The sequence below is a fragment of the Talpa europaea genome (assembly GCF_964194135.1).
Source record: "Talpa europaea genome assembly, chromosome: 7".
In the NCBI taxonomy this organism is placed as follows: Eukaryota; Metazoa; Chordata; class Mammalia; order Eulipotyphla; family Talpidae; genus Talpa; species Talpa europaea.
In genome coordinates, this window is record NC_140074.1 from 122,036,186 (window position 1) to 122,180,364 (window position 144,179).

At 43.9% G+C, this 144,179-nt stretch overlaps 2 protein-coding genes across 3 annotated transcripts; one reads left to right on the forward strand and one right to left on the reverse strand.

Moving 5' to 3' along the window:
* Positions 1–379: 379 nt before the first annotated feature.
* GPATCH8 (G-patch domain containing 8) lies at positions 380–79,886 on the reverse strand (the record flags this gene model as incomplete). Of its 2 annotated transcripts, XM_084238885.1 has the most annotated exons (8): positions 380–4,271; positions 9,437–9,567; positions 23,175–23,318; positions 31,103–31,189; positions 32,104–32,171; positions 55,968–56,040; positions 64,382–64,456; positions 79,842–79,886. In XM_084238885.1, 8 exons carry the CDS (start codon positions 79,884–79,886, stop codon positions 380–382), a joined length of 4,515 nt encoding a protein of 1,504 aa, XP_084095011.1. The 2 variants fall into 2 exon arrangements, with proteins under 2 accessions (XP_084095011.1, XP_084095012.1); XM_084238886.1 differs by lacking the exon at positions 64,382–64,456.
* A 32,701-nt stretch (positions 79,887–112,587) lies between these two features.
* FZD2 (frizzled class receptor 2) lies at positions 112,588–114,285 on the forward strand (the record flags this gene model as incomplete). Its single annotated transcript, XM_084236717.1, has 1 exon — positions 112,588–114,285. One exon carries the CDS (start codon positions 112,588–112,590, stop codon positions 114,283–114,285), a length of 1,698 nt encoding a protein of 565 aa, XP_084092843.1.
* Positions 114,286–144,179: the final 29,894 nt, after the last annotated feature.

Here is a 144,179-nt window from a genome sequence, read left to right on the forward strand (position 1 = left end):
GCCAAAGTGGAAAATATTTCAAAATTTAGACGGAAAGAGCAGAGGATAAAAGGTAGGTGAAGGGGAGTATCTAAACTCGACAGTTTAGGGATGTTGCCACAGAGTAGGTGGGCAGCACTTATTGGTGTCCCCTAGTTTAGAAACACGGGGGGGGGGGGGGGGGGAGGAGACAAACAGACAGGGGGAGGGAAAAAAAATCCCTGATAGTAAACCCAAAGCAAACCTCAAATCTAAAACCACCCCCACAAGCCAAAATTCAATTCTTTGGCTGTCAGACACCGCCCATCCCAGCTTCTACTTGCTGGTATCAATGGCTCAACACCCCCAAGGGAACGTCTATGGGTTACCTTCCCTGGCCATCCTTAGGCTCCCACCCTACTCATGTGCCATGGCTGGGAGGGTGCTGCAGGTCCTGACCTGAGAAGATGGGGTGAAGTAGTGGGTGAAGGTGGAGGGCAGTGGCAGCTGCTGCAGCAGGCCGTGGGGCAAGTAGGGTAGGGTAGAGGGCAGCATGGGGGACAGGGTGGAAGGTGAAGGGTCCAGGATGGATGGCTGAGGCAGGAATGATGTGGATGGGATGGCTAGCAAGAAAGGTGGCAGGGTGGCCAGGGATGATCGAATGAGTGAGGTGAGATAAAGAAATGGGAGTCAGGTGTGGTTGGGGAATATGATGGACTTGGGCAAGTGGCTGGGGATGGGGATGGGGGTGAATGCCGATGGCGGCGGCGGCAGCCGCTGCATGATGCTGCAGGATGGCATGCTGAACAGTTGTGATGGAGGTGGCAGAGGCAGTGGCTGGCTGCTGAATGTGGATGGGCTGCAGGGCTGGAGTGGCTGGGGCCAGAGCAGCGGAGGCTGGAAAGGCCTTCACTTGCTTGGCCAAAAGCTGCTGCTGGATGTGTTGCTGTGCGGCCTGCTGGAGCTTGCTGTACTTCTCCATCTCCTCAGGGGTGAAGGTGATGGGCTGGCTCTCTAGGGGGGCCAGTGAAGCATCCTCGGCCCCATCAGCTGACTCAATACTAGGCTCCCCACTATGAGGTGCATAACTGGGGAAATGCTCAAGGTCTGGGGCAATAGGCAGCAAGCTAGATTCCACAGGGCCGGGTTGACTGCCACTATCCAAGGATTCTAGGGTGTCCCCATCACTGGGGTCAGGGAGGTAGTTATGGGAGATGGTTGGGTCCCCAGAATAGCAGTCAGAGTGCACTGGGGTGCTTAGTGGAGCCACAGGATGATCAGCAGTAGCTTCTTCAGACTTTGGCTCTTCTGGGGGTGAGTCTGATAAGGGGCCAGTGGTTTCCTCTGAGGGAAATTGATGTCCAAATGGGGCATCACTATTCCCTGAAGGTCCTTCCTCTGTCTCTGACTGCTCTTGCTCTTCTCCCCTTTCTAAGCCAGACTCTTCACATTTCTTGGTATTGGGTTTTCGGGTAGCTGGGAGCTTTCCTATCAACGGAAGGACAGGCTTATTACCCAGAGAAGGGGGTAGCTTGGGTCCAAAGTAGCCTTGTGGGGGGTCTTTGAGTTTGAGCCCAGCTTTATTAGGGGTGGCCAAAACTTCTTCACTCACACTGGTTTTCTTCTCTACCTTCCTTGACTGGATCTTCTCCAATAGCAGTTTGGCAGTGACAAAGTTCTTGTCTTCAGGGCTACAGTCACCTTCTGACCCCCTTCCTGTGCCAATGTTGCTATTCTGGGAGGGTGGGCCTGCCCCTTTACAGTCATCTCCTCTGCCATCTTCTTTCTTTCCAGAACCTTCCCCCCGGCCTGATCGGAAATAGTGTGGAGATTGGGAACGGTAGATTTTAGAGCGAATGAAGTCTCGACGCCCAGAACGCCTCTCCTCAGGGCTCTCATGACCCCAGGACCCCTTCCTGGAGCCCGATCTCTGGGAAGGGCTCCTGGTGCTGCGGCTGCGGTCCCGGCTATAGCTCCGGCTCCGCTGCCAGCTGTGGGCTGTAGTGCTGCGGCTTCTTCGTTTGCTCCGGCTGCGGCTACAACTGCTGCTGCGGCTACGGCCCCGGGATCTAGAGCGCTCCCTGGTATGACTCCGGGACCGACTCCTGGACTGACTGCAACTGAGGCTATAGTCATCATCAGATGATGAGTATTTGTGCCGCTTGGACCGGTGCTTGGAGCTGGCGTAGTCTGAGTCATCAGAGTCGTGGGAGCGCTTGGAGTGCCTTCGTGATCGGTCACTGTAGTCACTATAGCTGTCATCGGAGTAACTGCGCTGCCTGCTGTAGCAGCTCTGGTCCGAAGAAGCATCTGAGCTACTCGAGTAAGAGCGCCGGGAAGAGCGGCGTGAGGAATGGCGCCGGCCCGAGCGGGAGCGGCTACGAGAGTGCTCGCTGGCGGAGTCCTCCTCCTCCTCCTCCTCCTCCTCGCTGTACTGGGATGGAGACTTCGTGTGCGGCCGGCGTGAGGACGCCTCGTCACTCTCCTCGTCTCCACTGCTGGGCCGACTCCGACGGCTGGACCGGCTACTCCGTTTGGCGCTAGCTCTTCGCTGGCAAGACGCAGCGGGAGGCTCGCCTTTGTGCTTCCTTCCGCCGTGGTCCTGAGAGCTGCTACCGCCCCCACCTTCATCCTTTTTGCCACTGCTCCCCTCTTCCGCGGGGAGGGATCTCTGCTGGGAGTCATCTTGAGCTCGCCGTCGTCGTCTTGGGGGTGCCGGGCTACCACTTCCCGGGGGTTCCGTTTTGGGTCCCCGTTCAGAATCTGCCGGTGCGGATGACTTATTCTTCTTTCGTTTTCGTTTCTTGCGTTTCTTAGACTTCTCCCCGGACTCCGCCTTCGAGCTCTTCTCTTCTGAGTCAATCTTGTGTTTCCGTTTGTGTTTGCTGGATTTTTTGTGCTTCTTTTTCTTTTTGTGTCGGTGGGACTTCCCAGATCGTTCCTTCTTGCCAGGAAGGCTTCTCCCTGTATCTTCTGTCTCTGACCCGTGGCTGCCCCCAGGTTCCTGCTTATTCAGGCTGCTGCAGGCTGACCCTGAAGCAGCTGCATCCATTCTGCCTCCTGCATCATGTTCGACATTCTCTGTCCCCTCCTTGCTTTTATTTGGCTCACCAGGATCAAGGCTTTGGAGGTGGTCCTTTGAGGAACTGCCCATGTCCTTTGGTTTTTCTGTCCCTCTAGTTCTGGTATCCTTGTTCCTTGAAAGTTTAAAGTCAAAGTATAAAGGGTTACAACTGTATGAAATGGAGGGTTCCGCCTTGGTGAAAATTAATAGTTCCGATGGCCACTGGAGGGCGGTGCTTTCATCTTTGCTCAAAACTGGGAAGAATGGACCAGTAGGATGTTTGGGTCCCTCTTGGCTTTCTTTCCCTGCTGAGGTGGCCTGAGAAGTTTCTTTAGAAGGGTTAGACTCATATACTTGGATCTCTGAAGCCTTCTGACCCTGACTGTCTAAACTCTGCTCACTCAAATCCCCTCCTGAGGCCTTCTTTGTCTCAGTTTTGCTTGCAGGCTCTGAGGGTTCAGCCACACTGATTTCCAGCTGCTGTTCAGAGACTTCACTAACTGTCTTTTCTGCCCCTTGGCTTGCTGTCACCTTGATGCAGCCTTTAGGCTTGGGTGAACTGCTTTTTTTGCTCTCTAGGGTGTTCTTTGGATGTGTACTATTGTCACCTTCCATTTGTTCACTAGCTCTCATAAAGAGTAAGAAGGGAAAATTAGGCTTTACCTTGCAGTGTGCTGGGGGGATGTAGTGATAATACTCTGGCTCTGTAGCCCCAGCTCCTTCTTCTCGCTTCATTCTTTTTAACTTAGATAATGTTGAGGCAAGGGACCCTCCATCCTGAGGATCTTCATCCTCTTTTTTACCATCAACATTACTGCTACCATCAGTGTCTCCCACCTTCTGTAGCCCTTGATCAGAACCCTTCTCATCAGTTTTTGTTCCATCTTCAGAGGTCCCTTCCTCTGCATGGTCCTTAAAAACTGATGCTATTGATTCAAGTTTAACAGGAGCCTTCTTGGCAAAAGAAAATGACACTCCTAACTTTTGTAATGGGGTCCCCAGATTATTCTTAATGCCAAAACTGATGCCTTGGGAGGCTAACCCAGGAGCTTGTGTCAGTCCAGTGGTATTAGGGATTTGTACTGCAGTGAAAGGGCCTCCTTTATCTGTGGAGAATTCAGATCCCAGGCCGCAAGCAGCAGTGGCACTTGTGGCACTGTTTGTCGCTGATTCATCTTTATCATCATCTCCACCTTCTTCATCTACAGCCACTGTGGTTGGTCTGAACATAGGACCACTTCCAGGTGCACTGTATATGGTTTAGAAAATGAAGCAACAACAACAAACAAACAAGTTTAGGGGAACATTTCATAGATCTTACAAAATACTTCTATGTTCTACTATTCATCACAGACAGGTCTCAAAGAGAGTTGTAGTCACTCCCTATCCCCGTGCTAATGATGGATGTCAGGCAATAAGTCTCTTATTGTCAATCTACCATGCCTAATACTTAGGGCTAGCCAGTTAAATTGCTTTTTATCCTACTCTGTCTAAAATATACAAAAAGTGAGGCTCATCACACAATTCAAACAATCTATCATTAACATTGATTCAGTCTATGAGTTTTGTATACATTCTCATTTCTTATTGTATCATTCTACCCAATAATATACTATCAACACAGGAGTGAACCTCTACTTAAAGGCTGTACTTAATTCAGTTTAAAAAAAAAAATCTTAATTTTCTTTTGTGTTTTCTAATTTCATTTTTTTAAAAAGTGCATATAGCTTCTGAGATAAACATAGAACCCTCAATACATCTGTTTTATAACTAACAGTCTGTGACCATCTCCTGGGCACCATACCCAAGCATTTGCTTTGAGTTTGTGATACATTCTTGACGTTCAATACAATAATTGTGATGCTATCAACCATTTTCTGAGCTTTGACAACAAGAATGATGAGGAGCAAAGTCAGTGTTTTAAGCTCTTGCCACATCTGAAATTTTTTAGTGTGTGGTCTATAAAAATATCTCTCAATCCAAACTAAAAATTGAATGGAATAAGATATCTATTTGGATGAAGTTCTTGTTATCTGATCCCCAGATACCAGTTGTCCAAAACTGAGGGAACAAATGTATTTGGATAAGTGGTATTGTTTGCTGTCTGATCTGCTATTGGAAGACAAGAACGCAGTAAGATTTGGATAGATGAGGTAACACTCACTGTGTCATGGAAGTTATCCCTCTGCAAAGAAACCCTCAAACTCAATTAAAAGGGTACTTATTTTGATTGCTTGCTTAGTCTTTGCCATGTTACTTCGATAATACTACGATAGTGCATTACTCCTAGGTTAATGAACTACATGATGATGGATCAAAACCTTTTATTCTGGGTCTCCCTGATGATGCAAGGGTTAAGCCCCAGCACTATCAAGCTATTGCCAGCCACTGCAGCATGAATTCAATCCCCAACCTGGGAGCTGACCCACATGGCACAGCAGACCTCTCCTGTCTCTCCTGCCGCTTCTCTCAGCAGTGTATTTCAGTAGATCTGACTGTTTTGCTCCCCACTCTGTCTCTGGTGAATCCGCTCACCCCCCACACCTCTGGCCTACATCCTAATTCTTGTATGCATAAATAAATAAATAAAAGAAATCTTAAAAAAAAAAAAAAAGAATTAACAAACAACAACCACCACAAAACACCTTTTATTCTTCCAAGAGGTTACTTGGTCATCTTTTAACTGCTTATTTGAACTGAAAGTCATCTCTGAAGAGAAACATTATGTCCTAAACTAGATAACGGCCTGTTATATACTTTTTAAGGTTGTACCCTGTAATACACGCAAAGGTGTGTTTACTATATGAAGAGCTGCCAAAGGAATTAAAATCAGTTTACTGACAGTTGAATTAAACATTGGCTCTTATAGCTTAATTATGTTTCAAAACTTACACTATATGTTTTTTCTCCCTTCCTTCTTCCTCCACAACACAAGAGAAATAAGTAATAAAAGGATCCAAAGACAAAAAATAAATTGAGGGGGCCTCCCTGGTGACGCAAGGGGTTAAGACGTAACCTATGAAGCTATTTGCAGCACTGTAGCACGAGTTCAATCCCCAAACAGGGAGCTACCCACATGGCGCAGCAGACCTCTCCTGACTTGCCCACTGCTCCCCTCAGCAGTGTACTTCAGTCAATCTGCCTGTTCTGCTCCCCACTCTGTCTGTGGTGAATCCTCTCAACCCCCACATCCCTGGCCTGTACCCCAGTTTTTGTATGTATAAATAAATAAATCATTTAAAAAAATTTAGTAAGTTCAAGAAATTCGATTCTGGCTCCACCTTAGCTATAAACATTTTTTTTTTTTAAACTCACATTTCTTTCTTTTTTGTTTTTAAAAGGTTTATTTATTTATACAAGCACTGGGTATAGTCAGAGACATGGGAGGGTGAGAGAATTCACCAGAGCCAAAGCGGCGAGTAGAACAGGCAGAGTGACGAAGTACACTGCTGAGGGGAGCAATGGGCGGCAGGAGAGGTCTGCGCGCCATGTGGGACACTCACCCAGTGGCTGGGGATCGAACTGGTGCTGCAGAGGCTGTGGGCAGCTTTGCAACCCAACGCTCAACCGCTGCGCCACCGGGGAGGCCCTTAGCTATAAACTTTTAATAGCTAAAAGTTTCAATAACAGTTTCTCTTTCTGAGCTGGAAAGGATCATGCTCAGCGAAATAAGCCAGAAAGAAAAAGAAAAATACCGGATGGTCTCACTCATAGTAGGAATCTAGAAAACCTAAATAAGGAACCAGGACAAAGAATAACTATAAGAAAGATAAAATCAAAATCAACAAACAACTATAAACCAGAGATACATTATTGGGGGAGGGGAGTGGGGAAAGGAGGGATTGGGGCCAAAATAAGGGGGGTGCAATTGTATGGGGAATATAAAAATTAAAAAAAAATTAAAAATTAAAAAATAGTTTCTTTTTTTTTAAATTTTTTTTAAAGATTTATTTATTCATACAAGCACTCAGAAGCGCGGTACAGTCAGAAGCGCGGGAGGGTGAGAGAATTCACTAGAGCCAGAACGGAGAGTAGAACAGGCAGAGTGAGGAAGTAAACTGCTGAGGGGAGCAGCAGGTGGCAAGAGAGGTATGCACGCCATGTGGGACCCTCAACCGGTGACCAGAGATCGAACCTGCGCTGCAGAGGCTGCGGGCAGCTTTGCAACCCAGTGCTCAACCGCTGCGCCACTGGGGAGGCCCAATAGTTTCTTTCGATTGTAATCAGTTCCTTCCTTTGGTCCTGGACAGTTATTAAAAATAAACATAATGGCCTAAGTCTTTCCTATTGAGTAACATACATCATGAATGTTCAGATGATCAAAATTGGGTCCCTAAATTCTAGTTGCGTGAATATTTAGTCGTAGGTGGAGTAAACTTCATGTAAGGTTAAAAACCAGCCCCAAACTGATAATCAACAAGAACCATGAATGAACATTAAAAAGAATACTCAAGGAGGGGCCTCCCTGGTGGCTCAAGGGGTTAAGTACCACACTATGAAGCAACCCACAGGCCTCTGCAGTATGAGTTAGATTCCCGGCCGGCCAGAGAGATACCCACATGGTGCAGCAGACCTCTCCTGTCTTGCCTGCTGCTCCCCTCAGTAGATTTCAGTAGATTTGTCTGTTCTGCTCCCCACTCTGTCTCTGGTGAATCCTCTCACCCACCGCATCTCTGGCCTGTACCCCAGCTCTCATATGCATGAATAAATCTTTAAAAAAAAAAAAAGAATACTCAAGGAGACAAGAACCTGAGAGGAATAAGTGGACAGAATTCTCCAGGTTTCATTTAGTACTACTAAAACGTGTAACACTTGAATCTGTGACTCAGTAGTTTGTTTTTTTCTAAAGATTTTCTTTTTTTATTTATGCATACAAGAATTGGGGTGTGTGCCTCCCCTGGTGGCGCAGGCGGTTGAGCACCGTGCTGTGAAGCTGTCCGCAGCCTCTGCAGCACTGGTTTGATCCCGGCCGGTCGGCAAGGGTCCCACATGGTGCAGCAGACCTCTCCTGTCTCTCCCGCTGCTCCCCTCAACAGTGTATTTCATCAGTCTGCCTGTTCTGGTCCCCACTCTGACTCTGCTGAATCCTCTCACCCTCCCATGCATCTGGCCTGTACCCTGGTTCTGGTGTAAAATAAATAAATAAATCTTTAAAAAAAAAAAAAAACTGGGGTGTAGGCCAGAGGTATGGGGGTGGTGGTGAGAGGATTCACCAGAGATAGTGGGGGGCAGAACAGGCAGATCTACTGAAATACACTGCTGAGCAGCAGGCAAGACAGGACTGATCTGCTGCACCATGTATGTTAGCTCCCAGGCTGGGGATCGAACTCATGCCGCAGTGGCTTGATAGCGCTAAGACTTTAACCCTTGCACCACCAGGGAGGATCCCATGACTCAGTAGTTTTTAACTAAATTTTAAGTAAGCTTTAAATAACTAAAGTTGGTTTTTTTTTTTTTAAAGATTTATTTATACAAGCACTGGGGTACAGGCCAGAGGCTCGTGAGGATGAGAGAATTCACCAGAGACAGAGTGGGGAGCAGATCAGGCAGAAGAACCGTGGTACACTGCTGAGGGGAGCAGCGGGTGAGACAGGAGAGGTCTGCCTTGCCATGTGGGAATCTCCCTGGCCAGTTGGGAATCGAATGGTGCCACAGAGGCTGTGGACAGCTCCACAGAGCTGCACTCAACCCACTGCACCACTAGGGAGGCCCTAAATAACTAAATTTTAAATAACTTTTTAAACTAAGATTTAAATAAAACAATATTGTAATATATGTGCATTTTCTACTAAGAAGAATGTTAAAGAATGGAAACAGTTGCATAACTTATTCAGTGTGTTATAGTCATTCTTTTATAATCATTTTTGCTTTAATAATTTAATTGCGGGCCTCCCTGGAGGCGCAGCGGTTGAGCACTGGGTTGCGAAGCTGCCTGCAGCCTCTGCGGTGCCGGTTCGATCCCCGGCTGCTCCCAGGCCACCAGAGGAGGGTCCCACATGGCGCGCAGACCTCTCCTGCTGCCCGCTGCTCCCCTCAGCAGTGTACTTTGGTCCTTCTGCCTGCTCTGCTCCCCACTCTGGCTCTGGTGAATTCTCCCGCGCTTCTGACTGTACCCAGTGCTTATATAAATAAATAAATAAATCTTTTTAAAAAATTAAAAAAAAAATCATTTAATTGCCCCTCACAACAATTATTAGTAAACTGTTTTATCATCTTCATCTAATAGATAAGGAAAATGAGACCTAACATTCAGGTAATTAAGACCATACAGATAGGATATAGCCTCAAAGTGCAATTTCTTAAACAGCATATTAAACTCCAAGCATAGCTATGTTTTTAGTTTGAATGAAGGATCCGTTAAAAATTTAAGGATTATAATTATTTGTACAACCCTCTAAGAGAAAATATCCTCACCATTCAGCTTGTTTTCTTTGCTCTGCCAACTCATGGAGTCGTCTGAGGGCCTTTTCCTGCTTCTTCTCATCCTTGCGGGATCTTGAAGAGACATTTCGAGCAAACTCTCTCTGCTTGAGATCTTTCAATCTCTGGGGTAACAGAAAAAAAGGAACAGAGGGTGGGTGATTTAGAATAACTTGGGGGTCCTAACAGCAAGGCCTTTTAAGGTATTTACCCTCAATTGAGTGGCTACTGTAGAACACATTGTTATACTCTCTTATGGTAAGAAAACATAATGCTTCATTACTTTGGATAAAACACTTGAAAAAAGTATCTGAATTTCTAAATAGGACAGTATACCATTTGCTTCATTGGGCAAAATAAAATGATTTCAGAAGCAATAAGCAAATTTCAGAACACTTGGAGGAAAGAAAAGGAACTATTTAATCACCTGCTCTTCCCAGATGCAAAACTAGACAAACAGAACATGAGATAAATTTTAATAACATAAGCCAAAAGAGAACAGAAAGGGGTTAAGCTAAGTACAGAAAATTACCCAGGTGCAAGATCTTAAAAAGCAATGTACAGCTTACATGGGGAGGTTATTTGAATCAGAACAAATAGAAAACATACTTTTATTTCACCATAAAAAGGTGCTCTTATTTCTTTTCCGCATCAACAGTTTTCCTGTAACTATCAAACAAACCATCTTCCAATGCTAGCATGTCCAGAATTCACCAGTCTGACCACTCTGATCTGGTCAGTCTGTTGAAATTTGAGAGTAATATGTGTGAACTTTTCATTCCATCATGGCCCTGAGAGGAACATCCAGGGAATGAGGAGGGAAAATAGAGGTAAGTCAAAGAATTTACTGCTTAAAATCCTGATAAAAGAATGAGTCTATAATTTTCCTTAAAACAAAATGACAGTAACCAAAAAAAGAACAGTGCCATGACACACTGATGAGAGTCCAGACATCTCTATCTGCACTAAAGTCAGAACTAAAATTATTTTCAACACACTAGAGAATATAAAAAACAAGCAAAACAAAACAAAACATATACATTTAGCCTATGTTTTTACAACAGCATTGGGAAAAGGAATTTGACCCGATATAAAGTGGACATTGCTTTGTGGGAAGGCATGATGTTCAACAGACACAGAAATTTTCTTATCTAAAATTTATGAAATGTGTTTTGAATATTTTTGAATTGGGAGGGAAATAGGGTGAAAAGACACACACAAAAAAAGATATACAGCTAAGACACTAGTAGAAAAACTCACTCTTGTGATCTGGGCTCCCAAATTAGAAGGAATTGCTTTCAATACATCAGCTGAAAATGTCACATCACAAAGAAAAAAAAGTAAAAAATAAAACAAGAGTGGAAGAGAAAAAAAAATAAAGCAAGCATTACTACACAAGCTCTCTTAGTGAATCTGCAAACTATTATAGTGAACAATCAGGGACAAAGCCATCAACTCTAAAAGGGCTGGGGAGAAGTGAAGCAGCTGTACAACACATATGTGTACGTACACACAGACTGACACAGCAATAATCCCTCTAGAGAAATGGAACTATCTGTATTTCTTCAGGAAAAATGGTTACAGAAGTTTAAAACTAAAGACCACTGCTGTCTAAAAGCAGATTCTTATTTTCATTTATCTTTATTTTTATTTTGGGGAAGTTCAAATAACCAACAGCTGGCATTTTTTTTCATTTCTAAAGCTGGCTGTCCAGAATTAAGATTTTTTTTAAAATAAAAACTATCTCAAGAGAAAGGATTAACTATTTTAATTAATTAAACATTTAATTCCAACTTCCTCCTTCTGAGAATGGGGTCTATCATATTTTTGGCCATGAACTCAAACATTTACAGGTTTTCTAGCCAAGCTTTAAATGGAATGTAAGTATTTCTCCTAGCTGCGATCTTCTCCCTAGCCATCCTGTAAGCCAGGAAAACTTCCCCATGCTTAGTCATTTCTTTCCACTTAACAATATTTCATCATTTTTAGGAGTTAATTCACAAATTATAGATCACTGTCCATTTTATAAGTCTCCAGGCCAAGTCAGAGAGAGATTAGGATTTCCAATCATTTAGTAGTCACTTGATGCATCCTTGAAGTTGAAGGGACAGGATTATGTCTACATCATCCTAAAGACACCTTAACTCAAATTCCTCCCACACTTTATCTGGAGGTGGGAAGGGAAGAATATCAATGGAATATCAATAAAACAAATCCAAATTGCAGTCCCTGCTAGACAAAATTATCCTGGTACTTTATTTGGAATAGAAAACACTCCCACAATCTCCTTTACAATGTATGGTCAAGTCCAGAGTCTCAAAAGTAGAATAGGGAATCCCAGAATTCTAGCCCAAACCTTAGAGACAGGGTTTAGCAACTCACCCAAATCCAAAATGTACATAAAGTCTCTCAGAGGAGGGTGTTCTCAGGATAAAAATGGATTCCTAAACTTCAATGTCTCTCCGAAGTACTCAAGGTCAAATTAAAATTCCCTTCACAGGAAGGTAGGATTATTCTTTATAAAAGACAGGATTTTTTTTTCCTGAACTGTATAGTACTCTGTCATAGCACTCATCTAGTCAACCATATTTCGCTTTTACTAGTACTTATTCCTGTCTTTCAGAATGGTAGTATGTGTAAAGCTTCAGAGTCAGAAAAACTTGGGTTCAAATCCATTACTTGTTAGTTAAGTGGTTTTACCTCGCTAAGCTCCAGTTCTTTCATTAGAAAAACAGGGCTATCTAGCAAGATTTATGAAATTGTCAAAATAAATGTAGAATAGTATGTCAAATTTGTTCAATGCTGACCTTCCCCCTTATTTTTGTAATCAACACTTAAGTAACTGGAGCACTACTTGAATCTACAGAGATGTCTGGTAAAGGCCTGGTGAATGAGTTGATTAAAAATGATCCTTGAATTTTCCCCACATACATTTTTTACCACCTATAGGGGAGGGTGATATAATATTTTCATGTTTCTACAAGAGATATACTCAAATTTTATTTAATATGGGTTCCTTAGCTATTACTCTCATAGTAACAAAAGTTTATTCTTTAGAGAATCAAAAAGGCAGGTAAGCTCCCTTAGTTCTGGGAAAAATCAGGCCTTTCTCACTGATTTTCATGTACATGGTAGCTGGAATTTCCATTAAATTCCCTAAAAGACTAGAGGAAAGATCTTTAAAAATAACCCATCCACTTGCTGGATCACCTGCTTGAAACACACATCCACTTGCAACTAAGGTTCTTTAGGATAAAGGCCACTTCAAATAGAAATGTCATGCCAATTCTTAAAACACAAACACCTTGTTTGGCAGAAAAATGTCTACCGCAGACATGAACAAACTTCTGCTCCACTATCCAATTCTGAACACATTAGAGAAGGGAAATGAGAATCTCCTAAATATCACCAAGTTTTCAACAGGCATAATTACTTTGCCCACATTACCAATAATGTGGAGTGTCAAAAGCAAGGAGCAGCACTGTTCAATCTAAATTATAGTCAGCTGGGATGTGCATAGTTCTGCATAGTTTTCCCTAGCAATAAAAGATAATAAAGGTCTGAGTCAAAATGTTTTTTAATCTTTTGATAACTCTTCTATCAAAACAAAACTTGATGCTGTAAGTTTCTGACTCTGTATACTTTACTAGAATAAATATGGCTATCTTTGCCAAGTATTTCAACTGATTATCTCAATTTAAATACTAAATCCATTGTTTCCATTTGAAGGGAATTTCAGACATTAAAAGCAGGCAATTCAAAGCAGAGAGCATTTCCTGCTTGCCACTGAAAGTCCTATGTTCTAATATGATTTCTCTTCAACTTTGAAGAGAAAACCTGACTTCTCTCTCTTTAGGGTCACAGATTATTCATGATTTCTTTCTTTTACCAGAGAGTAACCCCATTCTTCTAGAACAGGGACTCAAGTTTAGTCTTTGTAGCTAATCCTACAAAACACACACCCTTATCTATGGCACAAAAGAGATGCTCAACAGACATTTATCAAACTGGTTACTATTTTTTAAAAAGATTTATTTATTTATGCACACAAGAGCTGGGGTGTAGGCCAGAGGTATGGGAGGGGTGTGTGTGTGAGAGGATTCACCAGAGACAGAGTGGGGAGCAGAACAGGCAGAATGACTGAAATACACTGCTAAGAGGAGCAACAGGTAAGAGAGATCTGTTGAGTCATGCGGATCAGCTCCCTGGCCAGGGATCGAACTCATGCTGAAGTGGCTGCCAATAAATAGCTTCCTGGTGCTGAGACTTAACCCCTTGCACCACCAGGGAGGCCCCCAAACTGGTTACTATTTTAAAATGAGTTTTAAAATAAGGAATACATACATATACTTTTATCTATTATTTATTGGTTATAAACAGAGATGGGAAAGAGTAAAAGGGGTGGCTATTTGCACCTCAATCTCATTCTGGCTAAACATAATCTGGCCTATTTTGATCCTCAATTTCTCCTTTTCCTCTATGTCAACAATCCTGCATACCCAAAATATATGACCCTTTTATCCAGGTTCTTCCCTTTCATATAATAACATTAATATGATTTTTCTCTCCCTTCCCACACTGGAATAAGCATGTACTATAGTTCTTTCTTGGCCAGGATACCCTGATTCAAGTCTCAGTGGCTGATGCTTCTGGATGAGGTCATCCAAGACATCACCATGTGGTGAGGAAGCAAAATGACCAGGAGAGAACATAGGAAGCTTCAGCTTCCTTCCTCAGGGAAGGAAGGTTATAGTTGAGTGGTGTAGGAAATTCAACTTACTGGATAGTAGATGTAAATTTTTTCTTTTGGCACATGCATATCGGTAAATGATGAAAATGTATTTTATTAATAAAGTATATGAAACATTTGGTAACAGAAAACCAAACCCTAATGTTGATTAGAGACACTGAAAAAATCTGAGAAAAACAAAAGTAGACATTCTTTTCACTGGGCAAGAGTAGTATCATTAGTCATTTATGATAATACTTACCAATTATACCCAATTACTTTGCAAAAACAGTGGCTATTAATATTAGATGAGTATCAAACTAATTTGTTATAAAATTAGTGAGAAATACTTGCTTTATTTTGTTCAGAAATTCAGCAAAAGCCTTAAAAGTATGGTATATTCTTAAATATAATGTGTGCCTGGTTTAGTATTTATTCTCATACACACACACACACACAAATGTGTATGTACAGTCACCATCACCAAAATTTAAGCTGGATGAGGTTTTAAAAATAAATTTGACATGGAATTACATACCACAAAATGTACTCAAATTGTAAAACTTAGTGGGTTTTATTGCATTCTAATAGCTGAGCAACCATCACTACTATCATGTTTTTGAACATATCCATTACCCTTAAAAGAAATACACATTAGCACTCACTCCTCATTGCCCCCTTCTACCCACTTCCTGGCAACCTGATCTTCTTTTCTTTATCAATTTGTTTAAAATGAAATCATATAATATGGACTCTTTATGATTCTTTCACTTAGCATATTATATCCAAGGTTTGTGCATAATCTACTGATCAGTAAGCTATTCCTTTTTGTTGCTGAATAATATTCCATGGTGTACATATATCACAATTTATCCATTCATCAGTTGATGGATATTTGGGTTTTTTCTGCTTTGGGGCCATTTATAAATAATGCTGCTATGAAATAAAACTACAATGCATTCAAGTTCTGAGATGAATTCTTCTCTTCATACTTGCTTTGCTTCTCAAAGTATACTCTCTTCAGACATGAACTGTAGTAGTCTGTAAGTCAACATTTATGACATTTTGAGTTTCATAAGTACTTACTTTATGATTTTTCTTAACCTATTTCAAGTCTTTACAATAATTAATTTATGGTTTCCTAGGATAAATACTCTAAACACCTAAAATGTAGAGTACTTATGGAATATCTTCATTCTGATCCAAGTGGTTTAACTTCTTAGAAGGGTTATTTCCTATTTAATTTAGCCCTAGAATTATCTACTTAGCCCTAGAATTACCTTTTTATTTATTTACTTTTGACCTTCCTCTAAGAAATATCATAGAAGCAGTGAAAAATGAGCCCAGATGGCATTTCTTGAGTGGCTTGCTTGAGAGATATATCCAATTGGTTATGATGTGTTTACTGTCCTGATGCCATATGTAACAAGCATACAGAGGATCAAATACAGTAAAGCGATCTTGAGGCAAAAATTCAATCAGTAAACAGTGAAACATCAAAAGGAACGTGACCATTCCAAACTTGAAAAAAGTTCATGTGAAGTCCAAAATGATTATTCCTTCTATCACCAAGGAACTTCTTCGACAACACTCTTCAACTCAGAATGGTTTTTTTTTTTTTACGATTTATTTATTTTTATACAAGAGTTGGGGTAAAGGCCAGAGGAGCGGGAGGGTGAGAGGATTCACCAGAGACAGAGCAGGGAGCAGAACAGGCAGACAACCGAAATACACTGCTGATGGGAGCAGCGGGCGCGACAGGAGAGGTCTGCCACGCCACGTGGGAATCTCCCTGGCTGGCCAGAAATGGAACCCGCGCTGCAGAGGTTGTGGACAGCTTCACAGTGCTGCGCTCAACCCACTGAGCCAGCGGGGAGGCCTTTGTTTCACTTTTTCTGTAACAAGAAAAACTCTAAAACGTGTTCCTTAGTGCATGCAATAGTCAACTAAGAGTAAATACTGCTGTCAAAAAGTAATTATAATAGTTTAGACAGTGTTAACTACATCATGCAGTGAGGCTCTATTATGTATAATTTAGAATAGAGATGGCTGCTATAATAGACTTAGTTCAACCATTTAAAGCTCAAGAAACCACTTGAACTTTTTATAGCTTAAACAGACCTTGGTACTAAATGACTATAAAAGAATTAAAAGTCTTTTTAAAAATATTAAAAAGTACAGGGGTTTCATATTAAAGTGATTTTAGTAGAAAACAGAGGTAGACAGAAAATACAGAGGCAGGTTGAAAGGATTTTTTCCTTTGACAAATATTTTGATTCTTTCTACAAGTTAAAGGGATTTCTTAAAGCTCCTTTACAGTATGGGATTCTGATAACTGGATCTGACTACCCTAGACATCTTTTCATTGCAAGGAATTTGGACCTGACATTAAGGAGGAATAGGGAGGTAGCTTGTCACTGTGCTATTTCCTTAGTGTCAATCAACCAGAAGCTGTGGGAATGGATGTGGTGAGAAGGGAAAGTTACAGGCCTGGGTTACATACTCAAATATTTGGAGAGGTTTGGCAGGTAACATCAAGATTTGTACAGGTTGTTAAGAGAAAAGATGAAGTGGAGATCACAGCTAATTGGAAAAGGAACAAATGCCTTTTTAAAGAGACAGCAACTATCCAGCTTTAACCAACTATTATGTTGAAATGTAAGCCCAATGTTTTCACAGATATTTTCAAGATAAACAGAAATTGAATTATATAGTATCTCACTTTAAAAAATTGGGAAGGGTCTCCCCTGGTGGCGCAGCGGTTGAGCGCTGGGTTGCGAGGCTGCCCACAACTTCTGCAGCGCCGGTTCATTCCCCAGCCGCTAGTGAGGGTCCCACAAAAAAAAAAAAAAAATAAAAAGGGGAAGCAATGAGATTGAAGGGGAAAAACAAAACTAAGACCATAAAAGCCAGAGGAAAAAACCTGTGTTAACAATTTGTAATCTCTATGTACTAGAGGCTAATGAGGACATACCCTATTGGCACAAATAAAAGAGCAAAGTTGGAAGAATCACAAATAGGTAAGACTCCACCAAGAAAGAAAAGCAGTGCTAAAAGGCTCTATTCCTGTGCTGCTAAAAGGAGAATGTTCTCTGGAGTTTGAATTTCAGGGCATCTGAAAAGCTAAAGAAAATGGTTTCCATTGTCATGTCCATTAGGAGACTTTTATTTTTTTAAAGAAATGCAAAATAATTAAAGAGGCAAGGAGGTAGGAAGGGAAATATGCTTATATTTAAAATTTAATTTTAACTTATAACTAAGTCAACAAAGATTAAGAGAAGATGAACGATAATGTTTACTGAGTACTATGGAATATCAGCTATAAAAGACTAACTTAGGTAAAAGAAAATTACAGATTGGGTTAATTCTTGAGGAATAGAAATGAGTATCCTTGGAGAACTCAAAATGTATTTCAACTGTCACAAATGAGTGTTAACTGCTGAGTCAGTCACAATGCCTAACTAGCTTTTTCATTTAAAGATCAAGTTGGGCCTTAGTATTTATATATTAGTGACTTTCTTCACAAAATATCTTGGAAAACTAGTAAATAGTGAGGCACATAATAACACCAAATCAAAAAATAGAAAATCATCACTAATGACGGTGACCATGTAGCCCCTTCTTAAAAGATTGTGTTTAATTAAGATAAGGGTATGTTGGGCCTCCCCGTTGGCACAGCGGTTGAGCGCTGGGTTGCGAAGCTGCCTGCGGCCTCTGCGGCGCCTGTTAGATCCCTGGCTGCTCCCCGGCCACTGGAGGAGGGTCCCGCAAGGCGCGCAGACCTCTCCTGCTGCCTGCTGCTCCCCTCAGCAGTGTACTTCGGTCCTTCTGCCTGCTCTGTCCCGCATGGCGCGCAGACCTCTCCTGCCGCCTGCTGTTCCCCTCAGCAGTGTACTTCGGTCCTTCTGCCTGCTCTGCTCCCCGCTCTGGCTCTGGTGAATTCTCTCACCCTCCCGCGCTTCTGACTGTACCCAGTGCATGTATAAACAAAACAAGCAAACAAACAAACAAACAAACAAATAAATAAAACATGCCTCTAAAAAAAAAAAAATCAGGGTATGTTTAGGATCCTGCCAAAACTAGTGATTATCACTAACATTATAGATTATTTCTCTGGGAATTTTTTTTTTTAAACAATTTTCTTTTTCTTTTTCTTTTTATTATTTATTTATTTATTTATTTATTTATTTATTTATTTATTTATTTATTTATACAAGCATTGGGTACAGTCAGAAGCGCGGGAGGGTGAGAGAATTCACCAGAGCCAGAGCAGGGAGCAGAACAGGCAGAACGATGAAATACACTGCTGAGGGGAGCAGCAGGCGGCAGGAGAGGTCTGCTGCACCATGTGGGACCCTCGCCAGTGGCCGGGGATCGAATCAGCGCTGCAGAGGTTGCAGGCAGCTTCGCAGCCCAGCGCTCAACCACTGCGCCACCAGGGGAAGCCCTGGGAATTTTTTTTAAAAGATTTATTTATTTATGCATACAAGAGCTGGGGTACAGGCCAGAGATGGCAGGGTGAGAGGATTCACCAGAGATAGAGTGGGGAACAGAACAGGCAGACTGACAGAAATACACTGCTGAGGGGAGCAGCGGGCAAGACAGGAGAGGTCTGCCTCGCCATGTGGGTTGCTCCCTGGCCAGCCAGGGATCGAACTCGTGCTACAGAGGCTACGGATTGCTTCACAGTGTGGTGCTTAACCCCTTGCACCACCAGGGAGGACCCTCTCCGGGAAATTTAAATGATGAAAATTTGATGGAAGATGCAAACTAGGGATTACTAAAATAGGCTTGAACGTACTTACCTATTATCTCAGATTCATAATAATCCTGTGTGCCTTCCTGGAAGACAAGACAGGGTGTCTTTATGATTTTAGAACATGAATTTGGAAAATGGTAGGTCCATTTGTATGGTAAGTCCATATCCATCAAAGAGGAATGAAAAATAGGACCTAAATAACCTCTTTCTAAGGGGTTGTTTAGTATTGTACCAAGGTCAATTAATGTTCCTTAGAAATTCTAATTGCAGGGAAGGTTGAATTATAAAGATTTAGACTGTGTATTTTTTTTAAGTATATATATTTTTTTCATAAGATTTTATTTATTTATTTATTCATTCATTCGTTCATTTATTTATTTATTTATACAAGCACTGGGTACAGTCAGAAGTGCGGGAGGGTGAGAAAACTCACAAGAGCCAGAGCGGGGAGCAGAGCAGGCAGAAGGAACAAAGCACACTGCTGAGGGGAGCAGCGGGTGGCAGGAGAGGTCTGCGCGCCATGTGGGACCCTCCCCCGGTGGCCAGGGAGCAGCCTGGGATCGAACCAGTGCTGCAGAGGCTGTGGGCAGCTTCGCAACCCAGCGCTCAACCGCTGCGCCACCAGGGAGGCCCATATATATATATATATATATTTTTTAAAGATTTATTTATGCATACAAGAACTGGGGTACAGGCCAGAGGTGGCGGGAGAGGGTGAGAGGACTCACCAGAGATAGAATGGGGAACATAACAGGTGGATTACTGAAATACACTGTTGAGGGGAGCAGCAGGAAAGACAGGAGAGGTCTGCTGTGCCATGTGGATTCCCCTAGCTGGGGATCGAACTCATAATGCACTGGCTGCAGACTTAACCTCTTGCGCTACCAGGGAAGCCCCCTTAAAAGTATATTTTTAGTATTCTCTTTCAAGATTCTACCATTTGCATTAAGACAGCAGTATAAAGAAAGATGAAAAAGCCTATACTTCAACCAAATAAAAGACATGTCACCAAAAAATAACAAACTCATACATTAGTTGTTTTTTTTTAAATAACTACCATGGGGGGCCTCCCCGGTGGCGCAGCGGTTGAGCTCTGGGTTGCGAAGCTGCCCGCGGCCTCTGTGGTGCCGGTTCGATCCCCGGCTGCTCCCCGGCCACCGGAGGAGGGTCCCACATGGCACGCAGACCTCTCCTGTCGCCCGCTGCTCCCCTCAGCAGTGTACTTCGGTTCTTCTGCCTGCTCTGCTCCCCGCTGTTGCTCTGGTGAATTCTCTCACCCTCCCGCGCTTCTGACTGTACCCAGTGCTTGTACAAACAAACAAACAAACAAATAAATAAAACATGCCTCTATTAAAAAAAATAATAATAAAAAAAAAAACTACGATGCGCTTTTGACCAAAGTGAAGAAATTAGCTCACATGCATTCATTAATCTTAACAGCTAACGGCTTTTTCCCAAACCAAGGATCACAGATATGTTCTACATTAACAGTTATCAAACTTGAGTTCTCTATAAATGTCCTTAATTTTGTATTTCCATTTTGATGGAATATAAAAAGAGAAATAAATATTTGGGATCATCTAAATGAGCAGTTGGTAATGTTTACAACATAGCTGTAGACTTAAAATGGTAGTGATTTGTATCAACCAAAAGTCAAATGACATCACAACACCATTCATATTTGAAAATTTTGCAATAATCCCAATATAACCAGGTTTCTTTTTTTTTTTTTTTTTTTTAAATAGAGGCATGTTTTATTTATTTATTTGTTTGTTTGTTTATACATGCACTGGGTACAGTCAGAAGTGCGGGAGGGTGAGAGAATTCACCAGAGCCAGAGCGGGGAGCAGAGCAGGCAGAAGGACCGAAGTACACTGCTGAGGGGAGCAGCGGGCGGCAGGAGGGGTCTGCGCGCCTGCGGGACCCTCCCCCAGTGGCCGGGGAGCAGCCAGGGATCGAACCGGCGCCGCAGAGGCCGCGGGCAGCTTCGCAACCCAGCGCTCAACCGCTGCGCCACCGGGAAGGCCCATAACCAGGTTTCTTAATCTCAGAATTAGAATTACCTGAACCAGGTAATCCTTTGTTACAAGGAGCTTTCTTATGCATTGCAGGATGATTAGCATAACTCTTGGCCTCCAATCACTAGACAGACACCAGTAGCCCCATTCTCCTAGACGAGATAACCAAAAAATGTCTCCAGACATTGCCAAGTGTCACCTGGAGTACAAAATCTACCCAGGCAGAAAACCACTCACAGCAATAGAGAAAAGCAGTGAAAGAACTCAGTTAACACAGGGACAGAGGGAAGTAAACATATCAAGTTCAAATGAACCAGAGGTGTAACAAAATGTTCTTTTACTCTCAAATTAAGAGCAACATGACTAAAACATTATCACTCATCACATTAATGTCAATATGAATTTTATCAGGCCTATACTTTTTTTTTTTTTTAAAGATTTATTTATTTATTTATGCAAGCACTGGGTACAGTCAGAAGCGCGGGAGGGTGAGAGAATTCACCAGAGTGAGAGCTGGGAGCAGAACAGGCAGAAGGACCGAAGTACACTGCTGAGGGGAGCAGCGGGCGGCAGGAGAGGTCTGCGCGCCATGTGGGACCCTCCTTCAGTGGCCGGGGAGCTGCCGGGGATCGAACCGGCGCTGTAGAGGCTTCGGGCAGCTTCGCAACCCAGCGCTCAACCGCTGCGCCACCGTGGAGGTATCAGGCCTATACTTTTGATCAGATTTTTTAATCTATTTTGCTTGACAGGTTTCCCTCCCCCTTAAAAGGCAAATCAATAAATTATTCAAGCTTGAATTATACTTTTCCTGTACTTTATTCAAAAGTCATTCCATCACCTAAAAATGTAACCTTTCTAAATGTTCTTTTGGTGCCTAAAGTTTCCTCATGATTTTAAAAATTTATCAGAGACAGTAGTTGAAGCAGTTTTTAAGAGCTCATAAAGGTCGCTATGCATTTAGATGCTAAATGTTTTTGTTAATTTTTAACATGAAAATCTGAATTATATACACACTGAAAAACTGGAAAAGTTACTGGTTAAGCAGTATTCACTGTAGTAGTCTTCTTTCTTGACAGATGATTCTTTGCAGGAAATTGGCAATCTATCTTGTCCATATGTTTTCTAAATTTCTCTTCTTCAAACCAAGCAGAGCTGACAATATATTAAAACAATGTCCAAAAGTATAAAAAAATTTAAAGTGTTGTCTTGAAAACTATCAGTGGAATAATCTTAAACTGGATAGGTGTGGGTAAATATGGAAAAGGTTGTTGCAAACTCAATAGCTTACAAGCTGCTGGTTAGTAAAAGTAAAACAGTCAAAGTTTTACTGAAAGATTTCACTGAAATCTCACGGCTGGTTAGAAGATGAATGGTTAAAAATATTATTGGTTCAACAGGTCCAGCTCAAAAGAATATTCCAGCAATGCTCCTAAGTCTCAAAAGTTTAACAAATCCAACTACTGTACCCCCAAAGGCCTAAAAAATTCTGCTAAGTTACTCAAGATCAAATGGTTCAAAATTCTTTAATAAGCGAGAACTGTTCTACAGATTTAAAGACTAATTTCCTCCTTCTAAAATTCCCAAGGGAATTATTACCACTTTCTTAATGCTAGTAACTAGTCAGGAGCAAGTTTCTACTATAAATCAATGGTAGGAAAAAAAGAATACAAGCAAAGCATAATTAAATTTTCAACAAACTCTTCAACATGCGCCATCAGTTTTTGTTAAAGTTGAGGTGAGATCTAATTTTATTTTCCTTCTTAAGATTTAGCTACCTTCCAAGAAATACTGAATAACAAAATGATTTCTAATAGGAAATACTAGCCAGTAAAGCATGAACTCTTAATGCAGAAGATGAAGACTACACAGTGCAACATAACTGTTCTGCAATTAACATGAATTCAGAAAGAGGGAGTGAGTAAAACAAAGTCCCCAGTAATCCTCAGCTGAATTACCAACTTAAATATAAATTTAAAATCACTCAAGGCCAAAAACTTTAAGTTTTATGAAGCTCACAATTCTTCACTCTACATATAATCTTGGAAGGGGAAGGTCTATGTCCAGCCTTCTGTTACTGAAAAAAATCAAGTCAGTCAGATGTTATCTGCAAAAAAAAACAACTGATAGGTATAAGAAACTATAGTCAATACTTTTTTGGCATACACATAAAAGTCAATAGTTATAATGACAACGTAAGTGTCTTTTTCCTTGTTAGCAATTTCTCACCTGCTTGTGTGCATGATCATAAGAGTTGATATGGTTGTCAAATTCCTGATGTTTCTGATACTGCTTATCACAGAGTTCACAGTAAAAGTTGGCTCTGAGGTCTTCCAATGCTTTGGCAATTGCCTTCTCTTTGTCAACATAATCCTGTGAGAAACATAAAATACAAATAAAAAATGGACTTGACAGAACTTTAAGTTTAATGTTGTGAAGAAGCTGTCTAACCTGAAGAAAGAAAAAAGGGCTTTTTATAGCAGTTCAACCAGTAAAGGCTGGATGAAACACAAGTGGAAATTTGGTGAGGTAGTTTGTGTGTGGTTGTACTAATAGTTATCCTCAAATTAAATAATATTCAAAAAGAGTTTAATTTTAGTTATGATGGATTAGATAACTGTGGCATCTCCTACTCCTACCACCAAGTAGGCTAAGGAAAACAACCAACTAGATACATAAAACACAATTTTTATTGCATTGTAGAAGCCATAGAAATAAAGCAAATCCCCAAAAGGCACAAAGAAAAAAACAAAATAAACATTTTGAACAAAAATCAACTATAATCTGATTCTGAAACCAGAGCTATGAAGGGCTTTCTTTAGGATATGTGGATGCCAACAGAGCTTAAAAATGATGGGAGAGCTAAATCTGAGAAGTCTCATTCAACAAGAACCTGAAAGTGGACTGGAGAGATCCTAAGTCATGGGTCTTGGCAGAAGGAGTAAAAAAGTACTCTCAAAAAACACATTCACTTTTGGGCCTAAAAACTTTCCTAGGTTAAGATCAACAGAATGAGTCACAAAGGTAACTACATACACAAAAGGAAATAAATTTATCCTAAGACAAGTCACAGGAAATAAGCAATAAATTTAGGTCCCAAAGATCTCAGATACTGGAATAATTGCTACAGAATAAGGTAACAAAATGTTTAAAATAAAATGAAACTACAAAAATGAGCAATTACAATTATGATCTTTTAATTGGGGGACTTCATCTAGGAGTTTTTTGCAGTCTAAGTTCTCTAGAAACCAAATTCACTTCTTCCTACGATATTATTTGCCTAAAACCACTTTAAACTCTACATTTTACATAAAATGTCATTATTTTAAGACTCAATGAAGAAAAAAAGAGAAATAATCCCAACAACTACATTTTAATTAATTTTGGAAAGTTCTCAGCCATCATTTCTTAGAATCCATCCATTTCTGTCTCCTATTGGGACTTTAGCAATACATGTGTATTAGACTCTGATTATTGTGTGGAATTCAAAACATTCTGTTTTTTCACTTTCCTTTCAATTTCAGTTAGAAAGTTTACACCAACTCATCTTCAAATTATTACAAAGTTTTTTTGTTTTGTTAAATTTTATTTATTTATATTTTACATCATTATTCCTTTTTGTACAATGTATGATTTCTCCTCTCAGGTGTAGTCCCTATAAAATTCCCAACACCAAGTCATCTGTGAACCATCACCATAGTCTCTTGTGCTCTTCCCTCCCATTAAATCTCTTTCCCTCTTCCTCCTGCTTAGTGATTTAGTTTGCCTGCTAGTTTTGTCTTTTTTCCCCTTCAAATTATTGATTCTATCTTTAATTCAGTCAGTCCAGTCTGCAGATTAAACTACTGAAAGAATTATTCATCTCTGATATTGCATTTTTTCCTTTTTCCCTGGGTGACTTAATCCATTCCTATAACTTTAAAATCATCAATAGGCTGACACCTTCCCACCTTTTATCCCTTGCTGGCACCAATCCTCAAACCCCCGCCTCCAATATATTCCAGATTTGAATATTCTGGTGTACTGAATGTACACTAAGCACTGCAACTTTAGATGCTCTAAACTGAAATCATTCCATTTAGATCATCTATTCTTTTTTTGTTTATTTATACTGTATCTTCCCCATAAAATCAACAAGTTTTTAATTTTACCCCACTATTACGTACGCAAGACAGAAGAGTTAATAAAAGGGAATCAAAACATTCCAAAATGTTATACTGCTCATGAGGGAGATAAAGTAAAATGTGGTCATTTGTACCTTAGAAAAAATTTCTAGGTAACTATAAAATAACAGAAACCATACATTATTCCCAGTTTAATGAAGAGGGGAAAGAAATGTAAGAATTACCAATACAAAAGAACGCAGGAATAAAGAGGAAAAGACTGGGGGTGAAAACAAAAAGAGGACAAAGTAAGATGGCAGTGTTTTCTTTGTTGCACTTAAAAAAAAAAATTGTAGTAGTATTTAAAACACCAGGGACCATGATTAACTCAGTTCCATGCATCTGAGAGTAATCAATATATTTTTTTTTAAGTGCAACAAAGAAAACACTAACACGAATCGAGGAAATTTTAAAGGTCTTCAATAAAAAATAATTCCATTTTATTTTTGTCAATTTAAGTTGGTGTAAATTTTCTCTCATTATTGTTTTAATAGGCTTTGGTGCCTTTATTAGTAAGTTTAGACATTATTAAATAGACGTGAAAAGAAAAAATAATTTCAATGTGTTCAAAGTACTGTAGAGCTGAAATGAGAAATAATTCCCAGCTCATTTTATAAGGCTACTACAATCTTGATATCAAAATCTGCCAAGAACATAACAAGGGATATGTGGCAGGCTACTCTCACTCATAAACAGCTTCAGGTCCTAAACAAAATATAAGCAATTTAAATCTAGCAATGAATAAAACAGATAATCAATATCCAAAGTGATCCTAAGCTCATAAAAGCAAGGTTGATGTTAGATGAAAATATCAATTAGTATAATTTACCACTTAAAGTTTATCAACATCTTGACAGTTTGCTAAAATTTAATCAAACATAAATAACTCAAACCCACAGGCCTCCCTGGCGGCATAGGAGTTAAGCTATCAAGCTATCACCAGCCACTGCAGCATGAGTTCGATCCCTGGCCTGGTAGCTAACCCACATGGTACAGCAGACCATGCTGCTCCCCTCAGCAGTGTATTTCAGTCAATCCGCCTGTTCTGCTCCCCACTCTCTCTCTGTTAAACCCTCTCACACCCCCACCTCACACCTCTGGTCCACACCCCAGTTCTTATATGCATAAATAAAAATAATTCTTAAAAAAAAAAAAAACCCTCAAAAAACCTTCCTTAACCTGATAAAGGACCTATTAAAAAAACTCACACAGCATACATTCTAAGTATTCTGAGAATAAGATTAAGTGTGTCCACTATCACTGCTGAAACTCAGTACTGGACTAAAGGATCTAACCATCAGAGTGAGGGAGAAGAGAAAAGCAAAAGAGAGCAAGAGGGAAAGATGTTATTCAACTGGAAAGAATAACAATGAAATACCATTATTCACATGGATACTATGTAGAAAACCAGCACTCTTCAGATAACCTATTAATGCCAATAATGGAAAGATGATGAATATATATTTATTTTTAAAAAAGATTTTATTTATTTATGCATATAAGAACTGGGTCCAGGCCAGAGGTGTGGGGGTGAGAGGATTCACCAGAGACAGACTGGAGAGCAGAACAGGCAGACCTACTGAAATACACAGCTGAGGGGAGCAGCAGGCGAGACAGAATTGGTTTGCTATGCCAAGGGGGTCAGCTCTCAGGCTGAGAGATTAAACTCTTGCCACAGTGGCTGGTGAAAGCTTGACAGAGCTGAGACTTTAACCTCTGCGTCACTAGGGAGGCCCGAATACATGTATTTTTAAAATCGTGTTTCTGTACATAGCAACTAACAAAGAAATTTAACAATACAAAGATTTTTGTTATGGTAGTGTAGCATAGGAAAACAACTTCCTTTTTTCTCTTGATATCACATAAAAACAAAATGATGATAAGATCTGGAGAATGAAAAGGAAAACAAAAAAAGTGAGTGAGGGAAGTTAAGATCCTTACAGAACATATACTTGGGAAAAATGTAGCAGAAGTCATACAAAGCCAAGTAAGCAACATAAAAAAGATGGAGGTAGATTTCAGAAAATGATAGCAGGAACTTACTTCCTGTAAATAAAGGTTCATCTGAAGTGATATTCCTACATTTCTAGCACTCATCAAGAACTTTTGAGATCTAGAAAGAACTTGGATTGGAGTAATGGGGGAAAGCATGCATAGTACAAACAATATACACAAAGAAAGCAGAAAACTTCCGTCCAATTATGGCAGATCTAAGAAAAGGTCATCAAGAAATACCCAACAGGGCTGCTCTGGTGGCACAAGGGGTTAAGTCTCAGCACTATGAATCTATCTCACAGCCACTGTAGCACGAGTTCTAGCCCCAACCAGGGAGCTAACCCACATGGTGCAGCAGACCTCTCCTGTCTCGCCCGCTGCTCCCTGTAGCAGTGTATTTCAGTCAGTCTGCCTGTTCAGCTCCCCACTCTGTCTCTGGTGAATCTTCTCACCTGCCCCGCACACCTCTGACCTATACCCCAGCTCTTGTTACCTAAATAAATAAATCTTTAAAAAACAAAAAACAAGGGCCTCCCCAGTGGCGCAGCGGTTGAGTGCTGGGTTGCGAAGCTGCCCGCTGCCTCTGCGGCACCGGTTGGATCCCTGGCTGCTCCCTGGCCACCGGAGGAAGGTCCCACATGGCGCGCAGACCTCTCCTGCCACCCGCTGCTCCCCTCAGCAGTGTACTTTGGTCCTTCTGCCTGCTCTGCTCCCTGCTCTGGTGAATTCTCTCATCCTCCCGCGCTTCTGATTGTACCCAGTGCATGTATAAACAAACAAACAAATAAATAAAAACATGCCTCTAAAAAAAAAAGAAAAAACAAATACCCAGCAAAGGAAGAATCCTTCAAATATACAGGCTAAGAAAGTGCATCTACATGTTGAAAGAACATATTGTAATAAAAATGAAATAAAATGGTCAATGAAAATGACCTAAAAGGCCAATGAAAATGGCCCTAAAAAAGTAGTGGTAATCACTAACTTGGTAAAATTACTGAATCTTAAAAGTAAAGAAAGATTCTTTTGAGCAACTAAATCAAACAATCAAGGGGGGGAATTAGTTCAGCCTTTGATTTTTTTTTTTTTAAGCATAATACTCATCAATTCCAGAAGTGTCACAATACAACAGGGGAAAGAAAGCATTAACCCAGGTTTTTATATGTATTTTTCAAATAAAAATGACACAAACACACATATACATGAAGATTTGTGTGTGTGTGTATATATATATATATACATTACATATTTACACATGCAATTGTTTAAAATACTTTATAGGTTTGAAATTATAGAATGAGATTATATACTTTAACACAATTATTTATAGATTTTAAATACTTATATAATTTCATGTTTCATATTTTTTTCAACCTATGAAAATAATTTGGGAAATATTTGCCCAACTCTCCCACCTAATGGTCTAAATTCTCTTTGCAGCTTTCCTACTAGGAGTAAGGAAAGGTGAAGGAAGAGCAAGGTGACTGAGGGACAACGAGGGCTGGGAACTAATGTTTGACAGTGACAGTTGAGGAGACTAAGAGGGAGATATCTCAATAAAAGGAACACTTGGCAGTTCTCAGAGTCCACTGAGCCTGCCCCAGTCCCACACTACACAACAGAAAAGATGTTGAAATGGGAATAGGTTTTTGGTGAATTGTTATGACAAAGGGATTAGGAAGAAAAGAATAATAAAAGAGTGATCGCAGGAAAGGAAAAGGGTTTCACAAACAGCAACATTCAGAGTTGGCCCCAAATTTGAGTAAGTATTCTCATCAGTACAATGGATGTAAATAATTCTTGCTCTACTTACTCAAAGAGCTCTAGTAAGAAATACTGGGTTGCCAGAAAAGTCATGATGTATTTTTTCTGTTTTTCAAAGGTCGTTTATTAATATAAAGAACAAAGATTAATCAATGATATATTATCTGTTTTGTTTGATAACCTTTTGCCAGTGAGCTTCACAAATCCTTATTCATAGAAGAAATGACCTGTCTTTATCAGAGAAAAACTGAGTAAGGTGCTGATTTACAACCTCATCTGAATTGAACATTATACCATGTTTACAGAGAAGAAACAAGTGGAAGACTGACGGCGCCAAGGTCAGCAGAGTATGGTGGATGTGGCAAAGGTCCCATCAAAGCTCCAATAATTTTTGACAGGTGATCAAATGTGCATGTTGTCTCCTGTTGTCATGATAGAACACAATGCCTTTACGATTAATGAGCTCTGGACATTTCTGGATGATAGATTTGTTCAAACTGTCCAAATGCTGACAGTACACATTCAAATTGACTGTTCGGTAGGAGCTCAAAAAATATATCACCTCAGGACCAGGACTGTTTTCGTACTACATTGTTGTAAACAATTCACTTCTCATTACCAGTTATTAGTCGCTTCAAAAAAAGATCGTTTTCCTCATGTTTAATGAGCACATGGCAGATGTTTACACACACATTAAATGAACTTTGAGTTCACAAGGAACCCAAATATCGAGCTTGCTTATGTATCCCAGCTTTTTCAGGTGGTCATGAACACCTGAAAGATGGATGTTTAATGTTTTTGCAATCTCGTGTCAGTAATGTGGTTTTGACTCGATCAATGCTTTCATTTTGTCATCATCTACCTTGGTGGGCATCCCTGACCCAGGAGCATCACTGAGATCAAAATCACCAGCACAGAATTTTGTGAACCATCATTGGCACTGACGTTCTTGTAGAGCACTGTAACCGAAAACTTTATGCAACTTTTCACAAGCTTCCCTTTAGGGAATTAAAACAGTAAAATACGGCAAAAATGTAGTTTAGTCTTCCATCTTCAACTTGGTGTAAAATTTCCAAAATGCAACCAAATAGCTCAATTTCTTTTAGAATGAAGCTAGAACTGTCAACTGTCAAATGACTAGCAATAGCATAGATGCAAATGAATCTAGTACTTCCAAAAATGAACTAGTACCATCTGTTGCAAAAATGCGTCATGATATTCCTGACAACCCAATAATTTATTGGGGAAGGGAAAGGGGTCTTAAAATATATTGCATAATCTTATGAGGCTACTAAGCTTTTCATTATTTACTATTCATTTGATACTGTAATTCTACTTGAACAATCAAAATGTATTCTTTAAAATGTTTATATTTCGAATAGTATACCAAGTAAATCTGTCTTTTCCCATTACTTTAAGAATTTATTCAACTCATATGTATCGAGTACTTATGTGCCAGTCACTATGCTGGATGCAATATACAAATAGGTAGTCTCTTTTTTCCCAGTATAAACTATAAATAAATGAAAAAACAAAAATTCATAATCATAAATTATAGAAGAGTACCACAAGAGAATAAGACATAGTGAAGGACTTATTTAAATTGGGTGGTATGGGGAGGTTTCTGATAATGTAATGTTTTAAGCTAATACCTAATGGGTGAGACACAGAGACAGGACCATTCTCAAAGGACTCCTGAATAACAACTTTTTACTGTTACTACTGCCTACTATGTCCCAAACACTGTACTTTCAAACAATAATGTAATCTTCCCAAAGACTTACAATCTCTATAGATTTTTTTTTAAAGATTTATTTATTTTTATACAAGAACTGGGGTACAGGTCAGAGGCACGGGAGGGTGAGAGAATTCACCAGAGAGAGCGGGGAGCAGAACAGGCAGATTGACTGAAATATACTGTTGAGGGGAGCAGCGGGCAAGGCAAGAGGTCTGCCGTGCCATGTGGGTTTCTCCCTGGCCAGCCGGGAATTGAACCCACGCTGCATAGGCTGCGGACAGCTTCACTGCGCAGAGCTTAACCTGTGGTGCCACCGGAGAGGCCCCTCTATAGATTTTAGAGACAATAAATAGTAAAAGTAATAGAAACCTGGTATCTACTATACTAATTACTACCCAAATGTCAAACACATCCTGTCACCAGAGATCCTTTTCACCAAAAATGAACATCTCTTTCAGTGTGAGCACCACACACATGCAAGAATGGCTTTATTGAAGTACCTTGTATTTCTGTCTCAATTCTTCTGTGTCTTCTTTTTCCACTTCTAAGACACGGCGCCGTTCGGTAGCATCTTCGGCATAATCAAGCTTAATAAAAATAGACATTATTAGTCTTAATTCCTAAAGAACCCCAATTAGCTATTTAAGTCATACTACAGTATTGTATGAAAATAAAAACCATTGTACTTTGCCCAGCTACCTGTTGCTTTCTTGTCACCCCACAAAGAAAACAGTTTCAAAATAGTTCATTAATCCTTGGTGCCCAACTGACACATTTGTTGATGATAATGAACTCTACACAATGTTCAATGCCAAAGACTTAAAAATTAATTCTTTGGAGAACAAAGAATTAAAAATTAACTCTTTGGAGAATTAATGGAGAAAATGTTTTATTTATTTATTTATTTATTTATTTATCTATCTATCTATTTATTTATTTATTTGTTTATGCAATAGCTGGGGTACAGGCCAGAGGCACGGGAGGGTGGGAGAATTCACCAGAGACAAGAGCGGGGAGGAGAACAGGCAGACAGACCGAAAGCACTGCTGAAGGGAGCAGCGGGCACTATAGGAGAGGTCTGCTGTGCCATGAGGGAATGGAACCCGCGCTGCAGAGGCTGCGGACAGCTTCACAGCGCTGTGCTCAACCCGCTGCGCCACTGGGGAGGCCCTGAGAAAATGTTTTAGGCAATGAGAAGCAGGTTTCACAAATGACAGTTATATGTAACTTTACAGGGGCAAAGTGTCTACCATAGAAAATATTTTTAGCGCTCAGCAACACTGCCAACTGGAAAAATACAGGGTTTGGGTTTTTATCTGGCATTATTTATCACCAACCTGGCAGCACTACATGGGGATGTAAAAAATATTTTTATATTTCCAAAGAAAGATATTAAAACTATTTTATCTAATAAATATATTCTTGTATTAGCATCTGAATTTGGGGTGAATATCAATTTTAAATATACCATAAAACAAGTGAACTAATGAGATCAATTTACCTCCATTTCCATGCGGCCCATGCCCATGACATCATACTTGACAACAATGGGAATAGGATCTGTTCTCCCTGTAACAGGAACACATAATCAAGGTAAGATGCAAAGCAAAGCCAACAGCTCACTTTACACATTGGGTTTGGGTGGTTAGAGATCTTGCCTTGGAGTGCAGAGACCAGAAAGCTACAGTGAACCAAACACAAGCCATTCTCACAGCTTACGACCAAACCTACTTCTCCCAGTTTAAACCCAACTAACCACCATGGTGACCTTCCAGTCGGGAATTAATTCCAGATTACTGTGGCAAAGTCAAATTAATAAGTAATGCAAAGCACTTTTAAGCTATGGTACCAGGAGGTTGAAAATCAAAAACTTTAGAAATTCATTTTTTAAAAACCCCCAAGTAACTTTCCTTCAAGAACTACTTCACTTTTACTGTCCACTGATATCCTCCCACACACACTTTTTTTTAAAACTGGTAATAAATATCTCAACTGGACATGCTTAAATTTAAAAATCAGCTTCAACATGATGCCGGACAACTCTCTAACTGCAAAGTCAGTATGTTTAATATTTTTTTCATTTTCAAAATATGCTTTAAAATTAAGTTGGACTGTGAAGAATTTAAATAAAACCTACAGTTGGTTTAGTTGCCCTTAGGAACAGAGTGGATTTAACACTGGCTGTAGCAATCGGTAAGCTGTGAAAAGGACTAGTTGCGAAGAAAATTGACTTTAAACTAATCAATCTATGCTGGAGAATTTTTAAAATGTATATTTAATCCACTCATAACCAGCCAAACAAAGCAAAATGGGGCAGACAAGCACTTTACTACCACAGCTGTTTTACATCACAACTTGCGCTGTTTATTGTGATGTAAGCCCACTGAAAGAGGACTTACCTTATCCGTTGTACACCTTTAGTGAAAAAACACAATGTTTACTTCCCTCATCATTTCACTCAGGCTGGTGTAAACAATTGTTTTTTTTTGTTGTTGTTGTTGTTGCTGCTGTTGTTGTTATACACACATATATATTATACCTTTGGGCTAAAAAGCTGAGCTTTTTGTCAGGCTAGCGCTGAGATTTTATTAAAAACAAATTAAAAAATAGATAAACAAAAGTCATGATCATGACTAGGTTTTGTCCTGGAGAAAAGAGAACTGTTTTCAAAGTGACTGGCTTGTATCCAGTTGCTCTATATTTGTGGGATTTGGTTTTGTCTTTAAAAGTAACGAAAAACAAATTCGTAAATTTAACTACTTATCACCAACATCCCATTATTTTTAGCAATAAGGAGATAATCTGAAAAAACAGTGAAAAATTTAAGTAAATAAAGAATATTTCATGCTAGAAAAAAGAAAATGTTCTAAAATACAGTCTTTCGTTTAGATACTATCAAAGACAGCCAGTCAAACAAAATGAAAATGCATTACTATCTTATGCCCAATGGTATAATAAATAAGCAGTGACTGCAATCTTTAGCAAAAGGACCAAATTAAAGACAGGTTATAAAAATGACTTCCTAGGTGCAATATCACTTTCATAACGTCTCAATCAGGGATTTACTGGTAAAAACAAATGGTCCAATAAAAGAATTGAAAGGAAATGTCAAAGGAATTTACTTTTTTTTGTTTTGGCATCTTTTTTGGTCTATCAGAATTTGTTTTGCAAGAAGCAAGAAAGTTTTAGTATAAATTCATTACCTCTGTAAACCCCTGTTTATAAACTCTGCATTAGTACTTTTGCCTTCTAAGGCAGTCAAAGTTTGTTTAAATTTATTTATAAATTGCAGTAGCAAGTGCTAGTGCCCATTACATTGTAGGGAAATCAAGTTTTTGACAGTATTAGAATTTAATGTTTTAACTGATTTTTTTTTTTGGCAGTTCTAACATAGATACATCCCTTCTTAATATTACCCTTTAATGAACAAGGATCAGACAAGTTGCATAAGGAAAGGAAAGGAAAATGAAAAAGACCAAGCAGAAGGATGAAGGCTACAACAGAGAAAGTAAGCCTAACATATTGGTGCACTGATGACAAAAGGAGTAATTCAGTCTGAAAATAAAAAATTACCACTGCTAAGTTTACCATCACCACAACAAGTCCAGGATCATAATGCTGTAAAAAAGAAACACCATTTGTTAGGCAGAAACCATTAGGGTAGGAAATAGGCCTTCTAGCAGGCAGATGGGATGGGGTAAAGTAACAATTGGGCTTTGTCCCTCCCCCAATTTCAGCTGGGGACAGAGGAAGGACAGTTTGTGCTAGCAGTTGTTTTCATACTGGTCAGATCAGGGTGTGAGATTTTTGTGCTGCCACTTGAGAACATGAACAACCTTCTCTTTAATAATGTAGTGGGTGCAGGAATTTTTAAATGAGAGAACTACCTCAAACTTCATTTAACTACTCACTTTTTTAAACTGGTATTCGGGGCCCAAGGTGGAACATTTCCTTAAAGAAATGACATCAAAGACAGATCAACTAAGACAGTGATCAAGTCATACGCTTCATTAAATGAACTCTAGGAGGATTTGGGCCGGGGTGGGGGGTAAGGGGTTGGGGGAACACCTCAAAAGACCATACTAAAAAATATAAGAAGCACAGTCTCAAGCATAACCTTAGATTTTTCAGTGCTTAGAAAATTATGTGCATTTGAATTCTATTATGAATGAATAAAATTTGAAGTAGCTTTCCTTTGTTTTCTTTCAATGAAATCGTCCCAGACCCACCAATATCTTTTTGCACAACAAAGTTAAGCTTTGAAGGTCAGAAACTCCAAAGAAAGTGGCATCAAAAGGTCGGTCATATTTGTAAATAGTCCACTCAGCGGTGACTCTGGTTTTCAAAACAATATGAGGGCTATATTACTGCCTGGGTCAAGAAATAATTTCTTTCATTATCAAAGAGGATTCAGAACAAGGACAAATTCCAATGGAAAAATACTGAAGAATACAAACAGAAAGAGGTTGCAGCTTTAAAAAACCCTCTTAATGTACTCATTTGTAATAAAGCCTATCATGAAGAACACCACTGTAGAACACCTGAATAACAATTTATAGTGACAACTCTTCAAAAGGCAGGTAGCAGTAGAATATGTGCTAACATGATAGTCTCTGGAAACTCAACTTCTCTTTAAAATAACAACTATAAATCCAGGTTCTCTATTTCTTGGTTTCTTATAAAGAAAGGGGACAAATGTTTCTTAAAATCCATTAAGAACATTTCTGTTTATTCCATCCCAAAGGAGGTTATCACTCCATCCAGAACACAACACTTTCCTTAAAAGAATCAACACTTTCCTTAAAAGAATCTGTCCTCGGGCCTCCCTGGTAGTAGAAGGGGTTAAGCACAGCACTGTGAAGCTATCAGCAGCCTCTGCAGCACGAGTACGATCCCTGGCCAGGAAGCTACCCACATGGTGCGGCAGACCTCTCCTGTCTCGCCTGTTGCTCCCCTCAGCAGTGTACTTCAGTCAGTCTGCCTGTTCTCTACTCTGTTGCTGGTGAATCCTCTCACCCCCTGCACGTCTGGCCTGTACCCCAATTCTTGTATGCATAATCTTAAAAAAAGAAAAAAAAATGAGGCAGGATGAGGCTACCAGGATTTAAAACAAAAAAAAAAAAAGAGACTGTCCTTTTCTCCAAAGATTTACAGTTACTGTGCCTATAATTCCACTACGGGAAAGAAAAAGAAAAAACACACCAAATCTACAAATTGTCAATGTCAATGCATTCATGTGATGGAAAAAACAACTGATGTTTGTATTTTCTAAATCAAATTATACTTTCTATCTTTTAAAAGGTAGTTTTACTTCTACAATTATAAAATGTTCATTAAGCATCTCTAGCTAAAACGTGAAGATACTATGTGAAGGTATATTCTCTATCATAACTGAAGAGAAAGCAGGTCAAATACGAAAGTCCACTGATTGCCTATAGACACCCTGTTATTGAGACAAATGCAGGAATAGAAAAATTGGATAGAAAATACTAAAGGACACCCATAATCTGGTAACCAGCCACACTTCAGAAAACAGAAGATATAACTTCCCTACAGAAATTAAAAATGAAGATGCATCCAAAGTGAGTAAAAAACATTGATTGGGCAGTCAACAGATGTAAAAACACAATTTACCTCTGCTGCCTTTTCCCTTACTGAGATTCATTTAACAAATATTTATTGAGTTGCTACTACATTTGTACTACATCTGGCACTGTTGGAAGGTATATGGCAGCAAGCACAAAAAAGCCTATACTCTAATTACCCATAATCAGACCCAAGAATCTTACCAATTTAAACTTCTAGCATGAGGAGGGTAAGAACATAGAACACTTGTGGGCCTCCCCTGGTGGCGCAGCAGTTGAGCGCTGGGCTGCGAGGCTGCCTGCAGCCTCTGCAGCACTGGTTCGTTCCCTGGCCGCCGGCAAGGGTCCCACAAAAACAAAACAAAACAAAAAGAAAAACCAGAACATTTGTGAAGTCAATGCTTATGTGATTCAAAAAGTTTTAAACGTGTGAAGCTGTTTTTAAAGATTGACCCTAACAACTCTGAAAAATGTGGAGGCTATGGGGGCAGAAGCGGGGTAGAGGAACTAATGTGGTAAGTGTATTGGCACTGGAGCTTTGGTGGAGCCAGGGTTAAGCATGTGCACATGATGAAGTATATGAAGCTATACTCCCCAAGTAATACAGTTTTGTAAATGAATGGTCAATCCTTAAAATTTGATTAAAAAAAAAAGACTGGCCCTAACAAAGCATAAATAACTATAAAGCCACCAAAAAGTCACAAAAAATATTTCCAAAAGGCCATGAAACTGAACAAGGCCAAGAACCTGACCTGATATCTTTAAATCTATTTCTTGCTTTAAGCACTCAAATACATATGTGAAAATCACAAATAATACAAAACTAGGATGATGTATTCCCTGATTTGCAAAACTATTCAGAATAGGACTCTGTAAGTTATGTTAGTATAATTAAATGCAATTTCATTTAAGACAATAATCATGGGCCTCCCTGGTGGTGGTGCAAGGGGTTATGCACCGTACTATGAAGCAAAACGCAGCCTCTGCAGCACGAGTTCAATCCCCGGGCAGCCAGGGAGCAACCCACATGGCAAAGCAGACCTCTCCTGTCTCGCCTGCTGCTCCCCTCAGCAGTATGTTTCAGTCAGTCTGCCTGTTCTGTTCCCCACTGTCTCTGGTGAATCCTCTCATCCCCCGCGTCTCTGGCCTGTACCCCAGCTCTTGCATGCATAAATAAATAAATCTTAAAAAAAAAAACCACATTAAAAAAAGACAATAATCATATATAACTTTCTGAAACACATCCTGAGTAAGAAATGGTACATCTATTTGCAAGTTTCTCCTGAAACTGACAGTCTTCAGTAGAATAAAAGCAATGATTACTTTCAAAATCACCTAGACATTTTTTTCTATAACGTGATATATACTACCTCTCAATTCACCACCACCACAAAAGTTAAATTCCTGCCATAGCCTCTTTAATGATCTACACAATAACCAGATTTGATTTTCAAATAGGATGTGTTCTAGGGGCACAGAATCTTTCCAAAATATCAGAGTTGGCTTTCTAGGATAAAATAGTTCCATTTTAATTATACAACCTAATAAGTAAATAAACAAACAGGGACAGAGAAGAGGCAAAAAAAAGCTTTAGAGAAAGTATTAAGCAATCAGAACGATAAGCCTGAAAAGGATATCTTATTCAAGGGGTGACTTGAAATACTCAAGTTTTAGGGGAGGTAAGAAAAGGGATTCATGAGTTACTTTCAGATTTTAAAAAAACCACCTAAATTATATATACCTTTACCCAAGGTAAGAATATTTTGTCATTATATAATGCCGACATAACATTTAAGTCAACCATTATGTTAAGGTCAATTTATTTTTTAAATGGAAAACTAGTTCAATAAGTACAATTTCAGTGTAAAATACCAAAACATGAGGATTACAGGGAGATGGGAAAACAATACTAGGTTCCCAGTTTTTATTTTATTTTATTTTTTTTAAAGATTTATTTTTATTTTTTATTTTATTTATACAAGCACTGGGTACAGTCAGAAGCGTGGGAGGGCGAGAGAATTCACCAGAGCCAGAGCGGGGAGCAGAGCAGGCAGAAGGACCGAAGTACACTGCTGAGGGGAGCAGCGGGCGGCAGGGAGAGGTCTGCGCGCCATGTGGGACCCTCCTCCGGTGGCCGGGGAGCAGCCGGGGATAGAACCGGCGCTGCAGAGGCCACGGGCAGCTTCGCAACCCCGCGCTCAACCGCTGCGCCACCGGGGAGGCCCTAGGTTCCCAGTTTTTAAAAAACAGTTGGGGAATACTTTTTGGCCCTGAGTTTTATTTATGTTTATATCCTAAATAAATAACAGTATCTGGGATAGAGAGGCATTTAACCACAAAGCTTTTGTTGACTCAAGAATGAACATGTGCAGGGGGCCTCCCTGGTGGCCTAGGGATTATATCTTAGTGCTATCACCTCAGAGTTCTGAGTTCAGATCTGAGTTAGATACCCCGCTAGGGAGCTGGCCCATATAGGCACAGCAGACCTCTCCTGTCTCCCCTCACTGCCGCCCTTAGCAGAGTGTTTCAGTAAATCTGCCTGTTCTGCTCCCCATTCTGCCTCTGGTGAATATTCTCACCATCCCCACACCTCTGGCCTACACCCCAGTTCTTCTACACAAAAATAAATAAAATTTAAAAAAAGAATGAATATGTTCACAGGGGTCTCAAACTTGTGCAGGTGTAAATATTTGATAGTTATCATGGCACTTTCTAATTAACACTAAGATACTGGTGATTTAAGTTATCAAATAAAACTTATGACTGGCTATATCATACAGGTCTTCATACTGCAAAGAAAACATGTAAGTTATTATAATATTTGAGCCTCGTATTAATTACAGGCTTGTTCAACTTGTTTACTCATTAGCAGTCAAGGTGAAGCAGACATCAAATGTTTAAAGGCGTTAGATTTAATGGTCTCTAAGGTTCACTTCAACTCTGAAGTTTGAAGAGTAGAAACATATTTGAGTAGAAATACTTGAGGTAAGTTAAGTAGATAGATAGTAGCCAGTCCTATGTTATTGCAATAACCCAACTAACCAGTGCCTTCTTGCATTTTCTAAGTTTTCCATAACTATACTGAAATCCAGGATCACTCTATAATCCCACAAGCCTTTCCAGTTTCATTTAAACTGTCCTTTGTTCTCTACCCCACCCCAATTCATTTTTTACTATTTTCTTGCTGTATTTTTCTAGGTAGTACCTTAAAAAGTTGGGCTATAAAGTCTCAGTTTTGTAATAAAATCATTTCTAACTACATGGGTAACTACTAACAGTAGTTACCTGAGACTCAGTAGAGCCTGAGTCTACCCGCCTCCTCTGCAAAACGGAGATAAATTCACTTTCAGAACCAGCATACAAAAGAGATTAATATATGGGAAATGCTCTGTAAGTCACAAATCACTATACAAAATGTTAAACTTTAACCTAGTCATCTCCTTACAGCTTCAGAAAATTATAAAATCAATTTGTTTTCCTTTCATTTCCAAATTTTGCATTTTTGAAAAGAAATGCCTTAAAATAAGACACTCTAAAACAGAAGCTGTGATGAATTCTAATGTTTTACATACAACTTGGTGATAATGAAACCACCCTACTTACAGATGGAGAAAAACCATTATCCAGGCTCAAAAACTAAATATTACCCTAAAACCCTCCCCAAATAACATTCCATTAGCAAAATGAGAGAAGAGGGAATTTGGAAGCAATGTAATACAAATATTAAATGCAAGCCAAAAGAATGAACTTAAAGAAGCATAATTTTAGCAATACCTCCAAATTAAACATATAGTACAAATCATCTGAGAAAGTAAGTTTAGCCTAAACAACATGGTCAAAATGTTTGCTATTTTACTGTTACCATTGTGAAGAGTAAGATACTATTCTACATACTTCAAATTTGTGATGATGACATCCATATGGAGTGAAGAGTAAATTAAAAAAGTCAAATAGGCTGAAATTACCAAAAATCTCCCTTTATTTCCTTTGAAGCCTCTACTAAAAGTCCAGAAATCTCAGGTCATCCCTAGACATTTTCTTTTCCAGTTCTAAAGTCTATAATTCCATATAGCTTTGAAAGTATTTGGCTAACTAGTAGAATTTCTATATATTCAAGTAGTTCTGAATGAGTGGGCTATTTTACTTACCAAGAAATCACTATCACTATCACTATATTGTCCATTTAGAGTTTCTTGGACACTCCACATTCTTGCCTAAGAAATCACATGGTACATAAACGTTTCATTTTAATTATGCAAATTAACCTAGAGCAAGAAGTCCATACGTAATAAGATAGGAAGCAATGTATATTAAGCTAAGGATAAGACTGTAAGAAAAACAAACAGCATTGTACTAATTAAGAACAAAAATATATTTTGGATGAGTAAAAGAACCACTCACTACCCTACTTCCTGTAATTAAGGCAATTTTCTTAGAAACCTATTTTATCCATATATTTCAAAGCAAATAATCTGGGGAGTTTGTTTAAAATGTAACTTCCTGAACTCCACCCAGACATGCTGGGAGTTTACATTTTTAAGTACCCAAGGATCTGTTGTTCACTGAAGTTTGAGAATCATAAATCCAAAAGGAAAAGCATTGGGTAGAGAGGTTAGGCTCATGATACAGGAAACATAGCTCCTATTCTTACAAGTCTGACCATGGAAAACACCTAAGCTGCTCCATCTACTAATGTTTAATCCTCAAAACAACCCCCAAATCATTTCAAAATTTGGGCATACTAAGAGCCATAACAAGGTCATACTACTTAACTAGTTGTAAAACTTTCATTTTGGGGTTGTCCCTGGTGGTGTAGGGTTAAAGTCTTAGCACTCTCAAGCTATCACCAGCCCCTGCAGCCTGAGTTTAACCCCTGGCCAGGGAGCTAATCCACATGGCCAGAAAGCTAATCCACTTGCTGCAGCAGACCTCTCCTGTCTCCCCTGCTGTTCTCCTTAGCAGAGTATTTCAGCAGATCTGCCTGTTCTGCTCCCCACTGTCTCTGGTGAATCCTCTCATCCCCACTCTGGCCTATAACCCAGTTCTTTTTTTTTTTAAGATTTACTTTTTTAAAAAAATTTATACAAGAGCTGAGGTACAGGCCAGATGCGCGGGAGGGTGAGAGGATTCACCAGAGACAGTGGGGAACAGAACAGGCAGACTGACGAAATACACTGCTGAGGGGAGCAGCAGGCGAGACAGGAGAGATCTGCTTCACCATGTGGGATTCTCCCTAGCTGGCTGGGATTGAACCGGTGCTGCAGAGGCTGCGGATAGCTTCACAGTGCTGTGCTCAACCGCCTGCGCTCCTAGGGAGGCCCTAAAACCCAGTTCTTGTATACATAAATAAATAAAAATAAATCTTCAAATAAATAAATCCAGGTCATTTTTCCAAATGAAATTGTCACAAAATGGTAACCTGTAGGTCAGATATAGACAGTGCATATTTTTTTCAAGTTTTTTTTTTTTTAAAAAAAGGTTTATTTATTTATACAAGACCTGAGACACAGGTCAGAGGCCTGGGAGGGTGAGAGAATTCACCAGACAGAGAGGAGAGCAGAACAGGCAGATGGACCAAAGACACTGCTGAGGGGAGCAGTGGAAGGGGCAGAAGAGGTCTGCTGCCCATATGGGTTTCCCGCAAGCTGACCGGGAATTGAACTCGCAGGCACCTCAGAGGCTGCGGACAGCTTCACAGCGCAGTACTCAACCCGCTGTGCCACTGTGGAGGCCCTAGATTTGTGCATATTTTATTTTAAACATTGAGCCAACATTTAACAATTGAAAAATTTCACCAAACATCTGGACTTCTGGTTTCCTATTAAGAAGTTCAGAAGCTTTGGCAACATCCGAGACTATATTTCTACATGGCAACAATAAGCAAGGGCCGAGTGGCAGTATTCCTCTTTAGACACAGTTCACACTACGTCCTACCATTGCACAGTCCGTGGGCTTCAATTGCCTATGTTACTTCCTAGGCCAAAAAGCATTTGAGTTTGCAATTTCTACTCCAAAGTCTATGTTCTTTGCTTTGTTCCTTCCTTCTGCGATCCCACTGGATTTTCTCTGTAATTCTCACTTGGTAGTTAGCAACTTCATAGTTTCAGGAAGACTCAGAGAAAAAAGACAATTTAAAATGAGTAAGCCACATTTATAGATGAAAGATGTTTGTTCTCTTTTCTAAATGCATAATCCCACTATTTCAAATTCTAATGGTTATTTTTAAATGAATATCTTCTTTTTCCTTAAAGATTTATTTAATTATGCATACAAGAGCTGGGGTACAGACCAGAGATGCGGGTGGTGAGAGGATTCACCAGAATGGGGAACAGAACTGGCAGATTAACTGAAATACACTGCTGAGGGGAGCAGCGGGCGAGACAGGAGAGGTCTGCTTCGCCATGTGGGTTTCTCTCTGGCTGGCTGGGGATCAAACTCGTGTGTAGAGGCTGCGGACTGCTTCATAGTGCGGTGCTTAACCCCTTGTGCCACCAGGGAGGCCTGAATATCTTCTTTTTAAAATGTCTTTCTCTAACAAAATAATTAAAAAAAAAGATTTATTTATTTATACAAGCACTGGGTACAGTCAGAGGTACAGGAGGGTGAGAGAATTCACCAAAGCCAGAGCGAAGAGTAGAACAGGCAGAGTGACGAAGTACACTCTGAGAGGAGCAGCGGGCGGCAGGAGAGGTCTGCGCACCATGTGGGACCCTCGTATGGCGGCCGGGGGTCGAACCGGTGCTGCAGAGGCTGCAGGCAGCTTCGCAACCTAGCATTCAACCACTGCGCCACCGGGGAGGTCCACAAAATAATTTCTTATAAAACACTTTTGGGCCTCCCCGGTGGCGCAGCAGGATGAGCACAGCTGTGAAGCTATCCACAGCCTCCATGGCGACAGTTCGATTCCCGGCCAGCCAGGGAGAGTCCCACATGGCACGGCAGACCTCTCCTGTCTCGCCCACTGCTCCCCTCAACAGTGTATTTCTGTCAACAGTGTACTTCTGCCTATTCTGCTCCCCAGAGCTTGTATAAATAAATAAAATCTTAAAAATAAACCAACAACAAAAAAAACCCCACTTTTACTTTGTTTTATTATGCTTGCAATTTGGCCCACTTTAAAATACAAGTGTGTTCTTTATGAGAGAATGAGGAGATTCCATGTATCTACTAACAAATATAGCTGGGCAGGTGTGAGAGAGTTGCTTGCTTCCTTATTCTCACAATCTTCTATTTCTCACTTGTTAAAATATTCAAGAAATAAGTTGAAATTCTAAGTTGCTTATTCTCTATAAAGCCCCTACTGTACTTTTTTTTAAAATAAATTTTATTTTTATATTCCCCATACAATTGCAACCCCCTTATTTTGACCCCAATCCCTCCCTTCCCCGCCCCCCATCCCCCATAGAGTGTCTCTGGTTCATAGTTTTTTGTTGATTTTGATTTTCACTTTCTTATAGTTATTCATTTTCCTGGTCCCTTATTTAAAGTTTTCTAGATTCCTGCTATGAGTGAGACCATCCCCTACTGTACTTTTAACCTCACAATTATGTTATCATTATACTGTATTCCTTTTGTTTGTTATATTTGTCTCCCTCTTAGACAGCAGCCCTGGAAGACAGATAGGTTATTTTTTCATCCTTGAACTCTTAAGGCTTAGTATAAATCTGGCAAATTCTAAGTATTCAATAAATGTATGCAGAATAAAAGACATAGGAAAGCAGCAACAGAAAACAAGTACATGCATAGTAATCATTTTTACTTAGGCGTTTAGCGTCTAATGAGGCGAAAAGACACATAAATTGTACAAGACAGAATATTTAAAATGCCATAGGAGAGAAATACAAAGTATAAGAAAAAATAATGGAGGGAATTATAATGAGACAGAAGTTACAGTATTTTCTTTTTCCTTGGAAACTACCATCCTTTAAAATGTGGCCAAGCTTCTCATCACTTAATCCAGTCTTGTTTGTTTGTTTGTTTTAAAGATTTATTTAGGTATGTATACAAGAACTGGGGTACAGGCCACAGGTGTGGGGAGTGAGAGGATTCACCAGAGACAGAGTAGGGAATAGAACAGGTAGATTCACCAGACAGAGTAGGGAATAGAACAGGTAGATTGACTGAAATACACTGCTGAGGGGAGCAGCAGGAGAGCCAGCAGAGGTCTGCTGCACCATGTGGGTAGCTCCCTGGCTGGGGATTGAACTCATGATGCAGTGGCTGCGGACAGCTTCATAGTGCTGCGTCTTAACCCCTTGCGCCATCAGGGAGACCCCCATTCCACTCGAGTTCAGTGAATTTATACAAATTTATATTATTCATAAGTAATATACATGACAACTTCAAGTGCCCTAAGAAAAAATATCACAGTCAAAGCTCTCTCCAGTTTTTTGGTCAGAATAACTACTGTATATTTCAACCCTGCATATTTTTTTTTTTAAGATTTATTTATTTATACAAGCACTGGGTACAGTCAGAAGCGCGGGAGGGTGAGAGAATTCACCAGAGTCAGAGCAGGGAACAGAACAGGCAGACGGACAAAATACACTGCTGAGGGGAGCAGCGGGCACAACAGGAGAGGTCTGTGCGCCATGTGGGACCCTCCTCCGGTGGCCGGGGAGCAGCCGGGGATCGAACTGGCGCTGCAGAGGCCGCAGGCAGCTTCGCAACCCAGCGCTCAACCGCTGCGCCACCGGGGAGGCCCCAAATCTTATCTATCTTAAAGAGTATATAAATTAGATAATCCATGTGCAAGCATTCAGTAAATGTTTAATAAATGGTAGGTATTACAATGGAGTAACACTAAACCCAGTGAATAAGGGCTTGCTAATCAGACAGTTGATTTAATTTATCATCCTGTACATGAATACCTTATTTTCCACTTCCATTGCTATCACTCTATTCTAAGTCCTTATCAATTCATACCCAGGCAAATGGTTTTCTATCGTGTTCTGACATACCTTTTGATCAGAATAGTATTTTACTTCTATTGCAAATGTCCTGGTTGGCATAACTGTAAGGAAAACTAGATCATAAGTCAGAGAATTTGGGGTTGACTTTCAGCACTAAGACATTTTGGATCCCTAAACCTAAATTTCTTAATCTGTGAAACATATTTTATATTAAATTATCCTTAATATCTCCTTACTATATAAAAGTCTATACACCCTCTCTGATCAAACTGTCTTTGCCTCTAGAATAAAGTTCCAAATTGGAACAGCACTGAAGTATTTCACACTCATTGTGGTAATTAAAAGTACAAGTTTTTGAATTAGAAAAACCAAGGTTTAAATTTTATACTTTTATACAGTATATTTTATATTGTTCTTAGGCAACTTACTAAACTTCTCTAAGCCTGTTTTCCCTGCAAAACGGAAATCACAGTACTTATTTTATAGTTATAAGTATTAAATGAGGGCCTCCCTGGTGGCACAGGGATTAAAGACACAGCTCTATCAAGCTATCAGCAGCCACTGAGGCAAGAGTTCGATCCCTGGCCTAGCCAGGGAGCTACCTACATGGCACAACAGACCTCTCCTGTCTCTCCCGCTGCTCTCCTCAGCAGTGTATGTATTTCAGTAGATCTGCCCGTTCTGCTCCCCACTCTGTCTCTGGTGACTCCTCTCACCCCACACCTATATCCCAGTTCTTGTATGCATAAATAAATAAGTCTTTAGAAAAGAAGAATTAAATGAGATACTAAGTGCTTAGCACTCAGCAAACACTCAATATTAATACTAAAATTGTACATATTCTTATCAAATTTCTATTATACCTTTTAATTAAGTCTACTGCTGGAGACCTAAAACACTACTTCAACCAAAACAACTGAGTTCTACATCCCCCCACCCTTTAATATATGACGGTTCAACATTTTAAAAAATTTGGGGAAATAATCTTCCCCTAAAAACATGTATGAAATCCAGTGCTATGTGGGCATTCTCTGGTCCAGTCATGCTTACTCTCTGACAATTGTTATCCCCCTATATATGCATTGGTATCTCCTGTTTTTGACAATACCTACACTTTCCTCCTTAATAATACCTAGACCTCTTACTGTAGACTGTCAATTCTGATTTTGTTTACTAACTGGGTTTCATCCTTTTCGTTTATATTAACTAAATTTCACTAAGATTTTCTAGAATCCATATCTTACTTAATTTGATACATGTATTACTCAAATTATGCTTGCCTTTGGCAACTGTATAGACTGCAAGGTGATTTAATTAGCAGGGAACAGAGGCCATTATGGCTACAAATTCCATTCCAGTTCTATGCATAATTAAACCTTTCCAACAATCCATACCTTTATGATGTGGAGGTATTACTTGTCTGTTATCCTCCTCCAGCTACTCTTAGTTAACAGTTAAAAGCTCAGCTGACAGCTTTTTCTGAGAAGGGAAAAGATATAAATGTAGAAACACTGACTTCCAAAGTCAGGCTTATATTTAAGTGGCAGAGACTCAGTAAGTAGTTGTATGATCTTCCAAAATTGTTTCATTTACTGGGTCGCTACATGCAAAAGAATGAAGCTTGACCACTACCTCACACCATACACAAAAATCAACTCAAAATGGATTAAAGAACTAGACATAAGACCTGAAACCATAAAATACATAGAAGGAAATATAGGTGAAACACTACGTGATATGCACATCAAAGACATCTTTACAGACACATCACCCAAAGCAGTGATAGTGAAGGCAAAGATAAACAGCTGGGACTACATCAAATTAAAGAGCTTCTGCACAGCAAAAGAGACAATAACAAAAACAGAGAAACCCCACCGACTGGGAGAACATTTTTGCACACAACACTTATGATAAAGGACTGATCACAAAAATCTGCAAAGAGCTGATGAGACTCAACAACAACAAAGAAAATAATCCTGTCCAAAAATGGGCAGAAGAGCTAAAAAGAAACTTCTCTGAAGAGGAAATGCAAATGGCCAACAGGCATATGAAAAAATGTTCAACATCACTTGTAATCAAGGAAATGCAAATCAAAACTACCATGAGATACCATCTTACACCAGTGAGAATGGCACATATTAAAAAAACTAGCAACAACAAATGTTGGCGAGGGTGTGGAGAAAAAGGAACTCTTCTGCACTGTTGGTGGGAGTGCAAACTGGTCCAACCACTATGGAGAGCTGTGTGGAGATTTCTGGACCTACTAAACATAGAGCTTCCATATGATCCAGCAATTCCACTCCTAGGTATTTACCCAAAGGACACAGAAACATCAATTCCAAAGAGCACCTGCACCCCTATGTTTATAGCAGCACTGTTTACAATAGCTAAGCTTTGGAAACAACCCAAATGCCCAAAAATAGATGACTGGATCAAGAAGATGTGGTACATATACACCATGGAATATTACTCAGCATTCAAAAAAGATAAACACATGCAATTTGCAGCAACATGGATGGCGCTGGAAGGGATCATGCTCAGTGAAATAAGCCAGAAAGAAAAAGAAAAATACCGGATGGTCTCACTCATAGCAGGAATCTAGAAAACTTAAATAAGGGACCAGGAAAATGAATAACTATAAGAAAGTAAAAATCAAAATCAACAAAAAACTATAACCAGAGACACTCTATGGGGGGTGGGGAGCGGGGAGGGATTGGGGTCAAAATAAGGGGGTTGCAATTGTATGGGGAATGTAAAAATAAAATTTATTAAAAAAACACATTTATGATAAAAAAAGAAAAAAGATGTAAGAATTATATAAAATAAAATATTTAAATAAAAAACCTACCCCCCCAAAAAACAAAATTGTTTCATTTATAAAATGAGTGTAATACCTATTTAATTAAATGAAACTGCAAAAAGATATATTCTAGATAAATATTTGACACACAATATATAATGAATGTGTTGTTTCCTCTTCCCAAAGAAAAACAAATTTCAAAGAGAAAGCAAGGTAAAAGGACAATAACTTAGCTTTTGCAAAAACCTATCTAGAAAATGCATGTAAGTCACTATATTAAAGGAAGGTTTTTCTCTCGACCAAAGAATAATTTTTCTTAGGAAGTTGGTAAAGTTTTAAAAGATCAATATTCTAGGGCCTCCCCAGTGGCGCAGTGGTTGAGCGCTGGGTTGTGAGGCTGCCTACAGCCTCTCCAACACCGGTTCGATCCCCAGCCGTGGTGAGGGTCCCACATGGCGCGCAGACCTCTCCTGCCGCCCACTGCTCCTCTCAGCAGTGTACTTCGTCAGTCTGCCTGCTCTGCTCTCCCCTCTGGCTCTGGTGAATTCTCTCACCCTCCCACGCTTCTGACTGTACCCAGTACTTGTATAAATAAATAAATAAATCTTTTGGGAAAAAAATCAATATTCTAATTTGACAGTAAAGTCTAAATTGTAACATTACATATTTCTATTCTACAGCAATTCAAGTCTAGCTTTTCTTCAGTCATAAAATGTAGTGTCAGGATTGCTGTGGGGTTAGCTACAATAGGCCTTCCCCGACTACATGTACTACTTATTTGCTAACTGAAACTAGAGAGGCACGGAGGGACGGGGGCAAAATAAAACCAAAAAATATACCCAACTCTACTGCTCTGGTTCAGCACACACTGAATCTTTAAAAAAATATTTTCTGTATTTTAACAGTAATACAAATATATCATATCAAATTTAAAAAACAAAGTAAAAATGTAACTCAGTTTCCTTTTAGTGTCTGCCTTTACAAAGATTTTTCTCTGCATAGTCAAACAAATTCAAACATAAATGCACAGGCAAAAACCACAAAATAATCACTTTTTTTTTTAATCTTTTTTTTTTTTTTAAATAGAGGCATGTTTATTTATTTATTTATTTATTTGTTTGTTTTGTTTATACATGCACTGGGTACAGTCAGAAGCGCGGGAGGGTGAAAGAATTCACCAGAGCCAGAGTAGGGAGCAGAGCAGGCAGAAGGACTGAAGTACACTGCTGAGGGGAGCAGCGGGCGGCAGGAGAAGTCTGCGCGCCATGTGGGACCCTCCTCTGGTGGCCGGGGAGCAGCCGGGGATCGAACCGGCGCCGCAGAGGCCGCGGGCAGCTTCACAACCCAGCGCTCAACCGCTGCGCCACCGGGGAGGCCCCAAAATAATCACTTTTAATATTTAAATGTTTCAGTGAAATGCATAGGTTCACCTCTCAACACATTTTTCAGTTAATGATTTTAAATAGAATGTAGGGATCTCCCTGGTGGCACAAGGGGTTGAGTCTCAGCACTATGAAGCTATCCATATCACAAGTTCGATCCCTGGCCAGGGAGATGACCCATATGGTGCAGCAGACCTCTCCTGTCTCGCCTGTTGCTCCCCTCAGCAGTGTATTTCAGTAGATTCTCCTGTTCTGCTCCCTACTCTGTCTCGGTGAATCCTCTCATCCTCCACACCTCTGGCCTGCACTCCAGCTCTTGTATGCTTAAATAAATAAATCTTTTAAAAAATAATAAAAAAAATAGAATGTTTGTTTCAATCTCAAAAATCTAATTCAACATTTTAAGGAAGATATGTGAGAAATCTAGAGCTATCATTGGCGCAACCAGAAGAACTTTGGGAAAGATGCTTACATATTAACAACATTTCAAAACTAAGTTAAAGATAATTAGAAGTAATTGCTGGATCCAAGAATACACACACTTTAATCAAATTATTACTCATATGGTTTTACAAATTTATATTGGTACTGGCGATAAGTACCTGTTTTCCCAAAATCTGAACTAATTTCTTTTTACCTTTTCCAATTCAACAAGTAGAAAATGATTTCTCATGGTCATTTACCATACATATCTCTAATACAAGAAAGTTTGAAAGTATTTTCATGCTTAAAGGCATTTTGCATTACTTTTTTTGTAAACTGTTCACATCATTTCCCTTTTTCTATTTAGTTGCTGTAAGTCTTTCATTTACTGATAAATGCATAAAGGAAATTTGTCCTTTGTGATGAGCTATTACAGATATTTCCCCAGTTTGTTATTTTTAAAAATTTGTTTATGATGCAATATAGCCAAATTCATCTATTTTTAATGGTCTCTCAGTTTGGGGTTAAACTTAGTTTTGCTCATTCCAAGATTATTTTTACAAATGTAATTATCTAATTGTTCATACCAATGATTTTACCACTTCATTCTTTTACATTTAAATATTTTATTCATTTGGGATATACTTTGGTTAAGATATGACAATAGAGTTCCAACTTCTTTTTCTGGGTTGCTATCCACTTATTCCAACACTACTGGTAAGTAATTGAGGCTCTTTTTAGATATTCTAAGTTAGGTTCAGAAGGTGAAATAACTAATATACTCAAAATTAGTAAAACAGTTACCATAATTAGGGGGCTATGAGACCTAAAACACAGACAGCATTAAAAGCACAGATCTTGGGCCTCCCCGGTGGCACAGCGGTTGAGCGCTGGGTTGTGAAGCTGCCCACGGCCTCTGCGGCGCTGGTTCGATCCCCGGCTGCTCCCCAGCCACCAGAGGAGGGTCCCACATGGCGCGCAGACCTCTCCTGCCACCCGCTGCTCCCCTCAGCAGTGTACTTCGGTCCTTCTGCCTGCTCTGCTCCCCGCTCTGGCTCTGGTGAATTCTCTCACCCTCCCGCGCTTCTGACTGTACCCAGTGCATGTATAACCAAAACAAACAAACAAACAAATAAATAAATAAAAAACATGCCTCTAAAAAAAAAAAAAAAAAAAGATTATATAAAAGCACAGATCTTGAAGTCAGTATCTAGCAGTATTAAGCATATTAGCTACTACTAGTTACAAATGCTGGGAAATAGGTAAGACCAGGGGGCTCCTCTGCTTTATTTTTATGACACTTAGATTTCTAACTAAGACCTAAAGACGGATTATCTTCAATTCTATGCAATATATACTGTACAACAGAGAAATTAATAACAATAAGCATTTATATAACATTTTACAGATTTTATAACGTGACTTCAGGTACTAAATTTTTTTGTGACCAAAAAAATAATAAATTGGGCCTCCCCGGTGGCGCAGCAGTTGAGCGCTGGGTTGCGAAGCTGCCTGCAGCCTCTGCAGCGCCAGTTCGATCCCCGGCCACCGAGGAGGGTCCCACATGGCGCGCAGACCTCTCCTGCCACCCGCTGCTCCCTTCAGCAGTGTACTTCAGTCCTTCTGCCTGCTCTGCTCCCCGCTCTGGCGAATTCTCTCACCCTCCCGCGCTTCTGACTGTACCCAGTGCTTGTATGTATGTATGTATAAATCAATAAAAAATCAATCAATAAATAAATAAATCTTTAAAAAAATAATAAATCATCAAATAGTTCCTGTACAATATAAACAAAGGAAGCTCAGGCATCACTTCTGTGATATACCTACTGATTAAACATATTCCAGAGTGAAATAAAGATCTTGAGCTACATTTCATTCCATTTCAAAGCAAAATTATAAAATAATTTCAAGAACCAAATCCTGTCCAACTGTCATAAAATATCATCATTTATGGTGGCTTTATTCCAAATTAAACACATTCACTGCTCTATAATAAGCAACTGTCAATAATATTTCTCATCAGCAGGCCTTTCTTTCCTTCAGAAACTTTGTCAACCTATCTTTTCTATAGGTCTTTTGTTTTAATATGAACAATCACTTATCTGCCACATGCAATAAAAGTTCTTATATTTTTAGCTTTTGAAATATTTTAATAAACACTAAGGAAGAACAAAAGGGGACTAATGAGTTTGAGAACAAAAATAAACCCATCTTACAATTTTCTATTCAAAGATAGAAATTTTGTTCCAGATTCAGTGTGCCCATTTTCCCAGTCTCTCCAGTGTCAAGAAATATGAACTGTAGCACCAGAGCTGGGTTTATAAGACTCTTGCTTGGGTTGAAATAATTTTTAAACTTTAACAAAAAATTCTAAAGAGATCGGGTTTAAATTTTAGCACAGAACTGCATATTGAGGTGTTAGTCCTAAAGTCAAATGAAAAGTAGAAATGAAAATTGACAATAAACTAGTAAATATAAAACTTACAAAGTCCTGAACCTAGAAATTACATGCAGAGATTAGTCTATGTAATACTAAGGAGGCATTATTTTTTTACCAGAGCAACTGAGCTTCAGTGTTTATTTATAGTAAAGTTTTGCTACAATGAAAAAAATCTGTCATGAATATAGCCAGTAAGCGTAGCTATATTCTAGGTCAAATCATGTGGCTATTACAGAAAGAGCTATGTAAGAGAAACGAGAATTAAAGTGTTTAATCTGAAACTGAAAAATAAAGACAGTAAAATTTGACCCTTACTATTGACAATAAGGTTCCACTCTTTTTAAAGCATAAAGACATAAGGGGGCCTCCCTGGTGACCTAGGGGTTAAGTCTTAGCACTACCACCACAGCCCTCTTGCTGCAAAGCTATCTGGCCAGGGAGCTGACCCACATGGCTGGCATAGCAGAACTCTGCCGTTTGGCCCATATTCCCCTCAGCAGTGTATTTCAGTGGATCTGCCTGTTCTGCTCCCCACTCTGTCTCTGGTGAATCCTCCTCTCACCCCCCGCATCTCTGGCCTACACCACAGTTCTTCTATGCAAAAACAAATAAAATAAAAATCTTACAATAAAGGAATAATTTTAAAAAAAAGGATAAAGACACGATACTAGCCATTTAAAAGACAGCCTTTGCACAACAAATTAAAAGGGCTAAGATGGTAGTTTAATGTTACTCATTTTTTACCAAAATTACAATGGGGGTAGGAGAGTAGGAAATTCATTTCCTTGTAATGAATTTAATAAGTGATTGATGACGTTAATGAGTGATTTATTATATGCACATTACTGTGAAGACTGAGGTAAAATATAGTCTAATTCTTCTTTTCTAGGAACACAAAGTTTAAAGAGAACCAAAATTATATATTCTTAGAATAAGATAATAATTTAAATTTTCCATCATTCACCCCCCACCATGAGTATCCATTCACCTCTCCTTTCTCTCTCTAGGTAGGTTCTAATTGTGCTTGAATGGCTCTGATGTTTACAATGAAAAATCTGGAAGTCAAACAGATTTGCTAGCCACTGTGAAGTGTCCCTAATTCTACTCCCTTGTAACAAAGAGTAACAATCAACAATGTTCCCCAGTATCTCTGAATAGCAAAGTCAGTTTTAAATAGTAGGAAAAGATCAAATACAGACTTCAGACCTTCTGAGCCATTACTCCCCATAACTCCCCATACAATTGACCTGAGCCATTACTCCCCAACACTTAGAACTATGAAAATCACTGGGGCAAATTCTACCAAAAAGTCATTTCTATTTCAGTCTTGGTTACCCTCTTGACTCTTACAAATACCTATCACCTATGCCAAATAAATTGTTCTTAATTGTATTCTTTATATTGTTTGCAATGAGCTCTTGTACCACTGGGAAAACAAGTTTAACTGTAATCAAATTTAACTTCCCCAAAGAGTAGGTAATATTAATTTAAAATATATTTATTGACCATCTTCTCTGTTACCAATGAATATAATTTATATAAGTATAATTTAAAAAGCTAAGATTTTAGGGGCCTCCCTGATGATACAAGGAGTTAAGTCTCAGCACTATGAAGCAATCAGCAGCCACTGCAGCATGAGTTCAATCCCCAGCCAGGGAGCTAACCTACATGGTGCAGCAGACCTCTCCTGTCTCATCCACTGCTCCCCTCAACAGGGTATTTCAGTCAATCTGCCAGTTCTGCTCCCCACTCTGTCTCTGGTGAATCCTCTCACCTCCCCCGCAACCCCACACCTCTGGTCCAGCTCTTGTATGCATAAGTAAATAAATCTTTAAAAATAAATAAAATAAAAAACTAAGATTTTAAAGATTGAAACATCCTGCTTAACATCCTGATTGTGCCTATTAACACATACACACTTTACTTCCCATTTAAATTGTAGAAATCCATGCGACCGGAAGGGCTCCTAATATACACCATCCCTCCTGCAAAGGGTCTCTGCACACCACTCACCCCCAGTCATGGGGTGCAATTACAGTGAGAATGATGACTCAGAACAGGACCCAGAGCTACAGCTGCCTAGTAGCCCCCCAGAACTGAGCCTGACCACCTTGCCTTCTGCTTGCACAAATAGCAGGCCCTGCTCTCCTCCACCCTTGCCAACACAGCCAGCAAGATCATTGATATATCTGCTGCAGACTCCCAGAGCATGGAAGGAGCATGAGTACAGGGACCAGGCAAGATAGCCTGTGTGGCCATGCTGAGCAGAAGCCTGAGCCACCAGAAGAAGCTGCCACCTTAGCCATCTGTCACCAGCTGGCCCCACCAAATGCTGGTCAGTGAATCCTCCAACTTGCAGCAGGTCTCCAGAATAGTGGTTATGCCTACTTTCTCAGATCTGTGTGGCCGTTAAAGGATCTGAATGTACAATTTGGGATCCCATGAAAAGAGGAGGGGCCTTGGACAGCTCGTCTGTCCTTCCCTTCACCCCATCTTGAACCCTGCACCTACCCTGGCCCCCAAGCTCACTACATCTTCTACAGATCCTAACCTGCTACTAGTCACACAGAAGAATGTGAAGAAAGAGAAGAGTAAGGCTAGAAGCCTGAGCAAGTAAGGATGCAGTAAAGGGAAGGTAAAACCATTTGGCACTGGCTTTCAAAGTCTGGCCAGGGTTGGGGTGAGGGTCAAAGAGACAGCACCTGGTATGTCCTTATGTCACTGGGAAGGTGGAGGTACCATAGTGAGGTACCACTCTTTTTTATGACCTCACTCCTACTTCCCTCTCCCTAACTTGGTGGTCACTACACCTCAGTAGGATTTGTGACCAGGGTCTGGACAAGCTTGAACTTTAATAAACTGAGTTTATACTTCTGGCACCCTGGGTTTTCACATTTTTTTTTTTTTTTTGTTTTTTGTTTTTTGTTTTTGGTTACCCTCAATAAAGGCGGTATATTAAAAAAATATATAGAAATTTACAAAATTCAAACAATTAGTCAACCAAGTATACCTCTCCCTAAAAAATCCCTTTAAATAGTAAGACCCTCCATGGCCAGATATAGAAAGTGCAATGAGTCTCATCATTTACGAGGTAGCATTACTCTGCAAAGAGTAAATAAATGGTAGTTCTTGAATGTAAGAGAGATTAAAAAGGTGAATGGAATTGTTTTCCAAACCAGCAAGAACTTGGAAGCAAAAATGCTGGTATTTAATTTTTATCCAAATGATTATTATAGTTAAAAGAAAAAATAAAATGCAATGGAACACTAAAGTCATACAATTTCCAGAGCCTGATCTGAAACTGAGAAATGGCCTCTCTGCTCAAAGTGCCCTAGGAAGAAACCTTTGCTTCCACTGTTGGTTAATTTTTCTACTACTGAGTGGATTCTGACTGCAGAGAAAAGGAGAGCAAGCAACAGCTTCAAGGAGAATTTCCTATGGCAAAAATCAAACTGCTGTTGTATGGTTTTCTTTATGATACTGAAGCCACAATATAATATCATCAAATGTCACAAACAAAACACACTCTGATACTAGGTATTCTGTTACCTCCCACGCATCACCTCCACCAAAAACATTTAAAACAGGTTGAGCTGCACACAAACATTTGATCAGAAAGTTTTCATGACACAGCAGCTTACTCTTGCAAATTATTGGCTTAATAGTGATTTGAAACGCACTTATAGGAAAAATAAACTATTCTAGGGGGAGAAAGGCAAGGGAAAAAACCCAAACATTAACAAAAGACAAATATATTCAGTTACAAGATCTGCATTAGAAGTATTATTTTTCTTTCTTTCTTTTGTACATTTAAAAAACTTACCCTGAAGAGATTTTCCCAATCCCTGGCCCAGCTTCCACCCATGTTTCTGGAGTAAGCGATGTCCAATATTATCCTGACAGACAGAACAGAGAGACAAACCAAAAATATTCCAATAATATATTCTTCCCTTCCTAGTGACATTTAAACAAGTGATGAACAAGAGATAATTCTACATATATGCATGCAAAAAGGTGCTAATAACAGGGTAAATGTGCCCAATAAAAGGGACATTAATGTAAAAAGAAATGCTAGCTACTATTATATATGGGATAAGGGTCCTTTTTGATGGTGTGCTGGGCAACTTTTTGTATATAACACTTTAAAAAGGAGGGAAAAGGGAAGGGGAAAAGGGGGAAGAATACATTCATGAAGTTTAAAACTAACATTAAAAAGCATAAAATCAAGGTTTTTATACAATCATATCCACCACCTAGACAGCACCACTTTAAGTTTTTTTTTTTGTTTTTTTTTTTTTGAAAAGAAAATCTACATGTTTAGTTATTTTATTTATGTGTCAGGCTTTCATGATACAAAGTAAGTTGTAAGTGTAAGTCTACCCCCCCCATAGAAATGAAAACACAATCAGAGCAAAATCCAGGCTAGACTTGATTGGTTTTTTAATATATATATATAAAATATAAATATTTAATTAGCATGCAGCCAATATTAAACTGAAAAAACAGTGAGGTTAGTAAAACAAATTAAATTGATTAAACAGAAAAATAAAATGAGCTCAAGCACAGACTGAGTGATGCATTTCAACATGTAATCTAACAAAAATGCTAAAATGTTAGAATGAAACAGGCCTAGCAATAAGTTAACAGTAAAGAACCATTAGTGCATGTAGGGGGAAAAAACCAATATACATAATGTCTCATCTTCCTAGGAGCACACTGGAAAAAGGTATTACAATGTAAATTGTATGAAAAGACACCAGAAACAACAATTAAATGTCAGCTTTTGTCTAAAGGGTTCAAGATCTTAGAAGCCCCTGCAAACCTTTGACCAATTCTTTAGTTTTTACAACTACTGTGGAGACAAAGCCAAAAGAAAACATTTAAAATTGTAACCACAAAGCATTCTATACACATTAAAATCAATTTATAGTATTAATCTGGTATCACCAAAATCTGACAAAATCAATTTATAAAGCTAACAAAACCATAAATCTCCAAATTAAAATCAAACATTTTATAGTAAACTGCTTTTTAATCTTCCAGCTCCATATTCAATGTTAAATATTTTTTGGAGTTACAGAGAGAAGAAAAAAATTATTTTACTATTATCGCCTCTGACAGGAAGTTACAAGAACTGTCCAATGCCCTGTTTTATAGTTTTTTAATGGACAACTCCCTTCTATAAGTTTATGAAAGCATGCAAATTAGAAAACTGGGGGAAGATCAGGATATTTTTTTAAAACACAAATGAGGCAAACAATAATGAACTTGTCTAAAACATTTTAAGTACAAATATATTAAAAGTCATTAATGCACAAAAGAAATCCCCTCCCTTTTGCTAGGAACTAAAAGAATTAGAAAGTACAAATTTTTATGTAATCCCAAATGATGACTTCCATGTTAGTATACATTACAAGACTTAGTTCACATTGAAGTCTCTTCTGCCCTTCTCTCCTCCCAAATGAATGATCAGGAAAAGCATCCCCTTAATTTGTACTTAATGATTATTTATAAATTATTGTAAAAAAATTAAGTCTTAATAACAATGTTAGCAGAAAAGGTAAAGGGCCTTTATTATGCTACCAAGAACATTAACTTACCTGTACACAAAGTTCTTATTGATTATCATAACTCCTACAACTGAACAACTATGGAAAAGACAAGGATAGCAGAATGACTCTAAGAACATGTGGTTGATTAAATTACTGTTTAGTCTTTTAACAGACTAGTAGTATAAATACACTTAGTACAAAGATTTAGAGTACTAAATCATGCTGACAAAAATTGTTGCCCCCCCTTTTTTAAGTAAGAAAACTCAATCTTAGGCTAAGTGGAGATGAGACATTATGCTGACTGTGTTATATTATGAATGCACTAAAATAAACAGACAGATGAAGCAGTATGCTATTTCCAAAAGCAGTGCAAGTGGAGTGAAAGCATTTCCATACGAACCTGGCTTTAAAAACTGGGCTGTCAAAAGAACAGTTAAATGTAACACAAAGTAAGAAACTGTCCAATCACTAATGGTCGATTTTTTTGTCTTGTTTTCAATTCACTGCTTGCAATTAATGTATTTATTAAAGAAGAGTGAAAGCATAAGTAAATTCACGAGTCAAGACCAGCTGAGAGTTTCAAGAGCAGCGTGTTGTGACTGACAACAGTGAAAGGAAAAGCAAATGTTAAAGGGGGAGGGAGAAAAAAGAAAATTTTAGGATTATACACATTAGCACCACTTTTACAAAACCACTCAAGATGGCCGTCACCTTCTTTAAAAAGCTATTGATACAAAATGGCAGTGGCATTTCTCTTTAGAATTTTAGGTAAAAATTGCTCTTTCATTACACCTGCTTTTCTAAGTATGTAATAGGAAATGAAATGTCAGGGACTGTATTAAAATCATTAACATGCTACACATCATAGTAAAAGTAACAAAAGTAACAAAAACAACAGACATATCTCCCAGAACCTCTTCCCCTCTCCAAGCTCCTGGGCTAAGTGAAAGACTCGCACAGAAAATCTGGACCTTTCCTATAATTTAAAACAACCTGCTTTTGGGGAGAAAGGCAGCTCTGGAGAAAGGGCTAGTATTCAGAAGAATCTCTTTTTCTACCAAAAAAAGGGGGGGGGGAATGTATAAACATTGGTCAAAACTCCAATAGGCTTAAGGATAATGGGTAATACAAGGAAGGCACACCAAAATACGTTATAATAAAGTTGAACAAATCAGACTTGTCTACTTCTGAACTGATTAAAATGGTCACTGAATTTTCACTTTTATAAGAACAAGGAACTCAATAGACAGATTGTGAAAACAAGTCTCTGCTGTTTAGAATTATGATTCTGCCAATTATTCCAATGGATGTTACCTATAAATTACTATTAAGTAATTTATAGCTCAAACAGCTAATTTAGACATAAAAGGGCACTAACTTACTTATAAAATAGCAACTATTTACTACTTCAGCCACTATAATAGTGACTAAAAAAACTTTCAGTTTTTGAGGGCCTCCCTGGTGGTGCAAGGGGTTAAGACACAATCTATGAAGCTATCCGCAGCCACTGCAGCACAAGTTCTATCCCCAGCCAGGGAGCTACCCACATGGCACAAGAGACCTCTCCTGACTCACCCGCTGCTCCCCTCAGCAGTGTATTTCAGTTAATCTGCCTGCTCTGTTCCCCACTCTGTCTCTGGTGAATCCTCTCACCCTCTCCCACCCCTACCCCCCACACACACACCCCTCTGGCCTGTATCCCAGTTCTTGTATGCATAAATAAATAAATCTTAAAAAAAATCTTTCAGTTTTTGAAACAAAATATAAAACTTGGGGTTACTTATAACTTCATTTAACCAAAAACAGATGATTGGATTTTCCCTCTTTTTAACTGTGATTTATGACTAACAAAAAGACATCATGATAGTATTAGTTGTTTATAATTTTTTTAATGATTTATTTATTTATACAAGAACAGGGGTACGGGCCAGATATGCGGGAGGATAAGAGGATCCACCATAGACAGAGTGGGGAACAGAACAGGCAGATTGACTGAAATCCAATGCTGAGGGGAGCAGCGGGCAAGACAGGAGCAGTCTGCTCGCCATGTATCTCCACAGCCGGCGGGGATCGAACTGGCACTGCAGAGGCAGTGGACAGTTTCACAGGACTGTGCTCAACCGCCTGTGCCACCAGGGAGGCCCCAAGTTGTTTACAATTTAAATGCACATAGAAGAATTGCAGGGAAATACATAAACTATTAAAGCAACTGAACTCTGCCCAAGGGAAGTAGGCAAAAAACTAGTTTTCTACATGATTCATAAATAGTTTTCCACAATCTATTGTTAATTCTGTGCTCAAGATGCCAAAATGGTGGCAGTGTGGTAATTTCTTTGGTCGGGCATGAATTTCTCCTTAATTTTGGTTAAATCATGAAGTGGAACTGAAAATACAAGTTTTTTTCACCTAGACTATCTCAGATGATTTTTTTTTTCTAAAGAGAATTTCTATTTCTGAAATTAAATGCCACATTTTATCCTGTCCCTATTACATATGTGAGAATGGAAAGATCTTTGAAAGCAAGATGGATTAAAAACTACCAACATGCTGAAAACACAGTACCAGCAAAAAAACCAAAAAACTCATTATTAATTGCTTCATCCATTCTTCAACAATTTTTATCTATTAATTAAATTTCAAGTACGAAATTTTTCTTTGCTCCATGGAGCTATATACCACCACAGTTACAACAATCATTTTGGCAATAGCACCATCAATCTGTATAATGGGAGCCTGCCAAAACACAGATAAAATTTTACTTTATTGTATGGGGCTGATTCCAAGTTTTTATAAGGAAATAGAATATAATGTCTCAAGAGAAAACTATACTTATGTTAGTGACTGGATTAATATCAATTCCATACTGAATTTCCTTTAGTTGACAGCCACACTCAATTTTACACCACTTAGCCCATTTTCAACAGTGACAAAAATGGTAAGTCTCTTGAGTGGATTGTAAGCTTTGCTGATTGTGTATTAAAGACTCTATAAGCAAAAATCAAATGCTACCAGGTGAACCCATGCAAACAAGTTGTAAAAATTCCCAAAACAAAAATCTAGAGCTCACTACAGATGATACAATGAAAACTAGAGAGAAAAGCCATATAGTAATGCTACACCATTCAGCTCCAAGAAGCACATTATTTATAGTGCAGTCCACATATGGTCACTGCTAAATGTCAAATCAGCAGACTTACAGAGTTACAGTTTGGAACTAGTGGAGTCCACAGATCTAAACAGATATGCAACATGACAAAATCCAGTACACAGATATTTCTAAATTCCTACATGAGCAAACTAAACATCGGTAACTGGAGTCTGAAAACTATGTTAATTTTTTAAAACTTCTTAGTTGATCTGACAACTATTTAAAACAGGATTTCAATAAGTCAGGGAGAACAAAACCAAATAATGGCTAATAAGTAGTCATACTTCCAACTGCAACAATGACAACATATTTTAAGTCTATGATGCAGACATTCTGTCTTCTCTAGCTTATAATCATTCTCCCATCTGATTTCTCATCTTCTATGGTGAAGGTCATAATGTATCACATATCCTTTATCACAACAACTAAATCTTGGAACTATATAGGAATCCTAGATTGGGCTATAAATTTAGAGCAGGTTTTATTTGCTTTCTAAATATTTTATCTTTATATATGTAGAGGTAATATATAAAATCTGGGACCTAAAAAGCTCATAAACAGAGATCCAAATTCAAGTCCCAGAGTTTTTTGTAATAAGGGTAAAATGTTAATACTTTCCATCTCCTCTTCAATTAAGTTAATCAACTTATCTGGCAATTCTCTCATTATTTTCTTAGAATGGTGATTTATTCTTGACCAGAATTTTCATTGAAGTTATTTGATTGGCTGAAATAAAGCAGGGAGGACTCAAACTTTATAAGATTATGAAATGCTTTTTAAATGCTGGATTTTGATGTGTTTTCAACATTTGCTGACTGAAACGGAAACTGTATCATCTCACTAACATATCAAGGTCTTAGACATTCACTAAAAACATAATGTGCTACTGTATCTGTGTATCTCATTTCCATCTTGACAGTTTGCAAAAATTTACCCTATTACAAAACAAGATGACCTTAATCCTATGCTCACAATAATCTTTCACACAGGCATATTCTTGGCACAAACCTGTGCAGAGACTTCCAGGGTTACCAGCTGCTGATTACCTTTGTTTAAAAAAAAAAAAAAAAAACTAAGCCTTTAGCTCCTGCAATGATCTGTAGACTCCCAAAGCTGCATATTTCCAGCCACTTTTGAGTTGCATGCTGTAGCAAAACAGTCAGCACCTCTCAATAGATATTGCTGCAGAGAAAGATTTTAATTCATATAGTCTCTTTCTGTGGATTAGAAGCAACACCATTTCCCCCTCAGAACAAGATGGCTCAATATAGCCAGCCATATAATTACTACATACTTATTTGGTGGGCATTCCTTACATGCTAGGGGACGTCTTTTTCAGGTGGTAGGATTGCATACTACCTACACTGACGCCAATCATTTTAGGAGTTTCTTTTAAATTTTTCTTTTAAAAGTTTAAATAAAATCTCTCCCATTTTGTGTGTCCTGCTTCTTTCTCACACTATGTAGGCAATAAAGCTCCTCCTATCTAAATGACCACATCACAATAATGTATATATTTATGTGTTAAAGGAGTAAATTTCACTAGAATTATAATTAATATATCTCTATATATGCATGTGTTTATAAAAAGAATAAATATCCATTTTATATACTGTATCATTTGCTATTTTGTGGAGAAGATACCATTTAATAAAGAAGGCATGTATCAATTCCACTCTTACTGAGATTACTCAACAATGATTACTCAGAGTGTCTTCTGATGGTATTCTACCTATGATATTTACTGGAAAAAATCCTGGACAGTGTGAGAGGAGAAAGAGCATTAGTCTCACAAGCCAAAGAAATGGATTTTTTTAAAAAAACTTTAAAATAAAGCCCCCCAAAAAAGGCTTAAAAATGTTAACTATCATTTCATTTAGTGCTCTAAAAATTCCTTATTGAGTATAGTAATACTGAAAACTAGGCTGCAAATCTGGTCTAACTATAAATTTCCTGCTACTGGAAAGGTAGAGTACCTACAGAGGTATAGCTTGCATAAGAATACTAACCAACCATGTAACTTATTGGACCCCCATGGTTCTGGAGTCTTGCTTCTGACAGTTCTCTAGTCTTAAAAACTTTGACCCTCAGAAACATTTATATTGGAATAGAAAAATTATTTTTTCAAGTAAAAAATACTGATCTAGCTACCTTAATGATTTCACTGTAAAATTCCGCCTTGTGATAATTTCCAAGAAGGCAAAAACTTCAGTAATTTTTAACTAACTGGGCTTGGCATTTTATCCATATGTCAAAACACAAGACTGGGCTTTCAGCACAACATCAGCTGTGAATTCTCCCTCTGCAGCATTATCACATGCGTCATCAATTACTGCCATGCCTAAGTCTAGCATCATGCCAGCACATTAAGACAGAAGATACTATATGCAGTGTTCACTGGACCAGAAGAACAGAAATAAGAAGGGGAGGTGGGGGAGAAAGAAACCCTAGAGAAGAAAATAAAAAAAGGCAGACCGTGCAATACAAACCAGATCATGGCTGCTTAGCTAATATGGGCCAACTGCTGTGGAAGAAAAATGTCGAACACCCCAAGTTGTGTAAATTTCTGTAAACATCTAAACACACACACAAACACACACAACACCAACCTAATTAGGAACATAAATATATGTTGATCCTTTACTATGTTACAGCTTTGAAAATAAATGCTAAATTAAAATATCTGTGCTCTCTAAATTACCCTACTTTTCCTAAGGGAGAAGCAGCTAGTGTTTCTTAAAAGGGGAGAGGGGATCTTGACTGCTATAAAATTCCCTCTTTGATAATTTTTCACTCATGCTTTACCAATAACTCACTGAAACCCTTAGTGAAAATGTACACTCAAGCACAAATATTAAATATTGACAATACTGACAAGTTTAGACATTTTAACAACAGACTGTGTAATCTGAAAATAATGGACTTTTAAAAATGAAAGTAGTGTTAAAAATAAAGTTGTTTTTTTTTTTTTAAATTAAGAGTCAGGAAAATAAACCTCATTGTTCTATTGTTTTGTATCAATATCCTAAACTAAAGCTGTGAAGAGATAGAATCAATTTTGACAAAAACCAGACATCTTTTAAGCTACAGAAAACAAAATTTACCATGTTTCACAAGAGTCTGGCAAATAAAATGTATTAGTCCTTAACTGTTCCTAGAGGAACAGTTGTGTTGCCCAGGAAAGGTGAAATATTTTAAAGGATCAAAATACATTTTACTCCTTTATTAAATTTACCAAAAAAAAAAAAAAAATCTAAACTTTAACTTGCTATCTTTAACAGAGCACCAGTATGGGCCAAAATGATATTTTTCCAGTAAAACTCTAAACTGTTTCTAGATATTTCAGATTGATTTCCCAAGATATTAAATACTAGGTTACATCCTAAACTCTATTTGATTACTGTAGGGCATGCAAGAAAATAGCTCTAATCTGTACTCTAAGTTATTAATAAGTTTAACTTCATTCACATCAAGTGTCACACGAACACTACCTAACTAACTAGGCTATGACCCAAAATTAAGTACTGATGATCTTACCGATTCTATAGGCTTGTCAAGTGACGCTTGTTCAATTTCCAGATGTCCTTCTTCATATTGATCAAAATGATTACCCTGAAAAAACAAGACTACAGTTATTTTTCAAAAGCATTAACTGCTGAAATTATTGACAACCTAATCAAACTGCTGCTCCCCTTAGCAGTATATTTCAGTTAATCCACCTATTCTGTTCCCCAGCTCTTGTGTCCATAAATAAATAAAATAAATCTTGGGCCTCCCCTGGTGGCGCAGCAATTGAGTGCTGGGCTGCAAAGCTGCCCAAAGCCTCCGCAGTGCCAGTTCGATCCCCGGCTGCCGGCGTGGGTCCCACATGGCGCGCAGACCTCTCCTGCCCGCCCGCTGCTCCCCTCAGCAGTATAACTTCATCGGTCTGCCTGTTCTGCTCCCCGCTCTGACTCTGGTGAATTCTCTCACCCTCCCGCGCTTCTGACTGAACCCAGTGCTTGTATAAATAAATAAATAAAATCTTTCAAAAAAAAAAAAAAAAAACCTGTTACACTAACTGAGCAAATGATAGTCACTAATTTTCTGCCATTTACTAGGAACTTTTCTAGCATAGGACATATGGATGAAATAAAGAGAGCCTGGACTTAAAGCACTAAAGCCTTCAGAGAAAAAGGTGATCAGTAAATTACAATATAAATTCCATAACAACGCTGTAAACAGAAAGTTGGGACTGCACAAGCCAGGAGTAGCGTCAGACAATTCTTCAAAGTAGAATTGAGCTGGATCTTAGTTAAGCTCAGGGGTGGGTGCAGGGGAGGATTATGGGGTCTCTCCCACTGAGGGAGTAGAGGGTACAAAGCTGGCTTTGTAAGGCACTGGAACTATTCTCTGATCTATTATTTACTCTCTGTGGTTCTAACAGAGGTTATTAAGAAAGAGAGTGGTAAAATAAGATTTGCCTTTTAAAACTCCTTTTAGGATTTTTTCTAAAGGTGGGGGGGGTAAACTTTTGGATAAGATCAAAAACAATAGCACTTTGGAGAAAATTGCCTTAAAGATCAGATAGCTCCTTCCTCAAAGAAAAAGTTAAGGGCTACGTTTGTTGGTCATTAAAATGGCCAAAGAAGATATATGAAATTCTGCTTTAGCAACCTTTCTCTAAATCTAAAACCATCCTAAAGTAAAAGGTTTAATTGGTTTTTTTAGGTTTTAGGAAGGTTATCAATCCATATACATATACATGTACAGTTTCATTTAGCTTTTACAAAATATCTTCAGAACCTTATCTTAAAACAAGTTCTCAAGATAATCAATATAGGATATGGTAATCAGTAGAATTTAGAGAATTTTTTATCATCCTTATTTTACAAATAAGAAAACTGATAGACTATCACAAACTCACAAAGGCTTCAGATTCTAAGTTCCATTTCTGCTACTATTTTATACTATACAAAATCCAAAGATAAAAAAATAACTGCCTCCATAATTCTGAAACAATATTCTCTATAGAAAGCAGAACTGGCAAAAAAACTTCTAGTTATCACAAAAGACAAGGAAACAAGGAAGAAATAACAATGCAATCAATGTATAATCCTGGATGAAATCCTTGAACAGAAAAAGGAAATCAGTGGGAAAACTAGTGTAATTCAAAATAAGATATATGGGGCCTCCCTCGTGGCAGAAGGGGTTGGGCACCGCACTATGAAGCAATCCGCAGCCTCTGCAGCATAAGTTCAATCCCCAGCCAGCCAGGGAGAAACCCACACGGCAAGGCAGACCTCTCCTGTCTCGCCCGCTGCTCTCCTCAGCAATGTGTTTCAGTCAGTCTGCCTGTTCTGTTTCCCACTCTGTCTCTGATAAGTCTCTCACCCCCCACATCTCTGGCCTGTACCCCAGCTCTTGTATGCATAAATAAATAAATCTTTAACAAAAAAAAAAAAATAAGGTATATGGCTGAGTAAACATTAGTGTCAATGTTAATTTCCTAATGTTGACAATTATATCATGGTTATTATATGGCCATTGTAGTAGGAAAAGTTGGGTGAGCGGCTACCAAAGCTGCACTATTTTTTCTAAGACATATATTTATGCATACAAGAACTAGGGTACAGGCCAGAGGTGTGGGAGGTGAGAGGATTCACCAGAGAGAGTGGGGAGCAGAACAAGCAAACAGGAGAGGTCTGCCGTGCCATGTGGGTTTCACCCTGGCTGGCGGGGAATCTAACCAGCACTGCAGAGGCTGCGGACAGCTTCACAGTGCTGCGCTCAACCTGCTGCGCCACCGGGGAGGCCCTCCTCCCTTTGTCTTTTTGATTTTCTAGTACAACATTCAAAAAGGGCAGATGGACCCAAAAGTGTGAAAAGTAAGCCACATATTTAACCTCCTCAAAGACAACCGCCATTTCCAATTCCTCTGGGTTCCTTCAAAGATACACAATACACACAAGCATTCTCCACTCTGCCTTTCAGATAGCAGGCAAGCATGTTTTTCAGCACTTTGCTTTTTTTTCGCTTAGTAATATACTTTGAGATTATACCATAACTAAAAGATTTGTTTTTATTTTAAACTAATTAAAGATTTTTAGAATGGTTAAAAAATGGTACAGTTTTGGGCATCCTGGTGGTGTAAGGGGTTAAGACGCAACCTATGAAGCTATCTGCAGCCACTGCAGCACAAGTTCAATCCCCGGCCAGGGAGATACTGACGTGGTGCAGCAGACCTCTCCTGATTTGCCCACTGCTCCCCTCAGCAGTGTATTTCAGTGGATCTGCCTGTTCTGTTCACCACTATCTCTGGTGAATCCTTTTACCCACCCTCCTCCCCCAGCATCTTTGGCCTGCACTCTAGCTCTTGTATGCATAAATAAATCTTTAAAACATAAAATAAAATGTGGTTTCAAACCCCCTAGGGCACAAACTGTAGTAGTAGAAGCAGCAGTAGGAGCAGTAGCAGTAGTGATGATGACAAATATTTTATTTCTCGCCTATCTTTCCATCATAAGATTTTTCAAGTCATTTTGATGACCTCAGGCTTATTAAAGATCATTCCTTCCAAAAATAGTCTGTATAGCATCTGATTATCTGAAGGACTCAGCAGGGATTTGAAGAGATTTTTTTCTGCTTTACCCTGATTTCAAAACCTCATTTAGAACTCTCAAATCCCGTTAGAGCTAGGATGATAATACAGGGTTATCATAAACACCAGGGCATTTTGAAAGAAAAGGGGAATGCTAATAGTAATTATACCAGGGCAAATTTCATAAATGAAATCTGGTCATCCCCTAATGAAAATTCACAGATCCTATGTTAGAGCATTCCTAAAATTTAGTTTTAATGATAACTGCTTGGAACACTTATTTACAATGTCTAAATCAAATACTCCTTTCCAAACATATCTGTTTTCAGAATTGAAATACTTGTTTATGCTGCTCAAAAAATTTAAGAATCAGTTTAAAAGGATCAGACCCCAGAAGCTATTTTACTTTTCTTAAACAAAAAGAGTTAAGAATTTTTATTTTTTTAAACTTTTTTTTAAAGATTTATTTATTTAATTATACAAGCACAGAGTACAGTGCGGGAGGGTGAGAGTTAAGAATTTTTAAATGTACACAACATATATACACAACCAGGATGACTTTCTCTCAACTGCTGAGGCGGGGAGGAGGGTGAAGGGGTAAAGAGGAGGGTGTTTTTCATTCCCTGAGGAATGCAAAATTACAAAATGAATAGAACCTGGCTGACCTGCATGTCACTCTACTTCCAAGCACAGGCAAATGTGGAAACTTTATTATAAATTTAGCTGTGCTGATCATTTAAATATAAATAGACAGGGCCTCCAGCCTCTGTAGTGCGGGTTCGATCCCGGATGCCCACATGGCGTGGCAGACCTCTCCTGTCTCACCGGCTGTTCCCCTCAGCAGTGCTTCCGTTTTGTCTGCCTGTTCTGTTCCCCCGCTCTTTCTCTGGTGAATTCTCTCACCCTCCCGCGACTCTGGCCTGTACCCCAGTTCTTGTATAAATAAATAAATCTTTTTTAAAAATAAAAAATAAATATAAACAGACAGGGAATGCCCTAAATTTATCCATGAGTGGAATCTTATTTGCTAACCTGTGCTGATTATGGCATCCACATAGTCCCACTGTTTTTCCCATGATAACTAGAGAGTAATTAGTAGGGTGAAATGACAACCAAACGAGGAAACTATCAGGACAGTGCTTTGAAGATCATAAGCAACAGCTCATATTCTCAAATAGTAAAACACAGTATTTAAGATTCGTATTCTTTCATTCCTCCTAGAACTATCAAAAGTATAATTACAAAAAAAATTAATGAAAAATATTAATCATAGTCAACAAAGTTGGCAGATCCAAAGATTCTGAGACATAGTTAAATTATTAGCATATGGATTATACAGACTATACAAAGTTTTAAATCCTGTCTAACTTTTCCCATCTAGTCTTCTTGGTATGAACCATTTTTAAAGTAGTTTTATCTTTGGCAGTATACTGTACCACTCATGTTAGCCCTATCTTTTAGCCCCTCACTCTATTAAGATGAATATTGTTAAGCTATTAAGAGTTACCCCTGCCTTTCTCTGCTCCAAATTTCTTCAATCAAAATTTATCATTTGCAAGGCACTGACCATTATTCTCTTAGAGACTGTCAACTGTCACTAAGCAGATATTTTAATTGTATCCCTACCTCACAATACAAGCAACATAATTTGAACTTTATAAATTCAAAACTTGGGCCTCCCCTGGTGGTGCAGCAGTTGAGCGCTGGGCTGCAAAGCTGCCTGCAGCCTCTGCAGCGCTGGTTCCATCCCCAGCCACCGGCGAGGGTCCCACCTGGCGCGCAGACCTTTCCTGCTGTGCCCACTGCTCCCCTCAGCAATGTATTTCGCCGGTCTGCCTGTTCTGTTCCCTGCTCTGGTGAATTCTCTCACCCTCCCGCACTTCTGACTGTGCCCAGTGCTTGCATAGATATAGATAGATAGATAGATAGATAATCAGGCAATGAAGAAATAAAAAAATAATAATAAATTCAAAACTTATGATGTCTTGCCATGCACAAAAAAGGTTTGGTACACAGAGCCAAACAGGATAGCTTCACATTCCGTCAATGAGCAAACCTAATCCTCCTCTCTCACCAAATTTGAAGGGGAGAACATTTTTGTCTCCCTTGCCCCTACACATTCAAGCTAAGCTAATTCTAGAACTATCCTAAACAATTCAGAAAGAACATGCCTCAGAAGGAAAAGCCTATACAAAAAGAAATGGACATTCTGGAAGGTTACATGTGTCCCTTTGTTGCTACACTTAAAATTTATTTTAATTTTTTAAATGGAGAGAACCACCACTGTGATCAACACCTCAAATCTCCCAATCCTTCACTATTGTTTTCATAATTGCATAGTCTGATTTGCAATGACTTCTAGTACATGAGTATGAAAACTAAATATCCCTTCAGATATACAAGAATCAATCATTACCATTTGTTAGCTGTATAACCTTGGGTAAATTACCAAACCTCTCTCTAGGCCTATCCTTGTTTCCCCAGTTGTAAAATCCAAATTATTACACTATAGTATTGTTGCATAGATTGTGAGGTTTAAAAAGGTACAAAGTAATCAATTACTATTTTAAAGCACTGCTGAGACCAGAATAAATTCACTTACTAAATTTAATTCTATGCAAATTGGTAGGAAAGATAATTGGTTAGCAATCTCAGCAAATAACTAAGAACTTGAAAACACATTACACTGGATCAAGGATTTGTGCATATCACACACTCATCTAAAAATACACAAACATGGGCCTCCCTGGTGGCGCAAGGGGTTAAGCACAGCACTATGAAGCAATCCGCAGCCTCTGCAGTGCGAGTTCAATCCCCAGTCAGCCAGGGAGCAACCCACATGGTGAAGCAGACCTCTTCTGACTCACCCGCTGCTCCCCTCAGCAGTGTGTTTCAGTCTGCCTGTTCTGTTTCCCACTCTGTCTCTGGTGATCCTCTCACCCCCCGCATCTCTGGCCTGTACCCCAGCTCTCGTATGCATAAATAAATCAATCTTAAAAATAAATAAAAATACACAAACATCTGTTAGACATACCAAATTTTCTGGGTAATTTGTCTAGAATGAGAAAGGACTCCAAAAAAAGTACTACATTAAAAACTAGTAACAAATCCCACAGGAGAAATCAACTTTTTCCCAAAATGCATACAAAAATACAGCAAACATTGCTTAGGCATTCAAAAAGGTAGGAAGACAGTAGTTAGGAATTCCTATGGGACTCATAGTAATGTATATATTTCTTTAACAACTGACCGATATGATAGATCTCTAGTCAAATATTTTGACAAAAATTCTGCACTGATTCACAGAAAACCAAGTATTTACAATGTATCACACAAAAGGAAAGAAATTCAACTAAAAGCCAATCACCACAGGTAAATTTGTTAACAGAGAAGTTTTCACATTTGTCCTGCACTTGGAAGCAGAATTATATTATACTGCACATATAAATAACAATCAGCAACCCCAGGAAAAGTTACATCTTAGGAGAGATCAAGTTTCAAAGTTGAGTTTACAATATGCCCTCAATTTCTCGAAGACTCAGTTTCCACATCTATAAAATGTAAGATACCACCACCTGTTTTGGATGGTTACTTAAATAAGTATCTCCAAAATGCCTTGGCACAGGGTCTGGCATGTAATACATGGTCAACTAGTACTTAATGCAGTAGTGGTTAAGGTTAGGTTTATAGTACCCTATTTTCTCAGTGTCCAGTAGAAATACCATTCTCCTCTCCCATGGAACGGATGAATAAAATGGATTGGTTTTTGTCTTTTTAATGATGCCTTATGCTTGGAAGTGGAATAGAATTATCTGTTAGACCTCTACATTACTGAAAAGACCAGCAAGAAGTCATAACCAATTAAACTTATACCACCAAAATATTTAATGATCAACCTACTATTATTTCATACCAGTCACTTGACTAGCAGAAAATGCAGTCATGTTAAAAAGAAAGAATTTTTTCTTTCTGTAGACAATAAAACCCTCATCTCCAAAAGAGGCTAATCTATATACCACAGCAAAAGAACACTATAAGAGGAATCAGAAGATAAAAGTTCAAACTCAGCTCTGTACTGGGCAAAATAATTTATCTGGACCCAATTTCTTTATCTGCAGTTACCACCTACCTATTCTATTTACCTAAGTTACTGGAAGAATCAGACAAGAATGTATATAAGGATACTTATTAAACCATGATAGTATACAACTAATCAATATTACTATCTTAATGTCCAGATTAGATGATGATGTAACATCCTGGTGCTCAGTTATTTAACTTTCTTTCCTATAATGATCTTGTCCTCATTCTACGTTGGCCATTTTCACCCTCATAACCTCTATTTTGGACACTGTACTCCTCAACCACCATCTTCTATCTTTTTCAGTTCATTTACTCCAGTACTCCCACTCCAACAATTCTCGAACCCCACCAGAACCTAAAATTCATTGATTCAATTTTTCAATAGATCCCTCGGCTCTCCACCCCAAACAAAAGTCTTCACTTATCTCTCCACCAAGCTTTAAATCACAAGGTCCATTATGATAATCACCCCCTTGTATACACCTTCTACTTGCCTCCATCACATTAACACTGGTTTAATGGAAACTAGTTATCACAGTTTTAATCGCAAATACAGGACCTCCCTGGTGGCACAGTGGGTTGGAACACAACCTATGAAGCTGACCGCAGCCACTGCAGCATGAGTTTGATCCCCGTCCAGGGAGCTACCCACATTGCTCCCCTCAGCAGTGTATTTCAGTCATTCCGCCTGTTCTGTTCCCCACTCTGTCTCTAATGAATCCTCTCGCCACCCCCCATGCTTCTGGCCTGTACCCCAGTTCTTGTATGCATAAATAAATCTTTAAAAAAATTAATCGCAAATACAGCCGGTTCGATCCCCGGCTGCTCCCCGGCCACCGGAGGAGGGTCCCACTCCTGCCGCCCGCTGCTCCCCTCAGCAGTGTACTTTGTCAGTCTGCCTGTTCTGTTCCCTGCTCTGGCTCTGGTGAATTCTCTCACCCTCCCGCACTTCTGACTGTACCCAGTGCTTGTATAAACAAAAAACAAATAAATAAATAAAAAAAAAAAATACTGATTTTTTTCAATAATCATTTAAAGTATCACTCACAAAAATGGTCAATAACTTTTTTTCTATTACAACTTTAAAACTGGAGGAGCCTTCCTGGTGGCTCAGGGGGTTAAGTGCAGAGCTCTGAGGCTGTCTGCAGCCTCTGCAGCACAAGTTCAATCCCTGGCCAGGGAGCAACCCACATGGAGCAGCAGGCCTCTCCTGGCTCGCCCACTGCTCCCCTCAGCAGTGTATTTCAGTCTGCCTGTTCTGTTTCTCACTCTGTCTCCAGTGGATCCTCTCACCTCCCATGCCTCTGGCCTGTACCCCAGTTCTTGTATGCATGGATAAATAAATTAAAAAAAAAAAACAAAAAACTTTAAACCTGGAAAGCTGTTTTGTATTCCAATTCTGTAAAACAGATAAGATGAATTTCCTCTTTGAATCAATGTAATTGCCAAAGATGACAACAAATAATTGGAACCTCATGAGATGAGACCAAATGTAGTATTACAAAGATATTTTCCAGTTGCTGACTAACACATGATTTATCACACCTGAACATTCTTGTCAGTAAAAAAGGAATTAAGGGGGCCTCCCTGGTGGCACAAGGGGTTAATATGCAGCACTATGAAACTATACGCAGCCTCTGCAGCAAGAAAGAGTTCAATCCCAGGCTGGCCAGGGAGCTACCCACATGGCGCAGCAGACCGCTCCTGTTTCGCCTGCTGCTCCCCTCAGCTGTGTATTTCAGTCGATCCACCTGTACTACTCCCCACTCTGTCTCTGGTGAATCCTCTCACCCCCCGCACCTCTGGTCTGTACCCCAGTTATTGTATGCATAAATAATTTTTAATTAAAAAAAAAAGGAATTAAGGCAAGGAACAGGAAACTCCTGTTTAAGATCCTAACTTTTATTCCTTACTTTCCATAGCACTTACTAAAACTTTACATGCTATTAACCTATGTGCAATACCAAAGCAACTTTAGTACTTTTCTTCCATACATTAAATTTGATAATACTAACTGTATTTGTTAACGCTCAAAGAAATCATTCTATCTAAGTGAGATAATACAGTATATTCTTACAGTCTCGTCCTATTTAAATTTTTCATTGTCTAATATAACATGCATTAAGCACATTTGGTTAGACTTCTATAGTTAAATGGACAATTCACTTTTTATAATTGGAAAATCATTACATCTTCTGGTATTCACTGCAATATCAAATCAATGACTTCTTTCAGTATTTGTGGTGGTCATTTGTAATTCACTTGGTAATTACCATGAGTCAGCTTTCACTTAATACTAAATGGCAATGCTAATAAGAAAATTAATGCCAGACATACAAGCAAGTTGTTTCAGAGACATACCAAGTTGTTTCAGAGAAGGATTTTTAAACAGAATTTAATAATTGGATGTCTACCTGAAGCTGGAATCCATTTTCACTAATAAAGTATTAAAAAATTACTAAGTCACAATAACAAAGATAAAATCTCTATGCAGATTTCAATCAGTAATTCAAAAATCACAGGAACTTTTACTACTCCTTTTCAGAAAATGGCCACCCTTACCACAAGTTACCACTTTACCACCACAAGAAAACATTTTTCTTCATTTTATCATTTACCCAGATAAAAGGTCTATGAAAACATATCTCAGCCATGAAGCAGCACAAGCAGGATACTAATTATATATATTTGAAAATACTTAACACACAGATTTTCATTCTGGTTATATAACATAAAGACCTGAGAAAAATGTCAGAAAAGAACACCTCTGCAGTACCTTAATGAGAATTACATGAAAGCTAAGAATACAACAGGGAAACTTTTTTCCCCTGTAATTTTGATGGCACTGAAACTGTCCTGTAATATTCAGCCTTATATTTGTTTCTTCTAGGTCTCTCATGCCTACTTTCAAAACAAATAAGTACGGGGGGCCTCCCTGAGGGCCTACAGGTTAAGCCTCAGTGCTACTGCCACGAAGGCCCACCACAGCCACCTGGGTTCAATCCCCAGCCAGGAAGCTGACCCACATGGCGCAGCAGACCTCTCCTGTCTTGCTTGCTGCTCCCCTCAGCAGTGTATTTTCAGTAGATCTGCCTGTTCTATTCCCCACTGTCTCTGGTGAACTCTCTCACCTCCCCCACCTCTGGCCTGTACCCCAGTTCTTCTACACAAAAATAAATAAAAATCTTGGGCCTCCCCGGTGGCGCAGCGGTTGAGCGCTGGGTTGCGAAGCTGCCAGCAGCCTCTGCAGCGCCGGTTCGATCCCCGGCTGCTCCCCAGTCACCGGAGGAGGGTCCCACATGGCACGCAGACCTCTCCTGCTGCCCGCTGCTCCCCTCAGCAGTGTACTTTGGTCCTTCTGCCTGCTCTGCTCCCCACTCTGGCTCTGGTGAATTCTCTCACCCTCCCGTGCTTCTGACTGTACCCAGTGCATGTATAAACAAAACAAATGAATAAATAAATAAATAAAACATGCCTCTATTTAAAAAAAATAAATAAATAAATAAATAAAAATCTTAAAAAAGAAAACAAGTGGGTCTCCCTTGTGGTGCAAGGGGTTAAGTCGCAGCACTATGAAGCTACTGCAGCCACTGCAGCACACATTCGATCCCCAGCCAGCCAGGGAGCTGGCCCACATGGTGCAGCAGACCTCTCCTGCCTTGCCCGCTGCTCCCCTCAGCAGTGTATTTCATTCAATCTGCCTGTTCTGCTCCCCACTCTGTCTCTGGAGAATCCTCTCACCCCCCACACCTCTGGCCTGTACCCCAGCTCTTGTATGTATAAAAAAACAAAAAACAAAAAACAAGCATATCATCACATCCAGCCCTACATTCACAGTTCTTGCCAACCCCATTCTTCCTCCACTCCAACTTCTGTCTTCTCTGGGATGTAACAGATATACACTACATTTTTAAAGTGTCTTTTGCCTTAAAGACCAATAAAGAACCTGCCTCCCTCATACAGCTCTCACTTTGGTCACTGTTGAACCCCTGAGAATTACTAACCAGTGATATCACATACGTTAATAACCATGCCAATTCATCATAAATATTTTGAAATTTGTACGACCTTAGTTCCAATCCTTTCCACCTCTCAAAATAGGTATAGGAAAGAGATTAGTAATGATTTTGCATAAGTTTCAGTATCCCATGCAAAGCTGATACTGATTTTCATAACTAGTGGCATCTCTTCCAGATGATGGGAGAGAAACCCAGGAAACAGAGATTATAACACTTGCCCATGTGTCATCTCTGGCACGTCTGCATCAGAATGCTAACTTAGTTACATAGTACATTACAGAAAATATGCCTGTTAGTTAAATATTTTAAAACTATAAACCTCCTTAATAGTTTCAATAATCAGCTGAAGGTCATATCATAGTATCATATATGAAACATAAAGAGGAATTCTACAAACATGACATAAAATTAAATAAATATACAACTTGCTTATAGTTATGTACCATTATCACTTATATAGGTTATAGAAAATTCTTGGGTAATTTTTATATTTTTACTAAAACCTTTACGATAACATCTGTCATTATTTTATTACTCATGCTTTATTTTCATAGTTCCTTTTCATCAGAAATTTAATGCAGAGGAACATATAAAAACAGGAGGAATGAGTCCACTTTAAATCATCAGTCCTCTGTACTTACAGACACTAAAGAACATTTTCTCACTGGCATTCAGCTGCATCATCATTAATAACTGCGCAGCCACTAAATGCTAAGCAGTATATCTTAACACCCCATAGCTGTACACTACTGTACAAAAACTTTCTTTAGTAAACCTGTAATTCGGTGTTGAATGCATCTGTATTTTAAATTATCCGATATATTTTTCCTTTATTTGTACAACATTTTACTCTGTAAACAAATATACTTTAATATGGTAAATGTAGACAGAAATCAAGTCTCATTCAGAAACTGAGGTCAGATTCTTAAAAGTAGTTTAAACTCTTAAAACATCAAAAAAAAAAAATACATTGGCTTAGGTTACAAAGATTTCCAAAGATAAAATACCACTTAAAAAGGCTACACAAAAGAACCCTAGACTAAAACAATAGTTAACAATATATCCACTATGCCACAATGTAATTTATCATTGTCAGAAGCCTCCCTAGAAACCTTTGAGAGACCTACCAGAAACAGATCTGGAGGAAACAGAACAAAGTAAAAGCTGTAATTGTATCACCCCTCTAAAAGCTCATTTATTCTTTGTGACCTGTAAGTTTATTCTCTGTATTTGATGACTCAGTTATACAACAGCTATGTGAAATACATAATTGCCAGTAGAGATAACGGTTCAAAAGTCAAAAAGCCAGAGTCTGAATTCAGGATCTGCCATTTACCAGCTGTTGACCAGGTTATTTCTCTGTGCCTCAGCTGCCTCATTTAAAAACAGTATATACCTCATAGAGTTATTGTCAAAGTTATGAGACAATACATGTAAAGTCCAGAAATAGCCTTTTGTTATTATAGTGAAATTAGCAATTTTTTAAAATATTTGTCCTTGATAATTATTCTTTATATTCATAAATGCTTCAAGAGGAATGCCACAGTTAAACTCTTCACTACATAAAACACCTCTGGAAGTTTAGATATTCACAAAATTTAATAGTGACTCCACCGCCAACTCCATACTAAATTCAAGGGACAACATTCAAACTCTCCCAAATCTGCACTTGATGATAAACTGGCAGAGAGCGGAATTTAACGATTCCAAGCGATCTTGCGAAATCAAATGCAAAGAAAATGACAGTCACCTAGAATTTACCAAAGATGCACAGAAAAATTTCCAGAGCTATAAGATCTATTTAAAGCAACAGGATATAAGCACTGTTTGGAGACCTACTTTGGATTTGTTTTACAGTGTACTCAGTGGCTTCACCTTGTTTATCACTTAAAATCTTAGAAGGAGATTTTGAATAACCTGACCTTGAAAAATGTTTCAGATACATTATACTCTGGAACATTCTAGTACATTTTCTTTCCAGTAACGTTAAATCAAAAAATATCATTAATGAAATGATATTTTCCCTTTATTTAAACATCCAGGAAAAAATGCCACTCTAAGTATTTTAATGAATCTTTTTAAGAAATGTCAGCACATTCACAAAAGTTTTAATATCTTGTAATTGTCTAAAAGGTTTCCATTTCCAATATCCTATTTACCCATGATGCTAGGGATCTGAATTTAAAAAAAAAGTCCTGACTGACCCCAAACAGCAAGAGTTAGTTATTCCAATATAAAAGCAGGAAATAAATTTAAAATACGTAGTACTTAAAAGGACTACCAGGCAACTAAAAGCAGATTTTTATGTAAACCCCACCAAAGCATCAGAAGAGAAAGTCATCTTACTTGAAAAGGTAGAAGCTTAACATCAGTTTTCTCAGGTGGCATCATTCATACTCAACTATCCAATTTTCTTTCTTTTTTTTTAAAGATTTATTTATTTATGCATACAAGAGCTGGGGTACAGGCCAGAGGTGTGGGGGTGAGTGGGTGAGAGGATTCACCAGAGACAGAGTGGGGAACAGAACAGGCAGACTGACCGAAATACACTGCTGAGGGGAGCTGCGGGCGGAGGTCTGCTGTGCCATGTGGGTTGCTCCCTGGCCGGTGGAGGGGCGAATTCATACTGCAGAGACTGCGGACTCCTTCACAGGTTGTGTCTTAACCCCTTACGCCAGCAGGGAGGCCCTATACAGTTTTCAAAATCTTCTTTCAAGACCCTGCAATCCTGTTTGGCTTTGTTTAAAGCTGAAATTCGGAGGTTAAGTCATTTTCCCTCCAGACTAAAAAGTCTATATTATCTATTTTGAATTTTATTAGGTCACCTTGAAATTCTCTCTGGAAAGCACTTGGAGGTTTTGGTCATCAACATGTCTAAAATAGTACCAATAATGCCCACACTTTGCAGCCAACTCATGTTTTCTGGTCCTCGCTAAAAACAACAAAACAACCCACAACTTTCTCGAGGGTTCAAAGGGGTTCAACTTCTCTGGACCTGGTTATCTTAAACACCTTGAGATCCTGTATTGCGCTGCAGCTGAACAGCAGGCGCATGATCACAAGGCTTTTCAACAGCCCCCAGATTCCTTACTGCTGCAAAACTTCTCATACGCGTTCTACACACTAGACTGTCAACAGGGCTGGATTAACTGCTTTACCTGTTTATTTACCGACCCAGTCATCCCGGGAGTTTAAGCCCTTCAACCCGCCTTCCCCAGCATCGCAGAGGTATCCCCGTGGTACTTTGCGGAAGCTCGACAGCGGAGTAAAAACTTGACTTTTGCTCATTCCCTGACCCAAATTGCTGTTGCCAGGATATGCGGTAGTAATGCAGGGGCTTGAGACGGAGACGGAGAATGTATTTTACAATCGAAATGTTTCTACTATAAAGCCCTTTTAGTCTCCCAGATTTCTGCGGTAAGTGTTCGACAGGAAGGCATTTTAAAGAGCGAGAAGATGAGTTATCCTAATTTGGTCTTTATCCCCTCCCCCCCCCATGTTTGCCATTACAAGGACGTTTTTCCTTAAATTTGCGGCTGAAGAAAGAAAAATCTTTCTCCGTTACCAAAGGGATGACCCTTTTGGCACTAGTTAGCACACGCTTGGAAAGTCCACTAATCACTATGCTTCTTATCAATCTTCTTTCGAGGGAGGATTTGGGGTTAAGCTTACACAGACCACGGTCCTGTAACTTACGGGTTTCCAAGCCCAATTAAGTGCCTAATAACAACAGCAACATTTACACCCGGGGGAAATCTCAACGTCTGACTGACTAAGCAAGAAGGCGTGTGAGAGCTAAAGCACCCTCTGCTAGACTAGGAGATGGAAACACAGACAATGAAAGAGGTTTATTTATTATAGGGAGGAAAGGGGGAGCAGAACCCCAAAAAGAGCCGTGCCAGCGAAATCCGGGAGACCCGGAGTCCCGGACCCGGGGATACCAGCCCCGCGCCCTCCCAACCCAATCCTTCCCACCCTGGGGGCCAGTAGTGAGTCTCCACGGGCCGGGCAGACTCGAGGGGCGCACGCAGCCCCCCTCAGCCGCCAGGGACTTGGGCTTCCGCTTTCGGAAACCCAGAAAGACCGAAGCCGCCAACCCGGCCGCCTAAGTTGAAGACGCAAGAGAACAGGGGATGAAGGGAGATGCGGCCTCGCCTTGAGCTGGGAGGCCCCGGGAGGAATCGGAGGCGGGCGAAGAGCGAGCCGGTCCGTAAGCCCGAGCAGAGCCTGGAAGGAAAAAGAGCTGGGCGCGGGGGAAGAGGCGGTCCCGGCTCGCCAGCGCCGTCCCCGGATCCTCGGCGACGCCCGTGTTTACCTGAAAGTCTCGGTCCTCGTTGAAGCGGGAGAAGCGGTCCGCCATTTTGCCGCCTTCACTCCTCTCAGGACGACGCTCTCCGGTTCGCTCCTTCCCTCCGCGACACCCGCCCCCTCGCTCCCCTCCCCTGTTCCCCGCCTACTCCCACGCCCACCCGGCGCGCGCAAGCGAGGGAGAAAGGAGGCGAGAAAGCGCGTCCTGACGGGAGCACCGCCGGCGCAGGCGCCTTTCAGCCCTGGAGGCGGAACCTGCCCTCGCGTCTCGGCTCCGCGCGCGGCCCAGAGCGACCCCGACGGGCGCGCCTGCGCAGTCGCCCGGAGGCCCGCGAGCGCTTCCGGGGAGAAAGGTCAAGGGGCCGCGGTGCGCCGGGGTCCGGGTGTTTTCCCCCTGCCCGCTTCCCCGAGTCTGCTGTTTTATTTTATTCTTTTCATTCATGTGTGTGAAAAGCCCATCCTCTGCTTTATTCACCGAATAACGGCATAATGTGTCGGTGGAAAGCGCGGATGGTAGGGCCAGATGACGTCGTTTTGCATCCCGGTTTTCCCGGTGGATGAAAGAGTGATTGAGCCAAGAAGGTTACCTCGCTCCTAAATTTACAGTCCTGTAAGACACACAAAATGCATTCCTACATACGTAATGTAACTACGTCATTTTATATATTATCGAATGTTGGGGGAAAAAAACAAACCCGGGTGCAGTGGTGAGAGGGATGTTCTCTGAACAGACCGTTGACCCAAGGGTAGCTGGGGAGACTGCAGCCTTGGGGCGGCGGAAGGCGGGAACCAAAGGTCCAGTGACTGCCAAGAAATTGGCATTTTCAAGCACTCTCTTGAGAGTATTTCTTGGGGAATCAACGTTGATCCGAATCAACTGAAGTTCCCTGAGCTTCAGTTTCCTTTTTATAAAATAAATTGAATTTGGGGATTCTCTACTCTTTCTGCTCAGCATTGACTTTGTGAGGATTATGAATCAGAGTTTTCCATCCTATGACCTTCCTGAGGAACCCACCCAGCTCTCTTAGCCAAAATACATAGGACACATAGGAGTAGCAGGACTTCCCTGCTTTTGAAAAGAGCAGTTGACAGAAATCATGTAATGGAAAATGGCCCTAATCCTACCGTGAGAGAGTCGAATGGAATGTGATTTTTTTTGGAGGAAGGGTGGGTATCTTCTGTTGCCACAGCCTGCAGTAACAACCCCCAGTCCAAGCAGAACATCGTTCTAAGCAGTGAAGAGTTCCCTACCTGAAGGCAGAACACTCATAATTTAAACATTGTGGAGACTTGAGGATAAATGTGGCAATTGAATCACATGTTTACACTCTACACTTTTACCTCTCCAAATACCACCAAAAGGATGACTAGAGCACATAAACAGAGGGCACATGAACAGAGTCCTGGAGAAGAAAGAATAACAGACAAGAGATGTCAACATTTTGGAAGTTGGAGAGCACAGATAAATGGAAATGGTTTTAGGAGACTAGAGAAAGCAAAGTTTTGGAGTGAGGAAGCCAGGAAACAAATAGAGTGACACTGAGGTGCCTCAGAAAGACTCAGTAATGGGAATGACCAGGTACCAGCAACCATGAGGGTGTGGACAGGGCTGAAAATAGGAGGACGGATTACCAGGCAGCTTAAGAAGCTGTAAATCTGCTAAATCTAAACTTCACAACCAGGTACAAGCTGGACAATTCCCCTTTGGACAGGCTGAGCCAGAGACTTTTTTTTTTTTAAAGATTTATTTATTTATACATGCACTGGGTACAGTCAGAAGCGCAGGAGGGTGAGAGAATTCACCAGAGCCAGAGCGGGGAGCAGAGCAGGCAGAAGGACCGAAGTACACTGCTGAGGGGAGCAGCGGGCGGCAGGAGGGGTCTGCGCGCCATGTGGGACCCTCCTCCGGTGGCCGGGGAGCAGCCGGGGATCGAACCGGCGCTGCAGAGGCTGCGGGTAGCTTCGCAACCCAGCGCTCAACCGCTGCGCCACCCGGGAGGCCCTGAGCCAGAGAGACTTTAAATATCTCCTACAACTAAGAAAGGAGGCACAGTACTGAAAATGGTAAGATTTGGTAAAAGTCATCCGAGTCAGAGAGTCAGACTTCTCCCAGCAGGAGGCCACAGGATTCCCCTCTGAGAAATTGACCAAGTGGGGAGAAAAACTACACATACCAAAAATGTGAGCAGGGATGGAGTCTCTCCCAAATAAAGGTCATGTACCTCCCCAAATATCCCACAGAGAAGTCCATCTTTCAGAAACCCCCATCCATAAGTGGTAAAGGATTACCAGACATTGGAAGGAAACCTCTAACAAGAAATAGAGTACCCACACCGCAAAACTAAACAAAAAGGGCCTCCCTGGTGGCACAAGGGGTTAAGCACAGCACTGTAAAGCTATCCGCAGCTGCAAGACATGGCCTGTGTGAGAAGAAAAAGACCTTAAGGAAACGGTTAAGGGCCTCCGCGGTGGCGCAGCGGTTGAGCGCTGGGTTGCGAAGCTGCCCGCAGCCTCTGCAGCGCCGGTTCGATTCCCGGCTGCTCTCCGGCCACCGGAGGAAGGTCCCACATGGCGCGCTGACCTCTCCTGCCGCCCGCTGCTCCCCTCAGCAGTGTACTTCGGTCCTTCTGCCTGCTCTGATCCCCACTCTGGCTCTGGTGAATTCTCTCACCCTCCTGCACTTCTGACTGTACCCAGTGCTTGCATAAATAAATAAATAAATCTTTAAAAAAAAAAAAAGAAAGAAAACAGTTAAAGGAGAGCCTCCTTTACATGAATTACTTCATCCAGTGCTTGCAGTGACCCTGTGAAGTAGGTACTATGATCACGTAGGTACTACTTTTCCACGTTTTCCAGGTGAGGAAACTGAGACATGTATTTGCCCAAGGTCATTTGCTAGGAACAAGTGGAGCCTGGGTTCAAACAGGGTCCTCCTGACCCCAGGCCCCCATGTCTCCCTCTGCTTCCTGCCACCAGACTAGAAATTTGTTCAGTAGGAACTGGGTTGGAAAAAGCGCACCACTGTAAAGGCTGAAGTGAATGGCTGGTGGGAGCAGGAGAAGGATAGGACAACAGGCAAAGGAGGAAGAATCAGGCAGCTTAGGAGGCCCTCTTTTCCTCCAGACCTCTCCACCCCCATGCTTACCCATCTGACTCTTGAGAGTCAGATAGCAAGAGTGGGACTGAGTCTATGAACCCCCAGCCTGCCCGAGCACAGGTTCGGTAAGTTTGACAGAGGGCTATGGAGGAAAGGAAAAATACCTGTTTCTCTACCCTTTTATATTCTTCCTTTTGTATTCACCCTGGAACAAAAGACAGATTCACAAGAGAAAGGCATATAAAATTACTTAATGAAAGTATTTTTTTTAGTTTCTTTTTCTTTTTATTTAATAAAATTTTAAGTGACATGGAAGACTTCATAAAGAAGACCCAAAGAAATGGCTAAACCTGAGCAGTGTTATAGGCTAGCTTTGATGAAGAGTGCAAAGTTTTAGAAAACTAAGCTAGGGCAAAGAGTATGAACTAAGTGCAGTAAACTGGCAGAAACTTACCAAGGCCTGTTTGTTCAGATTTCTCCCTGTGTCCCTTGGTCTTCAGCGATAAAGATGCTCCTTTCTTCTGGTTATATGGAGGGCTCCTCTCACCTGGGGGCTGTATGACCTGCTTCAGGGGAAGGTCAGAAGGTTCTTTCTGCACATGTCATTTCTCAAATTCCATGGGCTTGAAGTGTTCAATATGACAAGATGCCATATTTGGGGATCACATGTCCTGAACCCCATCCGCTGGAACCCACATATCATGGAAAATACAAAAGATAGCTATATTTATTTATTTTTGCATGGGGAGATGGAGGGATAGGGAGGTACCTTGTTTTTATGTGAAGTCAGATTTTTTGCTCCTTTTCTATCATGGAGAGAGGCAGCTGGGATGGTGAACCAAGAACGGTCTTTGTTTGGACATTGTGTGTCTCCTGAAGAGTCTGGGCTTCAATGAGCGGGAAAGAACAGGCCCTGGTGGCTACCTGAGGGGCTAGTCCCAAGCCCTCTTTATGACATCCTCCCACTGCTCCTTCAGGAAAAGAAGAACACCTCATACTTTCATCTTGAACTTTCTCTGACAACCCCCACGGTACTGTGAAATAGCACACTACTATCACTTGGCTAAGGTCACATAGATGGTAAGTGAAAAACTAGAACCAGAGCCCCATGTCCTTCCCATTCCCCTGCTGCGTCTCTTAAACTAATAATAGGGGCATTTATTAAACATTTTCATATTTACATGCTGTTAATCGAAATTACTTCATTTAATCTCAGAGTAATCCAAACAGCTGGTAATATAACGATCCTCATGGGGCAAAATAAGCCCCAAGGCTCTGAGAATTTAAATAATTTGTTCATGGTCACACACACCTAATACAAGTTTCAAACACAGTCTGTTCATCGATGCTCATCAGGAGGAAAGACAGGCACTTAAGTGGCTACATTGGGATAAAGTCAAGGAAGTGAGAGGAAAAGAGCACTTGGTATTCATGATGGCCAAAGGCTTGCTTTCTTTTTTTTAAAGATTTATTTATTTTTGCATACAAGGACTAGGGTGTGAGCCAGAGGTGCAGGAGGTGAGAGGATTCACCAGAGAGAGTAGTAAGCAGAACAGGCAGATGTATGGAAATACACTGCTGAGGGGAGGAGCCGGGCTAGACAGGAGAGGTCTGCTGCTGCCCTATGGGTTGCTTCCAGGCTGGCAGTAGCTTGATAGCCCTGTCTTTAACCCTGCACCACCAGGGATCCCCCCCCCCCAAAGCCTTTCAAATGCAGTTCACAGGAAAAAAACAACAGCTTCACAGTCCATAGGACTCCCCTGTGGTAAGTGGCAACCAGGATAGACCAGTTTCCTGCAGTGCATTCTTCAGCATATTCATTTCCTTATTCATCAAATATTTATCACCTGCTTGGTCTGAAGTGGCCCTGCTCTAGGTGCTGGTGATATCTAGGTGAGCACAGCTGGAAGGTCCTTCATCAAGTTTACATTCTGGTGGGGCTGCGGGGAGGAAGGAGGAGTGTAAGAAGAGACTGACTACACAAGTAAACAACTGAGATCACTTCAGAAAGGGCCACATGCTGGGAAGATAATAACCCAGGCAATGTGATAGAGGGTGATAGAATACAGAGGAATGGGGTGAGGCTACTTTAAATTCAACCACAATCAGGTGACACCTCTGGACAAAGTGACATTTGAGCTGAGAGCTGGATGTTACAAACTGGGGCAGAAGCTTGCAGGCAAAGGCACAGCCAGGGCGGAAGGTGGAGCCTATGGCACAGGGCTCTGCACGCGGAAGGGCCATGCACTCTGTTTAAGGTCCTGTCACATTCTGAAATTCTTCATTTTGAACATGGGCCCCCCTGTTTTCTTTCACTGGGTTGGGTCCTGAAGTTCTAATAAAAGGGAGTGCAAGAAGTGGGGGAAGAGGACTTAGAAGTAAAGTGAAAAGGGAAGCAGGACCTGGCCCACTCAGGAGGCCCTGGAAATGATAGCAAGAGGAGGGAAGTCTGACAGATTAGGAAAAGAAGATAATGTGACTATTTACATTTTCAAGAGCTGCATCAGGGCCTATACATGGAGTAGGGATTGAAGAGGGCCAGAATGGAAGTGGGGAGGTTTGGTAAGATGCTATGGCAGCAAATTCCATTAGAGATGATAGATGGAGGTAGCAGCAGAGACCAAGGCCAAGGCTGAGAGAAGGCAATTTAAGAAGACTTGGCAAGAAGATCATGGATTAGATATTGGGATTGACGAAAAGGATGGAATCAGGAATGGCTTCCAGATTGCTGCTGTGAGTCACCAAGGAGAATGTGGGGTCATTTGCTGAGATTGGGAAGGCTGGATGACAAATTTGGGAAGGTGTCAAGAACTGCATTTTGGCCATGCTGAGCTGTCCCTGAGAGTTCAAATGGATGTGAAAATAAATCACTTGTCTATGTGGATCTTGATTTTAGAGGAAACTCTTCAAATGGAGTCAGAATGCCACCAGAGTGCTTGTTCAACAGGCAGATTATGGCACCCACACCAGTCCTGCCCATTCCAACCCCCAAATATGATCCTGATGTCCATGAAAACTTGAGGCCAGCTGCTTGCTGAGTTTCAAGTACCCACTAGTGCTATTTGATTACTATGTAACAAGTTTCTGTTGATTTGTCTTTTGAGGGAGGGGAACCAAGAAAAAAGGTAGGTTCTCCCATTGTGCTATTTGTATTTCCAAAATTAAGACAGAAACAGTAACACTTATAATGTGTAGCAGAGCCACTTTTGGACACAAAAGACCCAATTGGACATGTCCTTTTAACTTCATTTTGTTGTAGATAGTTTAGGTATGATCATTTCCCATTCCTTAATTCTCCAGTGTCAGATTTAAAAATAGATGTGAATCCTGTTGTGAAATTGGGGAAATAATGATCACCTCACTTTAACAAATAACCAAAATATGTTTTGCACATCAAAGAGAAGGTGGTGTCACATTCCAAAGTGAAAAAAAAATCAGATGCAAACACGAATTCTTATTTATTTTAGACTACACAATATTCCATTATATAGCTGTGTCACCATTTTTTCAACCATTCACCGAAGGGCATCAGTTTCTAAAGTTTCTGCAACTAACTCATGCTACACCAGCATCCTTGTGTACTTATCTATCTGTCCTGGCCATTTTGTTTTCATGGGATAAATTCCCAAAATGGATTTGCTTAGTTAAAGAGTAGGCATGTTTTTAATTTTAATAGATGTCAGGTTACTTTCCAGGGAAGCTGTACACCTCCTTCTCTCAACAATGCCTGAGAGTGCATCTTTCTCCCTATTTTTGCCAGGAAGTAGTTATCTTGGCTCTTTTTCGTTTTGGTCAAACTGGTCAGCATAAAGTAACATCTTATTCTTAATTAATTTTGCATTTCCCTGTCATTTGCATTACAATTTTTTAAATAAATCTCAGGTTCACTTAACAACTGTTTATGTTCTATTTTTTTCCTAGCTTTATTTAACTTCCCCCAGCTTTATTATACACATACAATACACATAATTGACATATAGCATTGTTTGAGTTTAAGGTGTACAGTGTGATGATTTGATATGCATATATATATTGCAAAATTTCTTTAGCTTTCTATTGTCAAATATTTTGATCTTTTCTGTTATAACTTCTGGGTTTTCAATCTTGGTCAATATTTTCTCACTTACATGGTACATGTAGGCTCCTAGATTTTCACACAAGGTTTTATGGATTTACTTTTACTGAGTTATCATTGCATGTAAGATTGTATAAATTTAAGGTGTGCAAATGTTGGCTTGATGCATTTGTATATTGCAGTATGATCACTACAGTAGACTTAGCTGGCCTCTAACATGTCACATATTTGTCACTTCTTTTTTACGTTGAGAAGAGTTAAGATCCTGTCCCTTAGCAACTTTGAGGCTTATAAAACAACCTTGAAGTTCATTCAAAGTTTGCTCATAATCACTATGTTGTATATCAAGTCTCCAGAATTTATCTACTAATTGTTAAATGAACTTATTTTTACATTGAAAATTTTGACGCATTCGAGGGTCATTTTTGTGTACCATATAAGATTTTCTTCAGTTTGGAAGGTATGCTATTACAAAACCTTTTTTTTAAAGATTTTTTTCTCAAATGCATACAAGAACTAAGGTGTAAGCCTGAGGTGCGGGGGTGAGAGGATTCACCAGAGAGTGGGTAGCAGAACAGGCTGATCTACTGAGATACACTGCTGAGGGGAACAGCAGGGAGACAGGAGGGGTTTTCTGTGCAATGTGGGTCAGCTCCCTGGCCAAGGATCGAACTCATGCAGCAGTGGCTGCGGATAGCTTGATAATGCTGAGACTTTAACCCCTGCGTTGCCAGAGAGGCCCCCAAATCTTTTTTTTTCCTCAATTAACTTAAAACCCCCACTATACTCCATATTAGAATTTCATATGCAGTGGGCCTAATTTCTGGATTCTTTATTCTGTCTTCTGATGGGTTTGTCTCCTCTCATCTCAATGCAACATGGATTTAATTATGGTCTGGAGGGCAAGTTCTTCTTTCCTGTCTTATCGTGCATATTTTCTAGGCATTCATTATATATAAAGCTTAAGATCTCTGTAACCAATTTAAAAAGCAAAACAACAACACTTAAGCTGAGAATGGTTAGGAGAGTGGGTTGAAAGGGAGAGCATTTCAGGAGGGGGGACAGCAAAGGCAAAGATCAAGCAGGCAAGGAACAGTCCTGGGCCAAGCATGGGAATTTGGTGGGGAGATCGCGGTAGCAGGAGACTCGCGAGGAGCGGGTACAGGGAGAGGGTTGCAGCGAGGTTGTTTACTGTATTGTTTTAGCCCTTGGGGACTAAGAGAGGGTCCAATTTGGGGCAGTCACATTCTTTTCCGCTTTGTCAGGTGCCAGTCCCACCCGGAAATGCGCGAACAGCTGCCTGGGCGGCAACGGCATAGTGTGTGCTGCCACCTACTGTCCTGTTCAGCCAGTGCGGGCACCTTCCAGGCTCGGAGTCTGTCCCAAGGAGATGTCAGACCAGACCAGGAGTTTCCAGACCAGAAGTAAACTCACCCTGCAGCCTCCAGCTCTGCAGAGGTCTTTTAGGATCAGTAGGGGTTTAATGCAACGATGTGGAAGGAGTGGGTCTTAAAATACTTTCCTGAATGCCTAGTCAGACACTAGAAAGGGCTTCAAGCCCACATCCCCACAGTACCCCTAATTTGCCAGGATTTGGAGCCACTTGTCGAAGATATTCTTGCATTTCTTGAGCTGATCATCTAATGCTGAAGACAACAAATCAATCTGTAACATATTTGATAAGTAAAGCATGCAAGAGAAGTCCCAAGGTGCAGCCACTGAAAAGAGAGACAATCAGTTCTAGTTCTAGGGTAGAAAGCTCCAAAAGGGCAAGAAGGGAAGTGCTGGTGGAAGATGGGACACTGGAGGCAGTCCTTGGAGAAGGGTTTCAACTGGGGGCAGCAGGGAAGGGAGACTCTATATCAAGCAGTGGGGATGAGGAGGATGGTAGGATTTCCATTTCCAATAATGATGGGCTAAATCACTCAGCCCAACCTTACCACGGAAAATAGCTGTAAATGCCATGTAAAAGATGTCTAAAATTTCCTTTAACGCTATCATAGATATTTGATAAGAGAATTATGAAATTTGAGGGCGAAGCCTAAGGGAAAGTGGGATCTCAGAAAAGCATAAGATAGAGCATAAGAAATTATCCAGAATGCAGAAAAGAGGAGCAAAAAGAGAAGAGAGATATGGAGGATACATCGAAAAGTCTGACATAGTTTAACTAGAGTTCTAGAAGGAAAAGACAAGAGAATGTGGCAAGGGCAAGATTTGGAGGATAGTGGCTATGAATTTGCCACTACTGATGAGCATCAATCCTCAAGTTCTGGAAGCTCAAAGGGTCCCAAGCAGACAGAATCCACATGAAGTTATAGGATAATGAAACTTAAGAAAGCCAAATGTAGAAGGAAAACCCTACAAACAGCCTTCTCAACTGCAATAATGGAAGCCAGAAGTCGTAAAATTTGATTTTGAACATACGAAAAGAAAAAACTTCTATCTAGAGTTCAAGAGTTAACTTCCAAACTAGTAAAAACTAAGAAATCTTGCTATTCATAGAGCCTCACTGAAGGAAATTCTGAAGGATACAACTCAGGCAGAAGGAAGGAGGTCCTAGACAGAAAGCCTGAGAAGCAAGAAAGAATGAAGACTGAGGGCCTCCCTACTGGTGCAGTGGTTGAGCGCTGGGTTGCGAAGCTGCCCGCAGCCTCTGCAGCGCCAGTTCGATCCCGGCTGTTCCCCGGCCACAGGAGGAGGGTCCCACATGGTGCGCAGACCTCTCCTGCCACCCGCGCTCCCCTCAGCAGTGTACTTCAGTCCTTCTGCCTGCTCTGCTCCCCGCTCTGGCTCTGGTGGATTCTCTCACCCTCCCGCGCTTCTGACTGTACCCAGTGCTTGTATAAATTAAAATAAATAAATAAATAAATAAATAAATAAATAAATAAATAAATAAAGCAAGCACAAATGTTTTTTTTTTTAAAAAAAAAAAAAGAATGAAGACTGAAGTGTACACCAAAGTTCATAGCACCCTAGGGCCTCTCTGGTGGTGCAAGGGGTTAGGACGCAGCCTATGAAGCTATCCCGCGGCCACTGCAGCACGAGTTCGATCCCCCTGCCAGGGAGCTACCCACATGGCACAACAAACCTCTCCTGGTTCACCTGCTGCTCCCCTCAGCAGTATACTTCTGTCCTTCTGCCTGTTCTGCTCCCTTCTTTGTCTCTAGTGAATTCTCTCACCCTCCCGCGCCTCTGGCCTATACCCCAGTGCTTGTATAAATAAATAAATCTTTAAAAAATAATAATAATAAAATAAATAGTCCACAGATATCTACACCAACTGAGAAAATAAAGATGAACAAATAGGCACTAACATATTAGAGGTTGCCTGTTTTGGGTCAATTCCCCACATTCTTTTCCAGGGATTATGATGTATAATCTCTTCAGAGGTGTCTGGGGGTCAGGAACCTCCTTAGTATCTGGCCCAGAACTTTCCCTGCAGACTGTTGTCACCCTCTCCCTTAAACTCCAGCTCTACTTTTCTTTGCTGCTGCCCCAGGCAACCCCCCATGACCAGCAGAGGGCGCTGTGGCCTCAAAATGGAACAGGCAAATGCTCTGTCTCCGAGGAGGCTGGTCTAGAGAGGGAGGGTACCTGCCAGGGCGGGTGGGCCTGCCTCCAATTAGGCCATTTGTCCCCTTTCTGCACACACTCAGCAAACTCCCTATCACCCGCTGCCGGCTGGGTTTCCAAACCGCACCCTGCTCCTGTGAAGCGCTTTCTGAAGGCTCCAGCTCTCCAGACCTCCCTTCTTTGAACCCCAGAAGCTTCATTTCAGCAATGAATCATCCAGGCCTTCTGCTGCTCTGTTACTGTTTCCAAATTCCATGGCAGCACAGCTGTAAACCTTGGTCTGGCCCTCTCCGGAGCCTTCTGCCAGCCACCCACAGCCTTCTCCTCTCCGTCCTGTTCCAACTTTTCCAGACAGAATTCGCTCACCCCACCCAGCATACTTCTGCCTTGATCTGCTGCCGGGCAAAGGGCTGTTTCTCTCAGTGTTTCAGCTCACAATTGTTTGGGTCCAAAGTTAGCATCCTGCAGAGATGAAAACAGCCAGCCTTTATTGAGCACCTACTGTGTACTAGATGTTCTAAGCACCACACAAAATCCTCACAACAACCCCAAGAAGCTTGCTAGCCCCATTTTACAGACGAGACAGTTAAGGCACAGAGTGGCCAAGGAACACATCTAAGGTCACACAGCTACTGATTTTGCTAGTATTCAACTCTAAGCAGTCTTGTTTCAACAGTGCCACTTAAGATGCTTTCTGGACTTCTCTATATGCCTGGGGCTCTGTTCCTGATCTCTAGACTGAGCTGTCCAGTTATGGTAACAGCAACTACTGAGCATAAGACTAATGAAAACTGAGACATGCTTTGTAAGTGTAAAACACACACCAAATCCTAAAGACTTAATTTGAAAAAATATACATGTAAAATCTAGTCCTCATAATTTTTATATTGACTACATGTGGAAGCAATCATATTTTGGATATATTGAGTTAAATAAAATATATTATCAAAATTAATTTCACCTATTTCTTTTTCTTTTATTTAATGTGGCTACTAGAACGTTTAATGGCATTGGTGGCTTAAGTCTTTATTTCTGTCAGGGAGAGTTTTAGAAGCTCTCAGCCCAGTGGAAAGATAGACTGGATCGCAAAGAATTTTAAAACAAGTGGAGATGGGACCTCCCTGGTGGCGCAGCGGTTGAGCGCTGGGTTGCGAAGCTGCCCGCAGCCTCTGCAACTCCGGTTCAATCCCCGGCTCCCGCGAGGGCCCCACATGGCGCGCAGACCTCTCCTGCCGCCCGCTGCTCCCCTCAGCAGTGTACTTCGGTCCTTCTGCCTGCTCTGCTCCCCGCTCTGGCTCTGGTGAATTCTCTCACCCTCCCGTGCTTCTGACTATACCCAGTGCTTGTATAAATAAATAAATCTTTTTAAAAAAATTAATAAAACAAGTGGGGATATGGTTTGCCTTCTGAGAAATGAGAACAAAGTCGAGTAGGAGCCCAAGGAAGCCTTCACCTTGGAGGCAGTTTCCAGTCAGGACACATCTGGGAGAAAAGAGCAGTGGGAGCAGCAAAGGCCAGAGCAGCAAAGCATTGCCAACAGCAGGCCGAGCAGAGCAGGGAGTCTGGAGCATCCAGGTTCCGGAGTTGGAGGGAGCCCCGGCTGGTCTGAGGGGTGGGGTTGGGGCAGTGGGTGCCAGGCCAGGCCCCTCTCACTTTCCTTCCCCTTCCCAGGTCCTCTCTCTTGCTGCTCCAGGAGGCGATGGCGGTGAACTTCAGAGGAGGTTGGCTGTGAGAGGATGGCTCTGAGGAGAGTTTCCTGCCTTTGGCTCCCAACTACTTCCTGCTCAGAGCGCCAAACACTTGACCCCCCATTAAATTCCTTCCTTCCAGGGAGGAGGGTGGCCATGAGGGCCTCTCAAGCTTCCCAGGTCCAGAGACTCAAGCACCTCAGCTGCTAAGGGAGGCAGAACTCTAGGTGGCCAGGTGTATCAGCCTCCCCTGGCCCTTCTCACCTGGAATCCAGGCCTCGCAGTGAAAACACCTGAAGGATAGACTTTGGGAGACAAGCACTCCCCCCTGAGGGGATACCCTCTGTTCCCTTCCTTTGGTACCCTCAGTTCTTCTTCCTCACTTTTTCTTCCCAAAGAGGCTGGGAGTTTCTTAAGGGAAAGGGGCCTTTGTGAAAATAATCCAAAGTAATTCCTTGCCACCTGGGGCCCCCATGGGATGTGGGGTTTCCCCCCTTGCTCTGATCTGAGAGTGTTACAGGGCAACCCCAATGTCCATAAAACCTGTTTGTAGAGGTTGTTCAGGGTATCCCTTCCCCCCAACAAGAGGAGGCACCAAGGATGGGAGTTTAGAAAGCCAGACCTTTCTACTTCCCAAGCCTAAACCATGCTACCGCCCCACATCTGCATGGATAATATCAATACTTAAAGTGGGGTGAAGGATCACCCCAAACAACCCAACTCATCTCAGCCCAACCAGGAACCTACTGCTCTGCTCTAAGTCACCCTTGCTCTAATTCTTTTATTAAACCCTGGAGACCCCTACAAGATACCCCCCCCCCCACCGACCAGCCAGGAATCCCACTTCCCCAAAGAAGTCCCATGGGGGGCTGAGATGACCCCAGAGAAACCTTGGTCCCCTTACCTTGCCTCGTCACTTATGACCAGCTGAACCAGAGCCACCTCCCACAAAGCCTTTAAAAAGCCAGGACAGGCTGTTCTGTTCCCCTCTGTCTCTGGTGAATCCTCTCACCCTCCCGTACATCTGGCCTGTACCCCAGTTCTTGTATAAATAAATAAATAAATCTTAAAAAAAAAAAAAGCCAGGGCAGGGCCTCCCTGGTGGTGCAAGGGGTTAAGACTCAACCTCTGAAGCAATCCGCAGCCACTGCAGCACGAGTTCGATACCCAGCCAGGGAGCTACCCATATGGTGCAGCAGACCTCTCCTGGCTCGCCCACTGCTCCCCTCAGCAGTGTACTTCAGTCTATCTGCCTGTTCTGTTCCCCACTTTGTCTCTGGTGAATCCTCTCACCCTTCAAACCTTTGGCCTGTACCTACCCCAGCTCTTGTATACATAAATGAATAAATCTTAAAAAAAAAAAAAAAAAAGCCAGGACAGGGCCTCCCTCATGGCGTAAGGGGATAAGTTGCAGCACTACGAAGCTATCCACAGCCACTGCAGCATGGAAGGCATGAATCCGATCCCCAGCCAGGGAGCTAACCTACATGATGTAGCAGACCTCTCCTGTCGTGCCCACTGCTCCCCTCAGCAGTGTATTTTGTCACTCTGCCTGTTCTGTTCCCCGCTCTGTCTCTGGGAAATCCTCTCACCCTCCCATGCATCTGGCCTGTACCCCGGTTCTTGTATAAAATAAATAAATAAATCTTTAAAAATAAAATAAAATAAAAAGGCAGGACAGAACTCCCTAGAAGGATGGGATCTTCTCATGCAGGGGTGCAGGGTGCTCAGTCTCCATCTGTGGGGAAAGGAAGGCCCTATGGGTGCAAACGGGGACAAGGTCCACATGACAAACCTAGTAGGGAGCCACCTCTCAAAATTGCCTCCAGAGCACCCCACTATACCAGGGCTCCCCCTGCTGGTGACAAAAGAAAACCCGGCAGATACTCAGGCAGCAGGGAGGGAAGGGCCTGTGGGAAGCTGCTGCCATGGTGGGGGTAAAGGACGTGGAGATCCTCCATTTGTATCACCGCTTCTGCCTCCTCTGGGTCCAGACACCAAGGCGGATGACTCCAGTGAGTCTAAAAGAGGCCCTGGGATCCTCTCCCCGCTTCTCCCAAACTGTGCTACCTTCTCCCTGTCTGGCTGTTGTTGAATCCCAGCTCCCGGCCCCCAGTCCTACACCGACGTCCCCGGAATGAAGGAGAGTCCATATTGCAGCATCATGGAGCAGGCCAGCCAGGGTGGGGTATGAGTCCCCAGCCTGATCTGAGGCAGGGCTTCCTCCCTTCCCTCACCACCCCAAACCCCAACTCAATCCCTCTCACCACTTCCCAACCCCTGTCCTCATACCCATCCTCAGGTTTCTAACTTCTCCTCCCTCCTAAGGATCCAAAACTAAGCCTGCTTTGGTGGTGACAGGTGGGAAGATCGGAGGGAAGGGGCAGTGTGGGTTTAGAAGGGGGGTCCCCCAGCCTAGTTCACCCTGGCTTCACACACACACACACACACACACACACACAAATTGCCCTAGGTTTGGGCACTCTGGGTGCTGCTATGTCAAATTCCTAGGAAGCCGACAGACTATTTGGAAAGCTGGGGGTGGGGCAGTGAGGAAGGGAGGAGGGGGGAAGGAGGGGGGTTTGGGAGGTAGGGGCGCTGGGCCCCCGCAGCCCCGTGGGTTGCAAAGAATTGCTAATTGCAACTAAACGAGGACTGGGTGTGGGGGAAGGGGCAGTTTCTCGGCTGTCAGGGGCTACCGCTTCTTTGAGTGCCCGGGTAAGGCCAGGCCAGCCCGCTCTTCTCATGTAAAGCAGCTTTTTGTCTGGGGGAGCCAGGGCTGGGGCCAGGGGCTGGGGAAGGGGCCCAAGCCATTCGCAAGCTTCTTGTTCCCCAGAATGGGAGAAGGGTGCCGAGGCCTCCTCTGAGTGAGGACACCCCCTCCTCCACTTTCAAACTTTTTATGATGGGGCTTGATGGGGTGCTGCCCAGCAGGACGGGATAGGCCTGGGATCCCAGCACACACACACACACACACACACACACACACACACACACACGATCGCGCCCTCCCCCGCCACGGCAGGGCTGTGGGAAAAAAATGAGCACAAAGAAGGGGGCTGACCCAACAGGGTTGGGAGAAGAGGCAGTGCTGATCCAGGGATGCCCTGAGCTCGAGGAACCCATTGCTGGAACCCCATCTCCCCGGTGTGGCCACAAGTACCTTATCTAGACAGCTGGGCCCCACTTCAGACTTCCTCACTTTGAAACCCCCCTTGAACATTCTGTGCTCTGGAGAGTGGGAAGAGGCTTGAGGAGCGGCCTGCCCCCTGCCGGAGCCCAACCAGGGAAGAAAAGGAATCGAACCTCTGAAGAAATCCTCTAAACATAGGAACAGGAAGACTGTTTCAGACCCTGGGGCCACAGAACTTTTGAGAGACCCACGTGTCTTACCTTATTCTCGGGTGTCCCATTTTATGAGCTTCTGTAGACTTAGACAAGAAGTTAGAGAACCTCATTGAGCCTCCATTTGCTCATCTATAAAATGGGGGTAATAATACCATGCCCTTAAAGTCCTCATGAAGATACAGAGATGCAAAGCTCCCCACGTGGCTGCCCTGATTCTCAATGTGTTCGCTCTCTCTCTCACACGTTCTGGGATGATGTCTTGGTCCTCTAATGCCTGTGCCATCTCTTGCCAATATACACCAAGTACAACAAAATTTTTTCTTCACGTTGCTCTGGAGGGAAACCCAACATCCAGGTGGGGTGAGGACTGTCAGATCCACGGCCTGGGACTCCCAGGCTGAGTCTGCTCCACACCGTGGCCTGGAGCTCCCAGCCGAGTAACTGTGGAGTCCGGGTTGCCCCAATCTTCACCGTCCTGTCTCCACCTGGGTCTCTCAGCTGCACTGCTTGTCTTGGAGGCCATCCGGACTCATCCACTAATTGGATGCTTACTGGAAACTTTAGAATCACGTGGGGCTGCTTCATTCTGTCCCAGTTTGGGGTCCCCGAGTAACAGAGAGTTGCTACTCCCCTCCCACCCGGGCAATCTCTGAGTTGCAACCTTCCCTTTAGGAGGTGTGGGGTAGGGAGACACGGGTGAAATAGATGGGGAAGTTGGCTTTGCTCCACCCGCATTTTCCCATTAGAAGTTCCCTAGTTGATCCAGGAGAGTCTCCTCCCCTAACATCCCCTCCTCTATTTTGAGGTCCCCATGGTACCTCCTCAATCTGTTATAGGACAGGGAGAGGGTCAGCCCAAACCCCACAAACCTGCCTATTCTACATGGGTTCTGCCATCCGCCGCATCAACACAAAACATATGAGACTTTAATGGGAAGGATCTTTAATAAAACTAGGAAACAATACAGGAAAGGCAAAGAGTCTAGTTTCTAAATGAAGCACCCAAAGTTACCCGTCCCCTCGTGGGTAAAAGTCCATCCATATGGGATCGGCCCAGAACAAGGCCCCAAACCTGCCACAAGTCTAAAGCATCTTCCAGTGGGGACCCACAGCAAAGGGTCACAAACAACCAGATAAGCCCGGAAGGAAAAGAGCAAAATCAACATCCAGATAAAAGCTGCCATGGTCACCTCCCCACGGGTCTCACCCACATCTGTGTCACCCCGTCCACGACCAAAAGACAAGCACAGTTTCTTCACGTGTCTCTAGTTTTTTTACATCAGTTGAACCATTTTAAGATTTTTTTTTTTCCTGTAATTTTTACATATCTGCTGTCTTGTTTTGGCTAACGTCTCCAGATTTTTTTTGGCTTAAACTGATAAACTATTTTTCCTGGAGTGGAGGACTTTTTTTGCTTTCCACAATGGACAAATACCTGGAGAGACTGGTTTTCTTTCACACTGGAACCTGACAAAATGTTCATCTGAGACTGCATCCCAACCTCCATATATTCGATCTTCATCACCATGGAAATGGTGGCAACAAGTGAAAGGGGGGGATTGTTAGGGGGAAAAGGATGTCCCAAAGCAAATTCCATATAGGCTTTGTGGACTCCACCCCCACCCCAGGTCAAAGCCAAAGACACTGGGAACTCCAAATCCCATCACCACCGAAGGGAAGGTGGCTGGGACCTGAGGGTGGGGTTAAGCAGCCAGGTGGATACATAAGGCAGACACGTGGGCTTTGGGGTCTCTCCATTTTTGGGCTCTCAGCCAGCTCGGAGCGTCCGGTCAGCTCTGAGAGTGACTTTCCGTTTCCAGGTCGTCCGATCGGGTAGGACGCATTAAAGACTTTATTTCCCTATTTTCTCCCTGAGTTGTACATTTTCCTTATTTCCTTTCCTCTTGTAAATAAACCTTTTATTAACCCTTTTGCGTGTGTCTGTAGTAGAGTATTCATAAGTCCCTTTAAAGCGCGCGGGTGAGGACCCACAGCCAGGAACCCGTTTAATATCGGGGTTGCTCTATAACAATCCCAGTATGTCGCCCTGGCTGGGCCCCCGTTCTGCCAGTCCCTCGGCCAGGTGGAGACTGCTGACCCCGCCTGCCAGACACCCAGGGGCTCCTGATCCCAGAGGGCCTTCCGCCAAGGGGCTCTGGCTTTGGGCCAGTGTCTTTCTCATTGCTTGGCTCCCTCCCCAAAGGCCCCTAATCCATTTCACCCAGCAGGAAGCCCTTAAGCTGCCTTTTCAGTGGCCTTCCCCAGCCCGCTGCGGGCTCTGTGCCTTTCTATACCACCCTTGGCAGGAGCTGTGTTATACAAGCTGGAGGGAGCGGCCCCCGCAAAGAGGTCATCGTGCCTAAGGCGGCTTCCAGCTCCGCAGCCTCTCCTCCCTTGTCACCTCCCCGGGGTATCCCCTCTGCCTGGGCACCGAGGGCAGCCCCGGCTGAGTCAAATCAAAGCCCCAGCCTGGGCCCAGGTGGGGATAGCGGGGGATGCCGGGGGACAGCGGGCAGAAGGCCAGGGTCTGGGGAAGTGCCGCCAGCAGGAGGGGGCCCTCTGGCTCGGTGCCTTCAGTCCTTTGACTAGTCTCTCCATCTTTCTCTGACTCCAGCTCCTGCCCCCAACGCCTCAGAGCTCATTCACAGCCTTCTCAGCCCCGGTTATGCAGCGCAGACTGTGGACAGGGGAAGCCTGGGTCCGGGAGGGGCTATACAACCCTGGGGTACCCACAGCACAACCGAGTGTTCCAGACAGGCAGAGAGCAGGCCAAGCGAGGGGAGGAGAAGGTTGAGGTGGGAGGGGACTTTCTGGCTTCTTTCTCACCTCTGGGTTATATTTGGGTGACCGCTTGCCGCTCCTGGGGTGGGGACCTCTGGCTTAGATTATTCTAGGGCAGGCTTGATTTCCAACCCCAATGCCATGTCCCTGCAAGGATACTCTCACTGGTTCTGATTTGGGTTTGGAAAATTGGGTCCTTGTAAGGCCTAGTTCTTCTCCTGCCTTCAATCCTTCCCTCCCCTTCCTCTCCAGGAAAAAAAAGTCCCCCCACCTAGGCCCCTTCTCCACAGCCCAAACCCCAGCCCTGCCTCTTAGTTTTGGCTCCAGGAAGCCCGCCTTTTGCTGGCTTGGAGTGGTAACAGGAGAGTTGGGGGTGCCTCTGGGAGGTCTGTTTGTAGTTCAAATTCTTCTCATTCCAGGCCCAGCAGGCTCTCTCTAAGGGAAGGACCTGGGATGGTGGTGGGGGGGGGGCGGGAGATCCTTGGGGCACCAGCTGCAGGGAAGGGAAGCTTCCTGGAGAGAGAAGGGACGGGTATTTTCTTCTCCTCCCCACGATCCCCACTCACAAGGTAGGACCTGTCTCTCCCAATTCTATCCTTGGGGCCCCCCTCCTTTACACACACACAGAGCTGCCTCAACACTGAGGACCTTCCCCACGAGAGAGGAGAGAGAGAGGAGATATGCCTAGGGCTCAGCTGAGGTCCTGATCTCTTTTTTTGCTTCCTAATTAGTCTTGCCTTCTGGGATGCTTAGAGATGTCGGAGGAGTTAGGGAGGGTATGAAAGGGAGAGGCCTGGAAAGTGACTGGGTTGGGCCAGATTCAAAGCGGCTGTCACTCTGTCCCCAAAACTAAAGTGTCTGGTAGATTTTGACTCTAAGCCAGCATTAGCATATTTGGCCCTCTGGACTGCAGGCTCCCAGGCCAGACTTCCTCAAGGGTTAATAATCACAGTGACTCAGCCTTGGGGAGGAAGCAACCTGAAGCCCTCAGGTCTTAGAAGTCTGACATCTGCCCCAATTTTCCTGGAAACCTCTCCAAGCTGCCTCTATCTGATCTAGGGAGAGAAGGAAAAACAAGTACTAAAGACTTGTATTGAGTGTCCATTCGCTTATATTAGTTACTGCTCACTTACCACCTCATCTGATCCTCCCTTCCCTTTGAGAGAAAGGATTAATTCCATCAACTTATTGATGAATCTGAGCTTCAGAGAACCTGACTGACCTGTCCAGGGGCAGGTAGCAAGGAAGCAGAGAGAGACTTAGCCCTCCTCTGTCCACAGAGTCCTGTGAGCACACTGCCCGTGTGCCCTGTGCAGGCCTCTAGGTGACCTCTGTTTCCAGGTCACAGAGCAGCGTGTGCCACTCTAAGCTTCCCTTCCCAAAGCAATTGTTCCTACAGATCCATTTTCTCAGTCAATCCTCACTTCAAGGGGAACAGACAAGTTTATTGTACCCATTTTGCGAACAGAGAAACTGATACCCAGTGAAGCAAAATGACTCAAAATGAAAGTCAGAGAGCTAGTAAGTACCAAGGCCAGGACCCCAGCACTTCATGTTTCCTGTATCCACTTCATGGGTTCGCACCATGATGTCAAATAAGTCTTTCCTTTCACACCTTCTCAGACCAGGGACCAAACATATTTTCTTTTTAAAAAAAAAAAAGATTTATTTATTTATTTATACAAGCACTGGGTACAGTCAGAAGCACCGGAGGGTGAGAGAATTCACCAGAGCCAGAGCGGGGAGCAGAGCAGGCAGAAGGACTGAAGCACACTGCTGAGGGGAGCAGCGGGCAGCAGGAGAGGTCTGCGCGCCATGTGGGACCCTCCTCCGGTGGCCGGGGAGCAGCCGGGGATCGAACCGGATCGAACCGGCGCTGCAGAGGCTGCGGGCAGCTTCACAACCCAGCGCTCAACTGCTGTGCCACCGGGGAGGCCCCAAAATTATTCATTTTTAAACAATATTTGCTTCCCCCATCCTCAGGTGTAGTCCCCACAGAATTTCCTTAACCAGTGCACCTGTGCACCATGACCACAGTGTCCTGTGCTCCTCCCTCCCACCCTCTGATCCCTCTCCCTCCTCCTCCCTGCAGGATGTCTCTGATTTATAATTGTCTGTTTTTGTTTCCTTGTGTTTTATATTGCCAAACATATTTTCAATTAACTAAGGCCCAAGGAGCTGGATATCTTGTCCAAACTGGCGGCTAGAAACCTGGACACTAGAAAGTCTACTTGCTCATTTCTTCTCCTCGGAGCTTAGCTTCTCCTCTCCCGGAGTGGGGGTTCCAGGCCTGAGTAAGGAAATTGGCTGGATGTCCAGGGTAGGATGATGGGCCTTTAGACTACCCGAGCTAAGGAGTTCTGCAAGCTCTGGCTATTTACACCGGCCACTGATTCATTCAAAAATGTTTACTGGGCCTCCCTGGTGGTGCAAGGGGTTAAGTCTCAACATTAGGAAGCTATCCACAGTCACTGCAGCACCAGTTTGATCCCTGGCCAGGAGGACCCACATGGCAAACCAGACCTCTCCTGTCTCGCCTGCTGCTCCTCTCAGCAGTGTATTTCAGTCATCCCACCTGTTCTGCTTCCCACTCTGTCTCTGGCGAATCCACTCACCCCTACACATCTGGCCTACCCCCCAGCTCTTGTATACATAAATAAATCTTAAAAAGAAAATGTTTACTGATCACCTGCTACATGCTACCTAATATAGGCAGTAGGTGTACACAAAAACTAAAACACATCCTCAACTTTTTTGAGAGTGGAGGACAGTTAAACATGTATAAATAACATACAGCAACTGCTAGAGGTCATCCAATAAGCATAGACCCAGGGACAGGAATAAAGGACTGGTATGAGGGGAGCACCACAGAGTCAGGGCCTTCAAAGGATTTTTGGTGTGGGAAGGGCATTCTAGAAGAGGCCCAGAGGGGCAAGGAAGAGCATGAAAGTACCAAATATTCTTCTCTGGCTGGTTCTGGAGTAAAATCAGGATTCAGTGCAAGATAAGAAAAACAGGGCCTCCCTGGTGGTACAAGGGGTTAAGTTGCAGCACTATGAAGCTATCAGCAGCCACTGCAACATGAGTTTGATCCCTGGCCAGGGAGCAACCCATATGGCGCAGCAGACCTCTCCTGTCTTGCCCACTGCTCCCCTCAACAGTGTATTTCAGTAAATTTGCCTGTTCTGCTCCCCACTCTGTCTCTGGTTAATCCTCTCACCCCCATCATCCCCCACACCTCTGGCCTACACCCCAGCTCCTGTGTGCACAAATAAATAAAAAAATCTTTAAAAAGAAATAGAAAACATTCTAGACACTTTATGCAGAAGCCTATTTGATGCAGGTGCTGTGGACTGAATTGTGTCCCCACCCCCCAAATTCAGATGTTGAAGCTCTCACCCCCAATATGAATGTATCAGGCAATAAGGCTTTTAGGAGGTAATTAAGGATAAATGAGGTCAGAGGGTGGAGTCCAAGTCCAATGGGATTGGTGACTTTATAAGTGGAGGAAAAGAAATTCTTCTTTTTCTTTTTTTAAAGATTTGTTTGTTTGTTTATACATAGAAGAATTGGGGTATAGGCCAGAGGTGTGGGGAGGTGGGGGGAGGAGGGGGGTCGTGAGAGGATTCACCAGAGACAAAGTGGGGAGCAGAACAGGCAAATCTACTGAAATACACTGCTGAGGGGAGCAGCCAGTGAGACAAGAGAGGTCTGCTACACCATGTGGGTCAGCTCCCTGGCCAGGGATTGAACTCAGGCTGTGGTGGTGATGGCTCTGAGACTTAACCCTTATGCCACAAGGGAGGCCCCAAGATTCCTTGCTTTTTCTGCACACACACATACACCAAGAAAAGGCCATGCTGCAGGCGCCATGGGAAAGCAGCTGCCTACGGGTCAGGAAGTGAGTTCCCAACAGAACCCAACCATGCTGCCTCATTGATCTTGGACTCCAGCCTTCAGAACTAAGACAATAAATTTCTGTTGTTGAAACTACTTGGTCTACATTTTGTTATATCAGTTGGAGCGGACTAAGACAACAGGGAATTCAGTGCTTGCAAAACTGTTGGATGAACTAGAGGAGCAAGCTTTATGATGAACTCACAGAAACAATCCTCCGGTAGAAGCTTCCGCCTCTGCCACAATCAGGTGGGGAGAATCAAGAGACTGGACACGGGGCGGTGTTGCAGGAAAACCCATCTCCACAACGTTACCTGCAGAAATAGCTACAGCAGCAGGAAGAAGGCCTCAGGTTTTCCTTCCAAGTTTCAAATGACTGCATTTTGCATCCAGAACTCCAGCTGCGAGGGAGGCTGGGAGATGAGAGCTTGGGTTTTCCAACTTTTCCAGCAGTATAGGAAGGCACCTAGGAGGAAGTGGGAATGGATGCTGGTGGTCAGTTCATCTGGTCTACCACAATGGGGCAACTGTGGGGGAGGTAATGCTGGCAGTAGATTTGGAAGGGTGGCTAGATGAGTTTGGAGGGGGCACAGAACAGGAATGGACAGCTGCCCAGCTTAACCAGGGCTTTGAGGGCCTCCCTGGTGGCGCAGTGGTTGAGCGCTGGGTTGTGAAGCTGTCAGCAACCTCTGCAGCGCCAGTTCGATCCCTGGCCACCTGGCGAGGGTCCCACATGGTGTGCAGACCTCTCCTGCCACCTGCTGCTCCCCTCAGCAGTGTACTTCGTCAGTCTGCCTGGTCTGCTCTCCATGCTGGCTCTGGTGAATTCTCTCACCCTCCTGTGCTTCTGACTGTACCCAGTGCTTGTATAAATAAATAAATAAATCTTTTACCAGGGCTTTGAAGCTAATGGGACTGTCTGGGAAGCAGAGAACTCTAGAGCATGCGTAAGAATCACCTGGGGATTATAAATCCCATATTTGGGAGGGCCCAGGACTGGTGTTCCTACCAGGTGAACCCTGCTCCAGTGCCCCTGAATCCACGATTCTGATGCACTTGGACTCTAGACTTCCAGGAATACTGACTTGGGGCAGGACAATCCTACCTGGGGTGGTCAGCTCTGAAAAGGCTGGAGTTGTGGGGACCATGTGCTGATATAGCTTTTTTGTCTCCCGCCTGATAGCAATTTTCAGGAAGATTAGATACTTGAATCCTGAAAAATACTAATGAGGTGGGGGTGCAGAGGAACGGGGCTGTCTGGAACCCAGGAGCCCAGGGATTTAACATGTGCCACACATACCGAGGTGGACCAGGTAGTCAACCGCATGCACAAGTATTTGTGTTTGATTTTTCTCAGTTCCCACTCTGACCTGGCAGTCAGGACGCCCTGGGGACCTGTAGTAGAGGTTCCCTTAGAGGGCACCTTAAACTTTGAGGAGTGTGAGGGCTGGATAAACAAGGGGCAAGATGAAACAAAGGGGATAGAGAGGAAGGGAGAGGTGGCACAGTCATCCAGCATGCCCTTGAGTCCCCAAAAACACTGCAGCCCCAGATGTTGTCCGCAGAGCACACAGAATTTCAACACAAAACAAATCACAGAATTTCAACACAAAACAATCTATTAAAATAGATTTTCCTTTTCTTTCTCAGTCATTTTCTTGGCTCTTACTGCCCCACTCCCACTTTGGCCTCCAGCCCCCCCTCCCACCACCGTCCTGAAGGAGAGGCCACGGAGAGACTGAAAAGTGCTGGCCCCTCCCCTCACATCTCTGGGGAGGGTGAAGCACCAAGCTGGAGCAGGCCGAGGAGGCCGAGTGACCAGGCTGCCAGGACCAAGGGGCTTTCCTCCTTCTCAGGGGTCCCCTCCCACAGCCAGCTCCTGTCACTGGGGAACCCTGAAGAAGCACTTAGCCAGGGTCTCTGGGCCCGGCTCCTTGCTCTTCTGGGCTGGTTCTCCCTGAATAAGAAGAGGCTTCAGGGTGGGGGAGCACCCACTCCTCAGTTAGCACCACAAAGCAAAGTCCAGGGGAGGAGGGGGAGTGGGCAGGGCTGGGGTCGAGTGTTGGAGAGCCAGGTCCTTGCTAGTAAATCAAAGTTGGTTTCCCAGATGGAGCTGCAGCCGCTTTGATTTCTCCAGTCGCCCCCTCCCCCTCTGCTCCCCTCACCCCAGCTCCATGGTTTCAATTCCTCCCTGAAAAGCAGTGGGGCCTCCTTTCAAACCAGCCCAGCTCCTCCAACTCCCAACAACAGCTTAAGTTACAGGAAAGAGAAAGGGGAGGGGGTGAGGTGGCTCAGCCTGGAGGGAAAGGAGAGAAATTCTGGGAGAAGGGAAGGGGGCAAGGGAGAGTGGAAAGAAAGAAGGGAACTAAAGAAAGAAGAAAAGAGGGAGGGAAGGAAGGAGGGAGGAAGGAAGGAGGAGAGGAGAGGGGAGGGGAGGGGTAGGGTGGGGAAGGGAAGGGAGGGGAGGGGAGGGGAAGGGAGGGCAATAAAAAGAACAAGTCAGGAGATGGGGTGTAGCCACAAATAGAGGGGAGCCCCTCTGAGGGGTCCAAGGGAAGCAAATCTTCAAAGGAGCCCCCACCCCCATACCCATCACCCTAAGGGCCACTCTATATCCCCGAGTCTGTGATTCCTACTCTCCCGCTCCTCTCCTCTTGGCATTAGGTGCTAGAAGTTTTCAGAAGCCAAAATATCTGACTCATTCATTCCCAGGGACTTTTTTTCCCCTGGGCCACCAAGGCAGAATCACCCCAAGAACCTCAATGACCAACTCAGCGCTGATTTTTCAGCTCTGTTTTCCCCAGTTTGTTTTGAACAGTCCACACCTTGTTTGGCCGAGGCTCATTAAAGTCCTTAATTAATAGATCATTTGTTCTATCTGCTTAATCCTTTTATGGCCCATTCTGCCATCCAGAGACCTTGGGGAAGGGTGCTGGACAGATAACAGCTGCCCGCTGCCAAGTCCCCTCCCCCGCAGTCCCCAGAGCCAGATGCAGCCTTGGAACTTGGCAAGGGGTTGGGGTGAAGTGCACGGAAGGGGACCTACAGTGAGGGCTTCAGAAACCCTAGGCCTGATTAGTCTGCAGCCCATTCCTGAGGGCCTGCTCCCCGAGAGTTAAATGGAGGTGGCTTTCAGGAAGAGGGGATTTGGTGGTCCCTCTGGGTGGGCTCCAGGTCTGGGTGGCCAGGCTGAGGGGGAGAAGAAAGAAGGGCACCTGTGGGCTGGGGGAGGGGACAACCAACTAGATTCTCTGAAGACTTCAACCTGTTTTCCAAGAAGTGTCCGGGACCTACCCCATTGAGAGCAGAGAATCTCTGCTTGGAGAATAGAAGGTTGGCGGATCTCAGTCTCAGAAATTATGGTCTCTACCTTCCTCCTCCCCCTTCTTCACTTTTAGGGTGGAGAACTTGGTCAGTGCTTGGGAGGGAAGAAAAACCCAGAGTGGAGGAAACAAAGAGAGGACCCCTAGGGCTGTGGGCCTGTTGGCAAAGAAAGGATTCCCTGGAGAATCACCTTACCACCCTGACCCCGAGACAGCCTGCACAGGGGGCAGAGGATTTCTCTGGAAGGAAGGGGCTCTAACTCAGGAAAGGAGATTTTTCCCATGGCAAAATGAAAGACCAGAGACAGGAGGATTTTTGTGGAAGAGGGGGCAGTTCTGGGTCAAACCCCCCAGTTTCCCTGATGCGAGAAAAGTTCCTTGTGCCTCTCCTGAGCCTCAGTGTAGTGCGTTGGGTCCTGTTGATTGGCTGTCATTGTGCTTATCTGGACACTGGTCCAGGTGGCATCAAGCAAGGCCAGTTTCCATGATCCAACATATTATCCTCCTAGCCCCTGCATCCAAAGGAAGTATCAGTACATCTTTTCATGATCCCCTTATATGAGGGAGTCACGCTAAAGGAGGAAAAATGACTCAACTCAGCCACTTAGCAGGTGGGGGTGAGGCCTGGCCGCAGCGAACAAATTCTGTGTCCTTGACCAAGTACCTTCCTCTCCTGTCAAGATGGGATTTATGCTGAGACCACCCCACAGAGTGGACTGTGGACTGCCTATCACGAGCCCTCAATTACTCAGCTTTGTAAACTGAGAGATGATTGACAGTAGCGCCCCAGGATTTGGGGGGAATGCGGCATTGGCACTGTAGGGGGCAGAAGAGGACTCCCAGCACAGCCCAAGACCAACCAGAAATGCTCCTCAGGGACAGACAGCAGTCCAGCTCACAGGCAGACTGTAGCGCTTTGGGCTGTAAGCTCTGTGAAGGTAGAGCCTCAGGGTCTCCAGACTTTGTATATAAGCAGGGAGTACTCAATAATTTGTTAGCTAAAAATAATAGCTGTCATTCACCAAGCTTTTAGCATCATCAGGTTGATGATGTTATCACTTTTAAATCATTATCTCTTAAATCTCACAAGAGAACCAAGTAACTAAAAATCTGACTTGAGGCTCCCAGACCCCAGTTTTCCTGACATGAGGGAAACAAGCCTTCTAACATTCTCTCCTGGCCTCACCACTCCTTCCCCTTAGCCCCATGATCCCTAAATGTTGGCATCCCCAAAGCTTTGATTTTCCCACCCAACCACCTTCCCTAGGTGACCCTAGTCACTCTGCTAGTTCCAATCATAGGCTAATGATCCCAGGTCTAAATCTAGCCCCGAACCCCTGGGTGCTGGGTTAGAATTGTTTTTTTTCTAGACATCTTCCCTTGCATGTACATAGGCTCAGCCTGGCTTGACAGTCTCATTATCTGCCCCGTCCCTGCATTTCCAGGCCTGGTTAATGACCTCAAGGAATTGAGATCAGAAACCTCCTCCCTTTCTCTCTTCTCCATCTACATGACCACAGCTCAGTTCATGCCTCACCAACTGCCTGATCCTTAGCAATCTGCTCTTAACTGGTATCCCTAGATCAAAACTGGTATTTCATGCTCTCACAACTGTCCAAATGTACTATCTAGAACTTAAGTGTGACCACTTCCCTAAACCCTCCTGTGCATCCACATCTCCTGGAGCCCAGACAGTGTGTGCACCATATTTATGGTCCCTGCTTATTTATTTTTTCAAAGATTTATTTATTTATGCATACAAGAACTGGGGTGTAGTCCAGGGGTGCTGGGTGTGTGTGTGTGTGTGTGTGTGTGTGTGAGAGAGAGAGAGAGAGAGAGAGAGGATTCAACAGAGACAGAGTGAGGAGCAGAACAGACAGATCTACTGAAATACACCACTGAGGGGAGCAGCGGGCAAGACAGGAGAGGTCTGCTCCCTGGCCTGGAATCAAACTCATGCTGCAGTGGCTGCAGATAGCTTCATAGTGCTGAAATCTAACCCCTTGCACCATCAGGGAGGCCTCCCCGCCAACTTTCACATTTTAAGTCTGTTGGTTTATTCCCACTTTACAGATGGAGAAAATATGGCTTGAAGAAGTGAAGTTGTGAGCTCAAAGTAATAACAGGTCAGAAATGTTCCCTGTTGGTCCAGGTCACCAGGCACAGGTCCCCTTGGACACATAAATAAATGTGCCCATAAATAAAACCTAGATGAGCTAACAATCAGGTATAGGATGAGCTTTCTTGTTTCCATAAAGGTATGTTTTTTGGGGCCTCCACGGTGGTGCAGCGGGTTGAGCGCAGCGCTGTGAACCTGTCCGCAACCTCTGCAGTACGGGTTCGATCCCTGCTGGCCAGCGAGAATCCCACATGGCACCGCAGACCTCTCCTGTCTCACCCACTGCTCCCCTCAGCAGTGGATTTCGGTCGTCTGCCTGTTCTGTTCCCCACTCTGTATCTGGTGAATCCTCTCACCCTCCCGCGCCTCCGGCCTGTACCCCATCTCTTGTATAAAAATAAATAAATCTTTAAAAAAAAAAAAAAGGTAGTTTTTGAAGACCTCGGGGTGGCTGGAGGCTAAAGGAGTAGAAGATGCCAGCGGGGGACCAGACAAATGCCTAAAGACCCCCTCCTGCATTAACGAACACTGTGTAGGAGCCTCCCTGGTGGTGCAGGGGTTAAAGACCCAGCCCTATCAGGCTGTCACAGCAGACCTCTCCTGCCTGGCCCACTGCTCCCTCAGCAGTGTATTTCAGTGGATCTGCCTGTTCTGCTCCCCACTATCTCTGGTGAATCCCCTCACACATACCTCACACCTCTGTCTTACACCTCAGTTCTTGTATTCTTGTATGCATAAATAAATAAATCTTAAAAAAAAAAAAAGGAGTGTTTGCTTCGGCAGCACATATACTAAAAAAAAAAGAGACTGTGTAACTTTATCTCTCTGTCCCCTCTTTGAGACAGTTTCCTTCACTGTCTCTTGTTCTTTTCACAAGCAAACAAGTATTTGTCCTTTGTGCATTCTATTATGGCAGTGTCCTTTACTGGGCCCAGATACCCACCCGGAGAAGGAACTGAACTAGGTTACAAAGGGACCCTCCCAAGGCCACACAGCTAGTGTTTCAGTCAGGGATCAGGTGCAAGTCAATATTCAAAGTGATTTAAAAGAAAACTCAAAACTAGGTGTTCTATCAAATGACATCCTGAAGCTTTTAAACTGAAAGAACCTGTTCTCTGCCTTCAGTTATAGGTCTCCTGTGGTGGGAAGGCAGATAGGCCTGCCATGTGGAGACACAGGCTCTGGTCATGTTCACACAGGTCCCTCACATGAAAGTAAGAGTAACCAGGGCTGTAGTTATTTTGATTATGATTTCTTATTTCATGCAGACATGCTCAATCAATGTAAGATTTTTAAAAAAAGATTTATTTTTATTTATGCATACAAGATCTGGGGCACAGGCCAGAGGTGCTGGGGCCAGGGGGTGAGAGGATTCACTAGAAACAGAGTGGGGAGCAGAACAGGCAGATTAACTGAAATATATTGCTGAGGGGAGAGGCTGGTGAGTTAGGAGAGGTCTGCTGTGCCATGTGGGTAGCTCCCTGGCCAGGGATCGAACTCATGCTGCAGTGGCTGTGGACAGCTTCATAGGTTGTGTCTTAACCCCTTGCGCCACCAGGGAGGACCACAATGTAAGATCTTTGAAGCCACTTTTTTTTTTTTGGTGACACCTTAGACTCTTGAAGGGCAGGGATGCTGCCAGTTCACTCCATGTTCCTAGAACACCTGCTACAGTGGTTTGAAATCAGAAGACTAAATAAAAAATGTGTCCGAAGAAATGAAAGGATGACTGAGTGAGTGAAAGAACGTGTTTTAATGTTTTAATTCTTTTAGCTAGTTCCAGCTCCCTCTCTGCCTTGGAGGTGGCTGAGGAAGGCCCTAGAGCAGGAAAATGGTTTTGTCATGGAAGGAAATTGAAGTCGCTGTGTTTCAATCGGAGATTTGCTTTGCCAGTTTCCTATCAGTCCGGGTGCTCCCTAAGTCGGGGGTGGGGTTAGGAGCCCCTCTTACTCTTTTCTGTTTTTACCACTCAGCCCTGAGGCCTGGGACCAACTCTTAATGATGCCCTGGAGGTGTAACAGGGTGGTCCCCAGGAAAGGGGGAGGTTCCCTGCCCCACCCAAGGGAGGGTGGAGCTGAGCAGGAAGAGGAGAAGCTGGAGAAGAGACTGAAGAAGGAAGCAGGATGGAGCCAGGAGACCTGGAGGAGGCGCGTGGAGCCTAGAGACATGTGAAGAAACTGTGCTTGTCTTTTGGTCGTGGACTGGGTGACACAGAAGTGGGGGAGACCCATTGGGAGGTGACAATGGCAGCCTTTATCTTGATGTTGATTTTGCTCTTTTCCTTCCGGGTTTGTCTGGTTGTTTCTGACCCTTTTCTGTGGGTCCCCACTGGAAGATGCTTTAGACTTGTGGCAGGCTTTGGGGCCTTGCTCTGGGCCAATCCCATTTGGAGGGACTTTTACCCACGAGGGGACGGGTAACTTTGGGTGCTTCATTTAAAAACTAGATTCTTTGCCTTACCTGTGTTGTTTCCTAGTTTTATTAAAGTTCCTTTCCATTAAAGTCTCATATGTTTTGTGTTGATGCGGCGAATGGCAGAACCCATTTAGAATAGGCAGGTTTGAGGGGTTTGGTCTGCCCCTCTCCCTGTCCTATAACAGAGGTACAGTAGGAGGGGAGAGCTGAAATAGCAGCACCTCAGCTTTCATTTGGGCCCCACAACCAGGAGAGCACCCTGCTGGGGGTGGGGGGAAGGGATGGGACAGGGGTTTACCAGTGGAATGGAAATGGAATAGAATGATTTTGAAGGAAAATGTTTTTCCTCACGTGGTAAAAGGCAACTTCCCCAAGATACCAGAGAGAGCATTTTCAGATTGTGAAGAATCTAAAAATTTTTATATCATCAATGAGGGGAAAAAATAGATTGCTGTCACACCCTGATCTGTTATACGTATCTATTGAGAACTGTCTTCTGCTGACCCCTTCCTTCTTTTAAATTTCTTGGGTTTTGCTTGAAAGCAATCCTTTTCTAGATTGGAGGAGGAAACAGTTCCCTGGGCCGGAGGATTTGGTCCATATAGACAGGCAAAGAGGTTTTCTAAATTCAATTTTCTTTCTTTCTTTCTTTCTTTTTTTTTTTTGTTGTGTGTGTGTGTTCCCCCTTCACTCCTGAGACAATAGAAATAATTGATCCATCATCCAGGACTATGACCCAGGGATTTACATGCAAATTTCCCTTCTACTCCCACCCCTCCCCCATTTAAAATCCTAGAAGTAAAGAAAAACAAAACAAAACAAAACAAAACAGGAAAAGCTTTCTAAACTAGCAGGAACCCTGCTGGCCTGGCCACCCGCCCCTGACCAGGTGAGGGTCGGGTGGTGGTGGGAGACTAACCACTCCAAGCCTCCAGCCTCACCCTTGCCTCCCTAGTCCCCCCTCGCTCCACACTACCCTTTTCTGGTGTGGAATCACTTAAGGTTTGGATCAAACTCCCCTCTCTCCCAGGAGACCATATCTGAAAGCTTTTAGGGGGTGGAGGGAGAGGTGGGGAGAGGAGGAAAATTCCCCCAAACGGCGTAAGAAAGTCACCTCTTCACTCAAGCTGCCCGGCATCCCCCCACCCCCCACCATTAACCTTCGATTAAGACCTCCTCGTTATGGCAACTAAACTTTACTTTGCATAATTAAGATTTGCCTCGGAAGAAGGAGGAGGGAGAAGCCGCAGCTCCAGACCATTCTCCTTCACCTCGCCCCCTCCCACCACTGCCCCAACCCTCCAGCTCCGGGCCTCCGAGTTCCTGAGTTTTCTCACTTTGAGGTGCCACCGAACACAAAGAACCATAATGGGCTTCTTTGTGCTCGCTACGGGGCAATTACGCCCCGGAGTCCAGGCCCCTTTAAGAGCCTCTTAAAGAGACAGGCTTTCCTTTTTGCAGAGGGTTATTTAAGGGTGTGCAGGGGGAGGGGCGAGGCAAGCTCCCAAGGGTCTACACCCGGAGAAGGAAAACTTCTGTTCGGGCTTCATGAAAAGAGGCTGCGAGGAGTCTCCGCGCACTTAATTTTCAAGTCCCTTTTAAAGTATATTTAAACTTGAGGTTTTTCACTTGGTCTGAAAAATTGGATTGAAATAGGTGGGGCTCCAGGAGCAGGGGCGTCGGCAAAAATTTAAAGAGGCCCTACCGGGGAGCGCGCCCTGGCCCCGGAAGAAGCGGGGGGCAGAGCGGGGCGGTGCGGGTCCCCCGCGGGCCTGGGGAATGAGTGTCTCGGGACCCCGCCGCCTCGACTCCGGAGCAACCCCGCGCGGGGCCGGCAGCCCTCGCGGTAGTCGTAGCTTGTCTCTTTAAAAAGCAAAACGGGGTGGGGGGGAAAGTTTTGTTGGCATCTGGTTTCTGATCTCATTATGCTGTGGCCGACCAATCCCGCCCTCCGGGCTGGTCCTCGGGTTCAAATCTGATTGGCCGGGAGCACATTTTGGGCTGGTGCTTAGAGCTCGACGGGGCGGTTTCAAGGATCCCTTTTTTTTGGGGGGCTGAGGACAGGGCGGGGCCACCGGTGGGGGCCCCCTTGAAACCGACTAATTGGGATCGGCGAGGCCGGGGTGAGGCCTGGAGGAAGGCACAAAGGAGTCGCTGGGCCGGGCGGGGAGGGGAGAGGCGCGAGGAGGAGGAGGCAGGCGCGCGGGGGCCAGCGGAGCGCGGCGTCTCGGGCGGCTCAGTCGGACCCCGGCGAGCTAGCGGGCAGGCGCGCCGCCCCCCCGCCCGGCCTCCCCAACTCTGCGGCCGCGAGCAAAGTTTGCAAAGAGGCGCGGGAGGCGGCGGCCGCAACCAGGCGGCGGCGGGGAAGGCGCGCGGTCTTGGGGCTGGGGGCGGGGGCGGGGGGGCGCCCGGAGGTCGGGTGGGGGGCGGCGGCCAGCATGCGGCCCCGCAGCGCCCTGCCCCGCCTGCTGCTGCCGCTGCTGCTGCTGCCCGCCGCCGGGCCAGCCCAGTTCCACGGGGAGAAGGGCATCTCCATCCCGGACCACGGCTTCTGCCAGCCCATCTCCATCCCGCTGTGCACGGACATCGCCTACAACCAGACCATCATGCCCAACCTTTTGGGCCACACGAATCAGGAGGACGCGGGCCTGGAGGTGCACCAGTTCTACCCGCTGGTAAAGGTGCAGTGCTCGCCCGAACTGCGCTTCTTTCTGTGCTCCATGTACGCGCCCGTGTGCACCGTGCTGGAGCAGGCCATCCCGCCGTGCCGCTCCATCTGCGAGCGCGCGCGCCAGGGCTGCGAGGCGCTCATGAACAAGTTCGGTTTCCAGTGGCCCGAGCGCCTGCGCTGCGAGCACTTCCCGCGCCATGGCGCGGAGCAGATCTGCGTGGGCCAGAACCACTCCGAGGACGGCGCGCCCGCGCTGCTCACCACCGCGCCGCCCCCGGGCCTGCAGCCGGGTGCTGGGGGCACCCCGGGCGGCCCGGGCGGCGGGGGTTCGCCTCCGCGTTACGCCACCCTGGAGCACCCTTTCCACTGTCCCCGCGTCCTCAAGGTGCCGTCCTATCTCAGTTACAAATTTCTCGGCGAGCGCGACTGTGCAGCGCCCTGCGAGCCGGCGCGGCCGGACGGCTCCATGTTTTTCTCCCAGGAGGAGACGCGCTTCGCGCGCCTCTGGATCCTCACCTGGTCGGTGCTGTGCTGCGCCTCCACCTTCTTCACTGTCACCACTTACCTGGTGGACATGCAGCGCTTCCGCTACCCCGAGCGGCCCATCATTTTCCTCTCCGGCTGCTACACCATGGTGTCGGTGGCCTACATCGCCGGCTTCGTGCTGCAGGAGCGTGTGGTGTGCAACGAGCGCTTCTCGGAGGACGGCTACCGCACCGTGGTCCAGGGCACCAAGAAGGAGGGCTGTACCATCCTCTTCATGATGCTCTACTTCTTCAGCATGGCCAGCTCCATCTGGTGGGTCATCCTGTCGCTCACCTGGTTCCTGGCGGCGGGCATGAAGTGGGGTCACGAGGCCATCGAGGCCAACTCACAGTACTTCCATCTGGCCGCGTGGGCCGTGCCCGCGGTCAAGACCATCACCATCCTGGCCATGGGCCAGATTGACGGCGACCTGCTGAGCGGCGTGTGCTTCGTGGGCCTCAACAGCCTGGACCCGCTGCGGGGCTTTGTGCTGGCGCCGCTCTTCGTGTACCTGTTCATAGGCACGTCCTTCCTCCTGGCCGGGTTCGTGTCGCTCTTCCGCATCCGCACCATCATGAAGCACGACGGCACCAAGACGGAGAAGCTGGAGCGGCTCATGGTGCGCATCGGCGTCTTCTCGGTGCTCTACACGGTGCCCGCCACGATCGTCATCGCCTGCTACTTCTACGAGCAGGCCTTCCGCGAGCACTGGGAGCGCTCGTGGGTGAGCCAGCACTGCAAGAGCCTGGCCATCCCGTGCCCCGCGCACTACACGCCGCGCATGTCGCCCGACTTCACAGTCTACATGATCAAATACCTCATGACACTCATCGTGGGCATCACGTCAGGCTTCTGGATCTGGTCCGGCAAGACGCTGCACTCGTGGAGGAAGTTCTACACCCGCCTCACCAACAGCCGACACGGCGAGACCACCGTGTGAGGGGGCGCCCGCGCGCCTCGTGCCCGGACCCCCAGCCCCTCGCCCACGCCGCGCTTTTCCCCCGTCCCGGTTGGGGGACTCGCTCCTTACAGACTCCTTATTTTTATTTTTTTAAATAAAGAACAGTCAAAACCATTTATTTTTTAGGTTGCTTTTTAAAAAGAACTCTGCCCAACACCCCCACCAGGTTTGTAATTAAAACTGTAAATAGTCTTTGTAAATTTAATGATATATTTTCTATTTAAGAGAAAAAAAGGGGGAAGAAAAAGGCAGTGAGGGGCGCCAGGGCCGAGGAAAGGGGTGAAGGGGAGTGGAGGGGGTCCTCTTCTTTAGTGGCCCTTTGAAACACCCCCTACTTGGGCTGGAGCTCTTCGTGAGTTGGCAGGGCGGGCCTGCTGCTGGCCTGAGGAGTTCGGAGCTTGTTACACTCAACTTCCGAAGCCTGACTTGCAGCCTCTCACTGACGCCGGGCCTTTGGAAGCTGTCGGGTATTTTTGAACAGGACTTGGATTCTTTTGGGGTTATTTCTCTTTCCCCACTACCTCCTCACTTGTTCCATCTCCTCTACTCCGTCTTGAACCTCGCAACGGAGATGAACACGAAAAAAAGACCCAAACACGCTGGTGGGGCGGTGGGGCGAGTGAGGAGATTGAGGAATGGCCTCCGTGGCTCTGGCTGGCTACTTTCCAAGCAGGACGCTCTCTCCTCTCACTTTTCTTTTTGTGCTTTGAGTGGGCAGAAAGTGCTCTGTGAAGTGTGTTTTGAGACATCCCCCCTCCCCAACACACAACTACCACCTTGAGTGCCTCTCCCGTCTGCCTCCCTTTTTAGGGGGAGCATTAGTCTTTGAGTATTTCTTCCCAAATTTTGGGGTTAGGGATTGCCCTTGATTCTCCCCTTCCTTCACTTGCAGTCTGCTCGCGGCTGGTGCCCCCAACCAGATATAGTCTCTGGAGTACAAGTTACCAGTTTGCTGCGTGGTTTGTGTGTTATGTGTGGGTTTTTGTCCTTTGGGGTTATTTTGTTTAAAAGAAGCAATAAAAATGGGTTGGGCTAGAGGGAGGGACAGATGGGCTGGTGGGGTTTTCAGTTTTTCTTTGCCTAAAGACTGGTTTCTTTTCAAACTTATCCAGAAAATGGTGGGGTGGGGGGAGAAAGGTGGGTATCTTTGCTTTGGAAGAAGGCTCTGGGCAGACTCTTTGTGACTGTGGGGGTGGGGTTGAGTGTTTACATGACTTTCTATATCACAAGATGGATAGAATGTTTATAACAGATGTTTCTTATCTACCCCTACCCCCCACAAATAAAACTCAAGACTTTTCTTAAAGTATCTTTGACACTGGTATGAGAACTCCAGTTTCCAATACACATCATTTTCTTCAAATATTTGGAATATTTTAGACTTAATTCCAGCAGATTGATTTGAAAACCAAGGGGTGCGGTGGAACAAGTATGCCACATAATTCAATTTTTGACCATCTCCTGTTTCTTGATAATAGTGCAAATTAAAAGCTAATAATCATAATAATAAAGTGCATTTAATTATCTTCTAGAGATCTAGCCCTTTAATTGTATTTAACAGGGTTGTAACTTTTTATTAGTTTAACCAAACCACACCTCCTCCTCCCCTCTCCCCCTGACCTACTTGGTTGGGGGTGGGGTTCCCTGTCCCAAACCTTGCTTTTTTAAGCTAAATAGTGATGGGGAAAATGGTGCCTTACCACCCTTTGTTAGCTGTCTTTGGGACAAGGGAGAAAGTTAAGTTAGGACCCCTGCTTGGAAGGGTTTGCCTGTGTTAGTTTATGTTGGGGGAGGGGATCTGGAAATGTTTGGTGGTAATTGAAGTCGTATGTGGGGCTTTGTTTGGAATTGTATGAAGCCAGGGGATTTCAGCTGAGCCCCCTTCCCAAAATATATAATATTCCCCTGTAGCTTTTGTGGCTGTAGCCTACATAAGTTAAAAGTAGCTTTTTCTCAAATGAGGATGTGTGTGAAATCTCAACATGAGATTCTCTATCAAAGAAGCAGTTTTCAAGGTGTCACTCCCCTTATACTCCATTTGTTGCAAGATTCTCAAGGAACCCCACAAGGGTTGCAGGAAAGAGTTAAATTACAAAGTGTGAGTGCCTCTCCTGGAAATGGTGGTGAAGCTGGAGCAAGGAAAGAGGAGGGGGTGTACGTTCCAGAGGCTGGGATGGAGCCCAGTGGGGAGAGGAGTGCTGGCTCCGTTGAAGATTTGGGGGAAAGCATCCCCTCCTCCCTCCAATCTGTAAACCCCCAGAATCCCAGTTCTTTGTGTTTTGGGTACATATGTCAATGAACCCTCAGGCTGATAGATGTGGAGTTAACAGTTACCTTTTCCTTCCCTGAGTGGGGGGCCAGAGGGAATTTTGGTACATATTGTTTCTCTTTCTCAACCTCAGAGTCTCCTGCCAACCTAGGGGAAGAGGACCTGGGAAATCAGAAAAACTAGGGTTTTGGGGAGCCGGTAGGGGAGGATAGAGAAGCTGATTCCCTTTTAGAAGGGATAGGCCTGTCTTCTAGATGCCCTCCTTTTCTCCAAAGGGGTAGCCTAGGGCTGAACTACCTGACAGAAAGTAGTAGGGCCCTCTTTCCCCGGCTTCTCTCATTAGTTTCATGAAAAGACTCTTAGAGGGAGGGAAGTATAGCCTAAGGTGTGCAGAACTAGGGGAGAAAGTGCCCTGCAGCAAAGGTAAACCATCTGAGCTCATTGTCACATTTGGAGAGGGATATCCACTCCCTCGTTTGGAAAACCTGGTTAAAAATACGAGCTAGGAAGTCTGCTTTTGCAGATTTCTGGATTGCCTACTGGCAGGAAAATTTACCCAATTGTAAATGGGTTGGTCCTATCCTCTGGATGAGTGAGACTTTGTCTGGCGGGGGTCAGGGGCTCATGAGCCCTTCACTGCGGCCTGTCTCAGACCTCAACTGCTTTCTACCAGCTTTCCCACCCTCACCCCCCTTTCACAAAGGAGTGATGCTGCTATTTCTCCAGGGTCAGGGCACTTCTGTTGCAGACACTCCCAACCCTGATTGGTCAGATTTTTACTTTTCCTCCCCCATTCCAGACTTCCCCTCCTGAAAATGGTTCCTTTACTAATTCTGTAAGCTTAAGTGTCAGTCCCAGAAAAGGACACCAGAGTTTTACAAAACGAAATTCTTCTGAACTACCCTAAAGAGTAAGATCAGTGGAATCTAGAGCTGCTGACTTCTGGATTATTCCAAAAAGCTCTCTAAGAGGATGTTGGGGCCCCAGATCTAGTTGATCCTGTCTCTTGCAGGAAACAAGTTACCAAGATGCAGCAGAGTGTAATGAATGTTTAATACTTTGTCAAAGGAGAAAAGTTGGAGACAATATTTAGAAAGAACAGACTGGCATGAAACAGTGCCAGCTCTGAGTCCCAATACCTGTCTAGCAAGGTGCTGGTGAAGATTAGATGAGAGGATGCAGGTTACAGCACCAGCACATAGTAGAAGTTCAAGAAATTGCAGCACTCTTCCAGTTACCTAGGGTAAATTCCTGAAAGTGGAAATCACCGGATCAAAGGATGTGCAGCTCTCTCTAACTTATTGTTACTGGAGGTTTTAATAGAATAATTTACTTGGCTCCCAGTTTCTCTACCCGACCCAGGGTCCTGTTCAGAGGTTCCTCTGGGCGGTGGTGGGCAGTGTTTTCCCCCTTCTCTCTGATTAGGACAGAAATGTCTTACCCGCCTGAATGAGCAGGGCACACACGCAGGCGGGCCCTCTCTCCAGCCAGCTTTGAAACTAGCTAATTAGGGCTGGGGTTGTCACAGCTGGCTTCCCCTGCACTCCCCCTTCCTCTGCTCTGCCCCATCCCCAGTCTCACAGCCTGAGAGCCACCTCCCCAGCAGCCCTGCCTTCCATTTAAGGCTTGTGGCTCCCCCAAGCCATCTGCAAGGTGCTGGCATGTGAGACCTGGAAGGGCTAAGGCTACAGCAGCTGAAAAAGGACAAGATGGGACATGGAAGAAGCTCGCAGACCACGGATTAGCTTTAGAGAGGACTGCCTGCCTTTGGCCCGGACCCCCTCCTTATTCCTAATGAAATCTGGAGAGGAGCCGGCCTGGGCTGGGGGCTGAGTCCTGCACTCTTTGTTTGAAAGCCAAGCTTTCTGAAGGCTCCAGCCTCCCAACCTGGCCCTTATAATTAGCCCCAATCAGAGTGTTTATGTCGGGGCCTCATGCGGAACTCAGAGCCCCATGATTTCATTCCAAACCTGGGGGGAGAAGGGAGGGAGAGGGGTGTGTGTGGGAACAGGCGAAAAGGAGGGTGGGGGTAAGAAGTGTTGAAACTAGCTAATTTGGGGAGAGGGGGAGAAAAGGAGGTCCTGGAAGGAGAACAACCACCTCCATTTGGCCATGTCTAGGGTCAGGATCCCTCCCTGGGTAGCTGGCATCCTGACCCAGGATCAGGTCTGCAAGCCTCTGGGCAGGCTCTGTGGGTGGGTGGGCTTGTGCCAATCGGAAATGACTTGGATATAATTAACCCAGCTAATCACCAGCCTCAGACCTGTAGGAGGGGAGGGCAAAGCCCAGAGCCAGGACTCCCCCAGGAAGCTCCTGTCTCCTTTCCTCCTTCTTCTGGGGCCTGGGGTGTGCCATGCGCTGCAGCTTTTAAGGATGAGGGAGTCAGAGGGTGGGCAAGTAAGGGATGTAGAAAGGGAGGATGCTTAATTCTCATCTGTGACCTCACCCAGGATGTGACATGTTGCTTGAGGCTGAGGTGGCCAGGCTGATGGGCATCATTGGGAATTGTAGGCAGGAAGGAGAGCATTCCCAGCCACACTGCTCCCAGGTGGCATTGGGTTTATCCCAGACTCAATTAGCATCTCCTTCCAATCTAGGCCTCCTTGAAAACTCTCTAGGGTAGGATATGGCTTGTAGGGAATTCTGTGTACTAGGTTTAGTGTCTCCTGTCTCATGGGTGGGGAGGGGGCAGAGTGTGGGGTCTGCAAGGTCTCCAAGGAGTGTCCCAATTTTAACCCTCCCTCAGTACATAAAGTATCCCACATCCATGTCTCTCTCCTATCTCTCCAGTCTCATGTCCCACTGCTTTTCTTTATATGCCTATGTGCTGTGCCAGCCTCTAACATTCATGGTCTGGGACCGACTATGCTCTGTGACTTCGCACACACTGTTCTTGTGGCCTGAATGCCCTTCCGTTCTCTCAGCCTGCATATTAACTAGTAGTGCCTTAGAACTTACCTGAGGTCAGGTGACTCCTCTGCAGAGTCATATCCCCAGCCAATGCTGTCCCCATACTGTGTTCTTTACCTGTCCCAGAACATTACATTGTTGTGATTTGTCTTCTTTCTTGACTGCGACCTCTTTGAAGGAGAGTCTGTATCAGAGAGAATTTATTTATTTATTTATTTATTTATCTTTTTATTTTAGTATGCCAAGCACATAGTGGATGCCCAAGAACACAGGCTCTGGAGCCAACTACCTGGGCTTGAATCTTGCCTCAGCCCCTAGTTAGCTGATGATTGTGGGCAAGTTAATTAACCTCTCTGTGCATTATCTGTAAATGGGGGTGGTAATTACACTTACCTTGCAAGACTGGTTTGAGGATTAAACAAATTAATTCAAATAAAATGTTTGAAACAATTCCTGGCACATAGTAAGGGCTTAATAAATGTTAGTTAAGCTTATCCGTTCATGTGTTGGCTCAGTAGATATTTGTGTTTGCCATGATGCAGGTTTCAGTTAAAACTCTAGGGATGCAGGGCCTCCCCGGTGGCACAGCGGTTGAGCGCTGGGTTGCAAAGCTGCCCGCGGCCTCTGCGGCACCAGTTCGATCCCCGGCTGCTCCCGGAGGAGGGTCCCACATGGCGCGCAGACCTCTCCTGCCGCCTGCTGCTCCCCTCAGCAGTGTACTTCGGTCCTTCTGCCTGCTCTGCTCCCCGCTCTGGCTCTGGTGAATTCTCTCACCTTCCTGCGCTTCTGACTGTACCCAGTGCTTGTATAAACAAAACAAACAAATAAATAAAAAACATGCCTCTATTTTAAAAAAATTTAAATAAAAAATAATAATAAAAAAAAAACCTCTAGGGATGCAAAAATGAATTTTTGTCCCTTCCCACATGTAGCTGGCTGTCTAGCTTGTTGAATGAATGAGGGTAAGGAGTAAGCATGATACTTGTGAGTTTGTTATGTGTTTTGTTAAAGAAGCTCAGATTATAAATGTTTCAGAATGTATCTGGGCTCAAATATGGAATCATGGTACATCTATTTTTTTTAGATTTATTTTTTATTTATTTACGCATACAAGAACTGGGGTCTAGGCCAGAAGTGGGGTGGGGGTGAAAGACTTCACCAGAGACAGAGTGGAGAGCAGAACAGGTGGATCTACAGAAATAACACTTCTGAGGGGAGCAGCGATCGAGACAGGAGAGGTCTCCTGGGCCATGCGGGTCACCTCCCTGGCTGGAGATAGAACTCAGGCTGCAGTGGCTGAGGATAGCTTGATAGTGCTGAGACTTTAACCCCTGTGCCACCAGGAGGCCCATGATGTATTTATTTAGATAGTATAAGAAGTGAAATTGCAGATTATCCCTTATTTTCTTTTCTTGCTTTTCTTCTTTTTTTTTAAGATTTATTTATACAAGCACTGGGTACAGTCAGAAGCGCGGGAGGGTGAGAGAATTCACCAGAGCCAGAGCGGGGAACAGAACAGGCAGACTGATGAAATACACTACTGAGGGGAGCAGCAGGAGTAGCATGAGAGGTCTGCAGCCATGTGGGACCCTCACTGGGGCTGCAGAGTCTGCGGGCAGGGCGCTGCAGAGGCTGTGGGTAGCCTCGCAGCCCAGCTCTCCGCCGCTGTGCCACCAGGGAGGCCCTGCAGACTATCCCTTATAAAACGAAAGCTTGTCCAGGACAGAGCGTTCAGGAAGCTGACTACTCGTACAAATGTTAAAAAAATTTTTTTCTACAAGGCAGAATGATTATTATCAGACAAATATACAATGAACACATCAAAATTTTATTTAACTCATTAATTAATGAACCAGTAAGATGTTCAAAGGAGAATCCAAAGAACAGAAATATACCTAGACCATCAAAAATGCTTAATAAATTTGTCTAATGCAAAACCGAGCCACATCCATTGGGCAGTAATCCATTGCATCTCCACCAGTCACAATTTACATTTTTATGGACAAAAATCATTGTAAAATATCTAAATGATAATAAAATGTGGAGATGGCCTGCAAATACACACAGTGATTTCTTTTTTTTTAAAGTTTTATTATTTATTTATTTATTTATTTGTTTATTTATTTATTTATTTTTATTTTTATTTATACAAGCACTGGGCACAGTCAGAGCACGGGAGGGTGAGAGAATTCACCAGAGCCAGAGCGGGGAGCAGAGCAGGCAGAAGGACCGAAGTACACTGCTGAGGGGAGCAGCGGGCGGCAGGAGAGGTCTACGCACCATGCAGGACCCTCCTCCGGTGACCGGGGAGCAGCCGGGGATTGAACCGGCGCTGCAGAGGCTGCGGGCAGCTTCGCAACCCAGCGCTCAACCACTGCGCCACCGGGGAGGCCCCACACAGTGATTTCTTTGACCATTTCAGTCTTTCACAGTTTTCCTTGGTAAGAAGTATTGAACTCAGATACCTCAAAATGGCAAGTGCCAAGCAATTCTTCCAATCAAAGAGCTTAAGTAGCAGTAGAGAACCCAATTCCTTCCAGAGAGAACTGGAAATCTTCCAGTCAATTGCAGGCTGGTACAGGCTTTACCCATCTATTCTTCCCCACCCTTAACTCTGACTTCTCTCTCCCTTGCTTTCCTCTTTTTCATCCCTTCACTCAATCCCTTCTAATTATACAGCCAGCCCATTCACCCCTCTGTGGTAGTCATCATTTATTGAATACTTTCTATGTGCCAGACATTAAGCTAAGCACCATATGTTCATAATAGCATTTAATGTTCAAAAGAACTATGAAATGAGTGCTATCTTTACTTCAAATTACAGCCTATTAAAGTAACTGAAGTTCATGGAAGCAGCAGTTCCCAGGGCATCTAGTTAGCTAATCAGAGCAGAGCAAAGACAGTCAGACTCAACCACATTACCTGAAACAGTAAATGGGATCATTTCTCATGCCAACTGTAATTAATTATAATGGCAACCTGGAATACTATGCTAAGATGTCTTCTGAAGCATCCTCTTGGTTTAGTAGGAAATAGTACTAGGATCCATTAGTGATGTCTGTCATGGTCACCGAATTAAAAAATGTAAGGTTTGGCAAACATGCCAGATGGATGTCAGGCTCGCTTATAAATTAAATTACCCCCTGCATCATCTAAACTTTTGTTTGTTTTTACACTGCTGATGGCAGTCACTCCCTTTAAGTTCTGAGTCCTGAGCCTTCAGTGTCTGTCTGGATCTTAATGCAAATTTTCTGCATTGCTACTTAAGAGTGTTATTCCATCTGTTTTCTGCTGTGCCCTACTCCTCCCCCACTGACACACACAGTGCCATCACTTGGGAGCTTGTTAGAAAAGCAGAATCTTGGTGGAGCTGACTTCATATGTACCTACCAGAAGCTGAATTTTAATAGCATTCTCAGGCAATTTGTTTAGACATTCAAGTTTGAGGGGTACCCTACCTCTTTTCTCAACTGCACTGTCCTCCCACCTCAGAAGCCAAGAAGGTGCTGGCTGAGGTGCAGGTCTAAGTATCCACAACGACCCCAACTCAACCCAGTGGAAGCAGGTGCATTTACAGATTATTTCATCTGAGATATGAAGACTTAAAGACATCTTCCCTACACTGGAAAAAACTTGCAAGATTCTCTAGCTTTTCCCACTAGGATTGTGCATGCCTCTGGGTCTGCAACCACACCTTCACAGCTTAGCATCTCATCCTTTCCTGTTTTCTGAGACTCTGCTGAGCTGCCCTGGGGCCTCAGGAATCCACCCTAAACTTTCCATCCTGGCCTCTGAGACCTCTGACTCTTCCCAGAGTAGCCAGAGAGCTGGAGTGAAATTAGAGGAGATGTGGAGATGTGGAGGAGAAATAGTGCTGAACCTGAGAGCAATCTCTGCCCACTGGCTCAACCAGTATTGTTGATAACTGTTCTGCATCAGGCACGGAGGATACAGCAATGAACAGAGCATGGTCTGTGCTCTCGGGGAAAAGTGCACGTATAAGCAGATAATTACAATATCTTATAATACAAAAGGCAGGTAATTCTGGGGTTGTCAGGAAGAAGACCATGTAGAAGGAACAGCATGGACAAAGCCATGGAAGAATATAGCATGATCAGGGAACTGGGAGGGAGAGTATGCTGGGACATGGGATGAATGTGGAGGAGAGCAGCAGGCTTATCTAAGTGAGGATTTGGGCTGATCCCCAGCAAAATTTTAATCTCACGCTGGCTTGTCCCTACAGCACATGTCTGAGCCACCCCCACCTGCTTTCAACACCAGATCTCATTTCTTTACTGACTTGAGCCAATCAGGAGACATTCACATACACACACAGACATGTTAAAGGCAAATGTTAGTGGGTTTTGGACCTATATCCTCTCTCCCAATCAATGACTGCTGCATTTCATTCTTACCAATACCCCCTTTCATACTAGTAGGAGCAGGCATAGTCAGTGAATTAACTTCCTAGGAAAGAACTCAGGGGAGGACTGTGGGTCTCCTTGACCTGAGACATGGTTAGATATCGGGCAGGTTTGGCTGCATGTGTGCATTTATGTACCAGTTCTGACTGTGTGACTATGTCTGTGAACATGTGTGAGTGTATGTGTGCATACCTCTGGGGAGAGGCATGATTGGTTGTCGTGAAGTGTGAGGAGATATAACCCCAAATACTGTCAAAGAAGGATACCGTTCCATTGACAACCCATAGAAGGGTCACAAAGGAAGGTGACTTTAACACAATTTCAAATTATTTGACACCCCCATTGAGAGGAGGGGTGATGTCCCCTGGCCTTGAATCTGGGCGACCTTGACTAGTTGGATATGGTCAAAGTGAATCTATGTGATATTGAGCTAGGTCATGAAGGCCCATGCAACTTCAACCTTGTTCATTGGAGTCCTCACTCTATGAGCTGCCTGAGGGCCATGAAAGAAGCTAGACATCTGAGGCACCATGCAAGAGAGGTCCCATGTTGGTGTTCTTGTTAACAGTTCTAGCTCAGTCCAGTCTTTCAGCCATCCCCACTAACACAAAAAACATGTGGGTGAAACCAGAAACCATCTTGAATTTTCCAGACTAGCCTAACTACCAGCTGAATATCATCATGTCCCCTATGATGCCATGAGGAACAGAAGAATCATCCAGCCAAGCTCTGCCCAAATTCCTGACCCAAAAAATTGGGAGATATAATAAACTGGTTGTTGTTTTAAGCTACTAACTTTTGGGGTACTTTGTCACGCAGCAGTGGACAACTGAAACAAATGCAAGTAATAATATTTAAACTTATTAAGGGGCCTCCTGGTGGCACAAGGAGTTAAGATGCAGCCTATGAAGCTGTCCACAGCCACTGCAGCATGAGTTCAATCCCTGGCCAGGGAGATGACCCACATGGCGCAACAGACTTCTCCTGACTTGCCCGCTGTTCCCCTCAGCAGTGCATTTCAGTCAGTCTGCCTGTTCTGTTTCCCATTCTGTCTCTGGTGAATCCTCTCACCTCCCTCCCCACGCCTCTGGCCTGTATCCCAGTTCTTGTATGCATAAATAAATAAATCTTTAAAAAAATAAACTTATTAAGCACTCACTATGTTTCTGGCATTCTATTTTTTTTTTTAAGATTTATTTATTCATGCATACAAGAACTGGGGTACAGGCCAGATGTGTGGGAGGGTGAGAGGATTCACCAGAGACAGAGCAGGGAACAGAACAGGCAGACTGACTGAAATATACTGCTGAGGGGAGCAGCAGGAGAGACAGGGGAGGTCTGCTGTGCCATGTGGGTCACCTCCCTGGCCGGCTGGGAAATAAACTTGTGCTGCACTGGCTGGTGATAGCTTGATAGTGCTGTGTCTTTAATCCCTGAACCACCAGGGAGGCCCCTTTTTATTTTTAAATATGGGATGCTTCAAAATTTGTGTGTCAACCTTGCACAGAAGGCACCATACTCATCCTCTCTGTTGTTCTCGCTTAGCATAAGTGCTGCCAAAGTGGACACCCTTTCTACTTTCTTAAGATGTAACAGTGAGGGGCCTCCCCGGTGGCGCAGCGGTTGAGTGCTGGGTTGAGCGCTGGGTTCGATCCCCGGCTGCTCCCCGGCCACCAGAGGAGGGTTCCACATGGCGCGCAGACCTCTCCTGCCGCCTGCTGCTCCCCTCAGCAGTATACTTCCGGTCCTTCTGCCTGCTCTGCTCCCCGCTCTCGCTCTGGTGAATTCTCTCACCCTCCTGCGCTTCTGACTGTACCCGGTGCATGTGTAAACAAAACAAACAAACAAACAAATAAATAAAAACATGCCTCTATTTTAATTAAAAAAAAAAAAGATGTAACAGTGAGGTCTCTCTGGTGGCACAGGGGTGAAAGACACAGTACTATCAAGCTATCTCCAACCAATGCAGCATGAGTTCAATCCCCAGCCGGCCAGGGAGCTGACCCACATGGCGCAGCAGACCTCTCCTGTCTCGCTTACCTTCTCACCCTCTTTCTTCCTCCCTTCCTCTTCAGTTCATAGCAAGTATGTGAGCAGAGGTGTCAGGTAAACAGCAGTAAGCAGTGCAGACAACAAGTGTGAGGAGCACAATGCTGGTCAAGTTTAGGGCATTGTGGGAATTCATAGAAGAGGTGTCAGTCCCTAACTTTATGAACCATGGAACACTTCCCAGAGGAAACAACATCTAAACTCAGACTCGAGGACCAATAAAATGTTGCAAGCAGTCACCTGTGCAAAAGCTGCAAGGCAAGAGAGGAAAAGATGCTTTCAAGGAAATGCAAGAAGCTAGTCTGGGCTGGAGCACAGAGTGCAAGATGGGAAGAGAAGAGGTTGTGGGGTCAGGCCGGGGCTTTCTAAGCTCCACAAAGTAGTCCAAGCTTTCTCCTAGGAGCCACAGGTCATCACTGAGAGGTTTCCAGTGGAAGTGACACAGTGAGGATGTGGTTTCCTTGTCTATTATTAAATTTGACTTTGATTTTGAGTTCCATTTTACAAAGGCATTTTAGTTCTTGGAAAAGTGTACATATGATACAAAAGGGCACCTAATAAAGCTAAAGTCTCTTCTGTGGCCGCCCCCCAACCCCCACCTAGAAATATCCCTCTGGCTGCAGTGGAAAACAACATGACAATGACACAGTGAAAGCAGGAGACCCTGAGGATGCTAGTGAGCATTCAAGGTAAGAGAGGGGGGTAGTGGGTATCCCTGGTGGCACAAGCGGTTAAAACGCAACCTATGAAGCTATCCACAGCCACTGCACCACGAGTTCTATCCCTGGCCAGGGAGCTACACACATGGCGCAGAAGACCTCTCCTGACTTGCCTGCTGCTCCCCTCAGCAGTGTACTCCAGTCAATCTGCCTGTTCTGCTCCCCACTCTGTCTCTGGTAAATCCTCTCACCCCCCACATGTCTGGCCTGTACCCCAGTTCTTGTATGCATAAATAAATCAATCTTTATCTTTTTATAAAGATTTATTTATTTATTTATTTATTTATTTATTTATTTATTTATTTATTTATACAAGCACTGGGTACAGTCAGAAGCAGGGGAGGGTGAGAATTCACCAGAGCCAGCATGGAGAGCAGACCAGGCAGACTGAGGAAGTACACTGCTGAGGGGAGTAGCGGGTGGCAGGAGAGGTCTGCATGCCATGTGGGACCCTCGCCAGGTGGCCGGGGATCTAACTGGTGCTGTAGACGCTGCGGACTGCTTGGCAACCTAGCGCTCAACAGCTGCGCCACCGGGGAGGCCCAATAAATAAATCTTAAAAAAAAAGAGACAGAGGGCCTCCCGGGTGGCCCAGCGGTTGAGCGCTGGGTTGCGAAGCTGCCCACAGCCTCTGTGGCGCCGGTTCGATCCCCGCCTGCTCCCCGGCCACCAGAGGCGGGACCCACATGGAGTGCAGACCCCTCCTGCCGCCCGCTGCTCCCCTCAGCAGTGTACTTCAGTCCTTCTGCCTGCTCTGCTCCCCGCTCTGGCTCTGGTGAATTCGCTCACCCTTCCGCGCTTCTGACTATACCCAGTGCATGTACAAACAAACAAACAAACAAACAAACAAATAAATAAATAAAAATACATGCCTCTTTAAAAAAAATAAATAAATAAAAATAAAAATAAATAAATAAATAAAAGAGACAGAGAGGATGGTAGTGACCATGGGAACTATTTGAGAGACACCGAGGAAGCATAAACAAAGGACTTGGACACTGATTAGACGTGGGCTGTGAGAGAGGAAGGGGTTAAGAATGACACCCCAGGGGCCTCCCTGTTGGCTCAGTGGTTGAGCACTGGGTTGTGAAGCTGCCCACAACCTCTGCAGTGCTGGTTTGATCCCTGGCTGCCCGGCAAGGGTCCCACATGGTGCACAGACCTCTCCTGCCGCCTGCTGCTCCCCTCAGCAGTGTACTTTGTCACTCTGCCTGTTCTACTCTATGCTCTGGCTCTAGTGAATTCTTCACCTTCCAGCGCTTCTCACTGTACCCAGTGCTTGTATAAATAAAATAAATAAATCTTAAAAAAAAAAAAAAAAAAGAATGACACTCCAGGAAGGAGGATAGTGCTCTTCAGTGAGTGAAGGGGGAACAGAATGGGAGCACTGTTAAGGGGATGTGGTGGAATGATTGCAAAAGTGGCCACCACCAACGCCTTCCCCGATGGAGTCTTTCGTCTATTTTCTACTATCCTTGAATCTGGGTGGCCTGTTACTTGCTCTGACTAAAAGGATGTTGCAAAATTAATGCCCTGCCAGATCTAGGTTTTCAGAGACCTGGCACAGCTTCCACTCTTGTCCCTGTGGAAGCCAGCCACCATGCCGACACCCAGCCACTGTGCAGGAGAGATACACAGAAAGAGACACCTCCTTCCTGGGGGGTCATTCTTAACCCCTTCCTCTCTCACAGCCCACATCTAATCAGTGTCCAAGTCCTTTGTTTATGCTTCCTCGGTGTCTCTCAAATAGTTCCCATGGTCATGACCATCCCCTCTTACCCGGGATGCTCACTAGCATCCTCAGGGTACTCAGAAAGAGGAGAGTCACTCCGGAGGATGAGAAATGTGAAGGGAAAGAGTGAGACCCACTCAGCCCCCATCTCTTCCAACGGAGGCAGTGGGCATTCTAGTGAGGCCATCTTGCATCCTACAGACCCCATGGGGTTGTAACTGTCAATGCTGCATGGATCTGAGAGAACTACTAACACAGAGCTCTGACCTAATTGCAGAATCACAACAAATGAAAGATTGTTTTAAGTCACTCAGTTTTGGGGTGAATTGTTACTCAATAGATAGCTGAGGGCCTCCCTGGTGATGCAAAGGGTCAAGTCTCAGCACTATAAAGCTATCCGCAGCATCTGCAGCATGAGTTCGGTCCCTGGCAAGCCAGGGAGCTACCCACATGGCACAGCAGACCTCTCCTGTCTCGCCCGCTGCTCCCCTCAGCAGTGTATTTCAGTTAGTCTGCCTGTTCTGTTCCCTGATCTGTCTCTGGTGAATCTTCTCACCCCCCACACCTCTGGCCTGTACCCAAGTTCTTGTATGCATAAATAAATAAATCTTTTAAAAAAATAGATAGCTGAAAGAAAAAAGAAGTAAAACAGCTGAAAAAGATTAGGAGGGGCGAGGGAGAGGCTTTCAGTTCACCGTCTTGCCCATGGTGGGGACACGTCCTCCTTAGGGGAGGAGGTGGCCCATAGAAAGGCTTTCCTAGTGAGTGTGGAATAGTGTTTCTGAACAAGAGACTTCCAGACACTGATAGGTGGGGCCACTCTACACAGCTGCACTTGTTTGGGGGCCCAGACACATACACATACTTTCAGTAGGGTCCCCTATGCTCTCCACAAGACCCCCCCCCCTTCAGAGGGACACTGGCACAAACACAAGTCACAGGACCCCTCACCTGGTCTCAGCCCTTGATGGCTCACAGACTAGCCTTACTGGTGGCAACTGGGCAAAGACAGTTGATGTCCTGTCTGGCCCTGGATCTGGAGGCGGGAGAAGGAAAGCGGACAAGCTCAGAGACTTCATCACACCGGTCCATCTTCTACTACTTAGGACTCCTGTCACTGGGTCCCTAAATCCCCCTCCCTGAGTAGATAACAGGAAGATGAGGAACCACTTTCTTTTTCCTGCTCCCTGAACCACCCCATCCCCTTCTTATTAAGAAATAGATTGACTGAAGCTCCTGCCAAGCCATAGACTCTCTGAGACACAGCCAGATCTCCTCAAAGACAAGCGGCGTGTTATCTTTCCTTGCAGCCCTGCCCTGTCACTTCTTTCTGGACTTTGCCGCCGAGGGCACAGATTGGTGAGACAGAGTAGGTAAGACCTCTGGAACCTACTGGTAAGAGTGTGAGCAGTATTGGGGTTGGGGGGAGGGTGGGCAGCAGAACAGGACAAAGGGGAGGTGGGGCAAAAACTGAGATGTCCCCTCAGAATTTGTTCTTCCCTTTGCCTCTCCTCCTCTTACCCCACCCCCAGTCTGAGCCATTCCATTGCCCCCCACCTCTGGAAAAACTGAATTGGGATTCGATCCCCAGCCAGTTGCCTGAGTTCCGGAGCAGCTGTCCCAGGCTTGGGGGGAGGGGCCAGGAATGCTGGGGCTGAGGCCTGGGCCGCCCCAGACAGAGCCGGCTCTGAATTCTGGGAATGTTTGTGCAGCTGGAGCCCATTAGGGGAGGGAGCTGGGCGCTTATTAATCCCAGCCTTGTTCCCCGGGAGGGGCCAGGGCCCTGCACACGAGTGGAGGGGGACAGGGCTCTGCTAAGGAGACCAGGCCCCAGCCCTCAGCCCCTGCCCGGTGGAGTCTCAGACCGGAGCTTGGAGATCTGGTCCTTGCACCTTACCTACATGGTGCACATGTGTGTGTGGGTGGCGCAGGGGGAGGTGAGTGTGGAGGTGGGGTACAGGCACACATAAAGGGCCATGGGGGTATGGCAAGGTTTGACAGAAGCCACAAGGGGGTGGCTGGGGACACTTGAGGTGGTGCTATGTATCCCTCAGGAATTTCTCATTTGTCCCCCCAGGAACTGCTGGCCAGCTAGGGGGAGGAGGAGGGGATGAATCCCTGTTGTCCCAAGTGCTGGGTGCACAAAGAGGGCTGAAGAGTGTGGAATCAGCCCTGGGGGTCAACCTGCAACAATTGAGGAGGTGCCATTTACTCCAGCCTGAGCAACACCTCCTGGGGTTGTCCGTGCATGACCTGTGCAGCCACACACGGTGCTCCTAGGTGAAGGGGGTCTAGGGACCGGGGTTTGGTTCCAAGCTGGCACTACTGGAGGATGTAGTACAAAGCATTGACATTTAAAAAGAGCCTGACATGGTGTGCGGCTCTACTTACCGTGGGCACCTGGATGCATTTCTTAGCCTTACTTCCTTTATCCACAAATTGGGGTAAGATCTGTCCTATGCACTTTATAAGATTGTACAGATGTTCTCTCATCCATTGGTGTGTCCATATGTCCATGCCACAAACTCTATTCCACGTATTCTTCTGGTTACTGGTGCAACAAAAATGAGCAAGGGCCCTGGCATTAGGAGCTCATGCTCGATTCTGTGGGGTGGGATGAGGTTAGTCACATACACGAATGGACTATAAATGTGGAAAGTGCTCTGACCCTGCAGTATCAGGAAACACTGCTGGCCAGTCTGTTACATGTGTGTCCTTAGGATGACATGTTGGAAGGGCCCTGTACTGTGTAAGTCCCAGCACAGTGTGGAAGGAGGCTGTGGCAGGGTCCTCGGGGGCAGAACTGAGGTCCCCTTGTACTTGGTGTGCTGATTCAGACCCTGCCACATCTCCAGCTGGGACCTAGGGCTATTGGTGATACCAGAGGGGTTCCAGAATTAACTCTACTGTAGGACACTGGAAGGTTAGGAGCATGACAAAAATCCCAGCACCCTTTAGGGAACAAGGAAGAAGAAATCTACGACAAATTCCTTAGAAAGAAGTTTAGGTTTGATGCCTTTGCTGAACTACAACCCCAGCTCTTCATAGGAGATGGTGAGGAGGGCTGGGGAAATGAGAGAGGGAAGTTCAGCGAGGACCAGGGGCCAGGGAAGCTTTGAAGAGGGGTTCAGCTATTCTGCCTCAGCTATCCCCAGAGGCCTTGCCCAAGAAGAGGAAGAAAAACCTCTCCTCTCTCTCAAGCTCATTCCCCACAAGACTCTGTTACTGCAGAGGGTCTCCAGCTTAGATAGGATGAGTTCCCTTCAAAACTTCAGAGAATTCTCCAGAAGGGCTGATAGGACAGGAACCATAGAACAACAAGGCTGGTAATGCCTGTGACAACAATTTGGAATCTTGGGATGGGCAAGGAATGACAACAGCTGTCTGAGAGTTCCCAAGTCATGTCCTCAAGTGGTGACCCCTTTGCTCCAAATGCCACCAATTCAGGCAGTCAGTCTCTGAACTGAGTACTCCATGTCCAAGGACCTCACTGGAACCTCACTGTTCAGGCTCTGGCCACATGGCTAAAGGACTAACACCAGGACAATCTCTGTCAAAGAGAATCTTGCAGGTGAGGAGACCCACAAAACTATGGAGGCTCAGTTCCTGCTGTTAGGGACCTCAGTCTACTAAGGGGAGATAGTCCTTACCCTCCACGAGTTGCTTTTTTAATGGAAAGGACACTTCTCTTTGGGAAACCCTCAGTGCATCCTGGAGACAGGACACAATCTCTCTCTCTCTCTGTCTCTCTCTGTCTCTGTCTCTCTCTCTCTCTCTCTCTCACACACACACACACACACACACAGCCTGGGGTAAATACAAGATGAGCTAGTGAACTAAATTCCAGTGATGGGCAGTTAGGAATAGTAGAATGAACGATGAGGCGAAGTAAGGCAGAGTAAACTAAAGAAATTCCCCAGAGAAAGACCCTGAGTAACATGTGGACTACCGTTGTTGGGGGAGAGCACTTTTCCCTGCAGATGCCCCTGACTATCTCTCCCCTCCGGAGGAGGGTTATAAAATGTGGAGACAGCACTCATAGATCCTAAGATCCCTTCCAATTCTAATATCCTAGACTTCCTGGCCCCAGGCCTCTCACCCCTGCTTCCTCTCCCTCAGAGCCTCCCCCACCCTGTCCTTCCTCACAATCTTCCATTTGGTCTCTCCTGAGGCAGGTGGTCCAGCCAGCTGCTTGGCCTGTGTGGAGATGCAATCCCACCCACAGTGTGGGACGGCGTTCAGTGGGGGTGGGCTCTGATCTGAGGAACTGACAGATGAGTTTGGGGCTCAGGCAGGAGGCAGAGTACTGGGGTGAAAACATGGTGTAGGGCAGCTTTTCTCAATACCCTCAAAAGGGGAGATTTGTAGGGAAGGAGAAAAGGGTCCAGGGGATGCAGTAGGTTTAGCCTGTGGTAGGTCTGGGTTCCCTGTGGAGGCCTGGGAGGGAGTCAGGGAAGAACAGGTTGCACTCCACTTCCCCTGAACTGGGGAACACTGGGGCTCAAGTTGAGCCAGGCAGGGTGGTTCCCGGCAGCTGCTGGGTGTGCTTGTTGTGAGATGGGAAGGCAGGGCAGGCAGTGTGGATTGGAAAGGACAGCTGGGTCTGCCAGGAAGCCTTGCCTGACACCCCTCCTGAGACACTTCCCCTCCCCCACCTCCACCCAGGGCTAGGATGGGGGGGGGGGTGTTCTCTCCACCCACTCAGATCAAGAGGCCAGACAGAGACTAAGGAAAGAATGGAGAGGGGGCTGAGCCTAAGGGAGCCATGTTCTTTCCATGCCTTTCCTCAGTAAAGCTTTCATGAAAAGTGTGAGGGTCCCCTGGAGTCTGCCACAGTGGATAAAAGTGGATGGCTCCATGGATGACTGGATAGAGGGCTCAACTTCTTTCAGTGATTCAGACCAGAGCACTTTCCATCAACATTTTGCCTTCTATACCAAGGACTCAATTTTTAAAAAAAAAAAAAGATTTATTTTGATTTATTTACGCATACAAGAACTAGGTGTAGGCCAGTGGTGTAGGGGGTGAGAGGAATCACCAGAGACAGAGTGGGGAGCAGAACAGGTGGTTCTACCGAAATACACTACTGAAGGGAGCAACGGTCGAGACAGGAGAGATCTGTGCCATGTAGGTCAGCTCCTGGCCAGGGATCAAACTCATGCAGCAGTGGCTGACATAGCTTGATAGCCCTGAAACTTTAAACCCTGCACCACCAGGGAGGCCCTATACCACAGAATCTTAAATGTGAGCAGTGCCTAAGAATTACCTGGTGTTTGGTTTTTTTTTTAAAAAAAAAAAAAAAAAACAACATAATGCCACAAAGATTACCTCACTTCAGAGATTTGATTCAGTAGATCTGTGGTGGGGGGGTGTGAGTGTGTCAGAATTTGAATTTCCAACAAATTGCCAGAGGATGCTGATGTTCCTGGGTCACTCTATTCCTCTCTTCCCTCCCTTCTCAGCTGTCTCAACCCTTTCCTAGCCCCTGCCTGCCTGCCCCTGCTCCCCACAACACAAGCCACCTCAGCTGTTGTGGGCCAAGCATATGGCTGGGCTGGCAGAGGGTCAGGGCTCAGCCTGTGGTAGGAGGGTGTGGACCAGAGCTCAGCCTGGCTTCTTCTGTCTGACCCAGGTCCTGGCAATGCACTGCGTGATTCTCTACACTCTCCTTTCCTCTCTCCCCCAGCGCACTGACCTGCAGCCTACAGGGGGCCTGGAAATCCATGTGAATCAAGCATCACCCATAGATTACAAATTTCACCAAGTGCCAGGTCTGTGTGCCATTATTCTACTTGCAGATACCACAGTGGTGAAAAAACATGAAATCACTGAAAAGTCTTAATGCAGTATACTTTTTTTAACTTAAAAATGATATAATATTTCGCACTTATAAAACATACTTGCATTCTGTCAAGATGGATGACCCTGAAGACAGCCGTGAGTACACGCACGACTTGGTCCTGGCGACTGCCCCAGTCTCATCTGAGCCTCTGTCTTTCTCCTGACCACATAAGCCTCACTTCAGCTACACAAATGGGCTTCATTCCCCCCAGTCTCAGGGCCTTTGCACGTGCTGTTCTCTCTGCCTACAACAATCCAACAATCTGCCTTACTTCACACTGAACCGCTCTTCTCGTTGGCCCAATCAACTTTTACTTTTCCCTCAAATCTGGGCTAATCTTCTCCATTTTACCTGACCATATTAATCCCGTCCCCCCCACAGAGGCTCTCACAATAAATATATGTCTCCATTTGTCTGAGCCCTTAATGGTGTTTTAATTTGACATTTAAGTGTGTGGCTCTGATTAATTTCTTTTTTTTTTTTTTTTATAGAGGCATGCTTTTATTTATTTGTTTGCTGGTTTGTTTGTTTGTTTTGTTTATACATGCACTGGGTACAGTCAGAAGCGTGGGAGGGTGAGAGAATTCACCAGAGCCAGAGCGGGGAGCAGAGCAGGCAGAAGGACCGAAGTACACTGCTGAGGGGAGCAGCGGGCGGCAGGAGAGGTCTGCACGCCATGTGGGACCCTCCTCTGGTGGCCGGGGAGCAGCCGGGGATTGAACCGGCGCCGCAGAGGCCGCGCGCAGTTTCGCAACCCAGCGCTCAACCGCTGCGCCACCGGGGAGGCCCTCTGATTAATTTCTGACTCCCTATCAGTCTGTAAGTTCAGAGAGGCGAAGCCCATTTGTTCCTCCTGCTTATAATCCACTAGAGCCAACCACAGTGCCTGGCACAAGTCAGGTGCTTAACGGGCATAGGGTAAAGCAGCCAATTGAAAATAAAAGATCTCCTCCACATGGAGGCAACAGCCAGAGGCTTTCGTGCAATCTGGCACAGAAAGACAAGTTAAAAAACCACCTGCACGCCTGTGCTGCTGATAATCAGGATTTTCTGATCACCTGTTCCCATAAGAAGACCATGGTTTTGGCTACCGCAGGGGAGGTGAGAGAGAAGACAGAGGAGACTGGCCAGCAGCCAGAGAAGTAGAAATGGGGAAGAGAGAGAAAAATGGAAGGGGAAGGGTAGCAGAAATCAGGGAGAAAGAAGAGAGAATCAGAGGAGGGAAAAAAAAAGGATCTGAAGAGGAGAAAAGTGTCAAAACCCTCTTAGGACAAAGTGAAAGGAAGGGAATTTCCTGATATCAGGATGGGGTTCATAGGGGAGGGTCAAAGGGGTATCATTTGACTGCCTTGCTTAGTGACCTCTTCCACCACACTCAGCCACCTTCCTTCTTCCCCCGCCCCTGGTCCCCCCCCCCGACACCCCCCCCCCCCCCCCCCCCGGCTTTGCCCCAGGAGCTGGGCTAGTTTATTTTCCTTGGGAAGGCTTCCTGAAAGGGGAGCCCGGTTTTCCTGACACATGAAAAGTGTCTCAGCCTGCCGTCTGACCCTTCCTGCAGAGCCCTAGCTCCAGGGAGTTTGTTTGACATGCAGTCACACACGTGGACACATGCACATATCCTGGCACATGGCACACATATGCACACAGGGACCCCAGGGTGAGTCTGGGAGCTGTGTGACCGTACAAGTATCTGCACTCAGGCACCCGTCACATGCAGAGAAGAGGTAATGTGCAGACACCCCAAGTGTGTTCCCTACATGGGTGCCGGGTTCCTGTGCCTGCATGCTTAGCACATAACCTTACTCAGTCACACATAAAACATTCTTCCAAACACCCAAGGGTGTCCATTTCTACTCTTTGTTGTGCCATTGGTGGCAAGAAGAATTAGAGTGATGGACGCATGTGGTATGAGTGGCAGTGTGATGGCTGGTGTGGCCCAGAACCAGCTGTACTTCTCCCTGAGTCATAGAAGGAGTCTGGCCAGAGAGACCACCCACTTCGGTGGAGTGGGTCCTCCCCCATGCCTGTGGGTGGGAGGTGGGGTGCCTGTGTCCTCAGTGCTCCCTGACTTCAGGCTCTTTTGGAGTCAAGCACATCATCTGCACTTGCATAGCGGGCTCCTGGGAATCAGAAGGGAGTTCTCCCCAGCACACACACACTGCCTCTGGCTAGGCTCATTATCTGGAATCCAAGCCCATCCCACTGGACCCAGGGCTCCTGCCCTCTGAGATGAATGTTTTAGGGAGTGGAAAGCTCAGGGGGTGCTCTGCCCCCTCCCAGTTATAGATGGGTACAATAGCAGTCTCAACATCTACCACCTACCATGTGCTTAGTAGTTCATGCACATTATCTTATTTAAAGCTTCTACCAATCCTTGAAGAGCCTTATACCCTTTCCTTAGGGATGACGGATGAGGTCAAGCGCTGAGCTGGGGCTTGGTCCCAGGTCTGCCTGCCACCCAAGCCCGTGGGCTTGAACACTGTGCCACACAGCTTCTACCTTCAAGCACCTCAGTGTTTTCAGATGTAAAAATACCTACCTCAAAAGTTTTCTGGGAAGGGATTGAAATGACTCTTGTAAAATGGTCCAGTAAGATGCATGGCACAAAGAAAGCATCTGAAAACTCAGTTTTCTTTCTCCTTTGGGTCCCAGTATGGAGAAAAGAGTATGCAACACTCCCCAGGCCAGTGGGAGGGGCTTCCGCAGCTAGGGGTGAGGTAGGCAGGGCAGGCAAAGAGGTAAATATATTGGTCATGCTCCGCCAGCCCCCCTCAACCCCCCTTAACCTCTGAAGCCTGGCTCTTATGGGAAGCCAAAAATAACAGTGATCATCATCTTGCACCCCAACACTTACCCACACCCACCTGCCTGGGGCAGAGCTGGAGAGGACAGGGAACCTCTCCACCCTCCACAGGTCTCTCTGACACCCCCAGGAAAAGGAGGCATTCCCAGACTCCCAGACAGGAGCAGGAAGGGGAGGGGCTGGGGAGGGTGGGAGGAGGGGCTGCCACACACTGAAGCCTTTGTGGGATTTCCAAGCTTGGAGGTGGAAACACTTCATACATCAAGTGTGTTTGTCCCTCCCTGGGGAAGGTGGAAGCAAGAATGAGGGAGGAGTGGGGGCGGAGGCTGGGCAATCAGCAAGGGCTTAGGGCCTGAAATAGGAAACACCAGTGTGTAACTTGAGTTGATGGCGAGGGGGGCTACCAGAACTTTTTTTGAGGAGCAAAACTGTTCTTGGCTTCTGGGATCCCCACTTGGAGGCTCGATTCCCAGCTCCAGGCCCTTACTCACTGCAGAAACACCCCCGCCCCCATCACTCTTTCCAAGCCCGTGCTCTTCCTTCCAGGCCCCACGGCTCTCTTCCCTGCTGCTCACTCCTTCTTCTGCCCCATGGTCCTATGGGAGCCGGCTTGTCCCTTCCTCTTCCTCCTGCACCATAAGCTGGAATCTCTTCCCCTTCCTCCCATCTTCCAAATCCAAACTGATTGAACTGAGACTCCTGACCCCTCACTCAGCCCTTCTGGAGCTCACACTCTTTTCAACCACAGCCTACCTCCTTCTGCTCAAAACTGTTGCAGGACCTGGGCTTAGTTTCCTTTAAGTCTTTTTTCTTTTTTTAAAGATTTATTTATTTATGCATACAAGAACTGGGGGACAGACCAGAGGTGCAGGGGGTTAGAGGATTCACCAGAGACAGAGTGGGGAGCAGAACAGGCAGACTGACTGAAATACACTGCTGAGGGGCGCAGCAGGGGAGACAGGAGAGGTCTGCTGTGCCATGTGGGTTGCTCCCTGGCCAGCCAGGGATCGAACTCTTGTTGCAGAGGCTGCGGATTGCTTCATAGTGCATTGCTTAACCCCTTGTGCCACCAGGGAGGTCCTTCCTTTAAGTCTTGACAGGTTCCCTGACTCTGTTCCCCTGACTCTGTTCCCCGACTCTGTTCTCTGGCGCTGACCCAGCCAATGTGGTGATATCCGTGACACTGGGGCTGCTCTGAGTAACTACTCTGGTGACCTTGCAATGAATATGACTGTGATGATGATTTGGAAAGTTAGTGCCATTCATTTGCTTATTCAAGAAGTATTTATTGAGGGTCTACTAAATGCCAGATCGTCTGCTAGATGCTGGTCACCTTCTTGGTGGCTTCACAGTTTGTGTCACCCTTAGGCTCTCTGCAGGAGGGTCCCCTGTTCTGTGAGCTCCCAATTGAACACAATCCCAGAGAGCAGAGTCCAGGGGCTGTGCCTACTTGGAGCCTATGTGGCCCCATCTGTTCTCCCTTTTTTTTTAAAAAAAAAGATTTATTTTATTGGGCCTCCCCGGTGGCGTAGCGGTTGAGTGCTGGGTTGCGAAGCTGCCCACAGCCTCTGCAGCGCCAGCTCGATCCCCAGCCCCCCAGCCTGCCGGGAGAGGATCCCACATGGCGCGCAGACCTCTCCTGCCGCCCGCTGCTCCCCTCAGCAGTGTACTTTGTCAATCTGCCTGTTCTGCTCTCCACTCTGGCTCTGGTGAATTCTCTCATCCTCCCTTGTTTCTGACTGTACCCAGTGCTTGTATAAAAAAAATAAATCTTTAAAAAAAAAGATTTATTTTATTTATGCACGCATGCAAAAGCTGGGGTGTAGGCCAGAGGTATGGGGGGGGTGAAAGGATCCACCAGAGAAAAAGAGTGGGGAGCAGAACAGGTGGACTGACTGAAATACACTGCTGAGGGGAGCAGCAGGCATGACAGGAGAGGTCGCTGCACCATGTGGGTCAGCTCCCTGGCCAGGGAGCAAACTCAAACCCCTGCTGTAGTGGCTGCAGATAGCTTCATAGAGCTGAGACCTGACCTCTTGCACCACCAGGGAGGCCCCAGATTTTTGGTCTTTAAAAAAATACTGGAGCTTTGGTAGAGGATAAGTAAAGCATGTGTACATATAGAGGTGTGAAGGTAGCCTCCCCAAATTGGCAAATCAAAAAAAATTTAAGAAAAAAAATGTAAATACTGTACTAAAATATTCATCTTGGGCCTCCCCGGTGGCGCAGCGGTTGAGCGCTGGGTTGCGAAGCTGCCCGCAGCCTCTGCGGCGCTGGTTCGATCCCCAGCTGCTCCCCGGCCACCAGAGGAGGGTCCCACATGGCACGCAGACGTCTCCTGCCGCCCGCTGCTCCCCTAGCAGTGTGCTTCGGTCCTTCTGCCTGCTCTGCTCCCCGCTCTGGCTCTGGTGAATTCTCTCACCCTCCCGCGCTTCTGACTGTACCCAGTGCATGTATAAACAAAAACAAAACAAACAAACAAATAAATAAATAAAACATGCCTCTATAAAAAAAAATTATAATAAAAAAATAAATAAATAAAATATTCATCTTTATTACTGAGTTCTTTTGGCGTCCTTTAAGTATTGCACATGAGGTGAGGGCCTCACTTATGCCAAGAGTCTCCTATCTAAGAGACTCCAGACGATTTAGGCTATGTCCAAGGCCTACAGAGCTATTCCCCCATCCTGCCTCCTGAGGGCAGGTTATGCACACGGGTATACTCTGAAGGCTGAGGGGTCGGGGTGGGAGTAGGAGTTTGCACACATGGGCTCGTGAGCTGTCCTTACTTAGCAGGGCAGAAAGGAATTGTTGATGGAAGAGGTGGAGGAGGGTAAGCAAAGGATGGGACAGCACTGAAATGTTCCAGTGCAAAACTCCAAAGTCATGATGAAAGTGGATTTGCCAAGGTAGGAGGGTGGGATATATTTTATTTAATAGTTTAGTCACTAGATTTATAACTTTTAAATATTTAGACATTTTGTTTGTGGCCTTTTACTTGTACTCTTGCCCAACACCCACAAATGTTAAGAGTAGGCCTGCTATAGGGATGGCGAGTCGGGGACAGAAGTTATCAGGACAGAGTAGACCAGCATGGTCTCCTGACTGCCACCGAGCTCCCCCCTGTCTGCCTTTGCTCCTGCTCTTCCCACCACCACCAATTCCTACCCTTCCTTTACATAGCTTTCCTCCCTAAAGTCTTCAGTGAGTCCTGCTGCCCTGGGTGGCCTCGCCTCCCTCCAAAACAGTGCCATTTACTGCCATTGCCACTCGCCGGGCCCTCATCCATACTGCCTGGTATCAGCCCATCAAATGCTCCTTGGTGCCGTCATCTAAATTTTAGCATGTGTACGCCATGTCTGGGAAGCTGGATCATCCATATTTTGATAGCACTGGTAGTGTATTATTCTCTTCTTCTAGCTCCCTACATTGTTAGGCTTGGAAAAGAAGGGATCTGAAGTTAGCCAGAGACCTAGGGCTGATGTTGGCCCTGCTCTTATTAGCCATATGACCTTGAAGAACATCACCTCTCTGAGTCTCAGATTTCTCTTACATAAACCAGAATAACAAGGCCTGCTTGGCAGGGTATTGTGGACATAAGTAATCTATATAAGAGGCCTGACAAAGTAGGCAGTCAATAAAATGTTAACCATGATAATTATATTATTACACACAATATATTAATATATAGTTTACATATATTATGTGCCCGTTATTATATTGTTAATATAACAAGTATATATTATTGAGGACAGTACATAAATTAAATGAGAATGGGACAGGAAGCTCAGGAAACCTAAGGGAATGGAAAGGGAGCTGTTCTGACTTGAGGCTTTTCTAGCTGGGAGAGGTTGAGGAGGCCTGAAACCAAGCCGCTTTGGTAAGGGAATCCTTAGAACACACAGTTCCTCCCTGAGCATTTGGCAAAGGAGTGAGTAATACAGCCTCAGAATTAATCCTTCCACATGGCTAAAGTCTCTTGACCCTGGGCACACCACCCACACCCTTGGCACAGCCCTATCTCTGCCCTGCTCGTACAGGCAGCTGTGCACCAAGCACCACTTCCTCTGCTAGAGAATTTGCCAGTCTTCCAAAGTGGTTCCCCTGCCCCAACACACCCCAGAGTGCCTGCCTGGAAGAAACCACAGGACCCAGGGCTGGGGGAGCAGAAGACACTGGATCCCAGTTCCCAGGACCACCCACCCTGACCTCCTCCCCTATGATTATTAAAAACATATTTCCAAGGGATTAGTAACTGTGCCAGGGATGTAGATCTCTAACCCTCAGTCCAATCAATGGTTTTAATCATTAGCTGCAGCCACAATTAACATAACTAACTAATGAGCAGTTGGCTAAGGTAGGGTGGGCATAGAGTGAGGGGCTGGGGTAGAGAGGGAGGCACCTGGTGCATGATTGAGCCAAGGGACATCCTGGGAGAGAGTGATGCGAAGCTGCATCTCCCCTAATCAGGAGACTAGCTGCTTGTGTCACTGAAGACTCTGGTCTGACCATGGGGGGGTCTTGTCCAGGTTCTCTGAATTACCACATCTTGGGGGGACCCACATCTTAGTCTCCCTGAGGGAGTGTCCACAGGGCAAGGACCTCACCTGTGCATGCTGGCCAATATCCTAGACCAGGGCCCCTGTAAAGACCTAACTCTTGGCTCACAAGTGTGTTCAAAAATGCAAGAAATTCAGACTCAGAACCTTTTCCATTTTCTCAGGGAGGAATGATAGCTAAGTGTGCTCCAAGTCCTACCCCTACCTCTCCCACATGGGCTCCCATTTTCAGCTAGCAACTATGAAGTATTATACAATGGGGGAGGCTAAAATGCAGCCATTGGGTACTCCAGTTCCCTCTGTCTGGGAACACTGACAGAGCAGATGGGACGTTAAGAAGGAAAGCATAGCCCAAGAAAGCGATAGGAGAAAAACCAGAGGCAGATGAGGTGGTGGAGGAGGAACAGAAAACTTGAAGAGGGTCTGGAACCCCTAGGAACATCCTAAGGAAAAGGTAGTTGATCCAGGCAGGACTCTGTCCTTGTATATCGTGGTTGGAAAGTTTTGTGTTCAATTACTGATTACGAAAGACCTGGTCTGTTACATTTTCTTCTCTTTCTTTGTTCCCCCCCACCCCCCTCCTTGCCTGTCCCTATATCACTCTCCTCCCTTTGTTTCTGCTCTGGTGGCAGTCTAAGGGCTGGAGTTGTCTTCCTCTTCACCCATTGAAAATGTTACCCAGGGTTGGGCCTCCCCGGTGGCACAGCAGTTGAATGCTGGGTTGCGAAGCTGCCCGCAGCCTCTGTGGCACTGGTTCGATCCCCGGCTGCTCCCCGGCCACGGGAGGAGGGTCCCACATGGCGCGCAGACCTCTCCTGCCGCCCGCTGCTCCCCTCAGCAGTGTACTTCAGTCCTTCTGCCTGCTCTGCTTCCTGCTCTGGCTCTGGTGAATTCTCTCACCCTCCCGTGCTTCTGACTGTACCCAGTGCTTGTATAAACAAAAAAACAAACAAATAAAATAAATAAATAAATAAAACATGCCTCTATTTAAAAAAAAAAAAAAGAAAAAAAGAAAATGTTACCCAGGGAGAGCCTACCCCACCCAGACCACCAGCTCTGCATCCTGCTATCAGTCCCATGAAAGCAGCAGCTCTGATGACCTCATGTCAGCAGTGTCCCCTCTTCTCATTGCACACACCCTGTGCTAAGCACTAGGGAGAGAGTCATAGGGAGGGGGGATGCTCCTGCTAGAACCTTCAGAACTCAGGGCTAAGAAAGCCTCAGATCCAGATCTAAATGAAGCCAGTGGTAAGTTAAAATAACTGAGTATACATTCAGCACAGCGGGTTAAAGGAAAAGGGCCTATCCACACACTGGAGGCTCTCCTGAAGGAGTGAGGAGTAGAAGGAGCTGGGACCCATACCCGGAAGGTGAGGTGGAGAATGTAGAGCTATTTGCTTGGAGTGAGCCCCTGGGCTCTGAGATGGGGAGGGGAGATAGAGCATAGTTTTCACCCCTTGGACCCCAAAGTGAAATGTCTGGCATAAATTTGAGGGGAATAGAGGCTCATCTGTGGGGTCCTGGGCAGGGGAGTAGGCAACCTCCCTTTTCGTGCCCCTATGCCCCAGGTAGAGACATGCATGGGGGAGATAGCATCCTGTGGGAAGTTGCCCTGGAAACTGTCCAGTTACCTCCCCCCTCACCTACCCTAGGCTAACCTGATGTCTCTAAAACCAAGGCCTCAGCAGCCCCTCCTGCCCCACCCTACACAGCCGGTGACAACAGAACCATCTCTGAAATAAACACCATATAAGAACAACAACCCCCAGAAACTCCAAAGGGGCTTTGATGTTGGGGCCAAGGGTTTTGACTAAACAAACTGGAAGCGATTTAGGCCCAAGAATGCTGGCGGCGGCACTTAGGCGGCTGCGCTGGGGAATTGAGTCAGGCTGCCAGGAGCTAGTAGGGGATTCTACCCTCCCTGTTCCCCCAACCAACAGCCCTGGGACCTCTGTGACCAGTTCAGAGAGGGAGGGTGCAGCATTTCCCTTGCTTCCTGACTTCCTCCTGCCAAAGGGATGGACCATCCAAGGACACCATGTCCATGCAGCAAACGTGGGCCATCGGACTGTGTCCTACCCACTGCTGCCCCTCAAGCCTCCAGAGCACACATGCATTGCCCTCTACTTCCACCACGAATTCTCCCCAGCCAGTTCCTATCTCAAACGTCTTTATAAGGAACAAATAGTTCTGGGAATAAATTGTGTCTCTAGTCTGAAAAGTCCTGCATCCTGTAAGAGCCACCTCACTCTGGCCAGTCCCAGCTAGAGGATGGATGGGAAGTTCAATCCTTGGGGTATCATTGAGATTCTATCCCTAATGCACGGCCTCCATGAGGGCAGGAACTTGTCTTGTTGACCTCTGCATCCCCCTCAATATCTAGCATAGTGCCATTGATGGGTGATATATATTCAATAGAATTTGTTGAACAAATGAATGATCACTTGGGGGAAATCATAGAGGGCAAAAGTTCTTGTTCGATCATAAGCCACATTTCCCTCTGCAAAAAGGCAATTTCCAGCTTTCAAGTGGCTTCATATACACTCACATGTGACACCTCATATGT